This window comes from Urocitellus parryii, chromosome 2 (assembly GCF_045843805.1).
Source record: "Urocitellus parryii isolate mUroPar1 chromosome 2, mUroPar1.hap1, whole genome shotgun sequence".
NCBI lineage: Eukaryota > Metazoa > Chordata > Mammalia > Rodentia > Sciuridae > Urocitellus > Urocitellus parryii.
Window position 1 is genome coordinate 112005914 of NC_135532.1, and position 143492 is coordinate 112149405.

At 49.5% G+C, this 143492-nt stretch overlaps 1 protein-coding gene across 3 annotated transcripts; it reads right to left on the minus strand.

The window, feature by feature from the left end:
* Positions 1-18653: 18653 nt before the first annotated feature.
* Positions 18654-118071, minus strand: Schip1 (schwannomin interacting protein 1). 3 transcript variants are annotated; one of them, XM_077795297.1, is made up of 7 exons: positions 117394-118071; positions 44220-44338; positions 27509-27626; positions 26326-26523; positions 25480-25603; positions 22724-22817; positions 18654-19275 (listed from the first exon to the last, which is right to left on the minus strand). In XM_077795297.1, exons 1-7 carry the CDS (start codon positions 118054-118056, stop codon positions 19224-19226), a joined length of 1368 nt encoding a protein of 455 aa, XP_077651423.1. In that variant the 5' UTR covers positions 118057-118071; the 3' UTR covers positions 18654-19223. The 3 variants fall into 3 exon arrangements, with proteins under 3 accessions (XP_077651423.1, XP_026262398.1, XP_026262397.1); XM_026406613.2 differs by lacking the exon at positions 117394-118071 and adding an exon at positions 60738-60872; XM_026406612.2 differs by lacking the exon at positions 117394-118071 and adding an exon at positions 54754-55188.
* Between the last annotated feature and the right edge of the window lie 25421 nt (positions 118072-143492).

Below are 143492 nucleotides of genomic sequence, written 5' to 3' on the forward strand. Positions count from 1 at the left end.
TGAAGGAGCACGTGTGGCCAGCCAGGGGAGTCTGCATGTGCAGTCTGGAGCACCACTATGCAGTCAGGGGGCCAGGTCTGCTCACTGTGGGTTTCGTGCGTGGGAAGCTCCAATGACAAAGACGCTGTCTGGGCCTTGGTTGTGTGATTGCAGCAAATCTACCATTCCCTCCCATGGGCTCTGTCCTGGCAGAGAACTGGCCAGATTCCTTGGTTGGTCAATAGCAGAGACATCAAAAGCACCCTGAGGTGAACAGTGTCTATGGTTCCTGTGAGGGGACAGGCCAACGTCAGAACAGAACCTCCATAATCCAAGTTAGACACTGCCGCGTGCACCCATACACACATATGGGTGCAGATCTGTGCTGGGTGCACCTCATTCAATGGCTGCACCCATCACAGGTACTGGAAAGCAGCTCCGCATCCTACCCTTCTGCCCAGGTGGACATTGTCCAGGACTGAAGCCTCACCAGACCTACTTACCGGTAAGTGATTGTCCAAGGAAGAGCTGGGCATGGCTGTTGGTGGGCTCAGATGCCCACACACGCTGCTTCTTTCTGTTGCCCTCAAGTTGACCTCACTTTTCTTCTCAGGGGGGTCAGGCCAGCAGTTTTTAGAAGCAGAAAAGCAGGTCAAGTCCCTTTTGTGTCCTGTGGGTTCTGTTGTGCAGCCTGTGGAACTGGACAGGCCTGGGCTTAGGAGTTTCCAAGAGTCTTTGTCCCCTACTTCCTGGCCCCATTCACACGGTGGTGCTCCACTGGTGGCCCACCCCACTGGAGGTAATATGCTTTATACTTTTACTTTGTAGCCCCTCTTAGGTGTGTGCCTGCACATCACCCCACTCGAGCTGACAGTAGCCCTTGTTCCAGGTTTTACTTTGACAGAATAGACCAGTGCCTAGCAGATCCCAGACGGCAAAGAGCCTCCATGCTGGCCAACCTGCCTGCCATGGCCAAGAAGCCCCAGTGATCTCCTCTCCAGAGGGAGGCTGCTTTCATTAAAAAAAATAGGCTCCATTTTTCCCTTCTGCCAGAGAAACCAAAGTACTTGAGCAAGATTTTATAGGCCAAAATATCCCGTAACTAATTCAATAAGCAACTGTGCCTACTGATGGAGATCTGAAGCAGAACATGGAGTTGGCCAAGGCATCTATTTTTAAAGAACAATTTCAACTTATTAGGTTTAAAAATTGCACAGCTGACTGTATAAAAATACATGAAACTAAATCAATTTCTATACAGGGATTTTACTTCAATAAAATAGTGTGTTAAATATACCACTAAACATGACTCATAAGTCAGAAAATGGTTTGTCATTAGACCTTTGTGTCCTTATTTTTAGTTTTGAAAAATATAATTATGAAAAAAGGAAAAAAATCAGTTTTCAAATTAGAGTGTCCTAAGGGTACCAAGGTCTCAAACAATTCCACCAGGCCCGGCTGGCCTAAAATGGGGAACATAACTAGAGACTGTGTTCTGGGATTCTGCTGCCAGAGCAGGCCCTAGAGCCAGTAGGACATGCTCTTCTCTCAGTCTGTGTTTCCAGGAGCACAGCTTCCAGAGTGAGACTCAGAGGTTGAAGGGGTGGTAACCGTGGATGTGAAGGCCAGGGGCAGCAGGACAAGGAGTCAGGTCATCTCCACAACAGGACACCTGTCCACATGCTGAAGCCCCACCTCTAGGTCTTGAACCTCTTAGAATCATGTGTGCATTGAGATGCGCTGGCTCTGAGAGGTGGGAGGCGGCAGCTCCCCCAAAAAGCGAGGCTGCTGCTTTCACGACAAACCTCATTTGGCCATTCTGAGACCATTCAGTTCTCCTTTGCTCTTTTGAAAAGTGGTTTCTGGGTAGAGAGGATATTATTATAAGTGACTGAATATGCTCAGGGCACAGAGGCATGAACATCCCTGGGCCCTTCCACACCTGTCAGCTCTCATGTTCTCTGACATTGGTGTACATGCACAGGGCACAGCAGATGCATTTGTGTCGGGGCTGACCTGCACATTAGCTTCCAGGGTAGACCCTCCTTGGAATGAAGCTACTGCATGAAAATGATACTGGTATTCAATTTTCAGGCTAGAAAACAATATGGAAAATTATCAAAAAGCCTGCAAGATCTGGGGTCCAGCCAGGCATTGACGGTCTCCACCATGCCACCAGGCTGAAGCAGAGGACTCTCTGATGGCATTCTTTTGTGGACCCCACAACATGCCAAGTGCATGGGCAGGAATGTCTTATTCGTCTTTATTATTCATATTTGGAGAAAGATATGCCTCTGTATAAAAACAGGTTTAATTTTTTTTAAGTAGTCTTGGCTCAAAAAGCATGAATAGCTAAAGCATAGTGACAAGTGACATGGGAGGGGATGGGACTAGGTTGGCTTTTCCCTGGCTGCCCCTCTGAATGATGGTGGCCATAAGCTGGTGAGCTATGCTGCCTAGGCTGATCTTGAACCCTGGATCAACCAATCCTCCTGCTTCAGCCTCTAAGTTAGCTAAGACTATGAAATCATGCCACCGGCCATGACCCCACTCCCTCATTAGAATCCTGTTTTTTTGCCACCCTCTAACTTGGCTTGCAGAGTGCTGGCCAGGACTTCCTGTCCTGGCCATAGTGCCATGGCTCCTCCAGGAGAACAGGGCCTTCTTCAGGGAGCCATAGCTCTGGAGCTGGCCAGTGGTGTGGATTTGCCCCTAGGGTGTGAATCTGAAGCCCAAGAGAGCAAATGAAATAGGCTGAAGTGAAACGAAACCAGCATCTCAGGATAACGGAGTCATCCCCAGAGCCTGTGGGCTCCTTCCACTCTCTCGTGTGCCTTAAAACCTTCTCCAAACCTTCGTTCATATCTTCCTTGTGACCTTTCAGATGCCACAGCCCCAACCAGCCCACAGGCAGCAATTGCTTCTCCTGCCATGGCCCTGCTGTTCCACAGCTGTCCCCATGCCTGTCCCACCCCTTGTCTGTAACCAGTGCAGGTCAGCCTGGGCTGCTCTGCTCTCCCTTCAGGAGCTCACCGTGAGGCAACCTGGCTGTGGAGGGCTCTTCAGTTGCTACCCAGCCTCCTGCTGGGGACTGGGGGCATCCCTCCTACCCTAGTCCTGTCTCTCTCACTAGCACCTGTGAATGGCTCAAAAAGTGCCCTTGTTCCAAAGAACTCTCCGGGTCCAGAGCTCAGTCCATCACAGATGGGAAACACAATTGCTCCTCTCTTGCCTGAGAAACCAGCGCCACTCCTGTTTGCAGGACCGGGGTGCAGCTAACATCACACTTGTCAGGCTTCCCTCCATCCTCTCTGCGGCCTTTAGAGGGTGAAGCACTGGGCCATCTTTCTAGCTAAAGGCCCTTTGGGGATGGAGAGATATAGGCGAGTGTGAGCCCCAGTGCTGAAGCTGGCCTGTGGCTCTCTGGGTACAGAGGCCTGCCTCGTGACACAGCCCTCCTGACAGCAGAGGGCTGCACTCCTGGCTCTTCCCAAATCTGAGGTGTGGGATTCCCAGGTTTCTTGTTGGTGGACACCCAGCCTCCTTCAAACCACCCTGAGGTGGCATGTCCTTTTCACTTGGCTTCCAAAGTGGGTGCGGAACCCACTTTCACTGAGGCCCTGGATGTCCTGCAGCAGTGCACCCAGGGAAAAGGACGCCTGCAGGACGGAGAGGGGACCTCCTGAGGCAGCACTCCCTGGGCCCTGGTTGACCTTGGGACAGGGACATCCACAGGCCCATCCAGCTCCTCACCCAGCAGGATGCAGGGTGGAGGTCAGCGGTGAACACTGAAGCAAGGCTCTGGGTGTGAATCCAGCTCAGCCCCATAGGCCTGGCCACGTGATCTTAGGCCTGTGACCTAAAAGAGTTCTTATCTTTCATTTCTTCCTTTGAACTAATTTCAGGTTTTTAATGTCCTTAGAATGCATAAATACTTAGAAGGCCAAAGCAATGGTTCCATCTGTAAATGAGAAGGTTGGGTTCCTTGAACTCCAAGAATTCTTTCAATTCTATAACCTGCCTTGGTTCAAATCCTGCCTCCACCACTGACCAGCTGGTTACTCCCAAGGTCATGGACTGCACCTGGTCAGCTCATAACCCCAACATGCCTTGGACAGTGCAGCATGTAAAGAGGTACTCAGGAAGTCTTGGATGGGTACAGATGTGCAGGAAGGTCATCAGGTGAGGACCCCATGAGGAGGCCAGGAGAATTGCTAAGGAGAACTGTTGCTGGTCCTGCTCCCACAGCTGGACCTCAGCCCAGGGCCAAAGCCTTCCTGCTCTCCTGACAGATGGGGCTGGTCTTGAGGAGTACAGATGCCACAAGGAAAGGGAGCGCTGGGAGGCCAGGCACAAGGGAGCATGTGGGGGCCCTTCATGCAGCAGCCTGGCCCCCTCCCCGCTCCCATGGAGCCCATGTGTCCACCAGACTCAGAACAGAGGCCTAGGTTTGAATCCCGCCCTGCTCTGCTCTGTTGCATCCTTAAGCAACAGATTGATTAACAAATGATTGACAGTGAAGTGTCAAGGAACTGAGAGAGAGGTCCTCTCTGTTGTACACATCAGCACAGTACCGAGAGCAGGTGTGACAAGGAAATCACAAGGTTCCCTCTCGGGATGCCAATTTTAAGACTTTTGCATGAAATTTTTAGTTTTCACAGTGCTTTTTATCTACTTCCCATAGCCCTGCCTGACAAGGCCTTCCTAATGCTGTTCTGCAGGTTTGACACAGCGCGGTTGCTCCAGCACTCCTAAGGAGTAGAAGTCAGGTCTTTGGGCTGCAGATCTCGCAGTCTTTCTGCACCACTCTCCAGACTCCTGTGAAATCCTTTGGAGGGTCGAATAAGAAATCTGGAGAGCAGGTATGTGGCATGGTTGTGGCTCCAACTCCCTCACTGGGAGCCATGGAACCTGAAGGGTCACAGTGCCAGTGCCCTGTGGTTGACCGTCAGAGCTTAGCACCTGCCAACAGGGTCTCCAGGAAGCAAAACTTGCCCTCAGTGTCTGAGACATGGCAGATGCCAGGCTGGCTGCAGGGAAACCCTTCTCAAGAAGGAAGCCCTGTAGGAAAACCAAGGTAACTGCTTCTCACTGGGGACTTCAGTAGAACATGCTGCTGTTTCTGGAGTGTGTTCTGAGCAGAGGAAGATTGGGGATCTCAGTTTGGAGATTCTAGGCCTGGCATGAACCACAGAGAGGATCTTTTATGCCTCTGCACAATCTTCCCTGAGTGTAGCCACACACATATGTGTCCCTTCTACCCCAGAATGCCTGATATGTGCCTAGCATTGTCCCAGGCTCTTCCTATAGTCCCTGGAAGTAGGTGAGTGGTGTAACCAGGCTTTGGGCCCAAGCAGTCTGACTCGGCTTCAAGTCAACGCAGCTTGGCCTGGAGCAATTGGGGGGCTTCTGAGATGAGGCAGAGGCCTGAGCTGAGCTGAGCTCAGCAGGTGGGTGAGAAGGAAGGACTTTCTATCAAAAGGTGTGGGCGAGGGAGGCATGGAATGGCATAAACAATGGGGTGGAACATGCCTGGGGCAGGGGAATGAGGCTGTGGAGCCCCCCTTTGCTGAGCTTCACTTAGGGGTTATAAAGAGGAATTTCTAACCCTGTTTTCCCCCAACATGCTTGTTCAGAGCAATGGCCCATTGAGGCCCGTGGCCAACATGTTTTTTCAGATCCTAGAGGTGCTGCCTGCTCCTGCTGATTAGAGTAAGCACCCTGTCACCGCAGGCCAGAGACTGATGCAGACACAGGACAGTGCAGATGTGGCAGAGGAACTGAGAGAGAGGGCCTCTCTGTTGTACACATCAGGACGCTGAAGCCACAGGAAGTCAAGCAGAACACGTTCAGCTTTTCTGTCCCCTATGTTCATTCCCTCTTCCCCACCCCACTCTCAGTGACAGCCTGGATCTGAGAGGTCCCTTCTCCACTGTATTAGACTAATTTCTTTTCTTTTCTTCTTTTTGAGAGAGAGAGAGAGAGAGAGAGAGAGAGAGAGAGAGAGAGAGAGAGAATTTTAATATTTATTTTTTAGTTTTCGGTGGACACAACATCTTTGTATGTGGGGCTGAGGATCGAACCCAGGCTGCATACATGCCAGGCGAGCGCACTATCGCTTGAGCCACATCCCCAGCCCACTAATTTTAATCACTACTACAGAACACCAGAAACTGGACACTATATAAAGAAAAAAAGGTTTACTTAGCTCACAGTTTTGGAGGCTGAAAGTCTAGCATTGGGCAAACCCATTAATGCTCCTCTGGTGATTGGGTGTTTCATGGAGGATGGCATCAGAGAGCAGTTATATGGTGAAACAGGAAAGAGAGAAGGAAAGGAAGAGAAATAGAGTTGGGGATGAGGGAGATAGAAAGAAGGAGGGAAAAAAGAGAAATACAGAAAGGGAAAGAGAAGGAGAGAAGTATAAACAGAGAGAGAGAGAGAGAGAGAGAGAGAGAGAGAGAGAGAGAGAGAGAGAGAAAGGGAGAGGGAGGAAAGTGCATGTGCCCAGTATTTGTATGTGCACTCACGATATGTGTACTTGTGCATGTGAACCACATTCATACACACAACTCAACAATGGCCAAACACACACATCCTCCTCAAGTGTCTTAGAAGCAGCACAGATGGACCCCATAAAGGCCAAACCATGACAAAAAATTCTGAAAATACAATGAAAAAAGTTCTGTGAGGTTTCAGGACATGCTGGTTCTGGTTATCCAGGAAGGTGGAGGTGAGGGGACCGTGTATGGGGCTCCCACTCCCTTCTTCACCCAGTGGAAACTGAACCCCAGGAGGCTCCAAAACTGGAAAGTCCAGACACAGGCCCTCCTCCAGGACACATTGGTGAGTGGAACAGGCAGTCCCTGGGCGTGAGCGGGCAGCAAAGCATCCCTGCAGAATTACCAGAGGGCAGCAAGACACACGTGGGAAACTGCAGCCTGCCCAGGCCTGCTGCTGGCCCCTTCTCCCATCTCCCTCCTGGTGACCTTCTGTGGTTCCCACGTTGAGACTCCAACTCTCTCCCGTGGGTGGGGCTCCAACCAGACTAAGGCCGAACCAATGGGCAAGGAGTTCTGTGGCCACAGTTAGTGGCCTGTGGACTGCTTTGGTAGGTACTTCACGGGCTCTGAGCCCAGGTGAGGAAGGTTTGTGGCATTGTCACTATTCAACTGCCCCAGGTTATGTGGCCACCAAGCTGTCACTTGTCGTGGGTGTTAGCAACAATTTGCTTTTGATCTTTGCCAGGGCTTCAGGATACTATGTCTGGTTTACCTGTCACCTGTTCTTAGTGAGGTCAGACCCCTTTCTGAGCTACACAGCCACTCGCATTGCCAGTCCGCAGTCTTCAGCCACTGGTAAGTTATACCAGTGGTTCCTAATGGAGAGGTAAGATCTTTAAGATGCTGTAGATACAATACCTATGTGTTTATGTTCCAAATATTCAAATTCATTTCTTTTCTGTTGATTTTAAAGCCATTACTGGTACTCCGTGTGTCCTGGGACAGATAGAAACCCACCACACTTTCAGGTGTGCACAGGATTTCAGAAGCAGCAGTCAGCGGCCCCTCCACACCTGCCTCCTGCAGGGCAGGGAAATACCAGAGCTCTCCTTCATATTGTGAGGGCAGAGACTAGGTTCTTATTAAAATCTTCAATAAATAGAGGCCCATTTGCATAGGCTTTTTAAAAAATTTTTCTTTTTTTTTTAAAGAGAGAGAGAGAGAAAATTTTAATATTTATTTTTTAGTTTTCGGCGGACACAACATCTTTGTTGGTATGTGGTGCTGAGGATCGAACCCTGGCTGCACACATGCCAGGCGAGCGTGATACTGCTTGAGCCACATCCCCATCCCCTAAAAAAGTTTCTTACATACATGACAATAGTGGAGTGCATTGCATTCATAATTATCCATTCACAGCACAATTTTTCGTAACTCTGTATATCAAGTATGTTCATGCCAAATTGTGCCATTATACATGAGCTCTCTTATGTCCTTCATTGCTCAATGGGAAGCTTTTGACAGCAGTCCCAGCTAGACATGAGGACTCCATTGTGGTGTTAGCCCTTGACCTTCCAAGGAAGAAAAAGGTGTGGCTTCACTGAGGCAGAGAGGCCCTGGTGACCCCTGACGTCTAGTGGTAGAAGTGTGAGCCTGGGACATTGGACAGATGGTGTATGTGCTGAGCAGGAAGAAGCAGGAAAGTAGTTTTAGGGACGAAAGATCCTGGGCCTGGACCTGAATGGTCTCTGGAACTTGCAAACTGAGACTTCTTGGAGTGTGTGTGAGGAAAGACTTGGAGCACAGGAGAACTCGCGTTGCAGCTTGACATCAGGGAGCCACTGTAGGCCTGAAGGCACTGTGAAGTGGCCTCTTCTGTGGTTCCTTTGGTTGCTACTCTGAGTGTTTTCCAGGGTTTCTTATTCGAAGGCCGTGAGCAGGATCTTCTCACGCCGGTACCTCACCAAGTGCCACAGAAATGAAAAGTGAAACCACCTGGGATAGAGGCAGAAACCAAGCCAGATCCTCCTCCAGAGGCTGCCTCTGCGTCCAAGCCCTGGGCTTCCACTTGTTCCACTGTGGCGAAGCCTTGCTGTGTCACTGGGAACCTCTTTATGTGACCACAGGGACTTCCCTCTGGAGCAGCAGCAACTGCCACAAGGACTTGTTCTTGAGACCACAGGACAGAGGCAAGGTCACTTCCAGGGACTGTCGCTTCTCTGCTAACCCTTTATGGGAAATTTGGCCTCTGGGCCAATTACAGAGATCAAATTCACAGTGAAACTGCAGATTAAACATGCAATTCACACTGTCTACACAAACAACTCAAAACTGTGTTGGGGTGTAGACAGGATGGCTGTCTGCTTGCTGTGGAATCAAGGGACACGTGAAGCAAAACCAACATTTTCTTCCTTCACTTTTACGTAGACTCTAGGGCTCCACTGGGAGGTGACCTGGGAATGGGACAGCGACCTCCTCAGTGGCAGCCATCAAGCTAGGGCCATGTAGGGGTAGACCAGGTGCAGAATTGGCCTCGACTGCACTATCTAGAGATGGCCACTGTTCCTGGTGAGATTCCTGAACTGGGAAAATCACTTTGTCTTTCCAGGCTTCACTTTTCTTCTTTTAGAAAAGAGCCATGGGCTCAGGGGTGACTAATTTCCCTTCTGGATCCAAATATGGTACAATTTTATGAATGGCTTTACGGGAGTTCTCATTAAAAGGAGAACTGAAACAAAAACACTTATGAGACCCAAACACAGCCTTGGGGACTTGCCCCTTCACTCACTGAATTAGGTAAATACTTACGAGAGCCTGTTACGTACTGTGTGTTCTGCTTGGCACAGGGAACTTAGGAACAAGCTCTGGGGACCCTGTGGTTGCAGGCCACCAGGGAGACAAGATAGACATCTTCCAGGGGCAACAGCCTATTCTTTCTGGTCATGTCCTAGTTAGCTGGGTGTTAATGGAGTCAAGTTCCAACAGGCAATCAATCACCTGTCTCCTTGGCTAGTGTGGAGGGTAGACCTGACACCTACCCAGGGCCGTGTCTCTAGTGCTTGTCAGATGCTCCCCTGTTGTTGGTGACTGGTGTGTGGCACAATGGCAGAGCACATGTTGGAAGGAAACCTGTGAAGGAGAGGAACCAGATGAAGAAGGGGCTTTGAACTGCAGGGTGCATGCTCCAAACTGCTTTACAAAGACTTTCCAAAGGGCGTGGGTGTGGGCAGATTTGGGGAGTCAGCCTCCAGACAGTTTTCCGGAGCTGGCTCCCTGGCAGTGCCGGCTCCCTCCATCTTTCCTCTTGTAATTGTCTCATCTTGTTTACCAGTAGATGGTTTTGCTCTCCAGCCCCACCTAGATGCCCTCTCCCAGGTGGAAAAGAGTGGGAGAGGAGGGTTTGGAGGTACAATACAACGCAGACTTGAGGCCGTAAGTGGCTCAGATGATGGGCTACGGGTTTTCAGCTACGGGTTTCTAGGCATTGGTGTCCACAAACTTCAAGTGCCATCTGCTGAGCCAGATCACCAGAAGAACGTTTGATGAGAGATCACAGTGTGGGTTTTGGTCTATGATTAAAAAGGAACTTAACCAGGTGCAGTAGCACACGCCTATAATCTCAGCTCAGAGAATGAGGCAGGAGGATCTCAAGTTCAAAGTCAGCCTCAGCAAAAGTGAGGCCCTAAGCAACGCAGTGAGACCCTGTTTCTAAAAAAAAAAAAAAAAAAAAAATACAAAATAGGGCTGGGGATGTGGCTCCGTGGTCAAGTTCCCCTGAATTCAATCCACAGCACCCCACTACCCGCCCCAAAAAAGAAATTTACAGAATTCCCTCCATTCTCACCAACTTCTTTATGGACAGGTTTCCTCAAGGGTCACATCTATAAAAGCAGCAGCAGCAACGCATGAACAGATAAACCAGAAGAGAAAATCTCTTCCAGGCATGTTCCCTGTTGAGTCTACCACTCCATCCTAGAAACCTCTAGCACATTTATGTTATTTTCATCAAGCAATGAAAGACAAGGGCAATGATAACTCAATACAGAACAATTTTATAGCTCAGAACCTGGGGTCACAGGAAACTTTGAAAAAGGTAATTTGACCTTTATGTACCTATCTTTGTGCCAAGAGGTTTGATATGGTGTCAAAACATTTCTAAAATGAAATAAAATTACATGACGTCTAAATTCTGAGGAGTAGAAGAGAAATAAATATAAATTTGAGAATAAAGTAACAATATAAAACTTCCAACAATTAATGTACAAAAAAATGGTTCTGTATGTGTGTGAGTGTGTGTATGTGTGTGTGTGTGTGTGTGTGTGTGTGTGTACACTTTTAAAAATTAGGACTTAGGATTCAACCCAGGGCCTTCTGTATATTAGGCAAGTTCTTACCACTAGGTTAGACTCCAGCCTGTTTCGGCAATTGTTTAAACACAGGATGGAAAATTTGAGAATTATGTGAGGAATACATAGTTTAAAACACTGCGGGGGTAGGGGGGAGGGTGGGCTGAAAGCAGCAAATTTGATGACTATAATAACTCAAGTGTGTATTCTAGTCCTGACTCCAGAGTTACCACTATGTCTTGGAAATGCCCTTCTTAACCCCTCTGCATCCATTTTCCTTTCAGCAAAATCAAAATCACACCAGCTTGCTTTTCCTTATTCTTAGGAAAATTATGAGATCATATGAACTAATGAAATTATGTGAAAAGACCTAAATTATTTCCTGATGGCAAGTTAAACATCTCTGGGAAGTTTCAATAACTTTTTCAGACTAATAAAATGCTGGTTAGTTCCCCAAAAAACATAAATGAAAGGTATTCTTATTACTGCTTCCATCTAACCACAGCTTCCCATTTCTCTCAACTTTGATTCAGCCATTGGAACTTCATGCACCAAATCCAACATGATTAGATTATTCATCCCTGTACAAAAGGACACTTTGGAAGGATCTGACTCTATCCAGTCAGAAGCATCCGACCCTGTCCATGGATAAGTCCAAGCTTGGCCATAAGTGTCTGACTCCATCCAGGGTTAATCCTGTGCTTGGCTAGACAGATCTGACTCTCTCTAGGCCATATCCAGGACTCTGTCCTAACATTCAGTAGGGTCATCTACAGGGGTACCCAACAGGAGAGTCAGCAGTTCAATCTCCCTGCCTGGTGCATGGCTCAGATGTGGGCAGAGGTTCTAGGTACACAGCCTGTTACCCACCGCTGGATAACTGAGGACGTCAGCCCACACCACGGGGGACCCTTCAGCCTATCAGATCCCCCGCCATCTGTCTCAGACTCAGTCCCTTTCCTCTTAGAAATGCTTATTATTTTGTAAGTGATTTATAAAGTACAAGGGCTCTGAGCTCCACCAGCCCTAATATGCTTCAGAATTGGCTTTGGCCTCACAGACACCATAAGAACACTGACTTCTCTCAACGGTGAGCTGAAGACAACTGCCTTTCTGATAAGAAGTGAGTCTTACATCATCATGAGTCTAAGAACTCGCAGGGAAGCAGAGTGGTGAGGAAACGAGGTGAGAAGCTAGGAGCAAGGTCTCTGTAAGATGACATTCCTTCATTGACCCTGTCCAATTTCCAGGTATTTAACTACTATGTGCTGTATCTTGGCTGGAAAGGAAGAAACAAAGATGGTGGCCTTCCCTGCTCACTGGGAGCTTCCATTCTGACTGCAAGAAGGCGTAAGCCAGGGTGACGCTGTAGGACCCCTGGAAGGGAGACCAGTGGAAGCAGAGACGACAAACAGCAGCTCCACCTAGGAAAGCCAGAGGGCCTCCCAGGGGCGATGGCACCTTAGCTGAGGAGGGAAGACTTTCCAGGAACACAGAGTGCACCCTACACAGGCCTGGAGGCTGGGGAGTGTCTGGACCCGCCCCTGAGGTCTAGCAACTTCAGGATCTTGTCCAGCTCCAGGGAAGCCTCGGATTGGCCCTGCTGGCTCACATGCAAATTATTAAGGAGGGCAATTATTAAGGAGGGTGAGGGGCAGAGTGCCAAGTGCAGCAAGCCCAGAGAGACCACAAAGAGCTGGGAAGAGATCCCCAAGAAATGAGAAGAATGGGAACATGCACCTGCGTATCTTCCTGTAGCTGCTCTGACCACAGAGAGGAGCTTGACTGTAGGATGAAAATGGAATGTGACAGACAAAGGAGGTTTGCAGAGGCATCACTGATCCCAGAATTTGGCTTTTATTCACTTGATCTTCTACAACAAATGAATTTCTACCTTCGGCAGCTCCTTAGATGCTGCTCTGGGAGATTTTGGATGTGGGTAGCCATACACTTTAAATAAATACACAGAGAAAAGTATGTAAATAAAAACAGAGAACTAAAAGATAGATTTGCTTACGATCTATTTCCTGGTTCCCCAAAAGAGTTCGCAGCAACTTAAGGGGCTAATACTTAAGCAAGGGGTCATGATACTCCAGCTCTCATCTCCTCTGTTGCAGGATACTGAAATCCTCTCCGGCTCCCTGCAAGAGGGCAGCAAAGCCAGAGAATCAAGAAGGACCACAGAGGAAATGGCGTGATACCAGTACTGACGTCAGGAGGAGCATCTCCCAGAGCTCATGAAGCTGTCACTGTGTAATGTAGAAACTGTCTGTCCTAAACATGTTTTGTGAAGCCATTTCTTAAAAAGACTTTCAATAGTGACCAGTGTCACCTAGCTAAAACATTAGCTAACAGGGGAAATGCAGTCTGTATGATAAGCCCCCAAATATTTTGCAATCCTAGGAAAGCCTGGCAGAAGCCAGCCCAGCCCACCAGATGTGTGGCTAGGATTTCTGTGGCTGCGAGCCTCTCATCAGGACCTGAGCTCCTTGTCCTTCTTATGGTCACACACCCACCTGCTGGTCACTTGTTATCAGCAGGGGCCCTCGGTGCACGTGCATTGGGGACCCCGGAATGTCGTGCGTGGCCTTCGGGCCAACCATTCTCTTACTACCTTCCAGCCTGTGTTTTAACATGGTTTGATTCTTTTTCTCTCCCAGCTACCCCTGACACGACTGTGATGAATATTTCTTCCATTCTCTCTCAGTCCTTTTGGAGGAAGAAGGTCTCTCGCTATTCCTCTTCTCTCTTGCTTCAGGTCCTGGAGGCTACCGCTGCCATCTTTCTACAGACACAGCACCTCATGCTGGGGGCTGTGGGTAGTCCTTGTTTGGGCATGGTTTCCATGACTGGCCATGAAACTGAAGCCAAAGGAATTCCCAGTGAAAATGCTCTCACCTTTGTCCGGGAAGCCAGGGTAACTTTGACTTGGGAATGGCCATGACTACTTATCTCAGAAATTCAAAGTTGCCCTGAGATTTGGCTTTCATTTTCTGGGATGATGTGAAAGCAAGGCTGCTTGTCTGGCCAACCAGTGGAAGAGGAAAGTCCATGGGACATGGCAGGGTCACTTGTATCTGAACTTCAGGCTTCCTTTGAATTCAAAATTCTGAGAAGGAGGAATGCATTTGGCCCTGTTTGCAAGCACAGAGGCTCCTGCAAGGTGAAACCAAGGCCATTTTACTGTTTTTGGAGAGCAGTTAACTGCCTTAGACTCTCTGGATGATTTCGTAGCCCCGAGTCTGATATGGGAAGCGATATGTACTTTAAAAGACAGGAAGTGGGCATTCTTGATTTTTAGTTTAGTGGGTTAGGAGGCCTTCCTGGTATGGTATTGGCACAGCAGGTATGCAAATCAGGGGATTGAGCTGGTTATAAAAGGAACAAGACAGGTTGGGTGTCAGTCAACATGCCTATAATCCCAGTGGCTCAGGAGGCTGAGGCAGGAGGATCAGGAGTTCAAAACCAACCTCAGCAACTCAGCAAGATCCTGTCTCAAAAAATAAAAAGGGCTGGGGATGTGGCTCAGTGGCTAGGTGCTCCTGCGTTCAATCCTGACTCCAAAAACATTAACAATAATAACAAATAAAAATAAAACAAACAAATTAAAAAAAAAAACAAGACAGAGAAAATAGAACTTAAGCACAATTAGATTCAAAACCAAGATGATGATCCAGGGCTCTCACTTGTAAGAGGCAAATACACAGCCAACTTCAAGTGTGGCCAGAAGCGGGCATGCTCAGCATCCGTGCTCATCTTCTCTCCAGGAGGAGCCCCTGTGTTCAGCTCGGGAAGCAGGGCAACTCAAAAGAGGTTTCCTTGGTTTTGTTCTCCCCAAACTCCCCACCCAGTGCTGGGGACAGAACCCAGGGTCTCAGGGACTCACACATGCTAGGCAGAGATTTTTAATTGTTTCCATGTTACCTATGAAATGCACAGAACTCCCATCCCAAGCCTCAGGGCCTCAGCACTGCTGGGGCTGCCCCTGGCCTGAGCTCTGCCCCTGGTGGAGCAGGCAGGCAGCCCTCTGGCCAGGAGTCCCAAAGGCACACCCAGCAGAACACTGCTTACAGGCCCAAGCTGCCACCAGGAACCCAGAGGAAGAGGCCACCACGGCCAGGCCCTGCCTGAGGCCCCCAGTGCATCTGTCCCTAGGCCTCGTGACCATGGCTCTTCCTTCCACCTCAGTCCCCATATCCCTAGGTCCCCAGGCCTGGTGCTGATGGCACTCTTGTCCTCCTCAGCCTTCCCTGGGGCAGGGTGTCCTCTCTGCTCTTGGGTGGGTCCAGGCAGTTGAAATGCTGTACCCCCTGAAGTCCCAGCACCTGCTGGCAGTGTGGTGAGGCCCCCAGGGAGGTCCGTATCATTTCACTCCCACTCTTGGTTTAGCCAGAACTACAAGGAGGTGATGCAGGACTCCCTAAAAACACCCTCACCTGGTTATCCCTCCTGAGGCTTCCTTACTGCCTCAGGAAATGACGTCATGGGGCAGGGCTGCCAAGAGCTCCCCTCTTTCTGATTTGCATCTGAGACAGTGACACATTTTAAAATCAGCCTACTTGGCAGCAGCAACAAGCACCCTCCAGTTCCTGGAAAGAGGAAACGGATGCGTGGTGATAGACAGGAAAGCCCTCTCTGCCCAGCACCCATGCAATTGGCGATGCTTCCACCCGGCCTCACAGCTGGGCTGCTGTGGGCGACCATGGGCTCCGCCTCTTCTTATGCCACTGTGATATGGGGAGCTCTGTGACCTAAAAACCCCCTCACAAGTTGAGAGAGACGTCAGCACGGATCATGATTCCTCCTGAGAACTAATACATCCAGGAGGAAGTAACTTTAGGAGACAGAGAATCAAAGAACACACTTCTGGCCTCAGCTGTACCTCACCAGGGTCAGAACAGACCACAAGATGTGGAAAAGTAAATAGGGCATTGTGGGAACATAAAAGAATCTTGTAGCAAATAATCAGCAGGAAGTGTGAATGTCTGGTCTGGAGGGTGGAAATAAAAGTAGTGCTTTCCATCTCGTTCTCCTGCACTGCAGTGCAGTAAGTAGACTCAGTAGCTTTTTTTTTTTTTTTTTTTTTTTTTTTTTTTTTTTTAAAGAGAGAGTGAGAGAGAGAGAGAGAGATAATTTTTTTAATATTTATTTTTTAGTTCTCGGCGGACACAACATCTTTGTTGGTATGTGGTGCTGAGGATCGAACCCGGGCCGCACGCATGCCAGGCGAGCGCGCTACCGCTGAGCCACATCTCCAGCCCGACTCAGTAGCTTTTAAAACAAGGGCTGTGTTTCAACCACGGGCCAATGCAGAAGAGAAGTGTGCAACAGTGAACTGATTATTTCTGGCAAATTGTTATCATTTAACCAAAGCGACTGAATGAAGAGCCTTTGGGATTTTCACTCAGAAATTGGGACACTTTCATTCTGCACAGTCAACCATTGTCAACTTACTTATATAATAATAATTTATACTACAACTGACTGCAAAACTGCTTACCCACCAGCCTATCTCACAATGAACGTGTCGAATCTCATTTAGAAAAAATAAGTGATCGCCAGCGCTAAAGGCGATTGCTCTTTGTAAGCGCCAGAGCTGGGCTGGGGTTGTAGTTCAGAGCAGCCTGGAGAATCACAGAAATCAAGGCTTTGCAAACACATCCCAAAGCGCTTTTGTAGATACATCTGTGCTTCTGCTGCATCTTGATACCCATATTATTGTTTAGAGCGAATGATTTGCTCATGAAAGATCTCAATTGGACCTTCTAGTTTCAGCCCCAGTAGCTAAAGGGAGAGATAGAAAGGTGAACAAGATTTAAACTAATTTTAAAATTAGGGCATGTCCCCAGTGACCTGCCTTTTCCAGCCACAGGGGAGGGTTGGGCGTTGAAAGAAGGGATGGGGCCATAAGCTGAAAAAGTACGGGTCACTGCCCTGGAGATTTTCTAGAGGACACATCATAGCATGTTGGTTCAGAACACAGAGACCAGGTTAGTGTCCCAGCTCTAAGGGACGAGGGTTGCCCCTGCTGAGGACTTCCACTCACTGGTGTGATGCTTGCTAGCTGTTGTAATAACTCCACAGAGCTCAAGGGCTTGAAGGTCATCCCTGCATATTCCTCACTCCTGCAGGGGTCCCAGGAGAACCCTGCTGGACAGCAGGTGACCCCCCCATGCAGGCACTCAGGGTGGAGGTCTTCCACTTTGGTCATCTTCAGGGAAGACCCTCTTGAAAGTGGGGTCTTGGGTGGAGTAGAGACCCCTCACACCCATGGACGTTTTCTTGGTGACAATCAGTCCTGGTTCGCAGCTAGATGCAAGGGGACTGGGAATGTCCCTGCCCATTTAGCCACTTTCCTGAGACAATACTATAACCATGAATGTGTTAGTCAGGTTTGCATCACTGTGACCAAAAGACCTGGCAAGAACAACCTAGAGGAGGAAAAGCTGGTTTGGGACTCATGGTTTCAGGGGTCTCAGTCCATAGATGGCCGACTCCATTGCTGTGGGCCCAAGGTGAGGCAGCACACGTGGCAGAAGGATGCAGTGGAGGAAAGCAGCTCACTTCATGGTGATCAGGAAGAAGAAAGGCAGGCGGGGACAGCAGGGAAGATAAATCCTTCCAGGACACACCACCAGTGACCCACCGATTCCAGCCACACCCCACCTGCCTAAGGGAGGAATAGGGGCACTGAAAGAAGGATTAGGACCAAAGCAAGACCTAAACCCAGTCTGAGTACAGCTTGTAGGTCACATGGCTGTGAGAGGTGGACTCAAAGGGCTTGGGCAACACAGCCCCTCTGGCCTGGCCAGTTGCAGCCCATATGGGCTCCTTTAGACTGGCTCTCTCCACAGTCAGCAGTTTTTCTAGACGACAGTCACATCACTGGCATCTCTTAATTCCTAGAGTTTCCATTCCAGCTTCAGCTTCACTGTCACAGTTTCATGCATGGGACTCTCAGGGACAGCCTTCAGAGGACTCTGACCCTGCTATACCTTGCCTGGTTTCCCACTGAAATCTCCGTGGAATTGCCCCCTCCTGATCCCTTAACTCCAGAATCCTGCATTCCTGCAGAACAGCCCCACATGGATGATGCCAAGGTCTGCCATCAGCTCCTGCAGTAGGTAAGCCTCCTGGGATCACAGCTGCAGCAGCCTCTGAGTGCCTGGGTGATTGAGCACAATGCAACAGCTTCCTGTGGCCCATGTGTGAGCAGGGTGCCTCCACAGTGGTCTCCTCTCAAAGGAATTTCCCCTTCTACATCTTTGAGTCTGTAGTGAGTGTGGTCTCCTGAGATGCCGTCAAGGAATCATTCCTGGTATCTTTGTACAAAGTACGTAGCATCTCTTTATTGGCTGGAATCTTTTTAACAACCACATCTTCCTTTATCCCAGTTTTACATGTACTTTTCCAGTCAAACCCCAAGTTTTAAAAATCCTTCAGCTCTGCTTTCTGCTCCCAATTCTCAAAGTAAACCTGGGTAAACCCTACCATCAATGTCCATGGCACTGACTCAATGACGGACTGTCTTAAAATTTCCTCCACCAGATTAAGTAGTCTACCTTTGAATTCAGCCTCACATTCAAACCATCACAAGGAACATGATGGAGGCATGAGGGGTCCCCCCAAAGCTCCCGTATTAATGCTGGAATATTCAGAGGTGAAACGATTGGATTGCGAGAGCTGTGACCTGATCAGCCCACCTTGCAAGCTGAAAGCAACTGGCTTTCACGGACTGTGGCTCCTAGGTAAGGTGTGCAGTTGTGAAGGGGAGAAGAGAGAGAGACAAGCCGGCTATTGTTAGTGAGCAAGAAGACATATCATATGAAACAAAGTTTTAATTTTATTTTACATATTTATACATAAAACTTCCAAGAAACCTTCTGAAGCCAACAGAATGTTAATAGCACATCTGAAAATGAACTTCAGGTAGTCAACATTCACAAAATGTTGAGAACTGATTAAGATACACGTTAAGGAGAGCTACGACTTCACTAGGAGGCAGGCATGTATTTTGACTTGTATAGCACCGTCATTTACAGTTCTTAAAACTACAGCGAAGGATGAAGTAGTCAATGCAAAATACCGCTCCAACCGAAAACCTCTAAACAAGTAAAAATAAAGTTAAAACCACCCTCGGATCACCCATGGTTTGTGATGGTGTAAGTACTGTACAATTTTTTTTTGTAACAACATTTTATTAAAATGCCTGATATTAAGTGGCACAAGTAAAAAATTAAAATAAATTAAGAAGCAAAGGCCGATCACTGGACATGAAGCTTCAGACACCATCCATGAATGACAAGGCTGTTGGTCTATCTTTGCGACACCTTCAGCAACAGCACTGCAAACCACAGAGGCAAAGTCAGCTCCGCCGGGCTGTGGCGGGTGGCTCTCACTTGGCAGGCATCTTCTCTGCCATGTGCTTCTGCTGACTCTCAGCATGTCTGTGAAACGAACAACACGACTGTTTAACAAGAAATACCAGACTGCCTTCCAAGCAACACTGTGACCTCCTTGGAACTGAGCTCCAGAGTTGCTCAAAATGAGATGTGCGAATCAAGGAAACGTGCTTTATTCCAACAGACCTGAGCTCTTTGATTCCTTTCATTTAGGAAGCTGGCGATTAACCTGAGATGGACTGATGGGTCTACCCTTGAAAACAAAAGTGCTGTGTTTAAAAATGAAGAGAGGGAAGTATGATTTTAGATTGGGTGACAGTTCTCACCTTGGAGGCTGTAATATTTTCTGTCGCCAGTTACTGCCTGTTTTCCTTCTTAGAAAACCTGTCGTGTATTGGTGTATGGTGGTGTGCGCGTGTGTGCGTGCGCGCGTGCACACACACGTGTATGGGTGTAGGTTCCAGCCCTGCTCTAGGAACTGTGGTTTAATTAGCTACAGGGCAGGCTTAGCTCATTGGGCATTAGTGTATTTCCTTTAGTGTGTACCTTTAGTAACAAACATTTAAAAAGGGCCTTTGATATATCGGGCAGGGCACCTGAAGCTGAGATTTCCTGCAGAGCAGGAATGGGGGTCTCTGTTCTCATGGGAATATGTTACAGGGAAGACACAAGAAAGGAAGAATAGCAAATAAGAGAAAGGCAGATAGAAAATAAGTGTTAAGCAAAAAGTCACCGTGCTGTGACCACACACACACACACACACACACACACACACACACGCACTCCCAGACCCAGAACCCATGCCAAGGACCTAATTCCCTCTGGCATAGCCAATGTCCCACAATGTCCCTGTGGGAGTTAGTGCCTCCCTATGTGCATGAGTTCTCCTTGGCTAGGCCCAGGGCACCGTCATGGCAGTGGGGTGGGGTGAGTCTTCTTATTCACCAAGCTCTGCTGCACCGTGAGCCCAGACTAAGCTGATCCAGCAGCTGGACAGCAGGGACAAAGGGTGGCCTGCAGGATGGGCACTCCCACAGCATGGGGCTTTGTGGGCTGAAGACAGTGGTTCTGAATGATGAATATAGAAAATGATAAGTTAGCAAGAGATTTAAAAAAAATGTCTCAGGCTGTGGTTTGCAGCTGTAATAGTGTTTAGGGGCAGGCTCTGTGTGCTGCCTGCACCCAGGGAGCTGGCAACGTGAAGCCTAACTCCCAGGCTTAACGCAGAACATTGAGGGCCTCTGGTGCAGGGAAGACAAACTGCAAATACTTTCAAAAATAAGGAAGTGACCACGGCATTCCCACATGCAGCAGCCCACAATAAATGGTTATGTCCATCTAAGAGTAAAGGATCTCAGGGAAGGACGCTGTTCACTCTCCACTCTTTAGAAACATCACCAATTAGTAGACCTGCCACAGCCCTGGGTATGTGCAAGAAAGAACAATGGTCACTTTCTCAAAGTACCTAATGCCTGTGCTCAAGCAAAGTCAGGGAAGGAAATACACTAATGCCCAGTGAGCTGTGTGTGTGTGTGTGTGTGCACAGACATACACTGATACACCGACGGATTTTCTAAGAAGGAAAACAGGCAGTAACTGGCGTCAGAAAATATTACAGCCTCCGAGGTGAGAACTGTCACACAATCTAAAAGGAGGTGTCAGAAGTCCTCAGGCACTGAGTAGTCATGCTAAGGGAGGGCCACAGTTGAAAATCAAGTCTGCCTTGGATCAGGGAGGGTTCTTTAAAGAGGCTAGCACCAGGGGAGTGCCAGTGTCACTTGGAGCTTAGAATTTCTGAAGCCCAGGCCCCATAAGACAGCTTAGTAAGGCCCTGTGTCCAGGCCCCCAGGGGACAGCTGAGCCAGAGCCCCTGGGGTGGGACCCTGCAATCAGTTTTGCAAAGCTCCTAGGTGGTTCCAATGTGCAGCCGGATGTGATGCCCACTGGCTTGGACTGAATCTAAGATGGCTGGTGGGGAACAGCCGAGGGAGAGGTGAGCCTGTCACCCCATAGCCAAGCTCCTGGCCTTCTGAGGCTGTGGGGCTCTGAGGCTGCTACTGTTGGCGTGTGAAAGATCCTCTGGGCTCCCTATAGTGGAAAGCTGTGGGGGTGCCATACCCCAGCCTCCTGCAGGACTTCCCAACCTACAAGGCAGTGATGCCTCTGTTTCTAACCCGTGGCTCTGCCTGCATGTCCAGGACCACCCCGCTTAGAGGTGTCAGGAGGTACACTGCCACCTGAGTATGAGCCAGACCCTGAGAGGCAGGAGGAGCCCTGCATTGCCCCTTCGTGTGAATGGGGCCATGAGAAGGGCACAGGAGAGGTCTGCATCTCAGCGAACCAGAGAGCACAGAGGGTTGTGGAGTGTCAGAGAACGTAGGTCCTGGTCATGTATTTCACTGGCTTCCCATGATCTCCATATCTAAATGTGAGCTCTCAGGTTAACCAGAGGGGTCTGGTGTACAGCTGCTGTTCACAGTGTCTGGATGTGTCTGCAGGTGGCAATCATGTCATCTGAGTGTCACTGTAAATTCCTGATGCTGGCAGACATGCTTATAGAACATGAGAAGACTATAGGATTTTTTTTAAAAAAGGGCCTGCATTAGCTCTACAGCATCCATTCTGCTACCAAAACTCTTTCAACGGCACACACTGGTAGAGGACTATTGAACCCCATGTTTTGGGCTAAGACATATTCCTGCGGGAGATGCCAAGAGCATCTGTGGGAGGTTTCTGGGCCCACGGTCAATCCCCTGTGCTGTGAGACGAGTAGTGATCTTTCTTGGGGCCTCTACTCTCTGCGCCACGTTTCTGGAATCAACAGCAATTATTGTCTCCTGGCTTAGAGACTTCATGCGCATCGTCTCAGGACAGGTGAATGGTAAACATGAAGTCACGGGAACTTATATGCAGTTCATGTCCCTCATACATGTAACCTATACTGCTCGTGTTTGATGAGGGACGCATATGCATGGCAGGGTTTCTATAAGAGAAACTACTAGGAAATGGAAGAGGCTGACCACAGAGGCTGGCTTCCTCATCCCCCAGGAGGGATGCATTCTTCACCTTTTCACAGAGCGGCAGGAGGAGCTAGGAACTCAAGTCCTAGAGCTTCCCATGTGAGAAGAATCTGGGGCACAGGGCTGTGGACAGAGGCCAGAGTGTCCCTGCCTCCTGGGCATGGCAGGGGCGCGCTGACCACCCAGCTGCTCATGTGCTGGAAACACACCAGCATGGAATGGCTGAGAGCCAGTACTAGGAGACAGTCTTCCAGCATAAGGTCCTCCTGGGCTAGAGCTGTTCCCAGGGTTCAAGAGAAGTCGTGAGAAGTCAGAACGCACAGACACTCCATCACGGGAGGAGGACACTGCTAAGATATTTGCTAGGGTTGCACAGGAACTGTGTGCATGGAAGCAGGGGGTGACCTTCCCCAGGGCATGCTCTGACCGCACAGGGGCTTCTTCCTGCCTGTGGAGAGGGTGGCCATACTGACCTGGTCAGGTCCTCGATGTCCACCAACATGGCATCTTGCTCTGTGTGCAGCTCGTCTCGGATGAGGAGCAGCTGCACCAGCTCTTCGTTCAAGCCTGGGACAAAGAAAGGACAATTAGAAACGGGTCCAGCTGCATCCGGGTCAGAACATGTGCTGTCTGTGGCCACCGAGCACATGTGACCCACGAACACACACACAGCCAGACATCACGGCAGTCACCGCAGAGATGCACATTCTCGTGCTGACTTCCCCTAAGCCAGGGAGCAGTCATCAAGAGGGCATGTGACCTGTCCCCAAGCTGTGAGGTGCTAAAGGAAAGGAATGGAGCCAGGAGGAGAGCTGGAGTCTCCCTGTCCATTGCTCGGGACCAGAAAAGCTTCAGATTTTAGGGTTTTTTTTTTTTTTTTTGCATTTTGGAATATCTGCATAGATTTTACTGGTGGAATAGCCCTAATTTGAAAATTTTCAAACTGAAATTGCTCCAAAATCTAAAGATTTTGAGCAATTTGGAGCACTGTGGATTTCAGATACAGAGATACTCAATCTCTCTCTACATATTTTTTTGGGGGGGTACCAGGGATTGAACTCAGGGACACTCAGCTACTGAGCTCCATCCCCAGCCCTATTTTGTATTTTATTTAGAAACAGGATCTCATTGAATTGCTTAGCACCTTGCCATTGCTAAGGCTGGCTTTGAACTTGTGATCCTCTTGCCTCAGTCTCCCAAGCTGCTGGGATTACAGGCGTGCATCACTATGCCTGGTCTCAATCTATATTTTCAATTACATTCATATCACAGTGGAAGAAGAAATTATAGCCAGGCATGGTGGTACACGCCTATAATCCCAGCGGCTCAGGAGGCTAAGGTAGGAGAGGATTGCAAATTTAAGGCCAGCCTCAGCAACTTAGTGAGGCCCTAAGCAACTCAGTGAGACCCTGTTGCAAAATAAAAAAAAAATAGAAAGGGCTGGGATGTGGCTCAGTGGTTAAAGAAATTGTTACAAAAATAAGTTGTTAGGGTGGGCTGGGGTTGTGGCTCAGTGGAACAGTGCTTGCCTAGCATGTGTGAGGCACTGGGTTCCATTCTCAGTACCACATATAAGCAAATAAATAAATAAAGGTCCCTCAGTAACTAATAAAAATATTTTTTTAAAAAAGCATAAGTTGTTAGGGAAGGTGGGATTCTGTTTGGAATAAATGTGAACGATGCATCTGGAACATATTAAGTTTCCACCTTCACCTTCAGGATGCTCCTGCTGCACTGAGAGTCAGAGGGGCCCCTGGGCACCTGACAGCTGCATCAGACACCCAGCCAGAGGTGGCAGGCGTGACAGAGGTGCAGAGCCTTCCTGTACAGCCCTGGTGCAGCCTAGTCTAGGAAGACAGCGGTGGGTCAGGTTTTAGGGATAGCTGGGTGTGTAAGGCCTGAAGAAATAATCCCTGAAATCTCTGGACAACAGGGAAGACATGCCTCAGACTAAACACTGGGTGACAACATGAGTAGGTAGAGAGTCACTAGTGACCTACCCGACGCCATGCCCTGAGCCAGTGTGGCTCCTGCTTCTGACAAACTCCAACAAGCGCGGGCTCTCTCTGGCTTGTCCCCCCAGAGAAGCCAGGAACAAAGGCTGTCAGCCCAGGCGTGGGAGGGCACTTGTTGAGCTCCAGGTAGGCTACAGCCCCTGGAGGTGTTCAGACAGGGCCCGGAAGTGCTCTCAGAGCCCTGCTCCCAGTGGGTGCTGCCTGCCCTTAGCTCAGGGAGCTTCCAATTTAAAACAATGGGAATGAATCACACAAACAGGTCTAAAATTTCACTTCCTGAAAAGGACGGGATGGTAATCTTATTTACAAATCTCAGGAAGATGATTCATGATAAAAATCTCAGAAATCCCCCTTCAGTTCTTGAAAGAATAACACTCCTAGTAATTAATCCTCAACCGACATTAAAATGGAGCATGGTTTTGTAATCCTGGGAATCTATGGTTTCTTCGTCAAAATCTTAGATCTTGTCTTTTGACTTGAAAACCATCGGGACTGTTTTAACTTGGTGCTAAACGTGTTATTTAGTATGTGGGCCTGGTGAAAACCATTTTATTTTTTTTTTCCAGTGTGCTCCTGGGTGGCTTTTTCTACAGTCACTTAGCCAAGTGCCTATGTATTCAAACCTCTGGGGCACAGAACTTTTTTTCCTAATACAAGATTTAAGCTTTTATTATGGAAAACTTAAAATTAACACAAAAGCAGGGAAAAGTTCAGTGAATCCCAATGTACTCAACCAGCTTCAGCAGCCTCCTGCCAACCCTGTGTTCTCTAGAACCCTCCTCTGCATCCTTCAAAGCAATTTCAGATGCTGCACCATTGAACCGTCAAGCCTTCAGAATCCATCTCTAATACTGAATACGGGGGCGCACGCTTGGTCACCCCGTAATTTTCACACATTGGTAATATATACTTTCAGGGCCTAGAATCCCACAAAATGAATCTGATTTGATTTGGCTGAGATGATGCCTAAAACACATGTCTACACCAGGAGGTCTAACTGTGCGATAAGTGACGTCACCTACTGCACCACGTGTGGAGGCAGATGTGAGTTTAAAGATAACCTGCTGGGAACTGGGAACCCCAAATGCAAACAAGAGCCTGACGGTTCCCTTCCTTTCCCCATGAACAAAGGAGGCACCCCAAGAAACTTGGCTCGAAGGCACCAAACCCAACAAGGGGCGCTGACCACCAGGCTCATGTGTGACGGCACTCACTTTCGATCTGGGAGTGGAGGTCATTGACGATCACCTGCAGCTGGCCCAGTGTCATGCCGCGCAGGTCGGCTGGCTTCAGGCTCCTCTTCATCAAGCACTCGCTGATATGGGGCAGATGAGGCAGCTGGAGATGGGGAGAACCCAAGGAGTGAACAGGTGCACGTAGCTTGAGTGCATCTCAACTCAGGAGACCCACCATCCTGTCAGCTTCTTGGGGCCTCACCCATCACACTCCCTGCGGGCCACCCACACAGAGTGCTTGGCCACGGGCACGAAAGCCTTCTGCCTGGTCTTTAGCATGAAGGATTACCAGGGACCAATGACACCAACATGGGTAGGACCATCAACATAGCTGCTGCTTAGAGGCTTACCCCACGCCCTGCGCTTGGGACACCACCAGAGTCCTATCTTGCTCTGACCCAGAAGCTACCAGCCCTGAAGCTACTAGCCCTGTTTCACGCCAGAGCCCCACAGCAGGTCCACGGCAGGGCTGCACCAAGTCACAGTGGCCACTGAAGCAAGAGTGAGTCTGTTGCAGCCTCCAGTCCTGTCCTGAGGCTGCTTCCCACATGCTCCCAGGGTGGCTCAGGCCGCCCCTAACAAGCAGCTCTGAATCAAGAGCTTACTTTTGTGAAAGCTGTTGCATGTGTCTTTCAGCACAATGATCGATAGAAAGAAGAAACGAGCTGCATTATTTCTCAGTGATAGTACTTTTGTGAACTGCCCCAGAGAAGCCCAAGTTTGCATCACTTGGGGAAAGGACAGGGGCAGCACCAAACTCTTGTGGCTCCCCTACTCCCCACACACGCACACACACGCACTTGCAGCCCAACCACTGCCGCATACCAGATCCGCCACGGGAGACTTCTTCCTGTTCTGCTTCTCCACCTCCACTTGCATCTTGGCCATGGGCTTGGCCATGGCAAGGGCCATCTTGGCTTCAGCCTGCAGTTTCTTCTGCCTTGTGAGGAAGTCCATGTCGTCCAAGGACTCGGACTCCTCCTCAGTAGTGTCTCTATCGGAATAGGAAGAGCTCTGTTTGCTCTGCGAGGGAAGAAAGAGCAACCTGAGCTTCCCAGCCAGTCACGTCCCACTGGTGAAAGCTCAGCCTTCCCGGAGCCCTCTCCAGGGCTGAGCGCCCTCTCCACCAGCTCTGCTCCGTTCCCTTCGACCCGTGTCAGTCTCAAGTAGAAGGAAAAGGTCTATTTTAAAATAGGCTCTGACTTTGGCATACATCAGTATAATCAATAACAGGGAAAACACTATCAGAGCGAAGGTGGTGTGCGGGTCCTTGAGCAAACAGGACTTGGGTATCCAGTGATGTCCGAGGTCGCACCACTCAGCAACCAGCACAACCTCCTACTCGCTGGTCTTTGGTAGAGAGGGTGAGAGACCTCCCAGAGCGGAAGAACTTCCAGCAACAAGAACACCACTGTTGGGCCAACTTATGCAATCGTGGTAAAGAGTCCCATTCCAAGCCCAAAGAGGAAGGATTCTGAGCATCTTTTCCCTTTAAAGTTTTAACAGCGCATCTGATCTCTCTTATTGTCTAATATGAAAGTAGTCCTTAACTTTAATAATGTTTACGTATCCTGATTGTGTCTCAACTTCTCCTTTTCCATTACTGTCCAGTTTTAAAAACATGCGATTCTCAGAGATGTTTTTTTCCATCTCTGAACATTTGCTCCTGACTCCAGACAGAAAAGCAGCCAAGTAGCCACAGACCCAAGGGCACCTCTGCTAGGAGCAACAGCTTGCCACAGAGAATGGGGGTGTCCAGGCTTGGCTGGGAGCACGGGCTTACCCTGGCAGATGAAGGAGTGTCTAAACTCGGCTGGGAACACAGGCTTACCACGGGAGTAAGGAGGTGTCTACTTTGGCTGGGAAGGGGGACATGGGAGTGTCTACGCCTGGCTAGGAAGGGTAGGGGGCACATATGTGCTAGGCCTGGAGGAGGAACGAGGAGGTGCCTATGCTTGGCTGGGAGGGGGACAGGGAGCACGCGCATGTGCCTGGAGAGCAGGCTTACCACGGGGGACGAGGGTGTGTCCAGGCTGGTCTCGGTCTTGCTGTCGTCAGCATCACTGTCCTTATCGCTGCCGCTGTCATTGACAAAGCAAATCTGCAGGTTCATCCCACTCTGGAGTCTGGAAAGAAATGGGACACGATTCTACTTAGTAGTTTGTCACTGCAGGGGACAGCACTATCCGAGCTGCCAACAGAGGTGGTTTCGCCTATTCCTCATGTGGAGAAATGGCTGACGAATACTACCCTCCGCTTACGGACCACTTGCTAGAGGACTCCTGATATTCTATTCATTATTCTACACCAGATTCATGTTATGTGAAAAATGATTATAGGCCAGACATTACAGCACCCAGAGTAACACCAGAAGAGCCAGCACCCGATACAAATGTGCTGAGCCACTGAGTGCACGGGCTTGTCAATCAAGATGAATGGGGTCCTTGGCCAAATAAGGCCACCTTGGTGTCCTCAGGGTGCTGTCCTGGGAACCATGCAGAAACTTACTAGCCAGCATCCAAGGGCAGAGCTCTCAAAGACAGTCCTTTCTGGCCCAACAGAACAGGGTGGTCTAATGGAAGGCTTTATGTATGGTAGTTGCCAAAAGCCAGTGTCAATGGCTAAGAGAGAACCCCAGGTTCACCCTAGAGAAGTGCAAGGGAACTGCAGAGACTCAGTCCCCAGGCCTGGTCTCAGGGCAGCAAGCTGCACAGGCCACCTCCTACACAGGTCTCCAAGCAGAGACCCCTTCAGAGCCCGGCATGGGCACCCGGGCCCTGGAGCTACAGGAGGTGTGAAGAGAAGCTGGGGACACTGTGGGTGTGACTGTCCTGAGCTCCTTTTCAAGTTGAACGCCTTCCGGGACTAGTTGGTAACAAAGCATTTTTTAAAAAGTGATTTCCCAGCATCTCTAGCAGCCCAGCCTGGTGTGAATGTAGGGGCATGGGGGGGGGGGGGGGGCTCCTGGCAGGAAGGGAGCCAGGAGCACGGCTCAGCAGGGTTAGGGCAGAGGACACTGAGTTTGCTCTGGCAACTTTATTGCCACAGGAGAAAGGCGGAGAGGAGCTTATTGGACGTTTGACACTTGTTTTTGAATTTTAAAATTCCAGTGGTAGGGATGCCTCACAGACATTGCTCACATGCTGCATTTAAAGTGCCTCTGTGAAAATAACACAGGCCCCAGAAAAGAAACAAGAAAACAAAAACAAAAACATCCAATTTAACAGAGGCACAAATATGAAGGGTGTGCACTGCCACCTATTGTCACATTCCATAATGACTGGAAGCTTTAGCTTATTTCCCCTTTAAGGAAATCCACCTTGGCCCACGGTACTGTAGGTAAGGAGGGCCTGGCACAGGGTTGCCTTCCTGGAGGAAGACACAGGTTCCCAGGTGATCAGCCCAGGACTTGCAGTCAGAAGGACTGAGGTCAGGATTCACCTCCTTTTAACTTTCTTCTACTGGAGGTGTTTCTTGGGGCCATCTGTTATAGTCAGGTTTCCCTTTGATCCACATGAACTAAGTTTTAAAATGTTAATATCTGTAGAGGGCCTAAAACTAAAATGAATCCATTTTAAGTCATAAAACTCAAGGTCTATGGTTTGGAAGATGATGAAAAAGAAATTTTGCAAATTAAAAGCACACATTTTTAAAGGCAAGCCTAATCGGAATCTAGGATTATGCAGCTTTTTCTATTTGGTGAATAAAGTCTTGCAAGATCCAGGCCACTGGATATACAGATTATAAAAATATATACATAAAAAAAACAAACCAACATAACATCATTCCAAAGCAAATTCTAATTCTGAAGAAAGCTGACTTTAAATTCTGCCATTCTGCACCACAATTGGCCTTCTACTAAGGGTCAGTGGGTACCCACATTGCCCATCTAGGCTGTTTCTAACTCAGGAAAGGAAAAGGGAAAGATTTAGTACCAGGTGAGCTGAGAGGCCACCCAGGAGAGCCAGGACACCACCTGGGCACCGGCTCATCACCCTGGGAAACAGCAGGGCTCCATACAGGGACACCAGGGACTCCTGACCAGAACTCACAGGAAAGGCACGTGCAGGAAACACCGCAGCCAGTGATCAGGGGATTTGGTAGAGACATATTAAGACCGGCTCAGGAGGGATTTGCTTGCTTTTAGCCTGCAAGTAGGCTTTAAGAGGAAGGCAGCTCTGGGTGAGATTCAGCCTGACTGTGAGATGAGCCAGCCACCCGGCCCACTGAAGGCCTGCCTGCCACAGGCTGGGGAGCAGATGACCCTCTCTCTGGAGGCTCACTTCTGAGCACTGTGGTTTCCGGCTGCAGGGCATGTGGCCTTACAGCCAATCTCAGGCTGCAGCGGGCTGACTTGCCTGCACCTCTCAAGCAGTCTACGGTGGGAACAAAACAAGATCCTTGTCTTCTTGTTCGCAGATGTCATCCACGGTATCTACTGCCAGGCTCCCTGGTGTTCTGAGTGGCACTGGGCAGGCACAACCTGCAAATGCACCTGGCTGTCTGCCACTGGTTGGTTTTACTTCGGGAAGGTTTGAGTCCTGGGTAGCCCAGAACCCTCCTCTCCTCAGGTACCGAGGTGACTCAGCAGCACCAGGGCCACTGACAGGGGTGCCGGAGCCTGGGAAGAGGATGTTCTTTAGTGGAGGAGGCTCAGAATCTGAGAAGATGAACTAGGGACTCCTGCAGACAGCAGCGGGAGCAGAAGTGGCCTCCCTGGGAGATGCCCAATAGCTAGTGCTGGAAGCACACCGAGTGGGGGCCGTTCAGCACTGACGTCTGCTCACACTCATAGAGAACACAACCATGGAGGTGCAGCCAGGCGCAGTGGCCATGCCTGTGATCACAGCAACTCGGAAGCTGAGGCAGGACGATAGCAATCTCAGGACCAGCCTGGGCAACTCAGCCAGGCCCTGCCTCAACATAAAATAAAAGGGGCAGATGGAGCTGAATGGTAGATGTCTGCCCAGCTTGCTCGAGAGCCTGGTCTCACCCCAGCACTGCAAGATGGAAACAAAACACCCGTGCCGACGCCCAGCTGCCACTGCCAGAGTGTTCTTAAAACATGTGGAATTGAAGAGAGATGAGAGCCTCTTGGCACTAAGGGAATCTCAAAAATGCAGCCAAGTGGTAGAGGACTTTGTATCAAGATGCCACTCCCTTCAAAATGCAGGGACAAAAAGAAGCAATGTGACTACTGACAGAACTCAGCTGCAGAGGACATCCCAGGGTAGGGACCTCTGGGGGGTCAGGTCTCTGTCTATGGCCCTGGAATGTGGTGACCCAGGGCTGCGAGGAGTCCAGCTCTGAAGCTAAGAACCACTGGCTGCTTTCTGGTTTGGGAAATAGGGATCCACCGGCAGCTTGGATCATAAGGTGCCAGGTCCTTGGATAGACTTAAGGTGTCAGGTTCTTGGGTAAACTTTCCTGCCTCAGTTTACCTCACAAACCAGCTATGCTGAATTCTAGTTTGGCAGTATGTTCATTTCACTCTCCCTGGGCCACATGCTCACTCAGAGGAGCCAAGGACCCCAGCCTTGTGACAGCCAGTTCTTCCCTCCCCCGCACCCCCAAAGTTTGACCTTGCCACTTCTCCCTGTGCCCCACCCTGGGTGACCTTGTGACTGGATGACAAAAGGCAACAGAAGTGAGCTACCTCCAGTTCTAGGTCCTTGGGGACTCTGCCCTCCTTGGGACAGGTCCAGGCTGGCCCGGGGACTCGAGCACAGAGCTACATCCTGCAGGTGTCCCAGCAGGTTGATGCCTGACACCCATGAGGGCCAGCCAGGAGCAGTGAAGGCCCCTGCTGCCCTTGGACTGACCACAGACTCAGAAGAGAGCCTTTCCACACAGGTCAGAACAACCCTGCTGACTCCAGCTCAGCCCTGCTGACCTCCTGCTCATGGGGGTGGTTCCTGATTGTGCGCCCTGCCTGGAGCAAGAGGTGACCTGTGCATGACTCTCGGGCTGGACATGTAACTTCTGACCTGGTGGCCTTTCCCTCATGCTACTCCTGACCTTGGGGTTAGATTTATGCAATCCTGCTGGCAGTATGATTTCAAAGGGCATAAACGTTCTGTAGTTGTTTATGATTTCAAGATGATTCTAGGGCTCTCCTTAGGAAACAGAGCAAGAGGGAGCTTCCTGTGTGCCTGCAGATTTTAGGTCTGCATTGTGCATTATCTGCCTACAACAGCATGGCCTGTGAGCCATTTGACACTCAACATCCCCAACTAGTCTGTGAGCATGATGCATTAGTCAAAAGATTTTACATATAATGAATAATTGCTCATATTTTCAAACTATATTTTTTTCTGATTTTTATGAGAAGTTCAAAGGAGCAGAACATAAAATATGGATTGTAATCACCCAAGGGTCTAAACATATTTCAGAATCTGTCATGAAGGAAGAGTGTGGGAATAACTGAGGCTTGGGAAAGCTTTACACATTGTGGAGGCACCGCTGCGGGGCGTGCGGGGCTGGTCAGACAGGTGCTGCCGCTCGTGGTAAGCTGAGGAACACTCTTCCAAACCACGAGCTCTGCCTCTTCCTTTCCCTACTGACTGCTCCATGCGGACACGTCCCAGGACTCTTGGAAATACCTACAAGTGTTCAAAAAAAAAAATAAGGAGAAAAGCAAAACCAGGTTTCTGCTTGTCCACATGTGTGACTGGGAAAGCCAGCTGCCGCGTCCACTCTGCTGTGGTGGCCCGTGCTGAGTTTCTCTAGCTCAGGTGTGTCATGCTACAGGCCGAAAATTGTGGTGGACTTCTGAAGAATGCTGTGTGCAGCTGCCAGTGCTGCTGGTCCCACTATGTCACCGTCACACAGGGAGCTGTGAGTGATCTGGACCACTATGGAGGCAGGAAAAGGCCTGTTCGGCTAGTGCCCACAGCTCTGCAGCCTCCAGGTCCTTGCCGGGCAGGGGTGAGTGGCAGCTGACCAGGCCCCATGACTCCTTGTGTTCTTATCTGGGCTACTCCACTCATTTGTTCCTATTGGCTCCTAAAGTCATTTTAGGCTCATGACCGCCCGGGTATGTGGACACTCGGGAGTTGAGCCAGAATCAAACCAGGACTTCTAACAAGTCCTGAGTGCCTGGATCACGCATTGCAGTGTACGAGCAGAGATGTGGGGTACGCATAACCCCAGCAGGGATTCACATTCAGCAGACACTTTCTGTCTTACCTAGGAAGAGACAAACACTTGAGCTGCTTGGACATTCATAAAGCAAGGTCCCAGGAGCCACGGTGCAGGGGCGTGAAGGCAGGAGAGCTGGGACAGCGCCCTGCAGCAGTTATATGTCTAGAGAACTTCAGGACTACTCCGGTGTGCCCCGACAGGACTCTGGGTGGGGGGCATCATGTCCCTTATATCCTGTCCTGACCCCACATCTGTGGTTTCGGCAGCAGAGGTGGGGATTGCAGGCGTGTGGACAGCCCTTCTGGGCTCCCTCTGCTGGTCCCACACAGACTTCCCTCTTCTGAATCCTCTTCGAAGGCTGCTGCTGCTGCTGGACTCTCCCACATGTCTGTGCTCAGAAGACAGCTCCTGAGCACCCAGCCCTTCCTGCCACAGAAATGTCTCTGGCCTAAGTGGCTCAGAGGAAGGGGAACAGTCTTGGCCTGGGAGAAGCATCGCCCTGCAGCCTGACCCGTCTCCAGAGAGCCGTAAATGCTCATGTTCCTCAGGCAGCTGGTGGTTCTTATTCCACATTAGCGTCCATTTCCTTCACTAATGACCGCTTCCCTGTAATTGAATTTGGAATTATAAGACCTTAAGGTTGGGAAAACACATTTCCAACAGGAACGTTCTCCGGCACCAATGGTCTTCCCGGATCCTAAAACAGCCACCACTCCTGGACACCACACGAGGTCCCCTTTCATCTTAATTATGGCCAGAGGATCTCCAGGAGGCCTATATTTGGAAATAAGAAGTTGTCATTTTCGAGTATCTCTTCTGTGCCTGGCTCTCTATGTATCTGACTTCGGACCCCCAGATACGACCAGGCCCCACGATTCCTCATGTTCTTATCTGGGCTACTCCACCCATTTGTTCCTGTTGGCTCCTAAAGTCATTTTAGGCTCATGACCGCCCGGTATGTGGACACTCGGGAGTTGAGCCGGAATCAAACCAGGACTTCTAACAAGTCCTGAGTGCCTGGATCATGCATTGCAGTGTACGAGCAGAGATGTGGGGTATGCATAACCCCAGCAGGGACTCACATTCAACAGACACTCCCTGTCTTACCTAGGAAGAGACAAACATTTGAGCTATGTGGATATTCATCAAGCAAGGTCCCGGGAGCAGCAAGGGTCATGAGTCCTATTGCACACCTAAGAAAACAGAGGCTGAAAGAGGCTGAGCTGCACCAGGTCACGGTGCTGGTGTCCAAGTCTAGGAGAGTATCCTGAGGGGCCAGGGCACTTTGAGAAGAAGGAGTAAATTCACAAATGGAAGAAAAAGGCTAAAGAAAGCAAACCAAAACATAAAGCTGGAAACACCTCCAATGCCTAACCAGAGAGCGATTAAGTATGTTACAGTGAGAGGCGTCACGTGCAATTTTGCAACTAGTAAAAATACAGCAGAGCTATGACCACAGCCAAGTGCTCCTGAAGTGCTTTGACGTGAAGCAGCCAGAGAATGACTGCACTCTCTAAATGAGCACGGAGGGTATGTGTAGGAAAAGTGGCAGGGCATAAATACACTAAGCATTTTGGTGGCAGAGTTGGCACTGGATGTGTCTCCTGAGCGTCTCCGGGTTGCCACGTGTGGGCATTTAGCACAATTAGAAAAGGAAAAGGAGAGAAAATGAGAGCTGGTAATTAGCACTGTATACTGGGGGGTAGGTGAGTGGTTCAGTATGGACAGCTGGCGGGACTGGGGGCTGACGCAGAAGTGTCCTGTGGGGACCATGACTCAAGCGTGAGTCAGGAGGAGTTTTTGTTCCTGGCAGGGTGCTCGGTGGTGGGAGATCCGTGGGCAGCAGGAAACACATTTTCTTAGAACTGTTCTGTGCTGGACTCTTCGTTCAACTGTTGGCATGGATCCTTAGCCTCAACCCCACTCTCCTTGGATCTCAGTAAATTATAGGCCCTAAGTAATCAGCATAAATGAACTGTTTGTATTTTCGAAGCTGTGCTGCCTATTCACCTGCCAGCCTGGAGTTTGAACTGTCTGTCCCACCTGCTGCAGGCAGCTGTGGAGCTAGGTGGGCTACAGGAAAACCCTGTGGGCCCAGACCCCAGCTATGGCTCCCATGGCTGGGGAGGAGGCATGGCCCTGGAGTATGATTAAATTAGGTGAAAAAAAATTTTGATTTGGTGCATGTACTCCACCTCTGAGTGCCACCCAAACCCCTAGTGAAAGTCCCAATCCCAGTTCTTCTCTTCTTAACCCCATAGTGCTACTTTCACCACCTGTGATGTCTGTGCTGAGAAACTGTTGGGGGCTGCTGCTGAGGCTTGGTTCCTCTTCCAGGATTCAAATTCTAACCACTGAATTCCAAGTGGTCGTTGAAACAGTGGTGGGTCTATGGGGCTGCGTTGACTCTGTGAAGCATGGAAATTCACATTGTGTCATCTTTAAAACCAGGGTGTATCACAGATGCCATCCCAGCAGCCGGCAGCCAGAGTGCACTTCTGAGTCAGGTGAGGGCCTCCATGGGAGGTGGCTGTGCATGCTGTCTCTGGATAAGAAGGTGCTATGCCTGCTGAGGGCACACAAGTGACCAGGAGGAGACAACCGGGAAGCAGCATCTGGTGAGAGGGCAGAGCGGCAACCACTCCACCAGCACACCTCCCCTTCCTTCATCTGTATCCAGGAGACACGACGAATGCACATGTCCAACCAAGTCCCAAAGGACTCTAATGACGGAAAGGATGCTCATGGTGCCGAGCGGGCACATGGTAGCTGGCAGAGGTTTTTTTCTGTGATACATAAAACCATGGTCTTATAGCCAGCGGTATCCAGAGTAAGCGACAGTGATGAAGTGGGCACAACAAAACCCAGTGCAGTGCAGATGCTGTCCAGGCACTCGATGGAGCAGCAGGCAGCCGCTGCACTGAGAGAAAGGTGGGGAAGCACTCCTGGGAGGCAGAGCCAGGCTGCAGGCCACCGCCTGGCTCCCAGCACCCTGCACACCACCTTCTCGGGCACGGGTCACAGCAGGGCTCTGGAATGTGGTGCAGTGAAAGAGCTTGTGACAGCGGAGGACAGACACCCTCTTCAAAGTGGCTGTCTACTGAGGGAAGTGGGCACCAGAAGTTGGGGGCTACTGTGGGAAGATGTGAGCTTCAACTCGACTTCCAATGGTGCTGCTCAGTTTTAAACCATGCACAAATTCTCATCCACTTAAAAACACGTCACCTACCATGGCCAGTGGCTCCACCTTTCCCTCCCAATCTGGCAAACAGCAGCATGTGAAGGCTTTGGGCCCGAGTGAGACATCTTCCTGGGGTTTAATGCATGCACTGACCCAGATGAGAGCAACCGCAGGGCATAAAGAGTTGTACAGCAAGCCTGAATGAAAGGGCCGCCTGGCTGTCTGGCCAGGGCACAGGGCTCCCAGCAGCAGCAGATGTTCCACCGTGCCTGGTCATCACTGGGCTGCGTGTGTTCAACACACATGAGCAACCACTGTCCGCAGGGAGTGCAAATGCAGTGATAAAGTCATGAGAACTGTCAATGATGATGCGCCAATGAAAAACAACTCCTGGAAGCTCTTTTAATTAAACACTCAGCTGTCCACCAGAGCTGTTTTTGAATATAAAATGCAGCCCCATGGCCTCTTCTCTCCCTGCTTCCCTCCCCTTTGCTCAGGCAACTGAATTCTCATTGGTGATAAAAAAAAAATTCATAAGACAGAGTACAGCTGGTGATGCCTCCAGCAAGATGTCAGATTCTGCCTCACAAAATTAATTGCACCTAATTAAGCTGGGTCATTGGCATGACTGTAAAGCCAGGCTACTTATTAGACAAAGAAGATTTCACAAATACCAATTTGCTTTTGTTTCAGGTTTGTGAAAGAGAAGACTTGCTTACATAATAAAATACGTTTTGTCATTTTCAATTTATTACTCTGCAAAAGATCCACTTTAAATCTTGCATTGCTTTGAGAAATTGCGCAATATTTTAGAAAACTGAAGGTAATTCTTGCAAGAGGACATAAAAGAAGGCGGACTTTCTATAGATTGCCCAAAGACTTTCTGAAAACTATAAAGAAGGCACTGGTAAGCTACAACAGGTAATGACATGTACCTGGAACTACCTATATAAAGGGTTTTTTATGCAAATTATTAGCACACATGAATGAGACTAATGTGAAGTTTTAAAGATATGCCATGTGTGATAGACAGGTGGCATGAGTGAGCACCTGTTTCCAGGTACCAGAGACAGCTCAAGCACTGAAACAGGTCCACCTCCTCCTTATTTGGGCAGGGCAGACCTGACCACTCTGCTAACTCCTATGCAACATACTATTGTCAGAGACAAGAGGGTATACTCCTTTCCTGGCAGAAGGAAGAGCTGGTCCCACCTGGGATTGCATAATGTGTTACACGTGTAGTTCTCCCATTTGAAGCCCATGGACCCTGTTTCTTTAACACCTCTAGGAGTGGTGCCATTGGCCTAGCTAACAACACCTCCCTGGGCCATGTGGCCCCTGCAACCAATGCTGCTGCCCAAGGGCAGGAAGAAGGCAGATTTCGACAGTCTGACTTCTTCAGCCCGGCACCCATAAGCCTAAGGCCAGGAAAGCAATGATTTGTGATGAGGGGAACTGGCATTGGAGCCAGCTGCTCAGGGCTGTCTGGGAGCCTGCTTCTCATATGCTCAGCATTGGAGGGAAGGGTACAGCCTGGCCATAGCAGCCCAGGCACACCTGGAAAGGGGACCATGCTGCCCTGTGTTCATGCACAGGCATGTAAGGAGCATGTGTCTTGGGGTGAGGTAAGAAGAGTGGGGATCGGAGCTATGTTGCTCCTCAGAGGAAAGGAGAATGCAGATGGCAGGGCAGGTCTTCTCTAGGATGCAGAGTTACAGACTGAAGCTCTTCCCTGGGTGGGCAGCGTCTTGCCTCTTGCTCACAGAAGGCTGGATAGAGCACTCCCTGTGGGCAGTGGTTGTTCAACATAAGCTCATGATAATGGGGGCTTCCTGGGTGTCCGTTACTAATGACCAGATTGCTTTGTGCCCTCACAGCAGCAAGACTGATTTCTATTTCCTCAGTGACAACAAGCTGCACAAACTCTGGCACCCAACAGAGGATGTTTACTGACCGTTAATTTGGCTGATAAAAAAATTTATAGGAAGTATGAAAACAGTAAAAAGGATATTTATTTTTTCAAGACTATAACTAAACGTAGAATTTCTTACAGACCTTGTTTGGAAAATAGGAAATGCATTTTTCTCATTGCCTTTTAAGTTTCTCACATGCTTTTACTTTTGTTGCTGTTGATGTTGTTGGGACAGGGCCTGCTGAGTGGCCTAGGCTGGCCTGGAACTCAAGATCCTTCTGCACCAGCATCCTGAGTTGCGGGGATTACAGGCGTACACCACTACACCTGGCTGGTTGCTCTTTTTAAAGAAGAAAATGGCAGGATTACACAGGCTCAGCTGGAGAGGCCGATTCTGTACGGGTTAGCACACATAAAAAATATGACAAAAATGACACCCCTTACATTTGCCACAGTTGGGCACAGCCAAATTTAATTAGCTGAGTTACGAAGCGCTATCGAACATTTCCTTGCTGCGGTTGAAGGCATGAAATGTCTTTATGGGATTACTGTAAGCTGAGCTTATGTTGAGCAGCTTGTCACTCTTACAAAGTACTCGAGGAGAGAGCACCACCTAAAGAAGCCCAGGACACTGAGACCTGCACTCCATCATGGAGAGCCTATGCAGCTCCACGTCCCCCCAGTCCCCTGACCCCTCCTGAGTCCTCACGTGCTGAGCATGAGAGGGGCTGTGCATTGGAAACCACATTGCACCCCAGTCACACTGCAAGGATCCCTGCTCACCTCTGCGGGCCTGGCCTTCACAACCAAGCCAGATTTCAGAATCTATTATGTGGCCAATTAACGAAACCCCAGCTTCATTTAAAATCGCATGTTGAGCTCTTTAGAGTAGTGAACTACTGTAGGATTTAGGTTCTGACTTGGAGCTAACTGAGCTCTGGTGCATTTAGCAGCAGCACCTGGTGAGCTTTATCCAGCCTTCTGTGAGCAAGAGGCAAGGCGCTGCCCACCCAGGGAGGAGCTTCAGTCTGTAACTCAGTAGCAGAAATCAAGGGATGGAGAAAGTGGGCTCTCCAAAGGCAGGGAGCCTTACTGAGCATTTCCCTGCTACATTATTACTAATGAGGACAATTAGTCTTTGCAGATTTTAAATTCACAAAGATTAAAAAAAAAAAAAACCCTGAGGGGGATCCAAAAAGTCATGGTGTTCTTGCAGAGGATGAGCTCATCCCACAATGTGGAAACTAAAACCTCTGAAGGAACAGGATGTAAATAATCCTCCTTATGGTGAGTCCCCACACGGCTCATCCCAGCTACTGTGGGACACGTGTGGGACACGTGTTGAGTTGGTGAGCTGTGTCTGCAGAGGGAGATGACTCAGGGGGCGTTCAGTGCTGTTCTGCCAGAAGCTCCGGTGGCTCTTAGGGGAAGTGCAGGGTGGCACAAGGAGGATAAGTGGGGCGGAGGTGCTGGGTAGCTGAGGTGCCCCAATCCCCTCTTGGTCCTGCTCGGCCAGTGAGACGCTCTGCTCACACTTGGAGTTCGGCAGGGCACTTACTTGAGATGATATTGAAAGCCTTCATGAGACTGAACCACAGCACACTGAACACAGAAAACAGGCTCCCTTCTGAAATCCTACTTGGAACATCAACAAAGAGTCCGTGGGGTTTAGGAAGAAAACGGAAGCTAAAAGGCAGATGCAACAGCCGTATCTGACATGCAACCTCCAACCTGACCATGGCCGCAGGGGGCTGGTGGAGCCAGCGCGTGCAGGTGCCCTGGAGCCCTGGAAATGCTCAGGTGCATCTGAAGCCAGGGGTGCACTGAGCATAAGGAAGGGCTGCCCCTGAGTATCATGGAGAACTGCCACCTTCCCTGCCCTCCTGGGGCTGGGCAGTCAGTGGTGAATCACAGGAGCTCTGGACTGGGCATACCTGAGCATAGCAGAGGTGGTAATGAAGTGCCTGACTGACATCTATGCCTACATGTCATAGACTATATGAAAGATGGCACAGTTTCAATATATATATAGAGAGAGACACACACACACACACACACACACACACACACACACACACACACACCAGTGATTGAACTTAGGGGCACTCAATCACTGAGCCACAACCCCAGCCCCATTTTGTATTTTATTTAGAGACAGGATCTCACTGAGTTGCTTAGCACCTCACGGTTGTTGAGGCTGAGATCTTCCTACCTCAGCCTCCCCAGCTGCTGGGATTACAGGTGTGCGCCACTGAGCCCAGCTCTCATTTCTTAAGCCACTATACCCAAATACTAAAACCAGACAAAAATGTTATAAGAATGAAAAGATCCATGGTAAATCATGAATATAAATGTAACAATCCTAAACAAAAAATAAATAAAATCCAATAGTGTCTAAAAAATGATAACTCCCTCTCAACAAACTTAGGTCTATATCAGGTATGCAAAGATGGTTTAATATTTTGAAAATCTATAGGTGCAATCTGGATAGAGCTGAATGATAAAATCATCTCAACAGATGCTAAATACCTGTTTGATAAAAATTATTTGAAAATTGTTGATAGATGGAAACATCATTAAGGAGAAACATTAAACATAAAACTAACATCATCCTAAGGGGGTAGAAATAGTAGAATTATTCCATTTAACATGAGAAATGAGCTAAGAATTCTATTTTAGTCAGCTGTAACCAAAACACTTGGCAAGAGCAACTTAGAGGAGGAAAAGTTTACTTGGAGCTCATTTTCTTTTTCAGAGGTTCAGCCCATAGATGGCCAATTCCATTGCTCTGGGCCCAAGGTGAAGCAGCACAGCATGGGGGAAGGGACCAGCAGACAGAGGCCGCTCAGTTACAGCCATCAGGAAGCAGAGAAAGCAAGAGGAATGGAGCCACATGGAAGCTGAACCCTTTCAAGGCAGTGACTCACCTTCTCCAGTCATGCCCAATGTGCCTACAGCAAGCACCCAGTAAGTCCATTCAAACCAGGGTGGACCAATGAAGTTACAGCTCCCCAAGTCCAATCATTTCACTTCTGACTATTCCTGCAACAATAGGAGCTTTGGGGAAGAATTCACATCCAAACCATAGCAGATTCCAAATACTACTGTTTCTAGTCCTTGCTGTATGGGAGTTCCTACCAAGAGCAAAAGAAACAAAGAAGTAAACAAATAAGGCTGCCATGATGCATGCACAGTGCTACTGTTTCCAAAGTCCAGACTTTACAGACAGCTTTATTAGGACTGACAGGAAAGCTGAGTAATAGGAGCAGGAACACAAAGTGGCTGGGCAGGGGGCTTCTGCAATGGTAGCTGTACTTCTGATGCCAGCAGCAAGTGATGCTTGCTGCGATATCAGAGAACAAGTGTCTAGGAATCAATACAAAAAAATATGCAGTCTTTCCAAATGAAAGTTATAAGACCTAAGAAATATTAAAAAATATTTAAATAAATGGAGAGACAGACAATGTTTATGGATAGGAGAACTAAATATTGTGAAAATATAATCCTTCCTAAGTTGATCTTGGACTCAAAGATCTTAAGAAAGTATCTTGCTGAACTTAATTGGATAATTCAGAACTTATATGAAGGAATGAAAAAGCAGGATTAGGCACGTCCTTCTGAAGAAAAAGAATGTGGAGAGGAATTGGCCTGTCCAGATGCCAGGACTTATTCTGAAGCTATGGTGATTAAGAGCATAGTTTTAGTGCAGGAAAATAAGGGCAATGAGACGATGACCATATGAGGGAACAGGAGAGATTAGGCTTCTCTCCCATAGACAGCAACAGAACAACTCCCCCTTGGTTATAGACTTTTAAAGTCAAGGCTTTAAAAGGTCTTGGTAGAAAATGTAGTGAATATCTACTGAATCTTAGGGTAGAAGAAAATTTCTTGTACAAGATATTGACAGCATTGCCTAGAAAATAAAATTTGGGTGTAATTAACGGTATTAAAATCAAGGATGGCTGGGTGTGGTGGCACATGCCTCCTATCTCAGCCTCAAACTCAGGAGGCTGAGGTAGGAGGAGCACAAGTTTCAGGCCAGCCTCAACAAATTAGTGAGACTCTGTCTCAAAATAAAAAGGACTGGGGATGCAGCTCAGTGGTAGAGCACTTCTGATTTAATCCCCAGCACTAAAAAAAAAAAAAAAAAAAAAATCAAGATTTTATGGTCATAAAACACACAATAAAGAAGTGAAAAACAAATCACAACTTGGGAAGTGACTTTTGGAAAGGAGAGTGTATTAAAGATTAGTGTGATGACTAAAGAACTTCCAGAAGTCAGTAAGAAAGCACAAAGAATACAACAGAACACCAGATGTAAGACCCAAGCAGATATTTCCCGGAAGAGAAAACAAAATGCGGCTAATAAATGCAGTGGTGTACATTGTAGAGCTAACCAATCAATAGCAATCTAAGAGCAGCTGGAGTGTCAAGTGTCGGAAGGGCCCGGTGCACAGGCTCTCTGGCATGCTGCTGGAAGAAGGGTCACTCGTGGTGACCTTGCTGGAAATGGCCTCAGCAAGCCCTTTCCTAGCAGGTTCAATCACAGGCCACACCAAAGAAAGGCCTACACATGGAGCAGGCCACAGACCTGGGGTACAGCGGTCGTACCCTCACAAGAGCAGCCCACACACAGCATGGTGCCACCGTAGAGGAGCAGCTCCACCAACAGTACTGTCCCTCGGTGAACCACACAGCAGTCACCCTGCACAGCAGGCAGCTCTTAAATCAGATGGTTACTCAAGATAAAAACTAAGAAGCTTAGCATTTTCTTTAGAGACAAATAGCAGAAGAAACAGCCAAGGAATTAAGTTACTACTTCTGGAGAAGGGAGAAAGTACCTGTGTGTATCCACACCTAAGTGTAAATGTATTGTGTCATACACGCACCACTCGTATGTACACTTGTAGATACGTGTGTGCACACGCTTGATTCTACAAACAGCTGCTGAGCGTTCAGGAGGGGCGGCTTCCAGATAAAGGCATTTTGGCACTTTGGGGACATCAGCAATAGCAGACATCTACGTACAGCATACAGTACAGTCCAATCCCCCTTTCACAAAAAAGAGGGAAAACGAGGTGTGTCAAACAAAGGTGAAGCGGCCTGGGATGGACCTGCAGGTCTCCAGGTTCCTGGGCTGGACGCTCCCTGTCATGTCCCACCTGCAGAGGAGAGAGTTTCCCCAAGGCCTGGGGAAGCCTGAGGGCTCAGCTCTGCTGTGACACGTGGGACCATTCTCTATCAGTCTTGAGACTGGCTACACGCCCCAGTGAGGAAGATGCCTTTGCACCTTGAAGCTAGCTAGAGCTCCTGCCCGTGCATAATAGCCTGCAGGGCCTAGATAGCGCACACTGGAGTGAGCATGTCCACATTCTGGTTCTGCTGGGTTAGATGGCTCTCTGTGGACCAAGCCTAGCCTACTAACAGCCAGATGAATAAATAAATGCAGGCCAACATTAAGATGCCCAGTTCTGGCTTCACATGAAGCAGCCAGCGGAGATCTGTTGGCGGGATGAAGGCATGAACACTCTCATTTGCCTCCAGCTCTGGCTGCAGGTGGTAAATATATGTGGTGTTTACACAGGATACATTTGCCCAAAAGCAGACTAAGAGAAGCAGACACTGGGGGTGGGAGTCAGGGAACGCTGATGGGTCTTCAGTTTCTATCTTTCTTGGAAACATGTTCTAAGTGCTTGCATCCCTTGGGACATCTATCTGCATTTGGCATGATTTTGTTGACTGTCTACCTCTTTGTTAACCAGAGTAGACTATGGAGTGTCAGCATGAACTTCCACTTCGAGCATCTTAGAAATACAGAATCTCAGGCTCCACTAAGACCTAATGAATCAGAGATGTCCCCCTGACACAGCGCCTGAGGACTCGTGGAAGGAGCCAACCGGAGTTGGAGAGGCTATGCCCTACAGCCCCATGTCCTGCATAAAGCTATAATCTACAGGCACTTTATTTAGAATTAAAAGTTATGCAAGTTACCAGTCATATCCTGAAATAAATTATGATAAGCAGGTAAGGATGGCGTAACAGAGGAAAACCGCCTGGAGGACAGGCTGAGACGGTGATGAACTGCAGATGATCAAAGCGGGAGCTGCAGGTCTGTCACCAGTGCTGGCTGCTATCACAGGTACTGGGTGGTTCTGGGTACCTTGGGGCTGCCTTCTGGGGAATCTGGTGTTCTGCCATTTATTGTCTTAGGCATTTACCAGCATGCCTAGAGTGTGGCTTGACCCCACATCAGTCTGCAAGGTCAGCACTGTCTACAGGAGTGAAATAGCAAACTCTGACCTCCTGCCACTGGGCAATACACCATGAGGAGCCACATCAAGAGTACCGACCAGCAGCTGGGGAAGGTCTGTCTAGAACCAAGGATGCCAGCACTGTGGGAAACAGCCGCCCAGATGAGGGGCTTCTGCTGTCATGGAGCTGGGCGGAGACTGCGGTCTGGATGGACCCTCCCAGGGCACTCACCGGGAGGAGAGGCTGGGCTTGCCGCTCCTGCTGCAGCTGGTGTAAATTCCTGGGCCGTCATCGAAGCAGCTTCCGAGCGCCAGCTTCTGTCTGATAGACTCTCTCTCATTTTTCTGTGCCTGAAATTTCAAGAGAATAAAAGATGTTGATGAGCAGGCAGAAGCATCCCGAGCTCAAGCAGCCCAGTGTGCCAAGCTTCTCAGAACTGTGTTGCTAGAGGAGTAAGGGGCAGGGCTGCGACTCAGAACATATGAATTACCGGAAGCTGAAACCAAACCTCTGGCTCCAGGCTCCACTCTTCAGAGCCCTTTGTGGTCGCAGCTGGGAAGCAGGACCCTGCTGCTAAGTGCCCTTCACTGGGACAGGGCTGAGCGCCTGGCTCTGTGACCTTTCTTCCCACCTGCTGGTGCAGGGCAAGCCGTGGAGATCAGCACGCTCTCCTAAATTCAGTCACTTGATCTCCTCCCTTCCTCCTATTCCCTTCAGCCCACATCTTCTAGGGCACAAGCATGGGTCAGCTCCTTGGCCAGTACCCACTGGCCTCATGAGCTGGTGATAGCCACAGCAAGGGGTAGCCCAGGCCAAGGCCAAGAAGCAAATGGTGCCCACCTACAGCATGCCCAGGTCCGGCTGGGGACCCTGGCCATGTCTAGAGTGTGAGAAGCCCTAGAAGGAATGTGTGGGACAGCTGGAGACAAAGCGGCCAGTGTGCATGGGAGGAGCTGGTCAGTGCAGGGCTGTGACCTCTTGGATTTGTTTCTAGTATCAGCTTCCGTGTAAAACCTCACCTGGCCAACTTTCAACCCTTTAACAATGGGGAAGAAGAGTAGAAGTTGTTTCTTTAGTTTGAAAACTAGTGCGAAAGCAAACACAGTGTGGTAGAGACCCCAGGCCGGGGATGAGAAGGGGTTCTGTTCTGGGTGGGGATGGTGTCCTAAGCAGGAGCTCAAGGCTACCTGAGCAACTCCTATTAAAACATTCAGTAAGGGAGCCCGGAAGGTGAGACAGGGGGATGCTCGAGGGAGCCTGGAAAATGACTGGGTTCACCAAGGGAGATAGTCAGGCAGCCAGGGCACTGTCCCAGGTGGTCACTGGTCACACGTGGCCATCTGCATTTAAATCTAATGGTCAATCAATCACAATTAAATCCAGATCTTTAGTCAACATGGCCTCATTTCAAGAGCTCAGCGGTCATTGGAGCTGGTGGGCCTGATACTGGACATCACAGAAACACGACAGTGTGGTCCCTTGGGGACAGGGTTCCCAAGCTCCAGCTCCGACAGCTGGGCCATTCATCCTGCAGGCCTCTAATCCAGGTCCCCAGCTCTAGCTCCAAGGGTCAGTGGGCTTGAGGACTGGCTCAGAGAAGGCTCACCTCTCCTTTGCTTCTCTCCAGCACTATCCAGTCCTGGGCCCCAATGCATTGTGCTTAGCTGCCCTGCTTAGCATGCTCTGAACACTCATGGTTGGTGAGAATACCTGTGTGTGCAGACGGCCGCATAACCCAGGAGCATTTGGGTGTGTGGAACTAGAGGGAATGGCTAATATACAGATTGCTCCCAAATGTGATACTGATTCACCTTGTTTGCTGAGCAGGATAGATCTGGGCCCTGGAAAGTGACCTAAGGATGCAAAGGGAAGCAAGATGCCTTCCATCCCAGTGGCCACTTGCCATTTACTGCTGGGAAACCTAGTTAAAGCAAAGCACCTTCTGAGCACATAGCGCTGGCCCTGGAGACGATGCTGCCCAAGAGAAACAACACAGCATCTTTGTCAAATACAAACTACCTTCAGTAGCCTATTTCTCAATATCTATAGCAAAGAGACCCTCACACCATGTCCTTACCATCAGGAAACTACAGAGCAGAGCTGAATACCCAAACACGTGAGATCAGGGGTAACCTGAGCAGAAGTCCACGTCACCATGCTAGGGGCCAACTCTGGCCCAGGCTGAGAGGCTTTGCTTCAGAGAGCATCTACCCATCTGTGCCTGTGTGTCTGTCTCTGTGGCTCACTTAGCCACTGAGCTACAGACACGGAGAGGCCCCAGTGCATTGTGCTTAGCTGCCTTTGAGCACTGATGACTTGGAGAGGACTGTTAAGCACTCTCTTTCCACCTCTCTCTGGATCCCACCAAACAAATCACATATGGAGAATATAAATGTGACCCATGATACTACCACTTAGAGACAGATTGTGGCTAACATTTTGGTATTTCCTCCGATGTTTTATCTTACGTGCTCATTTTTTCTACTTTATAAAGTTGAGATCACACTGTTGATTGTATCTGGAGGGTATCCCTGATACCACTTCATATTCTTTAAAAACACAGTTCTTAAGGACCACACTCACTCCCTGCTATGACGTCTCCTCCACAGCCAGCCATCTGAGCGTGTAGAATGAACAACAGTGGGAAAGCAAGTGGCTTCACACTGGTTCTTGACACATGCCTGGAGGCTTCACGGGGACAAGCCCTGGAAGTGACTTGTCAGGTTAGCTGCATGTGAGCATGTGAGGAGTCCATCAGGATGCTCTGGAGAAAGGCTGCTCCATTCCGAAGGCCTGGTAGCGTGAGGGGCTGCCGGCCACACACGGGGCTCCCACCAAGCGCGTGGAGAATGCTGCTGCTTCTCATCTGATGGGCACAGGGAGGTGTGCTTTTTACTTCACTTTCCTGGATTCATTATCAACAGTAAATTCCTAAGTGTTTTACCTCCTCTACTTTCTTTGAGTTACTTACTCCTGACTTTGCTTAGATTTCCACAAGGTCTGAGAGCATGAAGTCTTCTGTATTAAGGGTGCTTGTCCTTTGAGTTGACTGTCGGTGTTCTGTGGTCATGAGGATGGCTTGCCTCCTCCGTGACGTCACGGATGTCCTGTCAGTTACCAGTTAGTTACCAGTTACCAGACCTCACTGCACTGCAGGGCTGAGGAGGACCAGGAGCATCCGTGATGAGCTGCAGCAGTAGCAGCTTTGTGACTTGTCCCACAACTTCTGCTTTCAAGTTTCAGAGTCTGAGGATGGCGAAGGGTAGTGTCATGCTGGGCAGAAGGGGCAGAGTTCAAGTCCACACTTCCAGGTGCCACTTCTCTCTGCTCTTCAGCATCAAAGAGGAAGGTGTTCAGGCTAAGGAGGTGGGGCACACCACGCTGGAGAAGTTACATGAGACTCCAGAGGACATGATGCTTCCTCAGAGGAGGACAGAACACCAGACTGCTAAACATGGCCATGCACACAGCACAAGCCGCCCCCAACCACTACTGCCTGCTCTTTCTTTGGGGGCAAATGTGATCCCTGATGTTTCGAATAACTATGATCCAGTTGAACAGTAAAGTGCAGGTTTTTTTCTTCAGATTCAACAGGTGGAACCTCATCTTGCAGTTGCACGCGCATGGATGTGTGTGTTGTATGTGTGTGATCCTGTGTGTGGTTTCAAGACCCGTTGCTCTCTAGGGAACTACCCCTGCAGGGCAGTTCTGTCTTCTATCCCAAAGCCCAGAGGTGCTTCAGGGGAGGAATAGGTAGCCACAGGAAAAGGGAGAGACTGATTCAAAACAACAGTTTGGATGTACCCAGGGCAAGCACTGCCAAGTTCACTCCTAAAACAGCCTTCAGGAATAGCCACAAAAAAAACAACAGTGAAACACATAGATTGACAGGGCACCAGGCAGCCAAAAGGCACCCAAGGAATAGTGGCTCCTTACTGTGAGGCAAAATACCATGCAGGACCCAGGGAGAGTAAAAGTGCTAAGAAAGGGGGCCTTGTCCCCCACTGCGTTCTGTCCTTCCTCTCCCTGCTGCCACCTGTGCTGAGCAGAAAGCTCAAGGTGACCCTCAAGGGGGCCTGTAAGCCAGAGCTCAGGACAGACCAGAGGACAGAGACTCAGCCTTCCCAGGGCACTCCCTTCTACCACAGCTGCCCAAACCTGGGAAGAACACAGGGGTGTTTACTAAAGAAATAATGGCAAAATGTTCGCTTGGGTAGATAACGTCCCCAAGCCCTTCCCCATGCTGTCTTCAGGGCACAGTGTGTGCCTATCCTTACCCACCAGCATCATCCTCTGTCCCTCCCAGGTCCCACTGATATGCATTGAAAGTGACAAATGGAAAAATGGGCATTTTCTGTACTTCCATGGCTTATTTGATATACATGCTTTTGGGGGCGGGGGCACGTGGAGGTCTTCTAGGGTTCTCAGGAACACACTGCAAACTAGTATCCTCAGCCCAAACCTAAAGCCACTAGGTGCTCAGGACACGAGCCACAGCACTTCCTGCTGAACCCTGCAAATAGGAAGCAGCTGGAAAAAGGCTGTTGCACCCAGAGCAAGGGCTCCTTAAACTCCAGAGAGTGGGCGCAGGAGAATCAGGGAGCCCGGGCAGAGCAGCCCTGGAATACAAGCTGACGTCATGTTTGGAGCAGGGATGGTCCAGGCAGGACCTGGGAGAAGGAAGTCCTCCCCCACCTCCTGTTTTCCACCGCTTCCCTGGTCCAGCTTCCTGCTCCCAGTCCATCTGCTCCCTGCTTCCGCCCGCTCACCATGGGAACGGAAGCCCTCCTTCTTATTGGATGCACTGTTTCATGAAGCTGCCTCTGTACTCGATTCACTGTGCGCCCCCACGCACGCACTTCCTGCCCGCTTTTCTGCACAGCTAAGTTGAACCCCAGTTCAGTGACTTCAAGGTGAGTATGAGCATCTCGTCAAGGTGCAGAGTCCAGCTCAGAGTCTGGCTTAGTCTGACTAAACTCATATTAGTCAGGGGCATGCCTAATGTGAGTTTAGATAGAATCTTTGCAGGACCTCGTGTATGCACCACCACAGATCCGGGCATCTGCAGGGCATCCTGGAACTAACATCCCTGGATACCACCCCTGGCAGAAGGGACACTCATTAAGGAAGAGCTTCCTAAGGACAGTGGGTTGCACTGGCCCAGGAGCCACAAATACAGCAGTCCCCTATGGCCTGGAAAGGACCTTGGCGTCTGGGACTTCTGCCTTCAGGTAGAGAAGGGGACGCATACACGCCCAGGCCTTCTCCGCCACACTTTTCTTACAGCCTCAGTTCTCACACTTGACTGCACACCAATCATCAGAGGGCTCATAAAGCATAGGCATTCTGCTTTAGAAGGTCCACACTGGGTTGAGTGTGCATTCCTCACACTCCCCGGGCTGCCCGCACAGCTCTTCAGGCACAGAGTGGGTTTCTCTTTACTGAGCAGCGTCTGCTCTGCCTGGTGTTTGCCTGGAGCTGGGTGGAGCGGGTGAAGCTCATTCATAGCAGTCTGACCTCTGCCAAGGCCTTGCGGGATGTCTGTTTTGAAGCAAGTGTTGATCCCCTGGCCTCAGTGCAATCTACTGCCTGGTGACATGTGCATCATTGCCATTAGCAGCATCCACCAGGGATGCAGCGGGCACTCTGGAGCTCCCTGTGGAAAAGCGCTCCTCCCTTAGCATGAGAAACCACTCCTGCCTCCTGGCCCAAGAGACTGCCTTGCTCCAGCCATGACCAGCCGTACCCTGGAGCAGGAGAGTCTGAGGCTTCCAAACATCAGGAACCAGGAGAACAGAAAGAAGTCAGTGTTCACAAGGCAGATTTTACTCCCTTTCTATGGGAAAGCAAAGAGAAACCCAAATATAGACGGATGCTGCTTTCTAACTTTTCTCATGCAGATGAACCATAGGTTCATCCTGAGAGTAAACTATGAAAACAGCATTGGATGAAAAAATGACTTGTATGTGTCTGAAAGTCAAGTGCACGGACACTTGCAGCACACAGGTCCCTCAAGTTGCTGCTTCTCACTCCATCCCGGGAGGTGCTTTTCCATCATCAGTGGAAATGACAGTTCAAAACCTCAGCACCTTGTGTCCCTGGGACCGAGTCTGGGCACTTCCTTCTCATTCTGTATTTCTGACACTTTCCATTCTAGACACGCATACTGCAGGCTCCGGGAAGGTCCTGATACAAGTTCCTGGGTGACACTGAGATCTCTGATGTCTGCACCCTTTCACTAATCTCCCCACAGGTGTCGGCCTGGGCTGGCCACGGTGCTGAGCCTTCAGAGGCTATTTGCTCAGGACCAGCAGTTGTGTCCAGGAGGGCCACCCAGGGGCAGGCCTTGGGCTCACCACTCCACCTGAGAAGGGACTGGGAAGCCAGTTCAGAGGATGGATGCGTGTTCCCAGTGGCCAACTGTGAAGAGTGGGCCTGGGGTCCTCTGTCCTCTCCCATCCCATGAGGGGATGACACAAGCAGGAGTGATGCCGTGTGTCCCCAGCACTGGCCTCTAACAGTGGAGGACTGGGGCAAGGTCTTGACAACACCAGGTTAATGCTCAGTAGCCACTGGGCAGGGGAACTTCAGTAAAGGTGAAGGAGTGTAGAGTGCACCTCTGAGGACCCCGGTGGTGGATGTGCATGGACATCAAGTCCTGAGGGGTGTTGAAACCAGGTGTCTTGTTGTCCTGTGAACAGCTCGCCCCAATGCCCAGAACTACTGGGAACAGCCATCACCCCCCTCTGGCTCCTGAGGGAGATGGCCTGAGGAGGCTGAGGAACCAGGGGCAGTGTATCTGCAGCTCTATTTTTACTAGGTGTCACTTTTAAAGCCTGTAAGCCCATCATGGACACTTGGTGTCACTGCCAGAAACACAAGGGCCCCAGACACGGACCACGTGCTTGGCCACAGGGAAGCCAGTGTCCTCCATCTCCCACCTCTGGATGCACTTGGGATCTAGGAGAGCCGGACAGCCGTGTGACAGGAAGAGACAAGGTGGCTGGCACAGTGGCAGGGCCAGGCGCAGAGCTGGCGAGGCTCAGGGGACCACAGACACCAGCTCAAGTCACAGAAACTCGCTGAGCCTGCTTCTTTTTTCAGAAAGGGATAGTCCGTATCTTCCAGCTGCTCTAATGATTAAATGAAATACTAGACAAAGAGCGCCTGGAACAGAGGAACTTCCTCCGCAGGAGCCAGTGTTGTGTGCCGAGGGAGGGTGAGCAGAGGGAAGGTGAGAATGGATGGCCAAAAGCAACTAGAGAGGCTGTCAGAGGCCAGCAGGAGGGACAGAGGCTGAGCAGGGTGTGAAGGGTGCAGCCCAACCTGTGGGTATACCAAACCCATGACAGTGTGTACTCCAAAATGGTGAACTCCAACTCAGTTAAAACAAGAAGCCTCCTGGGTACATAAGAACAGGAGAGCCGGAAGCCTGAGGAAACTGGGTAACGAGGAGGCAGACAGGCCAGGAGAGGCTGGCAGGATCAGGTGCGACCTGTGTGTGGATAACACGGACAGACTTAAGTCCGGTAACCTGGACCAACCCATCCCTGACACTGGCTCACTGGGGTGAGGGGGTGAGATAGTGGCGAAAGCCCTGATCTTTACGCATCCCAAGCAGGACTCTGCTGTCTTGGAGAGGAGATCGCCTGGGCAGGAAGGTGCCAAGAGGCCCCCGGTGTGGCACCTTCATGGGGTCCCTGGACAGGAAGGCTGGGGCTGATGGGCTGGGAGCCACTCCTCCTTGGGGACTGTGCGGGGAGGGCCATGCTACGCAGGAACAGCAGCTGGTGCTCTGCTCCTGTTCACTGCAGTTTATTGCAAGCAGTCACTGCCATCCACCTTTGAAAAAAACATGAGGCGCAGCTGCGCTTCAGTTTAAATATTGTTCCTTCCAGCCTTTTAGTTTCTTCACGGGGTCCTCCCTCGTCTTTCACTGTAATTGGATGTACGACACTGGAGACAGCACCCCTGAGGGGCAGAGCCAGGCGGCTGGCTTGCCAGGCCCGGCTGCATGCCTCCCCTGCTCTCGGCACAGAGATCTGGGCCGGGCAGAGGCCAGCCTTCCGCCACATGCTGAACTACATGTCCCCGACTTCCTCTTTCTCTCTCCACTCGTGAAACCGGCATGTCCCCCACTCTGAACAGCCTGTTGCGGTGCGTGCTGACCCTGCACTGCTAGCTCCTGGAGGAAAGTCCCAGCCTCCTGCTCCTGGCCCTGCAGGATGCCAGGCCCCAGGGAGGTTCTCACAAACCACAGACAGTGGCCTGAACCAAAAGGGAGGGTGCCTTGGGGCCAGTTATGGCTCTCCACCAGGGAACAGGAAGGCGAGGGGCTTAACATGCACTTCAAATGTGCCAAGGCCTGTGTCGTCCCTCGTAAGTAAGCACTAGGACCCGTCTTCTGCTGCAGGAACCAGAGGTCCCTCATGAAACCTCTTCCTCACACGCAGGACCTTCCCCGAGGAAAAGGAACGGAGGCTCATCTCTTCCTTCCTCCACTTGGTGGAATCTAATTTTAGTCATCGGAAAGTGACCTTCCCCTGAAGGCTGTTTGTCTGACTTTAAAACAAACCTGCAAAATAATCCCCACACGCATGGTATTTATTAGTGAAATGGTTCAGGGAATTCTGAGATGCCTGGCAGGGAGTGGCCTCAAGGTGGGGTGACAGCACCACGGGGCACAAAGAGGAAAGCAATGGAACTAATGCGGTTAATACAAACATCTATTTGTACCCACACTTTATACATACACAATATATTTCTATGGTGGAGAAATAACTTAATAGTAACTTCTGAATAACACATGTGTGAGAGAGGTGTGCACTCATACGTTCTACTGACTGGGTGCGCGGTCACAAGGCCTGCAGACCCTGGCTTTATGGAATCTAATTTTATTTTCTACGTAGACAAAGAGCAAAAACACCAAAGGAAAAACTTAGGAAAGGAAGATTCCAGTTGGGGAAGGTGATTTGCATGTCAGGTAACTCTTTCCTAATCTTAACATTTTTTTTTTTTCCTAAAAAGCCCAAGTTGCCCTGTTCACTAGAAGCTCTTGATGAAATTACCCCCCATCGTGTTTCCTCCCAAGCACAAAGAAGCCTTCTTGTAACCACAACTGCAGGAACCCTGAAGCACTTGCCTGCAGAAAGCAGCAGAAGGCGGAAATGACCGAGTGGCCCTGGAGTCCAGGGTGGGGCTCTGCAGCCTGAGGACCCAACACACGCTCACAAGCTTCCCCTGGTGACCCTGCCCACCAGGCACCCTTGTGGAGGAGCCCGTGGGCCTTCCGCTGCCCCGCGAAGTGGGCTGCCCAGTGTAACTGCACTTCACTCAGGTTTGTGCGCCTGCTTGTGGCTTGGGCTGGCTGATGAGGGCTGCCGTCTGGCACAGCCCTCTCACCACAGTTATCTGTGTTCTCCCCAGTCTAAGTGGGATGCCACTGCAGTGCTAGGGTCCATCCTGGAGGGTCAGCATGGACCATCTTTCATTCCTCCTCAGGGAGAATCGCCCTGCACTTTCCTAGGAACAGGCTCACAAAGGCAACTTGGCCAGTTCTCTGGGGCTGAGAACAGAAAGAGCAGAGAACTCCCACCTGCTCTGAGGGTAAGTGATCTGACCCGCTGAGAGTCCAAGTGTCCTCTGCACACCACGTCCGGGGCAGGGGACAGCTGAGCAGGGCTGGGGCGCCAGAACTCTACAGACAGAGCACCCCACACCCCCTCCTTTCCTGAGGATCCCAGGCGATAGCAAATGCACAGAGCAGCATGTCAGGCCACCCACACGTCCCCTATATGTGTCCCCTCAAGGAAGGAACATGCAGCGGTCACGCTCTGAGATAAAGCACATACGTTTAGGAGCCCAACACGCAGAATCTCCCATGCAAGGTAGCAGCTGCCGAGCTTGATGGCACTACACACAGGGGCCTAGGTGACAGAAGCACTCTAAGAGAACAGCTAATGATATTTTTGGTCAAATTAAAAATTCAGCAGCACGTTTTATGTGCTATCAGGCTACATATGAACACTTGCCTAAGAGAAGAAATCATCATTTCTTGGTCCCCGAGGGCAGGGCCCCTATTCTTCACCCCATGTTACACTCGACTCTATCAAATCCTAGGAGGGAAGGACTCGGTGTGTGTTTGGCCTTCTGCGGACAGAAAGTATATACTTGTAGTTCAATTTCATGACCTCAGCCATGTAACTAAAGCTATTTTTAGTTGAGCCTGTTATTACTAGACAATTACCATCCACAACATTCCCAAAATACGTTTACCAACTTTCAAAAGAAAAGACAAGCAAAGAATGAACAGATAGTGTATCAATTTTTACAAAACCCCAAACTTTTCTTTATAAAACTATGTTTTTCATTCTTAAAAATATCAAACTTTGATAGGTTAACCATTCCAGTAAGTATTTATTTTAAGTGAACTGTCAATATACGTCATTATTTTTTTTTTTTTAAATCTTGCTTTACACAAAAGACCCGCTTAGCTCTGAAATGCACAATAGGATCTTTTCAAGTCCACAATAAGGGCACGTATATTTTAGTCACCGCTATAACATATAACATATTAATGAACAGAAGGTGGGAGAAGCAGAAGGAAGCCCTCTCTTGGCTTAATGTGTTTGAGTCTGTGCATTTAGTTTTCCTGGCTATATTGTGGCAGCGGCCTGGAGAGGAATTTGGCTACTCCTCAAGGGCGCTCCTTCCCCCAGTTAGAAAAATGGTCCAATTGTTTATAAACAAAAGCGCTCTCCCTTACCTTTTTGTAATTCCCCTCCACGTCCAGAGGGCATTCTTGGCTGATGACATCATCTATCCCATCACTGTACAGATTCATCCTTAACTCCTCAGGATCTCACTTAAGAACAGCCTCCCACGAATCCCGACAGGGACAGGCTCGAGTGCCACTTGCCAGGCCCCTGGCGACTGCTCATGCTGGCACGAAGTGTGGCAGCGAGCGTCTCTGCAGGCTGTCCTGCCCTTGCCCCTTGGTCCCACAGACACGCCCCACTGACCCGGGCTGGGTTCTGCCTCTGCACCGGGGCAGCTGCCTTGCTGGGGCTCCCTGCTCCTGACAAGGCTTCCCACCATCTGCGGCCACCTTCCCCAAGTGCCCCTGCCGAGCCCCCTTCCAGCACCTTTCCAGTTTCCAGCAAGGGAAGAGGGTCACTCCATGCCGCAGCCCCAGCCCAGTGTAAACTGGAACTCTGGAAGGCAAGCTAGCACTCCTGCTCTGAGTGGGGTGGGTTGTGGGATAAAAATAGATGCACAAAATCCCAGCTGCTCAGACTTCCCTGGTTGAGTGGCAAGACGGGTGTCCCACAGCAGAACAGCAGCCAAGTCGTCCAACGGCTGACCAGTGAGACAGGGTCTGCTTCTCTTTTTGTTTGTCCTTTCCCCATAACTGACCTATCGTCACATCAGATGCAAAAGTTTCTTTTTCTGGTAGGAGCCCCAGCACAAAACCCAAATTGATTCCAACACAGAGAAGGACCCCTCTGTCCCAGGAGCAGCGCTTTGTTCTACTAACACAGGCAAGAGAAAAAGACCCCTGGACTTTTCTTTAAACTTCAGCCAGTGGCGGCCCTTCCCACAAAAGCAAAAGCCTCCTTTCTGGTCTCTCCCTACCCTTTTCCCAGGGCTTCTGTTTTGTTCATGGGCTTCACATACAGCAAGGAGGGAGAAAGGCCCACAGCTGGAGGATGTTTTGACGCACCAAGCAGACAAACAGAAGCGCGCCCACGCCGCGCATGCACACACACATACACACACACACACATGCACACACGCTCATCTCCATCAATCACTACTGCCACAGGCTAAAAATAATACCTCTTCCCTGCTTTAGAAAAAAGTCTGCAGGAGAAACAGGGCAGGGAAAGAATTCAGAAGCCTCCACTTAGCAACACCCTGACATGCTCACACAGAAAGCAGCAGAGGTACTAGGCAATCACTTTTCCAAACTGGATTCTCTTGCTTTTGCAGTGCTGGGGATGGAATCCCAGGCTTGGTACATGCTAGGCAAGAGCTCTGCCACTGACCCCACGACAGCCCCACTGACATGGCTCCTGAGCAGCTGCAACTCGCTAAGGACAGAGTTTTAAGAGCACAGGAGTAAAGGTGCCGCAGGGCCACCTTTTCTGTCAGAGCTGCTAATGACGTGCCTACCTTCCACGATCTGTGTATCTTTCCATAAGTTTTCTTAATTTAAGTTTGTGTAAGTCTCATGGCATGAACACGACCCGCTGTGGTTTACAACAGCCCTGCTTTACCCAGCAGACTCTCTTCTCTGCAGCTCTGATCCAAAGCTAACCTCCCTTCCTATCTCCCAGTTCCCTTCAGACAGGACCACAGTCAAGCCCAGCTCACTGGAGTCCCTCACCTCTGTCATTTGAGACCACATCAAAGTGCCCCTCATCTAAGTGTTGGATGTGACACCTCAACTGGGCAGAAAGATTGGGTGTTCCAACCAGGCACCAAGGTTATGTCTCTGTACAGCAAAAGGATGGAGTAAAACTTGGTAAAATTCAGTCTATCAAGAAGGGCAGCGTGGGGTGAGCGCCTTCCCTACTGGCCGCAGGTGGTATGAAGGAGTGTTCTCCACAAGTGCCCATGGAAGCCGGGTGCCCCTCATTTCTGCCATTTGCTCATGCTGTGCCTTGAACTGAGTGTCCTGTCCATCCTGGCACCTAGAGCATTTGAAGTACTGGCTGAGGGGCAGGTGCTCACACTGCTGGGGTGGCAGTACAGCTCCGGAGGCAAAGCTCGGCCTGAGCTCTCACTGGGCTCAGACAGCAGCTGGGATCCTTGGGCCAAGAGCAGCAGCACCCACAGGAAACTCTACTCAGTCTACCGGCACAGGCCCCATGGGTGAGGCAGGGTTCCTGGGCATTTGAGCAAGGCCTGTATCATCAGAAGCTCTGTCTGCTGTAATGGGGTGCAAAAGAAGGACATCTGTGTACTGGAGGACAATCTGACCTGATGAGAGTACAGGGCTTCTGCAGAAGGTGGCTCTGGGTCTGGAAGCAGCAGGAGCCTGAGTAGGTGGCAGAAGGTGGGAGGCTTCCTGGCAGAGGCATTGGAACCCCAGCAACCAAGGTGCCAGAGCCAGGGCTACAGGACCCAGACCCTGGAGAGGCCTGAGGTCCAGCAGAGGGGTCTGGAGTTAACCCTAGGAACACTGTGTGTGCTTCTCCCCACACAGAACGGCTGGAGGAGGGAAGTGTGCCTGGGAGCTTTTAAGCCAAAAGGGACCCTTTGACCCAGACTTGTGCTTGCAAGTCAACAATACTTCCAAGCTGTCTCTCAGAGGTCACTTACAGGAATCTGTCCTTTCAAAGGCTGCCAGTCTTTGAGGTTGTGGGCAAGGCTCTTCTCTGAAGAGACCAGAAAATGGAAGACAACTACTCTGTCTTTTAAAGGGCTTCAGCCAAAATGCCAGCATGGGCCTAGTGCCTGATACCAAGTGGCTCTGTGAGGGAGAATCCACAAAGGCAAAGCAATGTGAGTCTTCACGGGCAGCAGAACCACAAACCTGCACCAGCCCCCAGTCTCTTTTCTCCTACTCACAGGGGTCAGGGCACAGCGTGTCCAAACACGCTCACACGGGGTTGTCCAGCTCTTGAGAGTGGCAAAACCCCCTTTCTAGTGGCAAACCCCCCCCTTTCTTCCAAGTCATCTCCTTGGAAGAGAAATGTACAATGACTGTATTTCCACATACTGGCAAGAAGCAATTGGGAAATGGTGGCACAGGGCTTGAGGGTGCCCTAGACACCCCTGGATGTGCCTGTTATTCATAACTGCCTTGCTGGTACACAAAGGTACTCTGCCAGGGGACCTGCCAATCCTCCCAGGATGATACAGGTGGAAAAACTCACAAGAAAAGGAGGTAACTGCCCCCATGCCACCCAGGGGAAAAGTGCAGCTGATGGTGGGGGAGGCATGAGGTGAGAAACCTCAGAGCTACCCATGTCTGCAAAGCCTCCTTCCTGGGCAGTGTCATTGCCCAGGCAGGCACACCCATCCTTGACATAATCCCTGAGAAGCAGAGAGGACAAAGAGGAAGGTCCCTGACCTCAGGGAGCTTACACAGAGCCAGGGAGGCAGAATCAGGCAGTCAAATAAAATATGCTCCAGGCTAGGTGTTGATAAATGGATGTGTGAGAGCAAGGCCAAGACAGAACTGCGGAGCTGGAGGTTCACAGAGGAAGTCCAGAGACGGCCTCCCCAAGAAGTGGCACTGGAGTCAGGCCTGGAGACAGGGGTGGGACTGCCAGGCTGAACACAGGACGGCCAGCTGAATGACGGACGAGCTTCAGGACTAGTATATGCCAACACTGCAGGTGATCTGCTGCATTGGTGGCCCTGTACCGGCACACTGGGCAGAAGGCCCAGGGAAGGCAGGGCTGACTCCGAAGGCAAGCAAGCTGAGCAGGTGCTCAGAGACAGTCCCTGCAGCCCTGTGAAGGTCGGGGCTTGTACTCCAAGTAGGACAACAAACTTTTGAAAAATTATGCTACGTGCAACATGATCCGGCTTAGGTTTTAAAGGCTTATTCTGGTATTGTGTTGAAAATACATTCAGGGGAGGGGGACAAGGCAGGGCAGTGGGCGCAAGAGTGTGATGGCAGTAATAAGGTTACACCTCTATACATATGTGATGAAATGTGCATGTAATTTGGGGCGAATGCTCGCTGAAGCCCCATTCAGGGACTCTCCATCAAAAATTTCTCCAGAAATCTTAGTATGTATCACTTATGGAAGGAAAGGAATGAGTTCTCCAAATAAATTTTATTAACTCATGAGAAAGGCTGAACTAAGGAATTTGCCTTAAGCCCTGCATTATCATGCTTCAAAGATAAAGAAACCCTCATCCCAGAAGGGGAAGTTTCTGAAACATTTCAAGCTGTCCCTATCACCAGAGAGTGAGACCAGATGGAGCTGAGGACTAGGGAAACCACCTTTGCTGATCCAGTTGCTTGGGTCAGCGGGGCTCTAGACCTGGGGCTTCTGGCTGGATGGGGACTTGGCTTCAAGGTTAATGCTTTTGCTTTCGCAGAGCAGGGTATCATGGAGGGCTTTTCAAAAGCACACACACACCCAGCCATCTGCTGCAACCCCATGGTGATACAGTCTATTCACTACCGTCACCCCCCAAAACCACTCAACTCTCCTACAGCAATAAACACTTGAAACTACCAAACACACCATGTCTTTGCCACACACTGCAGGTCATATGTAACAAAACCAATGTGTCTTCCTTTGGAAGAGCAGTAGGCTAACATAACCCTCTCCAGATGACATTGATGACACTTGACCCATGTTCCACCCTACAAAAACAATAATTTCACTTTCAGCTCATTGAAAAGATACTCAGGGAATAATCTTATATTAGCTTGGTCTGCAAAACATAAATTGTATCCCTTCTCTGAAAACTCAGAAGAAAAGAGATTTTAGTTGTTACAGCAATTTAATAATGAGCAACAGCAGCCACACATCTGCTGCCGGATGAGGTTCTATGTGGGAACCAGGCCTCTGATCCTCCAGAGCTAGACTATATATGTGTGGAGTGGGGGCTATTTTCTCAACATCTCTGCCCCGTTGGCATGGAAAAGAATTTCTGTGAACCACAAATCTTGAGTCCCTAAGTGTCCTATAAAACGAAGATACTATAAAACAAGCTAATAATTATAAAATTTCAATTATTAGGCAGAGAAAGAGTAAGTGAGTATGTTTTATAGGCATGCTTTACTTAGGAACCTGGCCTAAGGCAATCTGGCCAGTGTTCTGTTCTGCCAGCATAGGTTTACCACTGCGAAACCTGACCTCATGAGAAACACCTGCCTGTCTCAGGTGACCCACCTCACACAGAGAAGAGGCCTTGCTGGGTAAGGCACTGGTCTCTAGAGCTTCTGAACTTGATCAACAGAGTGATGGCCAGCAGTGACTCCCCAGGACCTGGCCTGATTTCCTGTGGCTGGAAAGGTCAGTTTCTCTGAGACATCTTTTCTGTTTACAGCAAGCACACTTTTGATGCTGCCCCCACAGTCCACCTTGCAGAAGGGAGAACCCTGAACTGCCCCTGGAAACTGTCTTGGTGTTTAATTCATAACTCCAGACAGCAGATCAGCAGGAAAGAGTAATAGGCATTGTTTAAGGTTTTTCTACGTGTAGTTTTAATGCACAGCGCACCCTGATTCCCACTAACCATTTAGTCCAGTGCACTGGTAAAAATAAGTTCGTAAACACACAAGCATCCAAAACGCCAAGCGCTTGCTGGCTAATTTTTTTTTTTTTAATTTCTAAGATCAACTATTGACTTTCTATTTGCGTAATTTTCTTAAGAGAAAATTCTAAAAATTTGAGGAGGTGAAATTCACGTCCTACCTAATAAGCAAAATCACATTCTTCAATGTTACGGATGTGAAATTCGAACCCGATCTCCTTCTAAATCCCCTTAAATGCAATCGCAGCTCAAAGCTGGGGGCCCCTCTTATTTGCACAGGCAGAACGTGCGCAGCATCAACACCTCAGAGGACGGATTCACTGAGCTTCGCAGGCCACGGCAGCAGAGCTATCTGCCCATCCCTCCCCGGAAACCCCCACTGCGATTCAGATGCTGCCCGCGATGGAGGCCCGGCCAGCGGAGGATGGCCAGCCCCGAATCAGAGCAGAGGCACCTGCTGCGCAGGAGGCTGAAGGAGGCCTCTGCAGAGGCCCAGTCCTCGGCAGGGCTCGCGCTCACCTGGTACGCGCAGCTCTCCTGATGGACCATCTCGGCGCATCCTAGGGCGCAGCCCCACAGCAGCGCGGCGCGGCGAGGCTGCGGGCAGGCGCGGGGCAGCGCGGGCAGCGCCCGGGAAGATGGATGCTGCCGCTGAGCAACCTGCGCAGCCGCCCAGTGCGGGCGGGGCTGGAGGGAGGGCGGGCACAGCCCCACGCCACCAGCCAATGGCACCGCGGCACGGAGGGCCGCCGGGCCGCGCGACCCGCGGGTGCCCGCGAAGGCGGTGACCGAGTGGGCAGGCCCGGCCGCGCCGAAGGCCTGGCCGCGGGAGGGGCGGCGGCGGATGGTACGCGGGGAGCCGGGGCCTGCGCGCCCTTCCGCTGCCGCCCCTCCAAGGCAGGAGAGCTGGAACTTTCAACAGGCTAAAGGACCCGAGAGCGGCGCTTTCAGTGTTGGGTTTTGAATTATTCGTCAACTTTGCAACTAAAGGGAGGGCCTTCGCTCTTCAAAACACTGTATTTTGTGACGTTTTGGAGTCTCCATTTATTTTCGACTTTCTGCTTTTAAGGCAAATAGAAATAAGATGGAATAATCCCCCCCCCTTTTAGGGAAAGAGCTTATTAAAATATTAGTATAATTTATTCATTTCATGCAGATGTTTGCTGCTAAAAGGCTTGGTACATATGTATCTCCCGATCTGTGACTCTAACCTGGACACTCCAGATGCAGCAGTAGGGCCCTAGAAGCCCACCACCCCACCAGTAGGTCAGCTCTGGACTTGCAGACCATAATAAAGGAACATCAGTGGGCCACCAGTGTCTGGGAAAACCCCTGGGGGGCCAATTTCTGAGTGACTTCAAGGGCCCTGCTAGGCCTTTAGGAAATGCAAATTCTTCACCACAACTTAATGACAGAAAATTAAGGGAGAAAAATTTCCTCATCCACATTCCTTAGTCGCCACAGGTGACTCTTAATTTCCCTGAGCACATAAGTGACACTCAATAAAAAGGTGACTGAATTTTAAGTCACCAAATTAAACAAATCAGAAGGACTATTATTTTAAGCCACTTTAATATCCTTCCATCTCCTCAAAAGCTCTTCCTCGCAACTAGTAACTAGTCTCCATTGTGCTACTGATAGGGAAAACAGCCCCAGTTTGCCTGAGTCTCAAAGCCAATGTTTTAAGTTCCCACAGGAGCACTCTTCTGAGGAATCCTGAGTTTGTTAGGGAGGTTTACAAGTGGTTTTTAAACTTTCTAACAACAGTTGTTTCTTGGAAAGAGGAACAACTCTATTTTTATAAGTACTTTTAATTTTTGTTATTTGAGGCTCAAACAGGAGAAAAGCTCAACCCATTAATTCCACTCCACTATTGTGCATGCTGCCTACTCCTGTGGGCTTTGCCGGAGGTGGTGGGAGAGGTGGCTGCAACACCAGGGCCCAGGGGAAGGACAGGCCTGCGGAAGGCCCCAGCCTCTTCCCTGGGTGCCAAATAGAGGCAGGCCACATACAAGGCACCGAACCACAGTGACAGTTGGTGCATGAAGCAGAAGCCAGGGCAGGCGCTGAGCCTTGGGCAGTGAGGGGTGCAGAAAAGAGGACAGAAGCATCCCAGAGGAAGGAGACAACACATCCCACCCCAAGCGCCATCCTGCCACTGGGCCATCCACACGGCTGAGACAGACTCCCCTGTGCAGATCTTGGCCACTCAAGCAACATCAGCAAAGGTGCTGGGTCCTGGGTACAGCAAGGGAGGTGGCCCAAGGGAAGGAGCCTGGAGCATAACAGGTGGGCTGGGTCAGCAGGCTCCTCCTGGGGACAGCGCTGCCTTCAAAGGTGCCAGTGTTTCACATGCCAACTTCTCCAAATCCGGGAACCTCTGGGCTCAGCAGCATGCTCCCAAGTGACGGCCGCTTGCTGGTCTCTGCTCTCTTCTGGAAACACCAAGGGGCTAGATATATTACATAAGCTCCTGCAGACATTTATCATGTGTGGTTAAAAAAGTCCACACACGATCTTGATCTTCACAGTTGTTGCTCCATAAATAGGGTCGGTGACTCAGAGTGGCTCTGGGGAGGGTGGATTTCTGACAACTGCATCCAAATCCTGTCAAAAAACCTCCTGAGAGATACAAACAAGTTGGAAAAAGGAATAGACGAAGCAGGCTTCTCTTTACAGTCATTCGTTGGAAAGAACTTTCTGTTATAATTTGGATTATGATTTGGCAGTGGAAAAAAAAAACTTTAAACAAACCCCAGCCGTCACAAGAACATATGAGCTAGAACAATTTGCCAAACTATATTAATATTTATTGTTTTTGACTAAAACACATTGACAAACTTTTAATTTCAAACACAGTCTGCGTAGCCCTGAGATCCTTTCCTGGAGGCCCTTACACTTCCCTTCCCATTCAAGTGCTCTTTTCCTATTTAGATGGAACCTCGAGAGGTCACTGAACCCACACTGTTCCTCTCCAGATGTGCAAACCGAGGCCTGAGAGAGCTGGGACATGCCCACCACCAACAGAACAGCATCCAAGTATGGAAAGCAAGCAGCAGACACGATTTTCTGGATGGGTGCCCAGCGAGTGTGCTCCACATCCATCAGCTCTGCCATGGCCTGCCACAGCAGGGCACAGCAAGTAGGGCCAGTGGGGCCAGAGCAAGTGGAGTCTCATGAGGGGTGGGACCTCATGAGGGGCCCCTGCCTATCCTGCCACCAGGGGAGGACACAGCAAGCAGGGAAGCAGCCCTCCCAGTCTGCACAAAGACAAATGCTGAATGGGGGCTCTCCGGACTGGAGAAAGAACCCGTTTCCACGGAGCCAAGCAGGCTGGTTTTCAAATCAACCTACCACACAGTCAGAGCGAGGCCACAGCGAGGTTTTACTGGGATCCAGATTAGAGTCATGTTTTACAGGAAGAAAGATGAGAGTATTTCAGCTGAAATGTTGTTCCTGTTTCTACCATAATACAAACGACTGTGTCTTTAAACCTCCATTTTTTTTTCAATTAGGTAATTAGTAGCAACATAATGAAGGGGTGTTTTTTTAACATTAAATATAGGGTAAAAAAATCATATCAGCGGCCCTTCCAAGCTTAGTTTCAGAAGTGAATGACTGGGGTCAGGAGCTGACCTGGAAGGGGTATGGGAAACTTCCTGGCCCAGGCCATGTGAGCTGATTAGGTGTTTGGCTTACCCAGGTGTATAAACCTGTCAAAACTCACTGCATACAATATTTTAAATTTGTGGATTTCATTATATATGACATTTACCTTTAAGGAATAGAAAAAGCCAGTTACCAAAATTTGAACTCCATCCACCTAACGTTGTGCAGGCTGAAGTCTTCAGGGGACATTTGTATGTTTAAGCTCACCCTAAGTTCAGCAAATAAATTGGTGGGGAGCAGAGTGACAGGCCGAGGAGAGCCATGGCAGAGCAGGCCCTAAGGCCTCACCTGGAGTCCAGGTGGCACGTGATTGGCACTTGTGAAGAAATTTGAACTTCCGCACGTTCACAAAGAGATGCTGGGAAACACGATGTTCCTGACCCAGAGCACAAGTCAGCGTCACCATCCAAATACCCATAAGCTGCTTGTCAGAAGCACAGAGAGCAAGGGATGGTTTACGTGACTCTACACTGTGCTACTTCACGGAGAAGCACGAGAAAAGAAGTAGTGAGGTATCAGGGAACACGATGTCCTCCGACTGACCCCCAAAGAAGAGCGAGCTGCTGCTGCAGCCAGGCACACCCAGTGTGGTCTGACAGGGGCTCTGGCAGGGATTTCTGCACAGCACTTCCCTGTGTCCCCTGGATTCTTGAGACCCCCTGGTGGGAACAAGGTCTAGATGCTCCTGCAAGCTGCTCCTGTCTCCCAGGATGGGTGAGGCTCAGTGGCTGCTGAAGGAGCCTCATGGCTCCCAGGGTCCTGCGCTTGCTCAGGAGAGCCCAGGAAGAGCACTGGGGCCAACACGACGCGGCGTTCTGCTGCTGCTGGCTTTTCTGGTGCCTCTCAATGGATCCAGAGCACAGATCGGTTTCCTCACTGCTGACCCCTACACCTGACCTGGTGCCTGCAGACTGCAGGTCCCCAACAACAGAATGAATGAGGCCACCACTGGGGGCCACCTGGCTTCTCTGGCCATGGTTTCCTCTCCTGCTGACCACAGGGTTGCTGCCGGCTCTGGGATGACAGCAGGATGAAGTGGAGGTGACCTCTGAGGCAGCAAAGGTTCCCAGCAAGGGACAGGAGGGTTTCTCTCTGTCCTAATTATAGGCAACGGCCACCACCCAGAGAGTGCAGAGGCCTGCAGGAGCGAGGAGACCATGGGGATGGGAAGGAAAAGACAGGGACACACTCTAAGACACGAAGGGAAGAGCTGTGGCCCCGCTGGTCAGCATCAGGGTGGACAGGACAACATGGCGAAGCCTCAAGACCATTGATGGATGGAACTAGTGCCCTGGAAAGAAACAAGGATGTTAGGAGAGTGAGTTGGGCGGACGGAACTGAGGGTCTTCTGCACAAGGGGGACAGCCAAACCTGTAGAAGTGGACTGGTGGAGGGAGGCACTGGAGAGACTCAAGGCCATCGCTTGGGGCATGACCCCCTCTTGCCTCCCCTGGCAAAGGCCCTCACTGCAGTCCCCACCTGGAACTAAGGTTGCTAAGCTGCAGGCATTGAGATGAGAAGAGAACCCCAGGTCCCAGGGGCCCACAGGATGACTACCAGGGTCTGCAAGGGGAGGAATTGGGTAGATGGAGGCACAAGAAACTAGTCCAACACTGTTGGCTTTAAAGACAGAGGGAAAGGCTGCAGCCCAGGAAGTGGGTTGCCCATAGAGGGTGGAAAAGGCCAGGAAAGGGGTCTCTGTACAGCCCCCAAAGGAATACAGCGCAGGGAGACACATTTCCAACTCCTGGCTTTCAGGGCTGCGATGCCATAAACTCATGTTGAGTTCGATGTGGGATGATCTGTTGCTCCACAAATAGAAACTTAACACGTGGGTGAAGGCAAGAGGGCAAGAGGTGCAGAGGAAGCTGGAACTGGCACCACGGAGGCCTGGAGGGAGGGGCCTGGAGGGAGGGGCCTGCAGAATGCATGCTGCCAGGCTGTGGCCAGCATAGGAGGAAAATTATGGAGCCAGAAGCTGACTGTGTAGGGGTGCAAAGACCCCAGCTCCAACTTCAGAAGTGCATGTTGGGGAGGAAGCTCGGGGTGTGTGCTCAGAAGGTGAGCACTTCTATTAAAGTTCACTGAGCCAGAAGCCCAGGGTGCAGTCTGAGCATGGCAGAAGCAGAGAGGCTGATGCTGGGCTGGTGTCCCTGGGGAGACCCAAAGGTGAGGTGGGCAGCAGGAACAGAGGAAGAAGGTGAGGATGGAGGGCAGAAAATGACCACAAGGGCCAGTGCTAGAAGAGGTGGATCAGGAATGCCAGGAGTGTTCATGCTGCCTTGGAGCTGAAGATGCAGTGAGCCACAGAGAAATGTTGAGTAGGAAGAAAGTCTTGGTGCAGATAGGGGCACAGGGCATGCACCATTGACAGCCTGGGTCCTTGTAGGAGCTGCTGGAAGTCAGGGCCCCCAGGCAGGGAGATAGATAAGGCGACCAGATAGGCCAGGCTGGTGTGGGGGAAGCTTTTCCATGAGATTCCTAAAATGTGCCAGGTGTGGGTCATGAGGAGGCAATGGCTCACCCAACATAGCAGGAGAGCGTGAGATATGCTAGATTTAGAAAATGAGCAAGCGGAAAACAAGGCCAGAATCGTGGGCAGCTCCACTTGGGTAAGTTAGTACCCTGGTGTCAGGCAGATGTCCACGTGCGTGCTGAGCAGAGGAAAGAATGCAAACATGAAGAAGCACGTGCGTGGGCCACCCTTGGGTGCCTCTGTGCTGGCCCCGGTCTTCTGCCAAATGCAAACCCAATCCCAGCTCTGCCAGTCGAAGTGGTGGGCTTGCTGTCTGACAGAGCTGGCTGGGTGCCCCACAGTGAAGATCCAGGCAGAGGGTGCATCTGGACTAGGTAGTCCTCCATCCAGCCTCCCCCACTGCATCCTAAGTGCTTCAGCCCATCCCATCTCACCTCACTCTGGCACCTTGCTGTGTGTTTTCAGCAGATTTGATGAATCGTGCCATCTGACTTCAGGGATAGAGTGTGGGGCAGAGGGTGGCAGGTGCTACTGCCTCATAGACCTGGAGAGGAAGCCCTAGAGGAGGATGGTACTAAACCCAGGATGGGAAGCCAGGGAAAGGTAAGAACCAGACAGGTTAGACTTCCTATCCTTGTATTTATAAACCAGAAACCTACTTTTGAATCTTATATAAAATATGTAAAATAATTTACTCAGAAGTTTGACTACTCTGGCCTTCATTACACTTATGTTTTATTACCTCAGGTTACATTAAAAAGTTTCCTGAGAAAATTACTAGTATGATTGTCACTTATTTTCTTTTTTGAAGTATTATAATCTGCTTTTAAACTGTAACCTATACACAAAAATATTCAAGTCTCTCAACACTCAAGATGAGGGGAGAGTGCCTGTACTCCCAACTGTGCCTGTCCCAGCAAGACGCCCTCCCCTGAGCACTGCCCTTCACCTCACTGCTGACCCCCGGGCTGGACAAGCGGCTGTGCCAGTGGAGTGCCATCCAGAGTGCCACCTACTCTCATAGGCAGCTCAGATCCCCTCTCCCAACTGCACATGCACAGGAGGCCTGCAGCTTTCAGGAAGGCAAGAACAGGGCTGCACCCCAGTCCAGGAAATGATAGCTTCAATATCGTAAGGCTTGAAAAGCCACCTGGCAGGTGAATTAAATATGCAACTGACCAAAAAGGAGGTGGAGAGAAATACTTCACATGGACCAATACAGGACAAAGTCACTCCATGATGGGAAATGTCACATTCTTCTCACACAGCCTCACAGGCCAGTTTTTCTCCCGACGACGATCTCTGAATTACATTTGTATTGAGAACTCTATTTCCAATTTTATTTTCTGGGGGTTGAGGATGAGGTGTTTAGCAGCTCAGTAAAATGGGTGCAAATTAGTCTAAAAACTCCTGCAACGCTGGGTTGCTACAGACGGTTTGCAACCTGCTGCATCAGGAAGAGCTCCAGCCATGGCATTGCGGTACCTGCAGAGCAGAGAGGCTGCCCAGGTACATGCTCATCACACCTGGTCCTCCGCCTCCCCCATGCTGCTTCCTTCCCAGTGTGCACTAACATTCATGTGATGCAGGAAATTAGCAATTGAGGCACAGTCAATCTGGGTGACGTCTACCTGGTCTCATCCCCAGTTTAGGTCACATTTAAGGACCATTCCTTCTAGTCTCCACTTCCCAGCCTGGAAAAGTCAGAGAAAGCAGTGATGAAAAAGTATAAATCTGCCAGAACTAACTCAAGATTTTCCCAACAGAGTTAAGGTTTTCCAAGAAGGGCCAAGCCCAAAGTATGTGGGGGGGGGGGGAGTGAGAAGGGGCAGGTCTCCCTGCAGGTCACCTGGAATACCTGGTCCACTGGAATGAGTGCATCCAGCTAACCTGATTCTCCAGTCCTGGAGGGAGGGTGGCAGGTCAGAGCCAGGTGTCCCTTGTGGGGAAGGGGACAGACCCTGCTGTCGAGGAAGGCGACCTCTAGTGGACAACTGTGTTCCCTACTAGGTCCAGAGAGCAGGATAACAAAGAGAACAATGTTAACAATGAGACCCACCATCTGACATTTCAGTGACCTTTTAAACAACAATTGTGACTTAAGTACATAAGTCAGTAGCTTTAATAATGGCACAGCTTGCACTAATGCTAGTAAGTCCACAGTTACAGTCCAGGCCCTCTTTGATGGTTCTGGAGTCAGAACCTGGACGAGTAATCAAGGAGCTGGTCTGGGCTTGGCTATGCATCTCAGCAGGGATGTTCCCCAGAGCTCCTTCTTACTGATGGACTTCTAGTCCTAAGCTATACAAGGGCAGGTGTGTGTGTGTGGTAGAGAGTTTAAACCCAGGGGCACTTTCCCACTGAGTGCATCCATCCTAAGCCCTTTTTATACTGTGAGACAGTCTTGCTAAGCTGCCCAGGCCGGCCTTGAACTCATGATCCTCCTGCCTCAGCCTCCTGAGTAGCTTGAATTCCAGGGGTGCACCACCGCACCAGGCTAAAATAGGTTGATTTACAAAGGCCTCCACCCTTTTTAGGCTGTTAGATGGTATGTCAGTCAGTCACCTTTTCATCTCTGTGACCAAACACCTGACAAGGACAACAAGCACAAAGTAGGAAAAGTTTATTTGGTGCTCATAATTTCCAGAGGGTCAGGCCATGGCCAGTGCTCAGGAAAGGCAGAGGAGGAAAGCTGCTCAGCTCATGAGCCAGGGACAGATGTAGTTCAAGGCTGTTCCCTAGTGATGGCTTCCTCCAGCAGCCCCACCTGTCTGTAGTAACCACCCCGCAGCCCATGCACAGAATCAGTCCATCGGGTGGCTTAATCCACTGATAAGGTCATGCTCCCATAATCTAATCACTTCACCTCTGAACATTCTGTATTGTGAGCTTTTCGGGGACACCTCATATCCAAACTGCAAGAGATGTCGTTCCTTTTAAGTGAGTTTTCCAAATCAGCAACACAAAATTAATATCAAAGATATAGTATGTGAGCACTGGGTGAGTCAGCAACGCAAGACCAGACTTCAATCCCAGGTCTTCCGGGCAGCGACCTAAGGAAGGCGGAGGTGGGGCTGTGTCTTTTTGCACTGATCATGAAAACATTTCAAATGCTGAACACACTGGATCACTAGCTTGTGAAAATATAGTTTATCATGAAAGTCTAGTTTCAAAAAGCTTTATTTCTGATGGAAAGAGGGAAAGGAATTGGGGAGCATAGCTTTCCTGTTCATCAACTGATGACACTTTTTCCTGGTGCGTCACTGGGATACAGCACAGAAATCGGTGGAACTAGAGTAACTCATGGTTGAACTGTGACACAACCTCTAAGGAACTGTCAAAACTCACTGACCTTCCCCAGATCTTCTTTCTTATACGGGAGCAGTGTTGAAAGCCTCTCGGTGACCCTGGGGTCAGCTCCTAAGAGCTGGGTTCCTCCGGCTCTAAAAGGATAAGAGGTGGCAACAGCACTTTTTCACAATCTTTCTATCCCCAGCTCCTTTAGGACAGGTACAGATTATTTTAGTGGCTGAAATAACAAGTGCTAGTCTAAAAAAAGTTTTCTCAAGTATAATAAAAGTGCCAGAAAAAGTTAATGATCCCATGAACTTGCTTTATCTAAAAGCTATAGAACTAGGAAAGTTTCTCCTCTTCCAAAAGCAAATTCTATCAGAGTCTGAGCCATTGGTCAGGGCATGACCTGCTCCAGGGTGACGGGTTGGACTCAGGAGGGAGGCTGGCACTGCCTGGGCTGCCCATGACCCCGCCTCCTAGAACCCTCTAGCTCAAGCCAGCCTTTGTGAAGAGCAAAGCCAGCCTTCACCCACAGCATATTCCTTGTTGAGAGCAATCGGGCTTTTTCAAGTTTGCTAGGGCTTCCACCAGAGAAGTCTGGGGTCTTCAGGGTCCACAAGAAACCTGCCCTGCCCCACTGTCTCCTCCGTCACTCCAGATGATGCCCAAGGACCAAGAGCTGGTTTGTTTTCTCTCTTGACATTCAATCAAAAGAAAATCCCCCAAATGAGCAGGATTCCTTACTGCAGAACACCCATGTCTCCTCTGGCTGTCCCTGGCTCTGCCCCAAGTAGTGTGAGGATTGGGGGCCAGCCCAGCTCTGCAGAGCAGGAGAGCCCTGCACAGACAGCGGAGGGTGCTGTGCTTGTTCCAAGGCTTCTAAAATCAAATTCACTGTCCAAAGGACCTTGTGATTCCCTTAGCAGGGCTGTCACTACCAGGGGAAGCAGAAGGCAGTATAAATTTGTAGAATACCATTTGGAAGTTAACTGAAGCCACTTGCTTCCCTGGCTGTCCTGATGAGATGATGCTGGTGGCCTCATGTTTCTTGACAACAATCCCAAAGGGTCATAAGCATTAAGGGCTCACAGCCTCACCCTTTGTGAACTGAAGATACTTCTGAAAACACAGTCAGGTGGCAGCACATCTTGGTTCAAACCTCGGGGGTTGTTTCCAATTCCACTGCGGTTGGAACCCCAAGTCCCTGGCGGACCTACTGCTCTACCCCCACATGCCCTCAGCCCCTCTCAGAACCTCACTCCCTGTTGTGGTTTGGGTCTCAGATGTCCCAAGGCTTGGTTTCCAGTCTGAGGAAGCTGGGAAGTGAGCCAGCCTCTAGGAGGCGGGGAAACTGGGACTGCAGCTCCTCCCCCTCTTTGCTTCCCATGCTCCAGGAGGTGAGCCACCTCCTCTGCCACATGTTCCCACCATGAGGAACTGTCAAAGCCAAATGACCAGAGACTTCTGAAGCCATGAGCCAGAATAACCCTTTCTACCTAGTAGGCTGATTTTCGCAGGAATTCTGTTAAGGAAAGTTGCGACATCACTAAGCTTGGGATGCAGGTGGCCTGGGAGTTTCCTGGGCCACCCAAGTCTGCTGCTGCTCAGGCCTTGGTACAACTTGTCTCTCAACTGGACGCCGTCCCCTTTGTTGGAGTCTCTTTAAGAGCCAGAGGCCTTTCCTCGGTCTCCATGCTCAGTAAACTCTGCTACCTTCCCTTAGCACACGGTGCTTCCTTCTCAGTCCTCTGCCCAAGTGTGACTGCTCACTAGCTCCCGGGATGTATGACGTTGGTGTCCTCCCTAGACAGGATGCTCCTGGGGTCCAGTGGATTGTGTCTACCACAGTTTACATGGCCTCTCGAATGTGGTAGGGCGTCTGAGCAAATGTGTAAAGGAAGAAATGAACAGAATTCTCAGATGTTCTCTCACCTCAGAGCCTCGGGTCCTGGGATCAGCCGTGACTAATGTGACTGACACTGTGGCCAAGTTGGCCAAGTAGCACCTGCTCACCTCAGGAATGGCAGAGCCCACCTGGGAGCCCAGGGCCTCTGAGGCTCCTCCCTCTTCGCTGTGAGCTGGCTGTGGCAGGCTCAGAGGGGTGATGGCTGGACAGAGGATGTGCAGCCCCATTGACGGCTTCAAGCCTCCCCCTTCTAAGCTGCAGGAACCAGAGGACCACCCCAGTTCAACTCCAAATTAGCAAGAAGGAAAAAAAAATATAGCATATTGTTTTGCTTCTCCCTTCTCAATTTGCCATTTATGAGATGAAGTTTTAGTTCCGGGAGGTAGCTTGGCAAAATTAGCAAATGATTCGATGTTGCCAACTTGTGAATTCTAAAAAAAAGGCCGAAGTGTAAAAAGTCAGAATTCTTAAAGAATGATGAAGTTTCCCAACTATTCTTCTAATCAAAAGAATAGGATGCCAAATGACCAGCAGGAAGACAGCTGGGCTTGTAAGAGACGGGTATCTTTAAATTGGCCTGCCTACTACAATGTAGACTGGAGTAAAAGGAATAAAAAAAAAAAAAGGAATGAAAAAGAGATGTTTCCTTTCTTAGACAGAGGACAGCAAGCAAATCAAAGTGATCAGTAAAACCAAGAAATAACCTACAATTTAGTTTTGGCTTTCCATGAAGTTCTGCAGCATCTGAAGAGGGCTCAATGCGGCTGAGTCTCCCCTTCAAAGGCATAGTCCAGTGTAGCCACAGCCACTGACAACTCCTGCAGGTAGTGCACCTGCCCTGTTACCTGCCCAGGTGATAGGTGACTTCTGGCTCTGGCCCTTGTGTGCAGTAACAGTAGGCCTGGCAGGGCTGACCAGAAGGCCCAGTGCTCTCCTTCAACAGTGGCCACCAAGGGCTGGACAGTGATCCTACAAGGGCCCTGAGCTCTGCCCAGGGTGAGTGGAGTGCCCAGGTGCCATCTGTCCACATCAAGAATGATCCTCCTGGTATCCTCTGCCTGCCCTGCCCATATCACCGCCCACTTCACTCCAAGGAGCTGGATGTACACACTGGGGGAAGTAGCTATCCCCTACAAAAGGGGGTAAGGAACAGCCTCAGGAAGAGGCCACCTCTGCCCAGCATGGATGCTAATCCACCACCCTTCGCCTGAGGCTGGGAGAGCTTTCAGATCTCGATTTACTAGTCAGGAAAGATGATCACAAGTGGGGCACCCTCCCAAAAGTGACATGGGCTCTTCATATGCGAAAATGTGACTGACAACCAGGAGTCCTGAAGTTTTAGGTGCACTCAATTATCCTCTTGTTCATCAACAACATGGTTGACGTGTTTTCCATTATTTTCAAAATACCTTTCGCCTCTGAATGTTAATGCATGGATGGGACAATGAGCCACCTGATGGCCCCATGGTCATGTTTATGGGTTATTTGTTTTTAAGGGTTGGAATGGGCACAGGGCTAGCTACCTATGCAAATGGAGGTTCCTTATTAGAAAATTATTAAGAATTTCAGGATGAAGGCTGGGCGTAGCTCAGGGATAGAGTACAAGCTTAGCATGCGCAAGGCCCTGGGTCTGATCCCCAGCCCTGAAAAAACCAAATCAAGACAAACAAGGATTTCAGGCAGAAACAGCAGCACATGAAACACAGCAGGTCCCCCAAGCCTGTAGAGGTCACCTTCCTGAAGCCATGTCTGCTGATTTGGGCCTGTAAATCCCTCCTTCTTCCTTTCTGCCCATTTTCCCTGCTCCCAGGGTTAAATTGCGACTTGATATTACCAACAACTTCCGTCCTCTGCACTGTCACTCAGAGCCTCTCGTGCTCCAGCAACTGGTCCTGTTGTTCCACCCACTCTCTTCATTGGCCACTGCTGATGATCCAACTGCACCAGGCTCTGTGCCACAGGCACAGTGGCTTTTGCACCCCACTGCCATTGCGCCCTGGCTCCTCTGCACCTCCGAGTGCCACCAACACCTCTGGAGCCATGTCACCTGTCCCAGCACTTCCTGCTTACCTAGTTAGACCCCATGGATAGATTCAGCTCTGTGCCACTCTGTCCCTGGAGGAAAACGTATAGTGGCACTGAGGAACCTTGTGATAAATCCATGACCGTGAAACTTTGAGGGGGCTCTTGGCACACCTGATTCCCCATCCCCAGGCCACTCAGCGCCCCCATTTCCAGATAGCTACCAAAGCCCTCCAAGAGGCTGCAACTCCCTCTCTCCTTTGTTCTCCTGAGCACCTCCAATCAGGCTTTTGCCCCAGTGAGCAACTGAAGGAGATGCGCACTCCCAAGTCCCAAGACCAGCAGGGCTGGCTCCCAAGGCCTCTGGCTCCTGCTGGCTCTCTTCTTGGCACAGCCTGTCCCTGCTGTCCTCCTCAGTCCTCCCTTTAGCTCACAAGAGCCGGCGTCCAGCGTGTCAGCCTCTGGCTGCACACAGCTGTCTAAATTAAATAAAGCCCAGACTGTTCCTCTGCCCGGATCACGTGAGTGCCCAATAGCCTCGTGGGCTAGGCCTTCTGCACTAGATGAAATGCTTCCACCATCAGAAAGTCCTCCTGGACAGTGCTCCATCAGAATGCCCAGGCCAGTCGCTGGAGGCCTGTGGCCAACCTTCAGTGTATCCAGCACTGGCCCTCACCACCCCGCCACTGCCCTCTGCTCGGAACCATCGCCTCCCACCAGCAAAGGTTTCACCCACAGCCCCTGCTGCTGCCTCCCACCCTCTGCCTGGGTCTATTCTCTACAAGTAGCTGGAACAGTTCTGAAAGAGGGTCTGAGCCCACCACTTCTCAGGCTTGCTGGAACCCTGTGGTGGCCCCATCTCAGAGCAGAAGGGAAGTTCTGTGGAGGGCCAGCTGGGACCACTTCTATGTGACCGGCTCTTCCAGTGCTCACCTAGTCCCTGGAGGACACTCTCTGCCAGTCCTTGGTGGAGTGGAGCCCTCCCTCCCCAGGGCCCTGCCCTCTTTGCTCACTGCTGTGACTTGCTCACATGCCCAGATGCTGCCCAGATGCTGCCCCACAGTGAGATCTCCCTGATCACCAACTCTGGTAAGGCAGAATCCCTCCCCCACACCTCCCCTGCCCCCAAACTTGCTTCTGTAACATTAGCCACGTTTTAAATGCCACAGCAGTGTCTGTCTACTATTTAACTCAGAGTCACAGTAGTTCCAGAAGCATTTGCATGGCACTTCCCACGTACAGGTGACCCAGGCCCGCACTCTCCTCCTGTCGTCTGTGTCCTCAGTGTCCAGTGACTTTGCCCTGATAACTGCCCCCTACCACAATGTAAACTTCTTTTTATTGCAGACAGAATGAAAGTTAAAGATGTTTTTTAAATTTTTTAATTTTTTAATTTTTTTTTTATTTTTATTTTTTTTAAAGATTTTTTTAAAAATATTTTTTAGCTGCTGATGGACCTTTATTTTATTTATTAGTATGTGGTGCTGAGACTCGAACCCAGTGCTTCCTGCATGCTAGGCAAGCATGCTACCACTGAGCCTCAACACCAGCCCTAAGATTTTTTTCAATAATATTTTTAGTTGTAGATGAACATGATGACTTTGTTTATTTGTTTTTTATGTGGTGCCAAGGATCGAACCCAGTGGGAGGCAAGCGCTCCACCACTGAGCCACAACCCCAGCCCCAAAGTTAAAGATTTTTGAACGTTCTCTATAGAAGAACTTTGGGGAGGAAATTGTAATGCTCTGTATTTTTTTCCTGGCATCTAAGGCCGTGAGGGTAGCCATGAACACACTGTGATTTCACACCTGGTTCTGCTCCTTCACAGGGGACAATCACCTTAAACTACACAACTGACCTCGGGACTGCCCTCTGGGGCCCAGAGAAGTCTTCTGGCAGAGTGTCCATTTGGAGTTTGGTCAGAGCTGGGAATGGCCACCTACAAGGTTGCCAGGAAAGTGACCCTGCAAACCAGGACAGCACCGTTCAATCCCAACCAAGACCACGGGGTCGGGGCAACACTCCCAGCACCTGACTCTGGGTCATCACTGAGGTAGGAGCAGGGCACAGCCCCACTTCAGTGTCACCCCACCTGTAGGGCAGTCTGGAGGCCCCCACAAGCCTGCAGTTGAAAGCAGAGTCAGATCCTAGACAGACCATAGGGGCCCCTGTGAGGCTCTATAGAAGACCACCACTGATTATCACCAGGTAGCTCCAGGCCCTGAAAACCCCTTGGTGAAAGCCACTGTGCCAAAAGCCTTCTCCAGGGAGCAGCTGGGGTGGATCCCCACCGAGCCAATGGTGGCCAGAACACAAGGGGATGATGAGTAGAAAGAGCTGAGCTTTCCACCTAGTGGTGGTGATCAGCGTTGTCCTCTGCTCTTTTGGTTTTTGTTTGTTTGTTTTTGCCTTGGACAGTGGATGGATATGGATTGGGGAGGGTGGAGGGTTTTTAAAATATGTCCATAAACTCTTTTGGGGGGGTACAGGAGAGGGATACCGGGGATTGAACTCAGGGGCACTCAACCCCTGAGCCCCATCCCCAGCTCTATTTTGAATTTTATTTAGAGTCAGGGTCTCCCTGGGTTACCTAGTGCCTGGTCATTGCTGAGGCCGCCTTTGAACTTGTGATCCTCCTGCCTCAGCCTCCAGAGCTGCTGGAATTACAGATGTGCACCACTGCACCCAGCCTGTCCATAAACTCTTTGACAGTCTTCCCTGGACAGGATGGAGTCTAATCCCTTCCCCTAGAGTAAGGGCTGGATCTGGTGACCTCACAGAGTAGAAATAAGAAGTGCCATGTCAGGTCACATGAAGGCCTAAGGAGAGGGCGATGGAGAAGAGCTGAGGCCCAGCCTCCAGCCTCATAGGAGCATCCTCTGGGGAGGGGGGTCCTCCAGCTCCTAGCCCCCACACGACTGCAGCCCTCATGGATATGCTGCCTGTAGTGTCAAGAGAGGACTGCAGCCAGAACCACCTGCTTCGCAGCCTTGGGATTCCTGTCCATCAGGAAACCGGAGCCAAGAGACTCTGTTGGGTGGAGCCAAAGCACACTACTCTAAAGCAATGAATAATTAAGACAGTGAGCACTGCATAGTTAAGCTTCTGTCATCTGAAGAAAAAGAAGCTGGCACACATAATTCTGTTCATGTACATAAATCAAGGGTTGTCAGAGGGGAAAAGGGCCTGTGGTGTGATGCAGATGGACAGGGCCTCCCATGGCCACAGCTGACCCCCTCTGCAACCCTCCGAAGGCTACTTGGCTTCTCCATTCTTGGTTTGTGTGCAGTGTGGCAGGAGGTGTGTGAGCAGGAGGGCAGGCCCTTGGCAAGGCTCCTGGCACAATGACAGATGGCAGTGCTGGGCAGCAGCAGGAACTCCCTGCCCAGGTCACTCCAAGGCCCTGCTTAGGCTAGTGGATGCTGGCCCTGGGAGCCTCAGCAGCACTTTTTGAGGCTCCAGGTCACCCTTCCTGGGAAGAAATGAACCTGAGGCACTTAGGAACCCTCTGAGAGGTGGGGGCAGAGGCTGAGGGCCAAGGGTCAGGAGGCCTATAAGCTCAGAGGCTTCTGCACTATTCCAAGCTCTTCCAGGTTAGCTTTGAATCTCAGAGGTTGCTGTCCCCACTTTAAATGAGATTAGCTGTCATCTGCAGCTTTTTGTCCCTAAAACTCCTCCCTAGAACATCAGTATTAGGAATGGTGTTCTGATAGGGGCCGTGTAACTGGAGCATCAGGGATGATCAAAGTCCTCTTTGCTTGGTGGCACCCAAGGATGGAGGTGCCACATGGCAGCTGCTCCTCAGGCCTGCCCTGGCCTGAGTGGGCACAGTACGGGGGGCATTGCAAGCCCTCCTCTGCTGACCACCATCACAGGGCTATCTAGCCCGGGGTCCACATCCAGCCACGGCTTGGCTCAGCCACGGCTGCTGTGGGTCTGCCCCACCAGAGGAAAAGTGAGGACTGTGAGTTTATTTCACATCTGGGCTCTTGGATGGTGGCACACTGCAGGTGAAAAGAAAACCTGAAACAAGGAGGAAAGTAAGCAGAGTCCTGGAAATGTTTCTCGAGGTCATTCAAAACAGGCTTAGAACTGTGACAGCCCATGCTCAGAACTGTCACAAAGCAGAAAGGGATTTACAGGAGGTGGCCTGTCACTCCAATCCTCCTCTACCACCATAACAGGCACCAATGAAATGCAGCGTGGACCCAGCTGCCATCGGGGCACCTGGTCGGCAAACCAAACCCGATTAACCAGTAAAAGGAACTATGAGGGAAACACACCCAGTGGTGGGTGTCAAAAATGCCAAGCAGAGGGGCAGCCCTGGGTGAGCACCTGGAGCAGCCACACCAGGCTGGGGAAGCTCCTTAACCCACTTAGCACTGGCAGTGACCTTCTCTGGCTGGAACCAGGTTGCTTTGCACCTGAGGTTTTAGGTGAGCTGCAGTGGCTTTCTCTTGGGACCCCAGCAGCCAGCGTAGCCAGACTTTCTGGAGAAGGTGACACTGAGCTGAGTTCAAGGATGAGTAGAAACGGGCAGGCAAAGGACAGGGCAGAGGGAGTGAAGCTGGGGACAGCGAGCATGGCATCCAGCAGGTGGCGCTTGGTAGAGCGCAAGGAGGTGGCCAGGGATGAGGCCAGATGTCAGCAAGCCGGTGGGACAGAGGGCCCATGATGCCAAACTAAGGAAGCCACCAAGGGGTCTGAGAAGGGGACATACTTAGACAGGTGGGCGGATGACGGGAGGATAAAGGGTGTGGACCAGAAGGGAGATGGGGTGGGAGGAGATGAGAGCAGTGTCTACACTGGGAGGGAGGGAAGGCTTTGGGGAATGAAGGGGCCGTGCCTGAAGGCTGCTGTGACCTGCAGGGACCGGGAGTGTGATTGTAGTCTCGGAGTTAGTTTTGACCACGGCACTGAAGCAGTTTAAATAATTTGTTTTCCACCAAAAGCTTCAAAAGCTAAAAAACTATGTCAGTTAAATGTACCTGTGGTTGGAAACACAGGTGGAAATGCTATGGATAAAGGGCAACTCTGTTTCCACCCTCTGCTTTGTTCTCAGCTGACAACCGGGGGCATTTTTTTACCCACTGTTCTGTCCTCACCTGGTGGCCACTCCATGTCTAGGACACCTCAGCCTCGTCTGTGCTTCTCACAAGTCTAAAAGTTTGAGTTTTCCACAAAAAAAGACACAAGGCTTGGACACAAGGTTTGCAGGTATCTTTGAGTAAATTACACAACCACAAGTGCGTTGATATCAGTCATTGAGAACCTCGGCCTTGTCTCTGAGCTGTTCTTACTTTAAAGTCAGAGCAATGCAGACGACTGATCAGTGATGATGACAGCCATTTAAAGTTCATTAAATGTCTAACCAGAGTTGCTCAGCACAGCTCCATCAGGATACAGTCCTGCCAGATGCTCCTGGGGTGTCAGGAGTAGGAGAGATCTTCTGGATGGGCTAAGGTAAATGATTTGAATTGCATCCAGTAAAGAAATCCATTGGACTTATCGAGCCCAATGCTGTCTCGAACTTTCTGGCCACAGGGACCTCTTATCTCAGGACACTAGTCCCTAAAATTAGGATGACTTCAATGTTCAGAACAGCTTTCCCTCAAATGAAGCTCTAAAATCCTAAAGTTGGCAAGGGGGACCTAAATCAGATCTCTCTTTGCAACTTCAGGGCCCTAGTTGCAGGACCCCAGATACAGAGGGCCATAAACATTAAAGGCCAAGGCTGACATCCGGGACACACTCACTTTACCAAGGGCATATCACAGTCCTCACGGGTGTTCTCAATGGCAACACACGGGGCCCAGAGCCGGCTAAGGCTTGCTGGGGTGTCCACCAGGGCTGACCTCCTATCCTGACCTTCAAAGACCCCAGCATTGGCTCCTTTTTTTCCATCCTCTACAGAACATTCTTCCCACTCACAGGAGGAATTGTGGCCTCCAGGCCTTTGTCCACAGGATTTCTGCTGTCTAGAACCCTTTAGGCCACTGGGGACAGCAAGCAGAAGCTCGGGAAGATTCAGAAGCAGGAAGTTAATAAACTCATAAAGTCCCAAGGGTGTATCTGAAAGTCCCTATCATAGTGACTTTAAAATTGGGGAACAGAGGAAGTGCAACAAACATTTGCACACAGAAAACTATACAATGTCTCTGAAAGAAACTGCAGATCTGAAGAGATGGACTGGAAGACTATTATTAAGGGCACTTCTCCAAAGTGACCTATACATTCAATACAATTCCTATAAAAATTCCAACAGGCATTTGGGCAGAAATTCAAACTGATTCTAAAATGTATATGAAAGTATAAAGGACCCAGAAAAAACAAAACTGTTTGGAAAAAGAACTAAGGCAGGAATATTATACTTCCCAACCCCAAAATGTATCACTACAAAGCCACCTTCATGAGGATAGCATACGGCCAGAGGGAGTGTCGAGGTGTCAGTCAACGGGACAGAGTTGAGAGTCTAGAGACAGACTTTACTTTTACAGTCCACTAATTTTGGCAAAGGTACCAAGGTAGCCTGTAGGGTCAGGACAGTCCTCTCAGTAGACAGGGCTGGAACAGCTGTGTAGACACATGCAAAGGGGGGTTTAGGAACCTCGCCCCGTAAACATACTCTCAAAATGGGCCACACACCCAATACAAAGGTTAGTGCCATAAAACTTGTAAGAAGAACAAGCAGAAGATGCCTGCAACCTTGGATCAGACAAGAGGGCTGAGACCCCAAAGGCATGATCCCTGAAAGAAAAAGCTGAGAAAATGGACTTCATCAAAATGTGCCTCAGAAAACATGGATAAGAAAATAAGAAGTGGACTGGGATGTAGCTCAGTGGTAAAGTGTTTGCCTTGCATTCGCAAAGCCCTGGGTTTGACCCCCCCCCCAGTTCCCCCCCCAAAAAAAGACAAAAAAAAAAGATTAAAAAAAGATAATAAGAAGCAGGTGGGTTCTGGAGGACGTGCCCAGGAGTGCAGCCTCTGGATGACAGCATGCACCAGGACTGAAGACCACTCGGAGGAAGATGGACGGTCCAGTTAAAATGGCAAGTCGAAGAGACACTGCACCAAAGAAGAAATCTGAGTGGGCAATAAGCCCCAGAAAAGATGCTCAACATCCTTAGTTACAGGGAGGCGAATATTGAAACCACAGTGAAATGCCACCTCAGGCCCACTGGGATGGTGGGATCAGAAGGACAAATCACCACTGGCGAGGATATGAAAAACAGGAGCCTCTGTTCTGCTGGCAGGGATGCAAGACTGTGCAGCCACTGCTGAGCAGTTTGGAGGTGTCAGGAAATGAGAGAGAAATCCATCACAGGACCCTGTGATTCCTACCTGAAAGAAATGAAAATGTCTGACAGCATCATGTGCCAAGTCTGAGAGCGGGAGCAACCCACGTGTCCATCGACTGGGTGGTGAACCTGATGTGGTGGAGCCAGATGGGAAATATTACTCAGCCGTAGGCTGACACCCCTTACTGGAACATGCACAGTATGCAGGAACGTCTAGAGTACCTGGGTAAGCAAAAGAAGCCCTGTGCAAGATGACATATGATAATCCCACTTCATGTCCAGAAAATGAATATCCAAAGAGACAGAGGGCAGACCAGTGGGAGACGACTGGCCACCAAAGGGCAGGAGGGCCATCTGGGGGTGATAGAAAGCCTCTAAATTTGGATTGTCATGTTTGCATAATCTTGTATAGTTACTGAAAAATCACTGAGTTGCACCATTCAAACAGGTAAATTTTATGGTCTGTAACTCTATCTCGATAAACTTGTTTAAAATATTACAGAGCTTCCTTTCCCCACATAATGAGTGGGTTGCAGTCAGTAGACACCTAGACTTTCCATCTTTGCCTCAGCCAACCTAGCACATGTCCTTGAACCAATGGTTACTTCTGTACCTCCTTCCAGCCTGGAAGAGAAGAAATAGAGTGAGGAGACATTGGCCACTGCTCCCTGGCCAGGTGTGTACCTGCTCTTAGTTTAATACCTGGTAGGTCCTCTGCTTGAAGACAATACAGCTAATGGAATTTGGAGCAGGGAGATGGAATCAGAGTTTGCTCCACCTACCTCACAGGTTGACCTGGTACTGCAGCATCCCCCAGGTGGAATAAAAACAGAGGGGGGGCTGCTAGGTCAGCTACTCCTGGGGAGATGCTTGGAAGCCCCTGCCCCACCCCCAACACTCGCTACTTCATACCATTGGGCAGTAACAGTTCACATGACCTTTCTCGCCTGCAAGGGTGTCTGGGAAACGTAGCCCATTGCTGTCTGCAGTCAAGGAGCAGGGGACAGCAGAGTAGCCCAGTCTCTGGGATTAGAAACGACTTCTCAGTGTCAGCCTGAACACAAACAGGACCAGCACCGCACGGTGATCCAGCAGCACATGGTTGTGAGGTGATCAGCCAGAATGTGCTCATTAGTAATGGTCTCATCACAGCGAAGATGAGAACAATCAGGTTCTTGGTGAAAACCTAAGGGCTCCGGAGGAGCTGTCTGGGAACAAACAGGACAAATGTTCACTGTAATTCATATTTTCATTTCTAAGACAAAACCTTGAGACTGGGACATGGAGGTCAGGGGAAGAACGGGGCTCTTGAGCTAGAGAGATCTGGATTTCAAACCTGCCACACCCTTTGATAACTATGCCTTGGGCAAATGCTGTAATTTAGCTTAGCCTTGCCTTACAGTCCACAGGGAGTGGTACTGCCCACTGGTTGTGGGGAGCACTTAGTGAGGCAGCAGGTGCAGAGCCCTTGCCTGTACCAGCCCAGTCCCAACTCACAGACTCATGCCTGCAGCCAAGAGAAGCCCTGGTTCTTTTCCTTGCCAGAATTAAACAGCTGTCCAGCTGTGGTTTCCCAGCACTACCAGGTTAATATTTCTGCAAGAAAGCTATGTCTCTCAAAGGAGGACTCCAAAGCAAGATGTGAAATATGTCAACTAAAAGGTGGAAAATATTCAGCATTTATCTTTACTGTCTACACAAAATCAAAAGTGTATCAATGGTCATCCTGATGATAACTGCACTTAGTTGCCTAATTAAGGTACACGCAGGCTGTTGAAGGACACAGTGCTTGAAGTGTGATGTCACAGTCCGGCTCTTCGGTCATCTGTGTCAGGGATTTAAATTTCTTCCCATCCCATGTCCCATGTGATCACTGTGGAACTTTCCTGCCTGCTGTCTTCTCCCCTATGGAAAGGGAACAGGAGGGCAGTGGGGTCCATCCCGCAGGGGCTGTCCCTCTGGGAAGCACACAGCACAGCCCTCACTGCCAAAACAGAGCAGCTGCCGGATCTTGTACAGTGACAGTGTGGCTACCCTGTCTCCCAGAACCCTCCCTCACCCCCAGATTGAGAAATCCTGTCCTTCGGTGCCCTCCACAGCTAATGGCAGCTGACTTCTAATCCTGGGCTTTTGCTAAATCTCTCTGAGCCTCAGAACTGCCTCATTTCACACATGAACTAGATGTCAGCTGAAAGCAAAACAACTCTTTCTCTTCTTGAGTCATCCTATATTATAATTTCCACGCTCCTGCCTTCCTCTTGACCCATAACCCAAACCACAGAGTGTCACCCAGTTCCCAAAGAGTGTCACCCAGGTCATAGAAGGGCCCCATCCAACTCAGCTCTGCCCACAGCTCACTGCGGTGACATGGTACAGTGAGTCCTGCACAGAGGGAGCCCTCTATGATGTGGCCACACCTTGCCAACCCACAGCACAAAGGCAGCTGAATGCTGTGCACCAGGGTAGCTGGAGCACGTTCACATTTGTGTGAAAGCCTCAACACATCACTGATGGCAGTTTCTTTCTCGAGTACAATTAGGCAGACAGATCTCATCTGCATGCAAAGGCAGTGCCTGCAGGGGGTTGGGAGCACTGGGCAGCAGCCCTCACTAGGCAGGGGTGCTCCAGTGAGGACCTGAGTGTTTCCCACCCAGTGCCACCCTCAGGAGGCTCATCCTGCACCTGGGGAGCAGACAAACTCTGGATAACTACAGGTGACAAGAGTCACAGCACACATGCATGGGATGCATCTCTACAAGGTCAGAAGAGGGCTGTCCCCGGTCTTTGGAAGGCTTCCACTTAAACTCAAGTAGTCATGACATGCTTCTGGAGGCTTTGCTCTGCTCACAACCGCCTGTGTGTGGTGGCAGGCTGCTGGGATTCCCACAGAGGAGGGAAGCCGGGAGTTTACTATCCAATGCCTCACTTGGGCCACTAGGGGTCAGCAGCCCTCCAGAAGTCCAGTGAAGCCTGGCCAGGCGCTGGGGTGCTGGCTCTCAAGGGAGGCACTGTGGTTGCTGTCCTAACCCCATTCCCACTCCTAAGTACAAATCCTTGACTTCCGCCTGGGTATCTGCCGCAGAGCCCAGACTGGGGAAGCAGACGGTGCTGGGCTTGCGGAGCAGCCTAAGTTCATCTGCAGCACCCCATCCCTGGCTAAGGATAAGCGTGTGACCCGGTTTAGGCAAACGAGATGGAGAAATTTGCTAAGGATGATGGACTTTTCTGAGAGGGCCCCTGGAAGTGACTATTTCTCCCTTTCTTTCACCCCGAAAATAGGAATGAAGAAACTCAAAGCCCTGGAGATGCAGAGAGTTATCAGGCCAGGTGTGTGATGGGCGAAGCTACACAATAAAGCTGCCCACAGGGAACGGAGCAAAAGAATAATAACAAGGAGGTTCCTGAGCGGTCCTGCTGAGTCCACAAAGCAAACCATCCTGTCAGAGCCAAACACCCTTTGGGCTGAGGCTGGAACCCAGGGCACCAAAGCCTTTTTCATCCAGACTTCCTACCTGCATAATCCAACAGCCTCCTGGCTAAGAAGCCAAGTACTTGGGTTTCTCCTGCTTGTGTCAAAGGCCTCTGAAGTGACACCCTAGAGGACAAGCAAGCCTGGGGGAATGAGGGGCAAGTGAGCTGAGAAGCCAGTGCTGAAGAAGCCTCCTGCTCCCCCTCTGCCAAAGATCTGAGCAAATGACCACAAGGTGCACGGATTTGGAGCTCTTGATGGGAAGGAAGAGGGGTGCAGAGACATGGAGGGGGGTTGTAAAGCCCTTTTTAGGAATCAGCTCTACTTCCCTCCCACGTCCTTAGTAATGAAGAAGTACTTTTTGGAAATGTGTTGATCAACACTGAATTCCCCTACGCAGCAAGAACCAGGAAGCTGCAGGCCAGAGCCTTTGAAAAGCCCTTCACACTGACAGAAGAGGTGCCTAGCCCCAGCTGCAGACCACCCAGTTCCCTCACTGCCCAGCCCTAAGTAGTCCTCCAGCCCCCACAACTCTAAAGTAGGGGGCGGTTTATTTGTAAGTCAGCAAAGAACCACTGAGAAGGTTAAGGGAGCCCCAACCCAAACCAGTGGGCTCTGCACCCACAGACTCAAGCGACCACAGGGCAAAACGTTTTATAAAAACTTGCTTCTGAACAGAACATATGCAACTTTTTCTTGTCACTACTCCCTACATAAAACGGTATGACAACTATTTTCAAAGCATTTGTACTGTGTTAGGTATTATAATCTCTCAAGAGGTGATCTAAACTATAGAGGAGGATTACAGAGGGAAAATGTAAATTCTGAATCCTTTTACACAAGGGACTCCAGCATCCCAGGATCTCTGTATCCATGGGGAGTCCTAGTCAGTCCCCCAAGGATACCAAGGGATGACATGAAACTCCAGGGCCAGGACAAGCAGACCCCCAAATACCTGCCCTGGTTATCATACAAAGAGAACCTTGGAGAGGGTCCTGGCACTTCCCTGCACCAGTGGAATGTGAGGCTGCCCTGGTAAAGAGGAGGGACCTGCTGGTCATGTGGCTGCATCCTGAGCTTCAGCATCTGTAGGACGGTCGCTCTCAAGTTCAAGTGTAATAACACGTGTTATGGTGGAAGAAAGCAAGAAACTCCTGGCTTCCTCAATATTCCCAGGGTCTGTGCTGAAAACTTGTGTGGTCTTACCCACAGGGGGAGCTCAGGCTTTGAGAGGAAGTGCAAGCTTCCCAGGTAGCTACAGGCTGAGCTAAGTGACTCATCAGTGATCTAATCCCTCAGGAAGTTCTCATTGGCAGTAAAGCTATGTGGAAAGGAGCTACTGAAAGAATAAGGGCTGCAGGCATCTTTGCTTTTCTTGTTAAGGACATAGATTCCTAAGGAGTTTTGTCATTCACTCAAAAGCAGGTGCTTGGAGGAGAAGTTTGGGACCCACACCCCACAGGATTCAGGACTCCTGTCCACAGCAAAGGCTACAGGGTGCCCACACAGAGGCACGGGAGGCAATCTCTCTACATTGTGCAATTCATTTCTTTCCATTTTTTTTTTCTATGGCAAACTTCACTAGTCTCTCAACCCCCCAACCCCAACACACATGCACCCCTTTTAGGTGGCACGTGTGGGCCTGGGATGAGAACCAGTTTCCAGCCTCTTCTGGAACCAGCTTGGAGGGGATGTCACAACCATGGGACTAAATTCCAGCCAGATGGACCTAAGTGGATAGTCACATGTGACGTTTGGAAAGTGTCCTTGAAAGAAAGGGACATACACTTCCTCTTCCTTTCCTCTTTCCCACCAGGCTGGACTGAAGCAAGGCAGTAGGTGTTCCAGTAACCAGCTTGGGCCCTGGGGGAGAGTGCTGTGTGCGAGGTCTAGCAGGGAAACCAACAGGGCTTCAGTCATCTTGAAACTGCCTTGGATTCCGATCTCCATTGGCACATGAAGCGAAACTCTACTCTGCAGGAAACACTGATATTTGGGTTTTCTGTCACCCACAACTGAGCCTAATCTGAAGGGAGACTTGGCTGGATCTACTGCGGACAGGACATCCTCTCTGCTACCCATGGTGCAAACCAGTTCTCACAGGACCTGCCATTTACAAGAGGCAAGGATCACTGTCCACGTCCCACAGCCCTGCAGCCCATGCATCCCACCCAGGGCATAGAACCAGAAAGGTCACCTCCACATGTGGAAAGGAACCTTTCTTCATTTTATGGAAAATTCTTTTCAAGATGACTTTTTCCTACTCTGGCTGGCAATTTGTATGAAACCAAGAATAAATACTTTCTCTAGGAGGAAGTGACACAAACCTCCCTCAATGCCTCCTAGCACTTAAAAAGACGATGCTTGCTGCCTGTAGGAAACAGTAGATACAGTGTACTCTGGAGGGAGGTCAGAGGCCTGGGATCCCAGCCTAGGAGCACTTTTTGGCTTTGCTACATACTTGCCAGGGGATCTTGGTGAGCAACTTAACCCCTTTTAATCTCCAGTTTCTTCATCTGTAAAATGAAACCTCATCCAGTACTGAAAAAAAAATTAAATAGCTAATGTGCACATTGCTCATAGTACAAAAAAAATTTCCAAGAACAAAAGGTCTTTTTTTTTTTTTTTTTTTTTTAATGGGTGTAAATGAAAGGCTATGGACTTCAGGTCAATAGAACTACATTTCAGAAAGTCTTAGTCTCTACAGCTTTTCTAGTTTTTCTAACTGTGACCTATAGTCCTTTTATTTTATTTTTTTTTTAATTGGTTGTTCACAACATTACAAAGCTCTTGACATACCATATTTCATATATTAGATTGAAGTGGGTTACGAACTCCCAATTTTACCCCAAATGCAGATTGCAGAATCACGTCGGTTACACATCCACAATTTTACATAATGCCCTATTAGTAATTGATGTATTCTGCTACCTTTCCTGACCTATAGTCCTTAAGGCTTGGTTTCTGCCACTGTCAATCAGGCTTAGACAACAATGTTACTGATTGTGGTGATAACAACTGCAGGCGTGTTGCAGATTATCAGGTGTCAGGCACTGTACCAAGTTCCTTATATTCATTATCTCATCGAAACCTTTTATCCCCAGCCTTCTGGAGGGGCTTTTTAGCATGTAATTAGAAATAAAAAAAACTGATAAGGATACTGTGGGTAAAGAAATTTTCAAAATTACAAATATGTACAAACATGGATTTACTATTGATTGAATAGATAGCTTCTTTTAGAAGAAAATATCCCAATGTTTAAAAAGCAATTTTTTTAAAGACTACTATTTAATAAGTAACCTGAAACCATATAGTACCAAAATATTTACAAAATTGCGTATCATAAAAGTGATGGAAAATTACCACCACACAGGATATACTGGCTTTTTTTTTACTTTGCATAATTTTCACCACTTGATCCAGAAACAAAATAAGTATCTGACAATTCCTAGGAAAACTATACTGAGTATTCATTTGTGTAATGGAATAGACATGTAACACACCTGCAGGTACTTACCCTCTTTTACTCAGAGATAAATGTTTGTGTTCCAGAACATGTGTTTGTAAGTTGACTGGAATTCTGAAACTTTTCTCCTTGAAAGAAATATTTACAACAGTATCTCACTTACAGTGACTCTATAATCTCCGACCCAAAATCCTTCCTTACAGAAAATTCTTGGATACAGAAACTCAATTTTGTTTATAACTTTTCCATAAATGCAAGGAAATTCTGACCTCGTTTTAATTCACTCCTCTTGGCTATAATAAAGGTCTCAAGGGCCTAGGATGGGGAATGAAAAGGGAAGAAAAGATTCCAGAAGTGGGCTTTTTGCAGGGCATCCTTAAGGAAGATAAAGGAGGAACGTGGTTCACAGATGATTAAAAACTGCATGGTCAAAGGACAGACTGAGCAGGCCAGATTTTAAAATAGGGACTTTCACATAACAATCCCATGGTGTGCATTTTCGGGGTACCACAAGGATCTGGCCAAGGTCCCTTAGGCTGAGCCCACTCTGGCTCTCCATGGCCAGGACTCTAGAAATCTGTCTGGCCTGTGTTCAAGGGTACAAGCTGGAGATAGGCACTGAAGGAACCAGGGCCTGCACACAGCTCTCCCCAGGTCAATGTTGAAGTCAGTACCACTGCAGGTCAAGTCCCACAGCAACAGAAGAGATCTGGTAGGGCCCAGCTGCCCTTCTGCCACTGCGACCCTCACAGCACACCAGTCAGCAAAAACCAGGAGGACAATCGCTGTCATTCAGCCACAGAGCAGCAACAATGAGGCGGGTGTTCTCAGAGCTGGTGCTCGGGCTGCAGAGTTCACCTGCCAGCAGGGGGCACCATTTGAGAAACACAGAACTGATCATGATGCCTCACCTGTGGGTGTTTGAGTTGTGACTTTGAGCTCGGACTCAGTCACTTTCCCGCACTATCAGTTGGGTAGGGTGGATGGATACCTAGGAGGGACTCCTGGGATAGATGAGAGAAATCGGCTTTAGGGACTCAGGCATGTTTAATTCACTCAGGGACATGCCCAGGGGGGTTCTGGACACTGGGGAAGGGGCCTGAGAACACTTGCTCAAGTATCCTTGACCTCTCATCACCAAGGTGGGACTAGGGTGGTGGGCATCAACTGTGTCTTAAGGTGAGAGTGGAAGGTGTTCCATTGGCCTGGTTCATTTGTATATCCATCCGTTACATGACCATGTAAGGTGGGGGCTGTGCTCACTACCACACCCTCAGCAGCTTCCACAGTGAACATAGCAGATGCTCCTATTAACTGTGGAACAGCTGTCCACCAGCTTCCTCTTCATGGAGGCCTGCACCGCCCTTGTTGGAACATTCTGACTGACATCCCAGCTGGACTGGCCTGGACAGCATCAGTGTCCTCTTCCCAGAGGCCTCCATCTGCCCTCGATGGAGCATCCCAATGGACATCCCGCTGGACTAGACGGCACGGCTTCTCCTCAGATCCACTCTCTACGCCGCATTATCTTCCTAGACTCCTGACCTATTGTACCACGTCACTCTAATGCTCACTTTTCTTAGGATAAAGTCCAATGTTTCAGTGAGGCTGGAAAACTCCTGGCCCTGTCCTATCCCAGCTGTCCCTGCCCAGCTCCATTGGGATGAGCTCTGGAAAGTGCTCTGCTTCTGTCCCCCTCCACGTGTGTGGCACAGTCCTGGGCCAGGTCTTCCAGGTGTCCTTGCCCCCTTCTTCCCTTACATTGGGCTCCCTCTGCCACACCTAGAGCAGCATATGTCAGCTGGGCCATCGATTGCCAGGCAGGTTGAGCTGGACCTCAGAGGCAACTAGGAAGCTTTTCCTGGATGAACATTTTACTTGGTGCCAAGTTCAGAGACACATTCCTTGTGATTCTCCACTTGATAGTTTTGCAGAGGAGAAGGGCGGGGAGGTCTGTGATTTGTCGGGGCTGTGATTTGTGTACTCATGAACCCAAGGCTGCTCCCCCACTGCATAGGATTCACCTTCCTGCCCTGGATTGGCCCTACCTCTGTCTGCCCACACCTGGGCAGGTGTGCGCCCAGGGGAGGAGCCTGCTGCAGATGCTCAAGACGCACACAAGCAAGAGGGAAGGCTCTGCAGCAGCAGGGGGTGGGGGGGTGGGAATGCAGTCCAACAACCACCTGCCCCTTATCCAACTCTGTCATGGCACCCAAGAATGGAGGGTCTCCAAATGGAAAACTCCAGGGCTCCACAACTGTCAGTAAAAGCAGGCTCAGGACGAAGGAAAGGACTTAAAGCCACTTTCCATGGCAGCTCAGCATTGTTCTAGTTCAAAATTTCAGATTCATGTATTTGTTGACAAGCCGACCAGGTTAGAAGGCTGCCTGCCACAGGCCTGGGGAAATACCCGTGGCTGGTACAAAACCAGAGTAAATAATTATGGTGCTAAAGATGAGAAAAAAAAGCTACTATTGTTTATGAGCCAGGTGCACACGTCCCACTCCTCCCTGGAGCCCCTGAGCCATGTGTACCCGTCTTGCTTGTCCTCACAAGCTCTCGGTCCTCCTAACCCCCACCTAGGGGTGGAGATCAGGGCACAGATGGGGACATGGTTTGCTCAAGTCTAGGCAGCTCAGGGAGACCCATGAGCAACCCAACTTCCTGGTCTGTGTGATGCCAATGTAAATGACACTTTCTAACATCAGCCTTACATCTTTCCAAAAGAATTTACTTCAACATGCAACAGAATCAGTCTAGCAACATTTCAATACCAATTTGTATCTATCTACTTAAGGTGTTGGTGAAGAGATGTCACAAAGTTGATATTATATTTGATTCCTCTCAAAGTAACAGTGGAAAAGAAGAAAGACAGAAATTGTCTTGGAGGAAGAATGTGAGGCAAGACGGGAATTACACAGACAAGTTTACTTGTCACCTGACTGATATTATTATCAACAGAAGAAAGAAAGAAAAGAAAGGTTGGTTCAAGTTCAAAAGTACAGAAAAACTTTCCAACTTCCTAGCACAGGCTGCAAAAATGAGAGCTGCTGTTCCCTCCCGCTGAGAGGTGGTCCCGAGGATGTGTGGGGATAGATGTGTCCTAGCAGGAGACAGTAGTCCTATATATCACTGCAGCCCTTCTTGTTAAGGATGAGTTTGAAGGCCTGAGGTTGAAGAGGCAGATGTGAAAGTCTAGCAACAGAGAGCCCAAGATAAAACACAGCAGCAAGATCAGCCAGCTGAATAAAGAGGGCAGAACCGGCACTAACTGAACATCATTTGGAAGAAGCATTGGGCTTGTCCAGAGACTCCAGCCACCTCCCTCACTGACAACCAGATGCAGTCACCATGATTTCTGGCCTCAGTACTGAGAGTGATCATGACTCTGTTTCTCTGCTGTCCTGCTTCCTCATTACTCAAGTGTTTGCGGGATGCACACCTTGCTTCAGTACACTGCTCAGCCTCCTGATTGTAGCTTGAGGCTTCTGTCCTGAGCCAGAACTCCAGGTCTGTGCTCGCCATCAGCACCATTACCTAACAGTGCTGCACAGGAGGACTGCGGCCAGGTCCTCCTAGTCCTGAGGGGCTGCACCACTGGTGCTGTCCTCTTCTATGGAAAATCTGGGAAGGACAGGCACATGCCACTCCTTCCCCAGTAGGTCACCTGGCAAGCAGATAAACTCTGAGTTCCTGTCACTTCATGCCAGTAGGTCACTTTATTCTCAGTGGGTCCTGATGGCTGTAGGCTGCTCTGCTATCTTCCACAGCCACCCCATCTCATTGGAGAATCTTCACTTAGGACTACTGTCTCCTGCTAGGACACATCTATCCCCACACATCCTTGGGACCATCTTCTACACTGTGTCCACAACAACATTACTAAAAGCCAGGGTCTGGCTTGTGGTGGCTCTGCCAACCCACACAGCTTAGCAGGAAATAGGCTGTCCACGGGGTATCACCATCTGCATGTGCTCACATGGCTTCCTTCACCTACATGCAGATTTCAAGACTCAAACCAGCAATTCTGAGTCTTTAAACTGGGTTGAGGAAGTGTGGCATAATCTGCATAAGGAATACTCCTAATATATATCACTGTAGCAAAGCCCTGGAGAGAAACAGCTCCCTCCAACCATATACCTGCAGGTCCCCCAGGCATCCTGCCATTCCTGCCTTCATAATCCTGCTTGTGTGTCCACTTGCTTGAAATGTCTTCTTCCATATGCTAATTATTTTTGAAGAGCAAGTTCAAGTTTGTCCTCCTTTGAGCTACTCAGCCACTGTGCCTGCAGCATTTGGTCCTGAGACTATTGCATGAGAGACACCCTTATCTGGGAATCAAAGCTATGGTTCCAACCCCCACTCTGTCTCCTAGTTGGCTGTGACATCCTAGGCAAGTTCCAAAGCATCTGAAAGTCTCATCTGTAAATAGAGCCAAAGGAAGTACCTGCCCTCCGCGGTTGTTGTATCCTAGGAAGTGCTATCATTAGTGGGGAAACTGAAGCTGGGAGATTAGGTAACTTTCTAAAGGCCACACGGTTAGGAAGTGAAGAAGCTGGTATGAGCCCCCAAGGGTCTCAACCCCCAGAACCCAGTCTTTCCTGCCAGGAAATGCACTGGCAAAGGAAAGGTCAGAGCTGGTGAGCTATCCCACTCAAAGGCCAGTCGTCCTCAGCCGCCAATGTGTGGCAGGTGAGTTGGGGTGGAAGCAGGGTGGGCTAAGGGCTCATTGGCCTTGGGCATGCTCCTAGAGGGGATATGGGACCCCAGCCCCCCACTTTGCCTCCTGGCCATACTGAGGTGCACAGCTTTGCCTCCCCCATGAGCTCTGCCCCCCCCCCCATGACACTCTGTGCTGCCACAGGTCCAAACAGTCCCAAGCAACTAGGGACTGAAACCATGAGCCAAATCAACCTTTCCTTGTTTTTAGCTGATTATCTTGGGCAGTTTGTCACAGCACGGAAAACCTGACTAACACGTTCTGGGCATGCTTAGCTCTCCAGAGCTGTCCACGCTCCTTTACTAAGGTCTTGACCTCCACATACTTTCCTTCCTAGAAGGGTTCCCATTCAGCTTCTTGACCTAACTCAGGGTCACTTCTGTGACAGAGCCTCCCAGATAGATCAGGGCAGTCCCTCTGGGGCTGGGTCCCAGGCACTGCCCCTTCCACCATCACCCCAATGAGCAGCTGGATTGAAAGCCATGGCTCAGGGCCTCTCCACTTGCTTGGGCAGCTTCCTGGGTCTCCTGATCATCTTTGGGTGAGACCTGCCATCTTATTGTTGGTCTCTCATAGGAGTTCTTAATCATTTTTGCCACGGAGGACCCATTCTCAGGATGGTGTTTTTAATGTATATAGTGAAGACCAGGCTTACAAAGAAAACCAATCACTCTGACACATGAATATACTGACCATGAGGGGTGACTTCTCTGACCCCAAACTTGGGTTTAGGATTTGTTCTTTTTGTATCTAGAAGCCCAACATACCTGGTGCTCCATAAATGCTAGTTAGAAGGACAAATACAAGTTCAAGGCACACCTACTCCTGTTGAGACTCACCCTTCTAGTGACAGAAATAAAGCCTTCCTTCAGAGCCAAGGACATTCATGCATTATACCATCTATTCTTGAAATGGGTTCCTAAGGTACCTGAAACTTAAAAAGTGGTAGCCTTTTACAAAATCAATGGAATTAAAATTCTGAACATGATCTTATCGCTTCTAGTCTTTGTAAAATGCTCCTCTCTCATCCATAGAATCTCTAAGGAAAGGAAGGTGTGGCTGATGTGGAGGTTCTGTATACTGGAATAGAAGCTGAGGACTGGGTATTTACCCCCTGCTGCTGTAGGCAGAACAGCACTTCCCACATGTACCGAGAACCTGTGGCCCTGAGAGGAGATGGTCCTGGCTTCCCTGGTTTATCCCAACACAATTACCAGGGTCCTAAACAAGGGGGCAGGAGAGGTGCAAGGACTGAAGCAAGGCCAGGATGATGCGGCCACGGCCCGAGGAAGGCAGGTAGAGCAAGGGAAGGTTCTCCAAGCTCCAGCAGGAGCCAACCCTCTGATACATCCATGTCAGCAATGCAAGACATTTCAGATTTCTGACCTCCAAAAGTGAAGATGACGAATGCATGTTGTTTTAAGTCACCAAGTCTGCAGCAATTTGTTACAAAAGGAAACCGATACATGTACCATGTCCAATGAGCAATGAAAGGCCAACATACACAATGTAAGAGAAGGACCCAGGCATAGGTTGGTATTATCCTTCACAACCGTCATTTTCAACCCTGCTGCATGTTGGGACTACCACGGAGCTTGGATGGATAGTAGGTAGATGGTGGGTAGGTAGGTAGATAGATGGTAAGCAGGAATGTAGGGAGATGGTACCTAGGTAGGTAGATGGTAGCTAAGTAGATAGATGATTAATAGATGCCAGATGATAGGTAGAACATAGGTAGGTAAGTAGGCAGATGATAGATGATTAATAGATAACAAATGCTTGATGATAGGTAGATGGTAAGTAGACAAATGATAGATAATTGATAAATAGATATAGATGATAGGTTGATGACTGATAAATGAGAGATAGATGGTTGATAGATGACAGATAATAGGTATATAGATAGACAATTGAAGTAGATGGTAGATGGATACAGTCACAGATGTTCTCACTGTGTGCAAACTAATGTTATCGACTCAAGTGAATCTAAATCCTAGGGTTGTGATACCCCGTATGACATGTGTTCAGGGCATTAAGGGTCACGGCCCATGGGGAGGACCAAGATTCTCACTAATGAAATGAGGGTAAATCAGCACGTAGTCCCTTCATCCTAGATGAACATGTGCTGTGTATAAATAACCTCATTAACTGTTGCCTGACCTTGGTGGGCCCAGGAGCAGGCTACTACACTGAAAACAGAATAGTTTGCCTGAGGCTGTGGGTAAAGTCAGAATCAAATTTTGTCTAAAATTTCCATTTGGCACTCCAATCACTGAGCAGAGCAGGTTCTCCTCCACCCCACAAACTCAACCTCCAGGTGAAAACCAAGGGCCTGAGAGATGATGAGCACACTAGGCATTAATTCAGCTCTCATTAAGACCTCCCCTAAGTGACCAGCCAGTCAAACCCTTTCTAGAGTGGGCAGGGGAATTGTGCAAGTCCTAAACAAGCTAATGATTGCAAATAAGTATTCCATTGAAACAGCACACTGAACCCATTAGTGTGTACAATTAACACATGCCAAACACACACACACACACACACACACACACACACACACACACTGAGCATCTCCCCAGTCCAGGGCTTGAAACAACTACTAACTGTGCAGGTGAAACGAAAATATTCAAGCAGATGAAACCTCTTTTATTAAATTAAAAACTGTCTAAAAGTCTGCACCTAAACCACACACAGGCAACTGGTTCTCAAAGCAATGAAAATGACAAGGGCATGTGCCCATGGATGGGGCAGTCAGAGCCCCTGTGCCTCTCACCCCTGTGGTGCCATAGAGTGTCCAAGCCAGGAGAGGGCGCTGCTGCAACCAAAGCCAGGTCTGCACCAGCCCATGAGTGCTCCCCGCACCCTGCCTCCTCATCTGTAGGGCACAGCCTGGCATAAGACAGGCCCTCAACAGAGGCTGAGGGAACAGATTCAACTCAGCACCAGTACCAACTCCACAGTCTCCAGCAATAAACAAAGGGCTGTGCCAAGAGATGCCCAGGGAACCCTGAGAAGAATGCAAGCATACTCCCATGGAGGTAAGAGTCACACAGTGGGAGTGGCATCTCGGGACACCCTGCACACCCAACCAGAGCAGGATTCAGAAGATCTCAGAAGGGACTTGGGGGTATTTCGTAACATCCCCTGCCCCAAAGACTTAAACACTACACAACGTTCCTGTCTCCAGGATTTTAAAAGTGTGAGGTTTTTGTTTCCCTTAAAATATAAAAGTATTTCCTACTAATGACTAGAGAATAATCCACTGGGGTTCACTAAGACAGATTAGTGGATTCCCTCGCTGGTCCTTTATAAACACCAGACCCTTCCATCACTAATGGTGCCCACACCTGAGATAAACATAAGCAAACCAACTCAGGAAGGAGAGGAAGAACTCACAGCCAAGGACCCGTGTACCCTGGTGCTTCCAGGCCCCTCTGCCTCTGCTCCCCACTAGATGTGCTGTGGGAGGAGGGAGGGACATAGTCTCTGAGCTGTCCCTGGGATACTCATCTAGTGCTGCAGGACCCAAGCCCCAGGGCCACCTGCCCCAGGGGCTATGGCTCTGCCTGGCCACAGGCAACACCTCCCAGGACAATCCTGGCCATGCCACCTCTTCCCTGTCTCTGCCCTGGTCCTGGGGTGGTGGCTGCTCATTCTGGATCACCTCGGTGTCCACATTGAGCTCCTTTGGCCTTCTGTATAGCCAATGCCTGGTTTCAGAGATGCGAAGTTCTCAGAATGGCCTTAGTTTGCTGCCTGAACCCAGATCCAATAGGACAATGACACAGGAGAACAATGGCTGAGACTGGTGTGGCTCTGCCTCTTCAGGCACAGAAGACTGGGTGCAGCTCCTGTGTCTCAAGGACAGGAGCCCAGAGATGGATCTAAGACCTGATTCCCCACATCCTCAGTTACTTATCCACCTGTCTCCCACCAAAAGTTCCAGCAGGCCAAAATCAATGCAGACTCAGCCCACCCAGGAATTCTCAGAACCCATCCTAAGGGTATTGCTTTCTTCCAAAGGCCAACTTCCCTGCCAAGGAAGACAATTCCAGGATTCCAAGACAGGAACACTAAAGCAAATAATATAAACTGACATTTTTTGCAGAACAATTTGGTTCAAAGGTCTTCATTAGGAAAAGAATTCCATTGTCCATGTAAAATCTTCAACTGCATGACCGAGGCAGGAAGCCAGCACTCAGCGGGAAAGTGGTTTCTAAATGGACATGAAAAATGCTGAGAGTATAAAATATATCAATATTTGCTTGAAGTCCCCTCACCATGCAAGGAGACCCGGAAATCGACTTTTAAGAAGAGACTGTAACTTCACTCAAACTACAAGCAAGAAAGGGACCGGGCCCAGAAAAGACATGCTTCACAAACCAACTCCACCCAGGTTCCTCTTCCATTAAAAGCAGCCTGTGTGAAAAGTTTCCCTAAGAACTAAAATCATAATGCCTCACGAGAAGCATTTCCAGCAGACACTGAGCCCTGCTGCTCGTAGAGTTTAGGATCAGAGAGGAACAACCCTTCAAGCCAGTGAAAACTGAGGACTCCCACTTGACACGTCTCCTCCTGCACACAATGCCTGGCTCAATATCCTGAAACAACTACAAAGTCCAGGGCAGCAGCGGTGTCCAGCAGCATCAGGGAATATGGCCCCTCGGGGTGGCTGCAGTGAGCTCACTAGGCTCTGTTCCTTGGCTGCTACCCCAGCTCCTGAAGGTGACTACTTTGCTTTCCCTGGAGCTGCAGGGAAAAGCAAAGTAGTAGCCCAGGCTCTTACTCCTGGGCCAAAGATTGTTCCACTCACTGTGTGGTTTCAGTTCTTTCTGGAAACTAGCAAACTGGCATTGATAGTTCATATAACAACACTGTAATCCTGGTTCATCTGGGTGGATTCCTGAGAAATTAAACTATCTTTCTCAAAATCACAAAATCAGTTCCCAAACCACAAGGCTAAAGGGCAGACTATCACACAGACCAGGGAGGGGTTCTCAAAGTGTGGTCCCTGGACTAGCAGCACAAGCCTCACCTGAGACCTGTCAGAAGTACAAGTTCTTGGCCCCACCCAGGGAGTGGAGCCCCACAGCCCATTTTAACAAGTGCTCCAGGGGATTCCTAGGTCTGCTTAAATTTGACAGCCATGAGATTGAATGGCATATTGTCATTTGGAAGTGGGTGTAGGGTGGGGAATGAGGCTGAGTTTTATGTATCAACTTCACCAGGTCAAGATGCCCCACTGTTTAGTCCAACACCTGACTGGATTTGTTGGGAAAGTTTCCCTTAGAAATCAATTGAATTAGAATGAAGCAAATTATTCTCCATAAAGTGGGTTGATCCAATCGAACCAACTGAACACACCTTGGAAGAAAAGACTCAGTCCCCTTGAAGAAGGAATTATGCTCTAGAAGAAGGAAGACAGCTCTGGACTCCACAGCAATCTCCACTTACTGGACCTTCTGGCCCACACAACAGCATGCATGACTCAGTAACACCAGCCTTCAACCCTGCACACACAGTCACACATCACACAAAGACACCACACATACTCATACACCACACACAGCACATACACAGTCAAACGACACAGACACAACCACACAAACCACACACACCACAAACCACATACACACTCAATGACAAGTTTGCAGCAATTTGTTACAGCAGGAAGCTGATACATCTACCATGTCCAATGAGCAATGAAACGGCCAACACACACAATGTAAGAGGAGGACCCAGGCACAGGTTGGTATTATCCTTCACAACCCTGGTTTTCAACCCTGCTGCAGGTTGGGACTACCAGGGAGCTTGGATGGATAGGAGGACAGCTGCCCAGCTTCTGCCGCTGGTCAGGCCCTGGGTTACATTTCTGAAAACCCGCATTTGTCCTCAGGTTCATTCTGTCTTCAAAACTGTCCTCCACACTCACTGACACCTGAGCTTAACAGGAATTTGGGGCTTTCTGAAGGAGGAATCCCCAAGGGAAAGGTGTGTTGCTATGGCTGACCCCACTGTGGGCTTCGCTTTTATTAATCCCCTGCTGCACTGCACACACACACAGGCACACTGCACGTGAACATGCATGCATCTGTGTGGGAGCTGCACACACTCCCACACGCATGCACAGATCACAATCACCCTGACTCCCTGACTTGCTCTCAGATGCACATATGTGCTTTGGGAGGGAAGCAAGGAGCTTCATGTATTTACAGCCATTCCTTCTCTTTCACGTTTCAGCAGCACCAAGTCTGCTGCTCAGCACATTTCAAAGGAGAACAGAGTCACTGATATTTTAGAAAAATTACATTTCCGAACTGACATACACCAATACTTGTGATAGGAATCATTAGCAGCTCACGTCTGTATGAATCCACTTTTGCTGAATCTGAGAGTTCACTTGAGGAACACAATAACCTTAAAAAGGTGTCTTTGAACCCCTCCACAAAGATGGTGGTACTTAGATGACAAATCAGTCACCTGAGTGACTGGGCTGAACATCCCCAGGACAGAAAATGTCTGCAAAAATGTGCTGGAGTGAGAGGCAGGTTTCTGAGGTCTCCATATTTACTGAAAAGGAAAGCAGGCTTAAGTCATTCTAACAATGAGAAACAGATGGGCTTGCTCTGTTGTAAATACAAACACCCAGGAACCACTGCCAAGCCAGTCTTCCAGGTACTTGTTGCTGGGTATAAAAGTCATGGAATAAAAATAACTAGATAGTCTAACAAATCTCATATACAAGAAAAAAATGAAAAGAAATTTTTTTCTTTAAAAAATGTAAGCAAAGCATCTGACCTCACCATGGAGGCGACAACTAATCATGCTTGTTAAATGGTCACTGTTCACAACAGCAGCAAAAACAAAAAGGCATTCAACAAAAAGAGAGTGGGAAGATGTACCAAGACTCGCCAGTCCCGTCCCAGAAGTGCGCCTGTGAGGTCAATGGCCTTGTTTCACATGCAGCACACAACGGTCCTCTGTGAGGTGCAAGTGCCCGTCACGGGCAGCCCTCTTGTTTCTGCCAACAGCCTGTTCAGTGGGCACCCTGGTCCCCTGAGCTCTCAGACTGACATCTTCTACGCAGACTGATTAGGAAAATGTGTTTTCCTCTTGACGGAGTCGGGGTGCTTTCTAAGGAAGCACTTGTTTCAAATTACAATCTTCCTTGCAGTACTTGAATTTGACACCTGCCCCATAACTCACAAATGCCCAAGGAAAAAGCCCTGGCCCTGAGGCTAGCTCTGCCGTGACACTCAGCCTCCCACGCCCACAAGGGCAGGGCAAGGCCTGTCAATTGCTGGCCCGCAGTCAACACTGAATCACCGTGCAAGGAAAAGCTCCCTCTCCTGATGACAGGCCTCAGAAAGAAGCCCCGTCTCCCTCACGGAGGGAGAGCTACACTGTGTAGAAAAGCTGTCACACTGAGAAGCTCCTGCTGCACTGTCCTTAGGGTAACAAAAAAGAAGAATATATAACAGGGTTTTCAAAAGTGTTACAGAATGTTGGGTTCCCTTACAACCATTTTATATTTGCTTATTTATTTATTTATGAAGAAATATGTTTGTCTTGTTCCTACCTCTGACTCTGGTTTGGTTTCTAGGTTACAAAGCAAAGCAATCTACCAGGGAGAAAATCCAGATTGGCTGTACTTTAACTTAATATTAAAGCTTCCGCAATTTTATTATTGACGGAAATTTGTAAATAATTTTCTCAGGCCCAGCACGTTGCTCTGAAGCTGTTCACTCTTCCCTCTGTTCTGCAGGCTAACTCAAAGAGCAGAAGCCAGAGATAGGCCAGAGCAAACAGGGAGGCTCATGGGAAGCCCTGGGGGGTACAGGAGTCCTGACAAATGCTACATGCTTCCAGCTGGCAGAGAGCTCTTCTCTGGAGCATAGGCCACCCTCAAGAGACCCGCAAGGTCCCGGGGAGGGCTCTACACTCCAGGCAGCAGCCCCAGAATGGAAGAAGAAGGCAGGGGTGATGGCTGGAAGGTGTATCCGTGCAACAGGCTGCAACACTCAGCTCAAGCCAGTGCCTGTCCATCATTCCTCACCAGTGGCCAGAGGAGCAGGTGACGACTTGCTCAGCAGGATGACATGCGACCAAGAACATTTCCACTCCAAGGTGCAAACCACGCCTGACATTCGGCAGCTTTTCCTTGCAGCTGGGTGGAAGGGAGCATTCAGCTCTACCTCAGCTCCTTAGGATTCTGTGACCATGCTCTGGCACAGTATATCCTCCATTTCTAACCAAGGGCATCGCCACACATTGGATGCTGATGTTGAGCCTCCTGACCCCCCCACCCCCCCACCCCCCGCAGCCTGCCTGCACAGCCTGTGGGCTCCAGAGTGGCCGGGACAAGAGGTGCTCTAGTGGCTACTTCAGGATGCCCAACCTCAGCCCCGATTCTGTAGGCATTTGGCACATCCACACCTCTGCCCCATCTCAGGTGACTGGGCTAGAGCTGCAGGGGACACCAGTGCCACCTGAAATCTGTTTTAACATGTTTTTTTTTTTTTTTCCAGCTCATCACATATGCAACATAGACTCAGAAGAAACACTTGGGAATACACCAACTCCTTTCAACCAAGTTACTCACGAAGTTCCTGAGCCTGAGAAGTTTGCCATTAATTCTCCACTGAATTCAGACAGCTCCTTCCCACTTGGTTCCATAAAAGCTCAGCCCACTTCTCTAGGCACAAGAAAAGGGCATGTCAAGAACCCTGTCTGAAGCATAAAAAGCTGTCCAGTGAACCACGGGAAAGTTGCAAGGTTTTTTGATTGTGTCTTCATGGCCCTTAGGGAGGTGGGAAATTCCACCGTGAAGTAGAGGCCCTGATCTCCAGGTGTGTTTACTGGGAAAGAGTGACCTGGTCAGGGGCCTCATGGCTTCAGGGTCCAAAAACATTGGCAAACCCCTTTGCCCTGGGCTCTCTTGCCACCCTCCTCAGCTGGTTCCTGGAAGCTCCAGGGGTCTCCATTCAGGGGTCTCCCTTCAGTGCCTCTCCTGTGGTATCCTAAGGCCTCCTTCACAACACCCACTCAGCTGCCTCTCCCCACCAGAGTCAGGACCATTAGGGCAGAGATGATGGAGAGCCCGCCTCCCCAGGTTCCAGCCCAACAAGTAAGAACAGGACTGTCAGTGAACTGTACAGGGGACCACAGAGGCCGGCCTCTCCTGCAGCCTGAGTCCTGGCTTCACCCCTGCCGGGCTCCCCTCTAGGCCCTTGAAGCTATTGTGGAGAGTGGTTTCCAGACTTCTAGGAGGGGGACTTGCCAGGCCTGTTGCCACCAGGTGACCAGGGCTCCTTGGCCTGTCTACCCACTCAGGCTGCCTGTAAACCCAGGGATCCTCAGTCCCTTTCTACACAAAGTCAAGGCACCTGAAGAAGCCAGTTCTGGCTGGGTGTCAAGACAGCAGGACTCAGGACCACTCTGAATGCACCACTAACCTCCTGCACTGAGGTTCATTGTGATCCCTTCACAGAGATGAAGGACTGAGAAACACTAAGGACTGGACAGACGTTAGGACCAGGCACAGAGGTAGTGGTGGGTCCTCCAAGCAAAGGGAAGAGCATCAAGTCATGTACTTAGGTTCAAAGGAATTTTTAGCCAATTAAATATAAAGTCACCATTTATGACAATTTCCCAACTAGAAGCACCCAGGCACAAGAGGGTATCACATATCAAGAGAGGAGAGATCTCAGACATAGCTGTAGCTATTAGCAGAGCGGAGTAACTACTGTGTGATGAAGGCCAGAGGGGCCAAGCTCCCAGACGCAGTACAGAGAATTGTCCCAAAACATGGCTTCCTGGTCTGTAAAGTGAGGTTGACAGTATCTCCACTCCCCTACTCCCCGTGAGTGTGGACACATCCGTGACAAGGGCCAGCTCCCCGTACAGCAGGCCTGGGGAGTAAGAGGGAGGCTGCGCTGCTGCTTGTCACTATACTTGCTCTGTGACAGCCTCTGCCAGGGTTTCAGAGGCTTGGAGGGAAGTGGGGGTAGGTTGACAGGGCTGTGCCACACAAAGGCTACCCTGGCAAGGGGTGACCATTGCTCTTCCTGAGGTCAGCACATGTCCCTGCTCTGCTCACAGAAGGTCACCCTCTCCGGCAGTGCCAGCAACGCAACTGCATGCTCCTGTGACTCACACCCAGCTTTAATCCTGCCTGCAGTTCCCTAAGGGGCGGTGCAGGGTCAGCTTCTGCCCCTGTCCCCACACCCCACATGTGATGGGCATTCAGTGTGTATTTACAGAACATGGCTATGAAGAAAAATAATGGTGTACATTAAGGAAATTCCTGGCAGACATCATTTTGTGAATTAAGCTTTGCTGAAAGCTTCACATAAACTATTTTAAAGCAAAACTCTTCTTCCAAAATGGATTCAGAATGTTTATACCTTTGGAAGTTAAAGACTCACCACATTTAGAACACACATGCACAAAAACATGGTTTCTGCAAAATAAGGAATAGCTAGAAAACAGCCTTTAATTCAGATTAAAAACAAGATATCATTAGGCACAGTGGCACACGCCTATAATTCCAGTAACTGGGGAAAATGAGGTAGGAGGATGGTGAGTTCAAAGCCAATCTCCCCAACTTAGGCCCTAAGGAATTAGTGAGACCTTGTTTCAAAATAAAAAATAAAATAAAATAAAAAGGGCTAGGGATGGGGCTCAGTGGTTAAGCAACCCTGGTTTCAATCCCTAGTACCAAAAGAGAGAGAGAGAGAGAGAGAGAGAGAGAGAGAGAGAGAGAGAGAGAGAGAGATGTTGACCATAACTGTTCTCACCTCAATAATCATGGGAAGTCCTGCCTGTTCTAGAGCCTTCTGAAAGCCACTTCCTTATGAAGTTCTAGTCACATGGAGAAGACCCACCTGGGCTGCAGCCAGAGCCTGGGGCTGTGACTGCAGCCAGCCACCTGTGCTCTGATCCTGCAGAACCCTTGCCACCACCACCAAAGCCCCAGGCTGAACCTCCAGGCAGTCCAGGTGTCCTGTGTCTTCCCAAGGTCATTGTCCCCTTATCATAAGTGGGCATCTGGGATCCTGAACAAGGGGGTGTGGACAAGCAGTGTGGGGCACACGTAACCCTTGAGGTTCCTTGTGCAGGGTGACAATGAGGCATATCCTGTTGAGGACACTTGGAGGCTATTTCCTCACTGTACCTGGGGGCCAGGGCCGTACATTGCCACCTTGATGTTCACTAACTGGGGCCAGCTTCCACTCAGTATCCTGGGCTCTTTGGCTGACTCAGTCCTGTGACAAGGACCATGGGCCTTATCAGGGAGGTTCCTGACTCACAAGCAGGGTAGGATGGGGACAGCACCTCAGAAACAAGTAGAACCACAGATGGGGGAGGCGGGAGGAGAGACACAGCCAGGGCTCTGCTGGCACTGTCCAGCAGTGGCTACTACCAAGGCCTCTGGCCACCTGAAGACCTTGCAGCATGGGCTCCAGACCTAGAACCCAGGATCCTTTCCACCCCACAGAGGTGCCAGAGCACCAGGCAGCACCTATAATCACCTCCCACCCAAAGCACACTCCAGGAAGAGGCCATCCCCAAAAGGGACTCTGAAGCCATTATATTAGAAAGGGTAGTTCCTCTGCCACGACACCCAAAAGCATCCACGAGAGGAAGAGTCCAGAAACGCAGAGGCCATGATGCCACCTGTCCTGGCCCCGAGCAGAGTGTCCAGTGAGCTTCAAAAAAACCTTTTGGCTGAGAAAATGCTTGGTTTTTCTGAAAGAAATACTGGGTTAGTGCCGTGGTCATCTGTCCACACTGCTCATAAAATCAGAGAAAGAATTCTGGGTTAGTTCAGTGATCATCTGTCCACACTGCTCACGAAATCAGAGGAAGAACTCCAACAAGCCTGAAGAGGAATGTGCAGCCCTATCAGCCAAAAGCAGGATGAGTAACCGGGAAGCCCCTTATGAGGAGTCAACAAGTCACGGGGAAAGCCTTTTATGGGTCACAAACCATGCCTGCTGCCCATTTGTAGTTCAGTTTTAAAATTCTGATCATTCCATCAGTCAGCAAATGTTGAACAACCCCACAGGCTGATTTCCCTCCATCTCTCCCCTTCTGCAAGAGTCTCAAACCCATCTACACCACTTCAAGCCTGTGAAATCTCCCAAGCAAGTTCCTCACCCCTGACCCCACTCTTGCACACGTTTGCACATGCGAGTGGCTTCTGTTCACAGCCTCTGAGGTCACCTGTGACTGGCCCTCCACCAGACTTACCCCACACACAACCTCACAATCCCACCGGAAACTCAGTTTTGAAGAAGTTAGTTCCTCAGTTAGAAACCTATTCCCCAGTTAAAAACAAACAAAAGACCTGCATGCTGGTGAGCCACAGAGCAATGGCAGGCTGGGGCTCTCTAGGGCTAGTGGAAGGTCAGCGGGGCAGGGTCAGAGTCCCTGGGCCTGCAGAAGAGTTTCAGGTCTTTTCTCCCTTTCGGGACCTCAGCCCTTCACTGCCTGCACCCTCTCCAGGGCCCTGCAGAGCTCCTCGGGAGGCAGGCAGCAATGGTCTCCATGCCTTGCAAAGCTAGTGGGAACCCCTCATGCAGACACAGGCATGGGAGGGATTTGTGGGGAGGTGCAAGGACCCCAGGGACCTTCCTCCCCTATCAAGACACAGTCTCTGGGTATTCGAGCTAATACAACTCCTAACCATGTGTGCATTCGGGTCTTAGCACTGTACCCACGTCCACTTCTGACAAATATGGCAGTTCTAACAGGTGCACCTGCAGGGAAGCCCATAGAGGACACTTGGAATTTTCTGTGCCACCTTTGTGACTTCTGTTCATCTAAAATAATTCCCAAATAAAAATTTTCGAGAAAGCTAACATGAAGAATGTTCCTTTTTTTTTTTTAAGAAAATGAATCACCACCCCAACCTCATCTAGTTCGTTTATGTGAAATTGTGCAGTTGCCTAAAGACAGCAGCTGTCATAAGAGGAGGCCCACCTAGGGGGTTGGGGCAGGACCCTCCCTGTGACACGGCAAGGGCTGCACAAAGACCTCCAGGAGATTCAGCAGTGTGGAGGCTCACGGGATTCTGTGGACAAGGAACCTCAACAAAGCTCACCAGCAGCCCAGGAACTAACCATCCCAGAGGAGCTTGCAGCCAGCAGAGAACCGAGGTCCCAAGTCCCCTGCAGGTACATGTGTGCTGAAGGCAGTCTGATCCTAGAGAGCCCTTCCCCTTCCACTACTCATGAATGATGAAAAGTAAACCAGGATCATTTCAAAATAACAAATCCATTTTGAACAGCTTTGAAGATGAACAAGAAAAGTAATGTTAAGTAATGGGATGCCAAAAAAATTAAGCGGCACAGAGTGAAAGGCGTGGTGTTTCTTGGTTTTGTTTCCTCTTGGTGTCATTAAGTCTGATTAGCTTAACCACTGAAAGCAGGGAGTTCCTCTGGTGTCAGTAAACAGTAATGGACGCTCCTGCCAGGAACTTCCTCCAGAGGCCTGGCACTTGCCAGACTTGCCCTCCTTCTAGTGAGCTTCCCACCTCTGGGGTCTGTGGAGGGAGAGCTGGGTGAAGCTGGGAAGCTGAATTTTGAACCATCTGTCTGTCAGGCCTCAGGTGCATGGGTGTGAAGCTATTTGCCAGCATTTAACAGTTAAGCTACTTCTCTGAAAGCCAGGTCTGACTGCTTGTGACATATCAGAACATTGAGACCATGCTCTAGTTTGGCACAGAGTCAGCCTGCAATGGACAGCAGTGATCCCTTTGCTCCTGACATGCTGGCCAGCTCACAAGTCCCACCCAACCTAGGGGGCTCACCCGTACCTCCTGGCTTCAGAAGCCCTGAGTTTGCTGCACCTGCCCTGCAGAACCTTCCAGATCTAACGCAAACTGCTCACTGGTAAAGAGTTCTCTGTGCAGCTCCCAGCACATGGGAACTTCTATACGGTTTACACGTGTGTTGGTATAACACACCAACACCTCTGCGTGGTGGGGAGCTTCTGTATGAAGCACAAGAAAAAAGTCCCAATACTGATGCCCCACAGGAGGGCGGGCTCCAGAGCCCTCAAGTCACTATGCCCAGAGCTGCTCAAGGAGGTTTTCCTGTGAGGGCTATTTGGGTCAGACCACAGGGCCACTGCAGGCAGGATAACAACCTTCCAGATCACTGTTATATAACTCAAGTGTTCTAAAGTAAAACCCAGGGCTCTGCTCTTTGACTCCTTACAGGACCAATTTTAGAGGAGAAACTACAAGGACAGAGCACTTGAGATGTAGTTGTTCATAACAGTGTCAGACTGCTGCATCAAAGTGGACTAAGAATCAGGTAAGATGACCCAAAGAACATACCTACCTGAAATTTTCATAAGTAGGATAATTTTTAGCTACTGGAGCAATGAAGAGAAACACAGGGGAATAAATTGGTTTGAAACTATTTGAAAAACATGTTATTTTTAGAAGAGTGAAGATTGGCCTTCAGGTTCTTTTCTAACAAGATGTCCCAGAAGTTCAGAGGCCCTTCTTATTTGAAAAATAAGTTTAACACTTTCTCTCTCTCTCTCTCTCTCTCCTCTCTCTCTCTCTCAGCAAAAGCTTTGGTAAAGGCCATCATGTTGCTGAACTTGACCTTGAAAATGCCCAGCATTTCATAACACAGCAGCTTTTCTGGTTCGGCTTCTACTTCTCAACACTCTACTTTCCAATCAACACCCTGAGCCCTGCAGGAATCTCAGGAACTGTGAGGAAACTACCTCCTTCCCTCTGAGCTGCTTCAAAGGCCAAGTCCCTTCTGAAGAAGGGGACCGACAACAGAAGCAGAATTAGTCACTGTAGCCCAGCTGCTGCCAGCACTTACCTATGGTCTTGTCCAGACATGTCTGCCCCCCAACCCTGAGCAAGGGGTCCTGGCCACAGCTGCTGGCTGGGGAAGGCCTGTCCTATTTTGTTCCCAAGCCGCATGAGAGGGCTGGGCAGGGGTCCTGGCCACCAAAGGTGTCCCATCAGATTAGCTACTTTCTAAGGACTTCGATTGGTTCTCTGCACAGATGGGGAATCTGCTGTTTCAGCCAGCTTTTTCATTGCTATGACCAAAAAACCTGACAAGAACAATTAGAGGAGGAAAAGTTTATTCAGGGCTCATGGTTTCAGAGGTCTCAGTCCCTAGAGGGCCAACGCTATTGCTCTGAACCACAGGTGAGAGAGAATGTCATTACCGAAGGGTGTGGTAAAGGAAAGCAGCTGGGAACGTGGTTCCAGGAAGCAGAGAGAGTTCTGCTCAACAAGGACAAAATGTAAACCTCAAATGCACATCCCCAGGGACCACCTCCTCCAGCCACACTCTACCTGCTACAGTTACCTCTGGGTTAATCCCTATTGGGATTAAGGCAGGACTGGGTTAAAGCTCTCAGAATCCAGTCCACCTCTGACCCTTCTTGCATTGTCTCACACACAAGCTTTTAGAGGACACCTCATATCTAAACCATAACAACTGCACAGGGGTGAAAGGGAAAACTGGCAGGCTGAGAACCACAGCAGGACCCTACAGGAGGAAGCAACACAGACTGCTGTGTGCCTGGGAGGCACTGCTGGGCAGTCCTGATCAGAGACCAGTCAGATGTGTAGGTGATGCTCAGATCTCCACCTTCCCCCAGCATCCTGGAAACCAGCCCCATCCTCCAAGCTAAATGGAACTTCTCCTCTGTGCCTGGAAAAGCCTAACTGACACTTTCTCAATAGAAGGTTTTTGTAGTGTTTCGTAAAACATAACTCCGTGAATAACTAAGGTATTTACTTTGACAAGGAAGAGTTTTGAAGGGATCAATCATCTCTATTAGGACATGGGCAACAAAACCCTCTTGAACAGATGAATTTGCAGAAATCATGTGCTAAGTAATGTGCTGCTTCCTATAATCCATAAAAGCTTGAAGCTTTTTTGGTATTCTATGCTGTATCCCAAGGAAGAAGACTGACAGCCATGTGCATGAACCTTAAAAAGTAAGAAGAGACACCAAGAAGCAGAAGAAAAAAAAATGAATGTGGTATTGCTGATGGCAATTACTCAAAAGGTCATATAACTGCAAATAAAATATTTGGGTGGAGATGTGGGGTTGTCAGTACCATGTACAGATATATGTGACCATCACTGGCAAGTTTGGCATAGAAAACAAAACTGCGGAAAGCCCGCCCACCTCAGCTCCCACTAAGTTAAGCTTTAATAAAGCCTCGGTTGGCGGCAACTAAAAAGTGCGCTTCCAAGTACCTGAAGAAACTGTCAAGGCAGATGACAAAATTCAGTGATTGGCAAGCTTGACATAATTAGTTAACTAGATATAAGGACATGGTGACTATTCTTAGTAGGGAAGCCGGAGACAAACCCCAAACGAACCAGCCAGGCTCAGGTGGACCAGTGAGGCTCCTACAGCTTGGAAGGGCAACTTGGCCAAAGCAGGACAGGAATTGCCACAGCCTTCCTGGACCCGGTCAGTGAGAAATGCCATGGCCCAGGCTGACAGGTGAACTGAGACTCGGAGCATCCCACAGGGAGCACAGGCTCTGACTGCCCCTTGGTCTCCTTGCCCTTCTCACCCATTCTAACCAAGACACGCATTCCAGTTCAGACTACTCCCTGGGCTGCATCTAAACCCCAAAATGTATTTTTTTTCTAGTCCTTTCTTGGCTCTTTCTTTCTCTTTCTCTCTCCTTCTTTCTTTCGCCTTATAACAAAATACCCACTCAAAACTGTCTAGAAGAACTGAAAAACCAGCCTCTACCTCAGAGCAAAGCCTGTCCAAGGAAGGGACATGACCTTTGTCCTTGGAAAGACCCACAGAGCACTCCTAGGCACATTCCCACCCTGCTAAGTTGTTTATCTACAAATAACAGGAGAGATCTGCTGCGCCAGGTGTCCCTGACTCAGGCTAGGTGGGGATCCATAGAAGCCCCCTAGCAGCCACCAATCAGCATGAGACAGGGAAATACCTGGGATGCCAGATGACCCTCCCAGTAGTTTATGGTGGTTGATAAGGTGTTGGGAAACCATGTAGTTCAGCATGAACACCCCTCTTGGCTTAAACCAATCAGTTCAAATGAATACCCCTTTTGTACTGACCAATCACCCCTACCCAACTTGTTCCTGCCAGTGAATGTGCTAATCATGTTTTAGAGTTGTTATTTGATTTTCCCTCGGTGTGTGATGATTTGCTAAGAGATGCTATGATGTATGTGAAGTCCCTGCCTTCTCCAAAGAATGTATAAAACTGCTGCAAACCCTGGGCTGGGGGCCTCTCAGCATCACCAGCTGCTGTGTGTGCGTGCGCGCGCGGAGGACCGAGCTAGCTTGCAATAAACACCTCTTTGCTGCTTACATCAATCTTGGTCTCTGGTGGTCTTTTGGGGGTCCCGAATTCGAGAGTAACAGAACAAAATCCGCGTCCCCCTGAAGCTGCTCCTCTCCCAGCCTTCTGAAACCAGGCACACCAGCCCCTCCCTGATGGTTCCAAGACTGGCAGATGAATGGAAGCATGGGCGGAAAGGTGACCCCACACCTTAACACCCCTGTTCAGCCTCCTAGAACACAAGTGGCTCCCTGCAAAGAAAGCTCTCAGGCCCTGTCCTACACAGTCTCCACAAGGGGTGGGCTGTGCATCACCAGAGGCAGTGTGGGAAGGAGGCACTGGCCAGGCAGAGCTGTCCCCAGCTGGCAGAAGCATGAGGGGAATAGCCAGGCCAGTAGAAGCACACAGCTGTGAGCCTGGCTTGAAGTCTGAGGGAGGAAAGTCATTTCATATCTGCTCTGACAACATGGGTCTAACAGAAGAAGCTATTTGAAGAACTATTGAAGAACTATTTGAAGGCTCTTCTACCCAACAACGAGAGTTAAGTCTGCTTTCAATTCTGGGAGATCTCAAAGGATGAGTTTCTGTCTATCCTTCAAATAAACTTAGGGAAGCATTCTTTCATTTAAAAACAGTGGATACCAGTTGAGTGGGACAGAGGCCCTAAGAAGCTGGCCTTAGGAGATGGTGGTACCGTGTGACCGGGGGCCCTGGCAGGTGAGCATGGCAAATCCCACAGACCTCAGTCTCTTCCTTGAGAATGGTGAGGTCTGAGGAGACTTCTTGAATTCTTTCACCTCCAAAATCCATTTGCTTTCCATTGAAAAGATTCAATTTCACAAGCAACACTTGATTTTCTGCAGAAAAGACACCCAGGGAGGGACAGTAGGGAGTGCCATCTGTCCTAAGAGCTCCAGAAGCACAAGGCAGCTGGGGAAAGGACTGCAAAAGCCACTTTTGTTAAAACACTCGGGCTGACTTTCACAAGGAAGGAGACAAAACCACTCAAGTCTTCAGGCCAAAGTTCCACAAATGAACTTCGATTTTAATATGCAAATGTAAGATCACAGAATTTGGATAAGCTTTTAAGAAAGGACCTGGAACTACTACTGTCAGCACTAATAAGAAAGTTCAAAGTGCAGCGGGTTTGAGTAAATCAAAGAACAGAACAGAAAGACTAACCCATAGATAAAGCGCTCCTCAGAGGTCTGCACTTGAAGCAACCGGACAGAGCCGGCAGCACACAAGTCTCAGGGAGGGAGGGGGACTGCACAGCTGCAAAGGTGAGAAACATTCCCAAGGACAAACCAACACAGGACAATGAGTCCTCCTGATGTCACTGGGAGCCCCAGGGCCAGGGCAGTCCTGACAGGCCTGGCCTGACTTTCCCAGAAGGACTGCAGGAAGCTGCCCCAACATCTCTGGGCTCCAGTTTCCTCCTCTCTAAAGTGGGAACTGTAAGTGCCTTGCCCACTTTTCAGGATGACACAAATACCAAGCCAAAAACACAAGTGCAAGTAGTGGTGCAAGAATAAAAGAAACTTGGGGATAGGGCTGTGCAGAGATTAGAGAACAAGGCCAACTTTGGGGGGATCCTCAGCCTAGAGGCCAGCCTTCCCCAGGAGGGAGGTCCTGAATCCAGAGGAGGCCAGGCTTCCCCAGAAGGCCAAATCTGAAGGCCAAGCTTCCCCAGGAGGCTAGGTCCTGAGCCCAGAGAAGGCCAGGCTTCCTTGAAGGGAGGCAGGTCCTGAGTCCAGAAGCGATGGCCCTGGGGAAGCCCAAAGGAAGTATATGTGGACAGCAGCTGGGCCTGGGACCTGCAGGGGTCCACTGGGTCTTCCCTGTAGGAGTAAGGAAGCCAGCAGGACCTGGAGATGGAAGGATCCATCTCCAAGCAGGGATAGCGGGAAGGGATGGGGCAGGGTGAGGCCTTCAAGAGCTCCAGAGCTTGAGGTCAGGACTCCTGCACTGCGTTTTCAGATACGCACCCTGAAATTTTTCCTTAGGGCACTAAAGAGGCCCACCGTGCGCAAACAGTCAAAACCATGATACAATGAACTATGCAATGACAGCTAACCTGCCCACACATGGCCACAGAACAAATGCATATTTACAAAGCTATAGGAGCTGTTTGCTTATGGTTGGCTTGCAACCAACTTTTTTTTTGGGGCAATGTTGGAGATGGAGCCCAGGGCCTTGAGTGTTGAACATACTGGCAAGTGCTCTAACACTGAGCTTCACCCTAGCTCTTGCAACCTAATTTTCTTTGAAGTTTTGAGTACATGCTGATTCCTGGAACAACCTTTGCAGCTTTTAAACAAAAATCAACAAACATTAGAAAGGCAAATAAATCTGTGCACTAGACATTTCAAGATTAAAAAGGTAAAGTACAGAGTACATTTAACACTGGTAATTTCTAGTTACGTAAAAATGATGATTACAGCATTGTCATAAGGCACATGCTTTGACAGAAGCAGACCTTGCACACCATACCATGTGTTTTCAAAGCTGCAGCCTGCAGAGCAGGTAACTTATTAAACTCACAAACCTTACTACACTTTCTAGGAGCAATAAAGACATCTTAATTCAGACTATAAAAACAAGAATTCATGTAATCTAAGGAAAAAAAACCCATTCAACCATGCAAGAGACTTCAGTAGCATCATTTATGGGAAGGAGTAGCTCCTTACAGAATAATTCTTACAGAATAATACATTGAAAAAAAATCTGTAATTAGCACTACCCTAGGAAGAGACATAGGTAATTTAAAGTTTGTGATTAGCTAATAGTATCAACAAGTAAAAAGACATTATTTTCAAGTACTTTGAAATAACTTCATCAGCAGAATTTATTTTCAATTAACATGTCAATTAAAAGTATTCTTATTTTCTCATTGAATGAGTAAAATGCACCTGTCATGGGCACTAAAAAATAATAAAACTGCACTTCAATGTGTTGGTCTACCGTTAAAACTATCTTATAGTTTAAAAAAACGACTCCCTTCCTTTTTGGAGCAATGGCATAATGACTTGTTTGGATATAATGTACCACTCCATTGCTTTTGGTCTTTCCTCTTAAGAGGGGGGAGGGGAGCAGCCCTTGGGAACCTGAATAGAGCTTTACTGAGAAGTGAAGGATGCAGGAGGGATAGCCAGGGTTCAGGTTTGGGTTCTTGATGTGAGTCATGCCCCGCCCCCCGCGCCCCCCCTCCCGTGCGATGGCCACGCATAGGGCACTTCTCTGGAAGAGAAGGCAGCTTTTTGAAAAATTGAATGCACGATGCAGCCATTCCACTTAGAGGTCTTCACCCAAGGAAAATGAAAGTGTGCGACCACACACCAGGACTTGCACATGCACGTTCATAGCACTTGTGTACATGATAGCCAAAAACTAGAAACAGCCCAAGTGCCCATCGGCACATGAACGTGGCAGATCCATAAAACGGAACACCCATTGGCAACAGAAAGGAACAAGTTATTGACTGGCACAAGGCTTGGTGAATGTCAAAACAGTCCTATGGGCTGTGGAGAGCACTTTGCTGACAAGATGAGTACTCACTGCGTGACTCCACTCACATAGAAAATATAGGCTGATCTGCAGTACAGCAGCAGATCGGGTTGCTTAGGGAAGCTACTACCAAAGGCACAAAGGATACTCTGGAGGAGAAAGACATAGCCACTATCTTGATTTTGGTGGTGGTTTCACAGATGTGTCAGAAACCATCCATATGTCATGCAAGTGACTCACATGTCAAAACTCATCAGATGATGCATTTGAAATACAAGTCATTCATTGTACATCAATTATACCCCAACGAAGCTATTTTTAAAGAAAAAAGCTAAAAGAAAAAAAAAAGGAGATGCATTTGCAGAGACAGTCAGGACAAGCTAAACTTGGAGGACTACGCTCCCTGGAGGAGGGAACATTCATGAAAAACCATGGAGAAAAGAGGTGAGATGACATCATCTAGAAAAAGAAGGACTCTGAGGCCTTCCCTGGAGGTGCAAGGGTCCCTCAAACAGAGAAAGCCTCGAGTAGGCATGAACTGAGGTCCTGGGCATGCAGAAGAAAACAGAAACCAGCTGCTTCTTGAAGAAGCTCCTGGTTTCCCTCAGGATGGTCCTGCCACTCAGGAGAGGAGGAAGAGGCCAGCAGGCAGGAGTTCATCATGAGTGCAAACTTACAGGAGCAGGCCTCCTACGTGACATTCAAGGACTACTACCAGGAATGGCTCTCCCCTCTACATGGCTTTGAGTTTACCAAGTACTCACATACCAGAGGGTCAGGGCCAGACCAGGTGGAGGGCCGGCAGGGCTGCCCAGGGACGGCAGTCTTGGTTATGGGTAGGTGCTTCACACTCCCCCAGTTGTGGAGCACCTGTAGGCACAGGGGACAGGGCTGTGGAAAAGAAAACTTGCTGCCAGGCTTGCTGCCAGGCAGCCCTGTCACAGCAGTGTCCTGGCAATCAGTATGTGCCCTTCAGGGCTTCTCAGGGTTGCTCAGTGCTCCTTCTCCAGAGCATAAAGCATCACAAGGCTTGTGCCCTCCCAGGGCACCAAGGGAGGGGTGGCTCCCTTTACAGAGCAAAGGTCTGAAATCCCTCCTAAACATAGCTTGTTTAGAATCTGCCCCTAAATCTTCCCTAGATCAAGGACAGCTGATGGTCAGCACAGTTCCCGCACCTCAGGACCTAAGTCTTCCTGAGGCACATCCCTGAGCTGAGAGGAGGGAGGAGCACTCTGCCAGAAGAGAACCAAGTAGTGAGATTGGGTTGTTTCGGTTTCCTTCTGTCCTTAGTAGCAAGGATGTTAAAGACAGAGAGCGTCTTCAGGAAATCTTTTAGGTTATGGCAAAAGGGGGGGGGCACTGCTTCCTTTCCTTTCAATTATTTTAAGCATTAAAAGAAGGGGGACACTACCCCAGAGTCAGGCCCCACAAAAGACAAAACCTCTTTCTTAGGGGTGGGACCAGGAAAGGGCAGAGGTGAATGGGGTAGGGGTAGGGCTGGGGCTAGGAGGGAGGACAGGTGTGAGGCTGGGGTGGAGTAGAAGTAGGGTTAGGGTGAGTGGAGGAGGGCAGGGTTGGGGCAGGAGGAAGACAGAGGTGGGACCAGGGTGCAGCTGGGGTAGGGCCTGGTGCTCTGTTTCTGGGAGGATGGTCAGAAGGCCTCCACAGCAAGAGAGAGCTGAGTCTGAGATAATCAGAGGAACTGGGTGCTTGAGTTCTGGCAGAGGTAAAAGCCCTGAGACAGTATAAGCTTCTAGGTGAAGAGAACCCTGGATCCACCTGCTCCTGCTGGTAAGCATGGGATCCCCAACACATTAAGGAAAAATATTCTTTGAACCCCTTCAAGACACAGCTCCTCTTCTACATATCCCTGTGCTAGTCCCAGGATCCTGTCCTCATGCTCACAAGGTCTCCCACTTACAAAGGCAGCACTGAACAGGACTTCACTGAAGTGTTTTTAAAGCTAATGATAGAAACCCATAGTAAAAATAAACTTTGTTATATTATAACCTAGTGCATATGCAAACAGAAACAAGTTTTCAAATCACCAAGCTTCCTGTGACTACTTCCAATACAGTTCACTCTATATTACGGAAATGCTAAGGTGACTTTGCAGATAACTTAGTAATTTTATTCAAATGCAAATCAAAACATGAAAAAATTTAAATATTAATTTCCTGTTTTCCTATACAAATACTTTAAAATAGTGGAATCTAAATTTATGTGCTCATGGAGAAAATGCCTAGGGGGACATGTTCAGGAGACCTGGGGGGTAGGTGGGGAAATAGTTTGGGAGGAATCCTAACAGAAACATTGCTTACTAGGGGAGGAGACACCTTTGGTTTCAAAGATGGCGCAATAATTGTCACAATGTTCACAAAAACAAGAAGAGAAAGCAGGACCACCATGCTTTGGGAGGGACTGTTTGGACTGCTCTTAAGTGTCAGGTTGGAGGCATTTCTATCTCCCCACAATAGAGCTTGAGCCACACATGGACTGCAATGTGGCTGGGACCCACACCTGGCATACTGGATGGACACATGCTGCTCAATACATTCTGCCTCATAACTTTTGAGTAAGAGCTCATTGTTACCATCAAACCCTAACTTTGCATGTAGGCCCAATTTTTAAATTTCTCCAAATGCAAGTGTCTGTGTGATAACAACCTTTTGCTAATCTTCAAGTCATTGGTCAAATACATGGAGTTTAATGAGGTATATTCCTCAAAACACTAAGAAAAAAGGATGGTTTCCATTAAAGGGTACAAGAAACAGTATTGGCTGTAATGGAAAGTTTCCATGTCTGTTAGCTGCCAGGGTAAACTCTAAAACCAGCTGGAATTAAAATGAGTGTGTTAATGTAATAGGTAGTTTCTCAAGGGATGTGAGCCAGTGGGCTGATCTGTCAGCCAAGGGCTCTTTAATAGAAATGGTGCCAATTTTTCTGGGAAACAAAAGTTCCATGCTCACCCCTGAGGTCAGAAGAGCTTGCACCCAATTTCCCGTAGCCCCAGGGTCCCGGAGAGAGAAATCACACCTGCAGGCAAGCATTTCCCATACTGCCACACTGCCACCACGCACAAAATAGCGCTTTTAAACTGTGCCCTTCGGCCCTATTTAAGGGCATCATTAAGGATTTCAAACTCCAACTATTGCTTTATCTCACAATAGTGAGAAATGGGAGAGCTACATTCATTATGTTTTTAAGTCATTTAACTGCAGTCCTCTCTAGGGCAAAGGAAATGCCGCGAAGAGAGGGAACCTGCGGACTTAGGAGGCAGCCGTTCTCCCCTACCGCGGCTGCTTTCCTGAATGGAGGCAGTAGCCTCCGGGAAGGAGCAGTTAAGTGATTCCTTTATCAAAACCAGGAGGGACTCACCGCAGAGGCGAAGGAAGCGAGAACCCCTCCCGCATCCAGGCAGTTCAATTCACCCCGTCGCCCCACCCCCTACCCCATCCCTGGCCCACTACAGCTCGGGTTTCAGAAGGGAAGAAAGTCTGGAGGAGGGTGGTCAACCTTCCAAACGCAGGCCCCTCGGCATAAGCGAGAAGGAGGTGTGGGCTGGGGACTACGTGCGTGCGCACAGGGACAGCCCAGCCACGGAAGAGACAGCAGTGGCCAGGAGGGAGACCCACCACGATCGACAAAGCCTCAACTAGTACGATTTGAAAAACCCCCGCAGGCACTGGCTTCGGTGCCAAAACCTCCCTAGATTTATTTTCAGGCAAGTGACTCACAGCCTCCTCTCCATAAGTAATTCCATAAAAACGAGTCGCCGGTTCCACTAGCCCGACTTTCCGCTGCCCTCTGGCTGCTCCTCCCTCCTCTCCGCCCATCCTGCAAACCAGACAGCGCCCAGACAGAACAGTGGTACCCCAGGGGAGCAGAAAACAGGCTCCCGGCCCCGCCCCCGCCTCCCGAGTGATGAATGGGGCGCGGGCGGGCGCGAGCCCGAGAAAGGGAGTGCGGGGTGTGTACGCGTGTGTGCGCGCGTGGGCACGCACCCGGCCAACTTACGGAGGTGGAGTTGGTCCTCGCTTGGCCCTGGTTTCGCACCTCCTGCTCCCGGAACTGCAGCCCGGCCAGATGCTTCTCTAGCGCCTCCCAGTCCATTGGGGGCACCGGGGGCTCTTCGGGGACGAAAGTCCCGCCGTCCGGGGGCTGAAGACAGGGCCCCCCTGCCACCGGGCCCCTGCCGCCGCGCCGGCCCTCCGCCGGCTGGGGCTTCTGGATCGCCCGCCCGGGGCCCCGGGGGCCGCTCTGCCGGCCGGCCACAACCACATTGCCATTGTGCCTGAGGTCCTGGGGTTCGTAGGGGCGGAGGTTGCCGTTGGGCATTGGGAGCGGCGTGACAGTGGTGACGCTCCGGGCCCCGCCGCTGCCGCTATGGGTCCTGGCGCTCAGGTCCCCGGACTCCCGGGCCGGACAGCGGTCATCCTGGTACCCTCGCTCGTCTTCCTCTTCCTCCTCCTCACGGTCCTCCTCCGGCGCCCACTCATCAATCACCTTCTGGTAGACCGGGAAGGGCGCTTCATAGTCCTCTAGGGCAGATACCAGGTCCAGGCTGCCCCCCGGCGACGACGAGGATTTGCACTCCGAGCAAGGGGTCACTTTGGTGGAGTTGGACTGCGAACTGGAGCGGCTGCTGCTGCTGCTGCCGGCGTCACTGCCTAGATCCATCCCATCCTCTCGGTAGTCCTGGGGGAGGAGGCAGAGAGAGTGAATCGCCGGGCCGAGCTGCTCAGCCGCCGCGCCGGTCGCAAGCCCCCCACGCCCCGGGCCAAGGAGCCCGAGGAGGCCTGGGGGCAAGGGCAGTCCCGGGCCCGAGGTTCCCCTTCGCCCTCCTCCCCCGCACGACCAGACTTCCTGCGGTTAACTAACCCTCAGATTCGCACAGAGGTGCCCGGTCGCCAGCGCGCACATTTCATGCGAGGAGCCCCGGGGCGCGCGCGGACTTTGTTTTAACCATTTTGCGTCGGGCGCGCCCCTGCACCCCGCCCCGGGGATTCTCCAAGAACCGGACGCTTCCCACAGTATTCAAATTCCCTGGGGGCGGGAGCCGAGAAGGGGGAGGGCGCCCACTAATTTCGCACCTCGCAGGGCGGTGAGACCACCCCCACCCCGCCCCGCCCCGCCCCTTCCCCGCCCGCCGCCGCCAGCCGCGGCAGCCAAGGGCTGACTGCACTTTCTAAGCGGCGGCGGGCGACGACAAGGAAGCCGCCGCCCGCCCCTCCTCCCGCTAACACAGGGTCGGGACCGGCGAGCTCTGCCGGAGCGGGGCAGCTTGGCCTGCGCTCCCCGAGGTGCGCCTGCCCAGGCGCGGCTCAATCGCGGCGGCTGCGCCGGTCCCGACACCGAGCATGCCCAGAGCCACCAGCGCGCGGTCGGCTCCCGCGTCCTCAGCGGCCGGCTGGAGCCAGAGGCCTGGGGCAGTCGGAGGAGCCCGGGCTCGGGCGTTGGGGGCGCAGGCCTCCCGCTGGTGAAGGCGGCGCCCGAGGGTGCCCTGTGCCCACCCTCCTGCTCGCGCTCCTGGCCTCCTTGCGGCGCTAGCCACCCAGCCCGAGCCTCCTGGCGCCGCCTAGTCCACGCGGAAGTCCCCGAGTGACCTGGGGGAGGCCCTCCCTCCCCACGCACGCAGATTCACGAGCCCGTGCGGAACACGAGTGACGCGTGCTCGCCGGCCCGGCACCGGCGTCCCCTCCACCCTCCTCCCGCTTCCTGTCCCCATGCCGCCCAGCTCCTGGCCTCGCAGCCACGTCCCCTCCTGAGCCCAGGCTGCGGTGAAACCTGTTGCTGTGGCTCACGTTTCTATCCCCTCCCGCCGCCGCTGAAAAGGCTCAGCGAGGCGTGCCTGTGGGAAGCCAGGGGTAAGTGTTAGAAGGGTAAGTGGCTTGGTGGTGGGGGCCGCGGTGGGTTTGGGGGCATCCAGAGACTCTCATCCCACCTCCTGGCAAAGAAGACCCGAAGGAAGGGCTAGGCTGTGTCCTGTGAGGTGCGCCTACAACATTTGATGGCTTTGCTTTCTTCAATTTCTCTGGAATCCAAGAAACCTGTGCTGGATTTTTCAAATATGCACGGGTGGCCTCAGGTTGGCAGCTCTTTTTAGGAGGGAGCGTTCTTGGAGTGAAAGGTACCAGCAGTTGGAAAACTTAGCTGTTCACAGAATGCCTTTTAAGGGCTAAGAATTTCCTGTGAAGGAACCGTCCGCCTGCAAGAACTGGAAACTAGGAAATGCCCTCCTCCCTGTGGTGATAATGAAAAAGAGCACTTAGCCCTACCACAGATTGGGAAAATCAGCCCCTGGACTTCCAGATTCAGGCTGTTACTAATTATTCCAGTGAATTCTCTCCAGCCTGGCATAGTGCAGATGGGGGACAGGGGATGCCTGGGATTCTTTAGCAGGGAGAGGCTGCCACCCTTACCATTCTTCTGTGCCCTTCTGGGGACTGAATATAGCAGGACTGCTTCCACTTAGGTAGTCCTGAGCTCAGAGCCTGAAAATTCAAGCTGTCCTTGTAGCTTGTCTAGAAGGAACAGTGGTAACAGGAAAAGGGGCTCTCTGGTCTGACCAGCTCATCTGTGAAAAAACAGCTGATTGTAACTTAAAATATACTTTATGCCAACATCTGTAAACAACCTGCCTTTATAATCCAAATATGGTTTGATTTCAGGGTTGCTGCAGAGCCCCAGCTGCCTGCTTGGGTGTGGAGGTGGCCCTGAGAATGTTTAAAGAGCTGGGAACTAGAGAACTGCTCTTCCGTGCCCCTTTATGACCTCACAAGGCTTAGGTCAGGAAAAGTGTCTGCTCTGTGGCAGGACACAGGGAGACCAGTAAGCATTGGTGGACTGGGGTGACAGGGAGATTCCATTTTTATGCCTTAGGCCTCCCCATCTCCCACCCACTCTCCCTCCTGGGCACCTGCTTACTCCCCTGCCATCCAGATGGTCCATGTTGTGTTCGGGAAATGCAAAATAAGGCCTAAGAAAAACATTTGGCAAGGTAAATTCACTGCCAAAAAAGCATGGTATTTCAAAGCCAAATATAAATGTCTTTGAATTATCTGTATTTTCATATTATTATTTGACCAGATATTCCAGATCAGATGGGAAAGTACCCAGTTTCCCTTTCCTCTTCTCTTCATGCAAGGTGCTTGGCCAGACTACTTTCCATTCTGTTTCCAGCTTTCCATCTCCTGCCAAGAACCCACCCACTTGGGAACAGGAAGCCCTGCTAGCTCCTAGGCCCACTACAGTCTACAGCTCTGTCCAGCAGGATGGAGAGATGATTTGCAAAGTGATTGAAAGGAACATTTTCTCAAGTTAAAAGTTGAACGTCATAGGTACCAGTCAAGTGGGAGTCACCCCAGAGCCCTCTTGTTCCTGAACCTTCCCCATCCATCACCAGGTACAGGGTCCCTCTTGAATATCCACTAGCCCCTGCCCATTCTCATTTAGCCAGAGTGGCCTTTCTAACAATGCAAATCTGCTTTCTTCTCTCCCTTGCTCCATTAAAACCCCACAGAGCTCCTTCAGGGAACTGATGCCCACCACTGCCTCCAACTTCCTTTGGCAAATTTTAACTCAGCCAAAAAGTCTCAATGTAAATGTCACTTCCTATTGGGCAGCTCCTCTGATTCTTGCCACCCCCTGGGTGATTGCTGGTCCAGTCCACTAGACTCAGGCCACTCATATATATAAAAATACATGTATCTGAAAAAAAGTTTTATGAAAATCTTATATCATAAAATCTTATTCTAATGTATTTAGAACAGAATCTAGTCATACCTCACCCTGGGGCTTTCTAACCCTTTGTGGGTCAGGGTTGTTAGGGTAAAAGATGCTCTGATTTCCACAAGGGCAGGGCTATGGTGTTTGTTGCTGAGTTTATGAACAACATTATCTAACTCATTTAATTCTCAAAAATCCCATGAGGAAGCCATTATTGTCTCCATCTACAGGTGAGAAGGTCAAGGACAGTGAGGTCAAGTCACTTGCCAAAGTCAAAATGCTAGAACAGTAGGTGGTGGAGCCAGTTCTAGAAGTTGGACAGTCACTCAGCCATGTGCTTCAGGTCCCTGGCCCTGCTGCATACAGAATTTTTCCAAGCAAAGATGTTAGGAGGCAACACCTCAGACTAGGTCTCAGCCTCCTGCCCTCCAATCTTGGGCATCTTACACCTGCAGAGAAGAAGCACTGAGGGCACCTTCCTCCTCAGCCCCACTGTGTTCCATCTCCTCCAGGGCCACCTAGCTCAGCAAGAGTCAGCAGAGAGTTGATCGTGTCCAGGAAGGCCCTAGAACTCCAAAGATGAAATCTCACATTGGATGAACTCTGCATTAAGTAAATCCTATAAGAAGGAAGCCACAGTGAGTATGGGTCTTCAATAGGAAACCATCCAGACTCATCCTGAAAGAGTAGAGACAAGATGACATTCCTCAGGATCAGTGTTGTTGATAGGATTTTAAATGTGTACATCAGAGGAGTTTGAAAAGGTAGGAATAGATCTATTTGCAAAATTCCCAAACTAATTTTGAAATCATCAGCCTTGACTCTGAGCTTCCCTGTGCTGTGGCATTTAGAGTAAAAAGATAAGGCTGGCAGAGGGCTTGCGTCTCATCTTTATTGCATGAACTGCATGCAGGTCATGCCACATGCAGATGCTGTGTGAGAGTGACTGGAGTGAACTGTATATAGGATGTCTGGAATCCATCCCCCATCTCTGACCCAGCCTAGGACCACAGCTTCCCATGAAAGGGGCATGACTACTTGGCCATGGTGTTTGGCAGATAGAATCAATTGGATGCCCTAATGGATGAAACTAGAAAATACAGCATAAAAATGGCCCTGAATAATCTTTTCATCATCATCCTTATTGAAAGGCACAGTGTATCCCTCTGCTCACTCAAACCAGGGTCTTCCTGTTAGCTACCTGCAACATTTCTTCTTTAATTCTGCAGATACTGTGGCTTGATCTTCACTATATGTGTAGATATTTTCAAGATGGAACCTAAGTAGTGTGGTTTTCTTCTTTCTTTCATTTGGACAGAGCTGTACTTACATAGAGAAAATTCCCTTTAAAACACATACACACCTTAAAGGTTTTGGTTCTGTAGCAAACTGTGAGATTGTATTTATTTCCTATGTTTTCCTCAATAAAACCAAAATGGTACTTACGAGATGGCTCCAGTAATCTCTTTCCCAGACCTGAAACCAGGATGCCTGGCTAGAGGAACATTCCCCCACTGAGGGAACTCACTAATAATGTGTTTGAGACCAGGATACCCTCCCCTGCAGGTGCTGGGATGAGCAGCCCCTTGTGCAGCAGAGAAGTCAGTGCTGAGTGGGGCCTCAGCATAGGGCTACCCAGACCTAGCCTCCGCTGTGAACTACTCAACAGGACCTGCTTGACGGGACCACCTGGCACCATCCCCATGGCTGGCGATTTCTGTGCATTGTGTGGTATGCACAGGGCTCCACCAGGAAGGAACCTCCTGTTCTTTTCTTAGCAGAATCATTCCTCAGATTGGATGACAGTGACAAAACTTCAACAACACAAATGCCCTGTCTCTTCTTCCAGAAGTTTTCTGCCATCACCTTGTGCTTTCCTGAAGTTTCTAGCAGATCTTGAAAAAGCAAATGTGTAAGCACCCCTAGTTACTTTTGGAGCTTTGTTGATGGGTATAGATTACATAAAAGGGCTTATTTAGGAGGAGCTGGGGAGCTCAAGGGTGGGTGTGTTCACTGCAGGAACGTAGAAAAGTATCCGGAGAAGTAGCACAAAGCCCACATGCACAAGACCCCAGTAAAGATGAGCCACCTTGTAAATCCTGGGCCTTGTGCTCCTGTGTATTGTGCTTCTTAAGAAGCACATCTTGCAAGTTGCTTTACAAAATGAGCAACTACAAAGTGAGAACTCTTCTGGTCCCTTCTTAACATCACTTTGGAAGTGTAATGAAATGGGAAATAGTTGCTGGTCGTGTCCCATGGTGCCATGGGAAAGATGGAGGCAGTATGGAGGGAGAGACGGTCCTCTCAAGAGATTTGGCCTGCAGTCAGGGCCACTGGCCTCATGGTAGAGGTTATTTCAACCTCAGAATCTGCTGGAATTTCATGGGCCATCACTCAGATACCTGCAGAAGCCAGAGAGATCAGAGAAGTGGACACCAGGGGTGCAGGGCCAGGTGACTGAACTGCAGGGCAGGCGTGGAGCCTTCCATGTTAGAATTCAAGACACCAGGCAGCTCCCATCCCTAGTTATCCCAGCTGCCACTAGAACCCTGGGGCAGAGTTCTCATCTGTTGGGAAGCCAACACTAGAGACACCATGGGTCTTAGCGTGGTGGGACTAGGGCCTGGCATTGCTACAATGCTCTGGCTCAGGCCAAAAGTGTCTCTATTGGCGTGATGCCCCCGACTCCCACCAAGGTAGGGGTCAGCAATGGCTAAATATCAACCTTGAGGAGTGGGACCCCTTATCCAGTTCTTGAGATGAGGTTAACTAGACTTGTTAATTTTTAAGTAGAAAGATAATTGACCTAAATAAACTTTCAGAATATCACAATTAAAAATGGTTCCACCAAAGCAGTTTGTGATGAATTTAAAAAATCACAAAGTACATAAGGGCTCTCAAAAAGTAAAAAAGGCCCAACTTTACTAGTAATCAAAGAATGCAATTTCAATTACCGTGAGGGGACAGTTTTTCTGTCCAGGTATTTAGAAATGAATGAAAACTGTTAACAGTGTCAGAACACACATGGTCAGAGGAACACTGATACACTGCTGCTGGGTTTATAAACTGGTCACTTCACACTTTCTAGAATACTATTTGATAACACGTCTTAAAAATCTACACAGCTGTGCCCAGCGACCTGTTATCAGTTCTGCAAGTGTTCGTGGAATGCCCGCTGCCTGCCGGGGGGACGTGGCGGTGAAATAAAAAACCTTGCCTCAAATGGAGCTTCAGTCAGTTGAGGAATAGACATTACAGGCAGAAAACAGAATAATTTAGATTTAAAATGTAATAAGGACCCCAAAATGGGCTGGAATGCTGTGGAGAGAGCAGCGGTGTGACAGGGACATTGGCAGCTGGGACGTTGTAGGCAGAGGGAAGGACGGAATAGAACCTTGAGGCTGGGAGAGGTCTCGGCTGGAAGGAGGCCCTGGATGGATCAGGAGGGAGTGACAGTGTCAGACCAGGGGGAGTGAGAGGGGTTACCATGAAGGTCTTCATCCTGAGAGCCACACATGGGTCTCGGCAGGTCGGTGCTTGGGGACCTGCTCTGTGTGGCACAGGACTGAGCTGGGCTGGAAGGATGGGCAGGGCAGGACTGGTGGGGAGAACCCTGTTAGAAGGCAGCAGTATCTGGAAGAGGCTGCAATGGGTCTTGGGGAGGCATCTAGGAAGCAGACACAGGACCTGGTGGCTGGGAATGGTGGTGAGGGGGACACAGGATGGGTCCACAGGCAGCCTAGTGGAGGGTGGAGCCACCACTGAAGGGGACCTAAGAGGAAGAGGGTTGGATAGGGGAGGAGAAAGGGCAAGCAACCTGGGGAGCTCTGGGGGGAGATGAATGCCAGCTCTGGTGGGAGAGGGATGCCAAAGCCTCGGGTGGAGTAGCATGGCTTGGAGACAAAGCAAGAGGAGGCCAAGCCTCCTTCAACAGAAGCAGGTTTGTAAGGAAGATGTGGAGAGGAGGGACGCTTGCCACTTCCTGAACTCCTGGCCCACAGAGCCCACAGGGATCCAGATTCACGTAGGAGGCGCTCAGTGCAGCATTTACAATAGGACAAGTTAACGTCAACCTAAAATGTCAGAACCGGCAGGAAGATATTCACACTCGGACATGGCATTCTATGGAATAGATGTCAATAAGATATCTTCCAAAGCTGCAGCATAGAGAGGGTAGAATGTCAGGCTTACTACATGATTCACATTTTCAAAAAATTAAATGTTTATATGTTGGGGGGAAAAAGTAGGTGGGTATTAACAGTGGTTAACTAATGGTGAGATCGCAGGTGATTTTTTTCACCTTTTTGTCTATTTGATTTTTTTTTTTTAGAAAGAGAGAGAGAATTTTTTAATATTTATTTTTTAGTTTTCGGCAGACACAACATCTTTGTTTGTATGTGGTGCTGAGGATCGAACCCAGGCCGCATGCATGCCAGGCAAGCGCGCTACCGCTTGAGTCACATCCCCAGCCCCTTTTTGTCTATTTGTCTATTTCAATTTCTTTCTAATAATCATAAAATAAGTGTTAAGCATATTTATTGTACTTAAGATGCATGATTATAAAATTGGTTGAGGAATTCCTTTTCAAAAATAATTATTCAGAAGAGCTAGAATTAATTTATATAAAGTCTGATGAATCCTTTTAGAAAACAAATCATTTTATGGTTCTGTAAATCCCCAGCTAATGTGAAGTTTTGGGTATACACTTCAGCTTGCACACTTCTGCAAGACAGTTTGAGGTCCTAGTGGTCTGAAGGAGAGATTGGCAACTTATTTGTGAGGGACTTGATAGTAACTATTTTCAGCTTTGTGAATCATACAGTCTCTGTTGCCCAGTCTTATTAATTTTTTTAAGCAGCCCTGTGAAAGTGCAGATTCTCTTGGCTTTGAGTCCATGCAATAACGGAGAAAGACAAGAGAAGACTTAACTGAGCCCCAGTGAGACCTCTGCCCTGAAGGACAGATGTCACGCAAGGGAGCTTGGCCGCCTTTCATAAAAGCTCATGTAATGTTGGGACTGTAACCAGATGAGTCTTCAGTTAGTAGAATAATGGCAGCAGTTCATGTCTGTTTTTCATGGGAGGCAGACCAAGTGGAAAGGTGAAAGAGCAATACTTCAGAAACCATTCGCATGTTTTTAGTGGGAAATGCAATATGTCAAGGAGTTAGTATTTTTAACCTAGAAAAGTAAAAGCTAAAGAAAAGTCTTGTTGTAAAACAATCTTTTCTTATTCTATAATCTTAAGATTTCTGTTCTGAGGGAGTGTGATGGGTATATACAGCTACCTGTCCAGTTGTTCATGCTGCAGACTTGAGAGCACCTCATCCCCCCTGTTCTGGACCCCTCACCAAATGTGGTCAGTGCTCCACCCAATCCCCACCTCAGTCTCTTCTAGAGAGCCTGACATGAGATGCTGGGTTCTGACATTCTACCTTCCCAGGCATCTGTGTGAAGAAAGGCTGCTGGGCTTGGTACTCGTCTCATGTAATGACATTACAGGACAGAATGCTGTTCTGTGGATTAACACCAAGCCTTGGTGACTTTTGTGAGTATCTTATAAGTTGTTCCACAGTGATCTGATACTCAAAGACACCCATAGGGATAAACAGGTGGAAGATGTTTAGCTTTCGATTAAGACTTCCATGCAGAATCATAGCTGGCATTATTAGCACTAGTGAGTGGAGATAGTTGCATGTACAATACTGTTGGTGTTGCTAATTGTATCTGATCACATTTTTAAATCATGCTAATAACTAATAGCCTATAAGTAATCTCCTGTTATAAGACCTTTCCATTTTATTAGGCTGTAATGGGTTCACTGGTGCTTAATATGATGTGAATATTTGCTGACTCCAAAGAATACCTTTATTAGAATATGCATATGTGTTCAATTTATCGTCTCAATTACACCTACATTAAACCTTCAAATTAAGTTTGTAAAAGCAGGTGATATGTAAGCTGCAGAGCCTGTGGGTTGCGACCTCTAGTTCTGTTACCTTCCAGAATGAGCACTCTGTGAAGCAGAGGGTTCTCCTGTCAAGAATGAGTGCCCCCAGCAACTTGGAGCTGAGGCAGGAGGGTGGCAGGTTCAATGCCAGCCTCACCAACTTAGCGAGGCCCTGTCTCAAAACAAAGAATGAGCACTCCATGAAGCAAGGGTATGCTTGCCTCCCTGGGAAATGCTGCCCAGCACCCTGAAGTGCCACTGAGCCCAGGCAGGGTAGGAGCTGCAAGCAGGAGGGACACAAATCTCCTACAAGGGCCAGCAATTTCCCCGACTCCATCTAAAATGATTCCCTCTTACTGTTTTTTTATAAAATACACTTTGCTCAAGTTACTCATAATCTTTTCCCACTGGCAAATCTATTATAAAAAATAAAGTCGACTACCGTTTGGTTTGAGAATCAAGAAATGGAATGCCTAGTGTTCATTTAGCCCTTGGTTTGTAAATAATTATCCGATAACTGTTGAGAGCCACAGCCAAAGGGGCCCCAGCAAACTTCCAGCTGCCAGCAAACTTCCAGCTGCCGGCTGATGATTGGCTCACAGTGGCCCCAGCAACATCTAGCTGATTGGCTCCTCTGCGGTGATGTTCATTGGGCTGTTTCCCTGCCCTTCAAGCTGCCAGCTGATGATTGGCTCACAGTGGCCCCAGCAACATCTAGCTGATTGGCTCCTCTGCAGTCATGTTCATTGGGCTGTTTCCCTGCCCTTCAGACTACGGAACTGCTCATTGGGGGACTTCTTTGGCTCCGCCCACGCGACCTAGCCAATCGGCCTCAAGAGCAGGAGGATTGTGGGAGGTGGGGGTTGGTGTGTGGGAGAGGCTTCTGGAAGCCGGTGGTGGCAGTTGGGCTCTGAGGGTTTTTCCTGAGGAGCTGTTTTGTTTGGCGTTTATAGTTTTAAAAATAAAGTTTGTTTCTTTTGATAAGTGGCTCCTGAATTGTGCCCAGTCAGACTGCGGCAGATAACAGAGACTTTCCCCTTCTTGTGGAGAGTAGATTCAAAACAAAACAGAAATCTGTCCCTAGGTTGCCTACACAAAGTACCTCGTTTAGAACCTTGAAGGCCTCCGTTTCCTAAGACTTCTTTGGAATCGGCTTTGGTGAGTTGAAGCCACACTGTTCAACCTGGTGTGGGTATAACCACCCACCCCTTTCCCTGGTGCCTTAGGCATCCAGCACAGTGTGTGTGTGTGTGGGGGGGTGGCTCCAGATGGCGCACGGGGCCAGGAGACAGGACTAGGCCAGGGCAGCCAGGCCAAGCCGTGAGCACTTGGAACCCTGCCTGGGATTTGCCACATTATATTCCACCTCTCCTCCTACTTAGATAAATTTTTCTTAATTAACTTATTTTTAAATCAAATTCATTCAAAAAAGACTTTTATCACTATTATCAATGGAACACAAGTATCGTGTGCTAAAGTAGCTGTGGTATACATAGACTGTTTTTCATCAATTGTAAGACACATTTAATCTTAGTATTTCTGAGATCGGGGCATGTCTTATGATCCATGGTCTCTGGCAATTACAGTTGACTATGTTCCTTTTCTCTCCAGTGGTGGGGATCAACCCAGGCCCAGCTCATGCTAGGCAAGTGCTCTGCTACTGAGCCAGGCGCAGCTAGTTTATGGCACATTAAACAGTGATGTGTTTTACATGTCAATACATATTAGGATTGATGAAATATAATTGGTTTTACAAAAGAATAGTATTAAACTTTAAAAAACAAAAAGTAAAAATTGCCAATGGAAAATAGAATCCATTGCACTGACATACACTGTGTGTCTAAAGATGAGTTTCTTACTGGTGGGACAAGCTTTTGCTCAGGGATAGCTGCATATTTTACTGTGCAGTTTCAGGTAAAGATCAGGATCCACATCAACAGGCTTATTTCATGTTAACCACATTAAAACCCCAAACTCATGACGTGGTTGGATGGGGTTCTGGGTTTCAGGCAGCCTCTCCCATCTTTACCTCCTCTGCCCTCCTCAACCACCTGCCACCTGCTCCAGCAGGGGCCCACTGCTCCTGTCTCTGCCCAGCACTGCAACCAGGCCACGGGAAAAGGCCCTCACGCACGGAGCCACCACCTCGAGGAAAGTGTTCACTCATCCGTTCTCTGCTCATTTGGCCACTAATCCACCCAAACACCTACTATGTACAGGCACAGGATTGGGTTCAGAGGAGATTGAAAGAGGCCAAGAGCTTGTGGCCTAGAAGGGACCACAGGGTGCCAGCGATCACAGAAATTCAGAGTCCTGGGGCGGCATGGCCAAGCGTGCTGGCAAAGCCACCTGGGGGCAGCTCGGCAGCCTTCCAGAGGACTGTCACTTGGATCCATCCTGAGGGCTCAGCAAACGTCGCTGGAGCCCTCAGAGGCTGGAGGATAGAAGGACCAGGGGTCTGAGGAGCCATATGCTCTAAAGCTTGGAGACCAAAGAAAGCCTCGTTTGATGCCTGCAAGTGAAATAAGTTTCATGTCCCTGTGAGGAGAGAACACTGGGGATGTCACCACAGAGGGTGGGACAGTGAGAAAGTAGGCTGGGAGAAGGACATGCAGCTTCCATGTGAACTTGAAGTTGAAAGACCCAAGGGATTTCAGGACAGGAATGGCTGGATTGTATACAGTTGATGTGTTTGATGGTGTGAAAAAACACACCTGAAGGCCTCAGCCACAGCGCTCAAACCTTTGGTGCATGTGGATCTGTGTCATTTTAGAAATGATTTTGTGAGAATGGAGGGGACAGCAAGAGTGTGCAGATCATTAGTGAGGACAGACCCTACTCAGGCCGTGTAATCTCCCTGGAGAACTGGAGTGTGCAAAGACAGCAAAAGGGAAGCACATGCAAAACCTCACAAGGAACACAAGGAGGGCCAGGCCACCAGGTTAGACAGACCAGCGAGTGACAGTGGCAGGGGTGGAGGACTTCCCCTCCAGGAATCCTCAGGGAATTCAGACAGCAGCTTTACACCCACATCTACAATCCTGCCTTTAAGAAGCAGTCTCTACTTTTAACTTTCTTTTATCCTGATGACACTTAAAAAGCCTTTGTATGATCACACAGTCCACAGAACCTCCAGGTACCTGCCACCAGCCCCTGGCAGCCTTACTTCACCCATGATCTCCTGTTTCCCTTACCCCACTGAATTGCTTTGAAGAAATTCCCAATTACCATACAATTTCAAGACAATGATCTTTGTCCTCCTCAGTCCAAACCTGTCAGCACCAAGGGTATTGGCAGGCCTCACACTGAGGCTGATTTTGAAACCACTGGAAATTAACAAATGCTGGGGTGAAGGCTACTTTCTAATAAAGAGAAATAAAAATTTAAAAATGTTAACATGATCATGAGTCGTTTTCAGAAAGAGAATATGGAATAATTTTATAAATTATGCTAATGTAGTCAACAAGATCACTAATAAACTCCTACAGCATGAATTAAATTAAGATGGTTAAACACATAAGCAGGCAATAAAAGGAAAGTCAACTTGAAAAATGTGTAAACTAAAACATCAGAGAAATAAGCCAGAAAGAAACCCCTGACAGACAGCAGGAGGCCTGGGCAGAGGGGGGCCGGAGCACTTAGGAGCAGGTTGGAAAGTGGCCCATGCTGGAGGACGCCCCAGTCTCTGTGGTGAGTCCTTGCTGGGCGCCTGCATCTCTCTGGCTCTAGACCATCTGATGAGCCCTCTGCTTACAGAGGAGACCACTGAGAGGACAGGAGATGAGTGGGCAGTGCCTCTGTCCCCTGATGCTCCCTGGATCCTTGGCCCCCACAACTGGACGGGTTCAAAGAAATGAAGAGGAAATAATTAGAGGAAGAGACTGATTTTAGTGGAAAGATCACGGAGCAAAATGCAGGGAACTTGGGGCTTGAGAAAATGTGCTGAGGCAGATAAAGAGTGGGAAACTAGGAAGACTGAGCTGTGCACAGAAGTGTCCTGTCCCTTACCTCTCTGCACTCCTAAATGCAGCTCTATTCCCACCCTTCCTGTGGCCAAGTTTAAGACTTGGAGAGAGATGATTTAGAGGCTCATCTGTGTGTTCATCCAGCTGGCTGAGTGAAGCCAGCCTGTCTATCTGGAAGACCCCAGAGTACTCTTACACCACTCTGTTCTCCAGCTCTGTGATTTCTGTCATTTCAAGTACATCATGTCAATGGAATCTTCCACATGGCAGCATTTCAAGGTTTTCACCAGTGTCACTCTCTGGAGGAGTGTCCACTCCTGAATGTCTCAGGAGTTCGTCACTGTGAGCCACCAAGGTGTACATATGTCCACATCATGTACTTGCGTGCTGTGTACCCATGAAGGGACGATTGGGTTGGTCTTGCTTTCAGGTAGGCTTCTTAGTCTTCACCTTCTTAATGTGAGTGGACATTTCACATGTTTTAATGTCCTGTTTCTATTCCAGATTCAGAAAATGACCAAGAAGTGCAACTACCCTTAGGGGAAGACTGGCACCCTGCTCAGCACAGGACTGAGCGGGAGCGGCCGCTGGACCCATGCAAGGGAGCTCGGGGATCCTCTCAGTTTCAGCAGCTGAGAGTCAGTCTAGGGGTTGCTGCTATCATTGACCTGGTTCTGGTCTGGTGGTCTCATGGACCCTCCCCACCTAGGATGGCACCAGGACAACTCCAGCGGACCTGCCTGAACTCTTGGCACTTGCTACTCACGGGGCATGAGGGGCTTAGAGAATGGATGGTGAGCCAGGCAGGGAGGAGAGCGGAGATGCCAGCTGTCTGCCTCGTGCACAATAGTCCCTAGGGGTTGCCATGGAGGCCCCCACACTTTGGGGCAGTGTCTTCCATGCAGCCACGCTGTAACCACCAGCATGCACTCAGCAGAGGGCTGAGTAAGGAAGAGGCTTTTTTTCCCCCTGGAGGCTACCATTGCTCCGGCATAGTCCTCCCTGACTTCTCTAAGACTCAAACACTAGCCACTGTCCTCAAGTCCTGACCCTGTACCTGTCACAGCCCCTCGAATCCCAGCCCCAGGAGCAGGACCAGATGGGATCTTCCAGCCCCTCCATCTCAGCACCACACCAGCAAGGCCAGACAGACCAGGTGCCCCCATGGGACCTTCCCCAAGGCCTTTAGCAGTTCTAATTGTGAGGCCAAGGTAGTTACAGGCTTCAGATAAGAGAAAGGAGCTAAGCTTATGCCAATAAGAGCAGCCTCAGACTTCCTGGGGTAGGGGGTTTTCCTAGGAAGAGCTAAAGAGGCATGAAGTCCTGGAGCAAGGGGTCTGGAAACTGCTACTCAGCGATTTTATGTTAGCTCTCTGTAAACACAAGACACGCCATGAAGGCTAGGAAAAATGGTAGTATTTCTAAAATCTTATGAAACCAGGGCATCTCAGCAAAGCCATAGGGCATTAGACATATGCTAGCTCAGAGTTATCGTTATAATACCTGAAACTCACTTCTGTCTCTCTAATTCTAAGAAGTCGAGGGTCTTAAGGGTAGAATCCATGGCTCTAAGCCAGAGCCGCTCTGGGGCTGAGAACTGACTGGCTGGGCTCACTCTTCCCTCTGCTTACCTCTTCCCGTCCACTCATCCGAGAGCAAGCCTTTGTTGAACATCTAATAAGTACATTGCTCAGCCCAGGAGGGTCAAAGAGACAGAACCATGACAGTGCTGGTCTCAACCCTGAGCAGAGCTTGAGAGGTCCAGAAGAGGGGTGTAAGGTCAGAGGAAGCGATGGTGTTCTAGGAGCGGACGGGCAGTGGCTGTGGAGAAAGCTGTCAGCTCAGAGGGGTGGCAGGCAAGGTGGATGGTTTGGGCAGGTCTGCAAGAGTCTTTAGGGGAACTGTAAAGATCTAGAGTGGAATTACAAATCAGCCTCAGGGTGACTTGGGCTGAGCAAACTTTTTAAGGACTCCATCTTTCTGACCCATGAAGGGTGACTTTGTCCAAAGTTTGCATGGTTAGTTAGTAGGTAAGACAAGATTTCTTGATGAAAACTGTTGTTTTCTCCTTGCTAACACACAATCCTGGCTCCCACTTCATGCTCAGTGTGAGGTGGACTGCTCTTAGAGGCCGTGGCTGGGCCCAGAGAGGAAAGCTCATCACCATCCCCTGGGGTTTATAGCAAAGGAGGCCACGTGATGTTCTAATTCTGGAGCTTGCCTGGGTAGATGGGTGATGGGTTGAAGCTAAAGAAGCTTTAACTTGAGAGAGAGTGGCCCTTCTCCTTTCTGTTTCCCTTCCTCAGTTTTATCCAGAAATGGGAAAGCAGGGGATGGATTGGTGAAGACCTGATTCCACTCACTCAGGGGGATGCTGTGGCTTCCTCCCTGTGACATCTACCCCAGCTCTCAGGGTAAAAGATTCTGGTGGGGAAGACCCATGTCCTGATGGCAGAGGCTTGCTGTTGTGGCAGCTGGGTGTGGCCAATGATTTGCAAAGACCACGTTTTAACCCGTGTACTTCTCCAGCAGCTTCCCACTGTGGAAGGTTCACCTGAGATTCTCACCCTGGCCCTCAAGGCCCTGCAGGACCTCTCAGAAGAGACATGCCTTGCAAGACACCATTCACCAGTGGGGATGGCCTAAGCCAGTCATCACCTCCTCCATTGACCCCTTCAGCTCAGCCAGGGCAAAGGGCTACTCCCCCAGGAGCGAAGTGGGTTCTGCTGAAGGTGGACTGTGGGGTTGCTCAGCCGGGAGCAATGAGAGAACGGGTGCTGTGGAGGGTGGACTTCATTATTGCTTTGTGGATCTCTGCATGAGGGGACCTTCTGAGGGAAGTCTGGGGGCCACTTTGGGGAGAGATGAGGACTGCCAACTTGGTTCTGTGAAGCCCTGGAGGCTAAGCTGCTTTTGTGGTAGAGGAGCTGATGAGGCACTTGGAAACCTGTCTTTTATGCCTGAGTCAAGTGTGTGGAGATACCTACAGGCTCTTCCAGAGACTTTGATGTTTGCATAATGTTGCTGTTTCGGGAGAATAAATGTAGACTTGGTCCCAGGTATTCAAGGGACTGGGGCACTAGTTTTACAAAGTGATATGTGCAGGTTGATTCCTACTGACCCTTCAGAAAAAGAAATCACAAAATGGTATTCAAGAAGTGCATGTAATTTTCTCTCTTTACAAGCCCTAATAGAATACCTCCCTGGGCAACTTGAAATGCAGAGGGACAGGCAGGGTTGAAGTGCAGGAGGACTAGGATTTGCATGTGAAAGAGCAAGTTCTGCTGTAATTTGGTTCTACAGAATCCTCTCCTGGAAACCAGCTGATTCTGAGGTGGAAAATTGTCCGCCGAGAACTAAAAAATAAATATTAAAAAAAAATTCTCTCTCTCTCTTCTCTCTCTCTCTCTCTCTCTTTAAAAAAAAAAAAGAAAGAAAGAAATGGCGCTCTATGTTTACTGAGAGGCCTTCTGCTGAAGGAGATGGCTTTTGGTTCTTCACCACTACCCCTTCACCACTAACACTACCCCTTCACCACTAACACTTGCTGTTGTGGCCACTGGACGGCTCCCTGTCGAGCTCCAGCTGCTCTTACAGCTCACCCTCCACAGGAGGCTGCTCATCCACAAAGACCATCTTTTAAACACCTCTCCAGCAGCTGCCCCCTGCGGGAGCTCCTCACCCTGGCCCTCCAGGCCCTTCAGGACTTCTCAGTGGAGACACGCTTTGCAGGACACTGCCAACAGGACAAAGCCTCTTGGGAGTCTGTGCCTCCAGGCAGCATGAGAGGCTAAGCCCCCCTGACCATCAGGAGCCAGCAGTGCCCTGCAATCAGATGCCAGGGGCACCTCTGCAGAGGTGGGGAGCCCATTGCCCCACCAGCCTGCCCAATCTGGCCACTGCCTGCCTTGGCCCTCAGGACCTACGCACTGCCAGTTTCTCTGCTTTGGTGCGATTAATCCCCACATCTGCCCATGAAGATTTTTATCCCATTCAGAGAGGCCTTCCCTGGACACCCCACCTAAAACAGCTGCATATTCACGCGCCGCATGCACGCGTACACACACACACACACACACACACATACACACACAGCATCTCTATGCACAATTACATTTGCACAATCTCCCCTCTGCTTCCTTACCTCCTCTCTGCTCTAGAATGTAAGTTCCATGAGAACGATGTTTTATTTTCTGCCGTATCCTCAGTGTCTACAGATACATCTTTATAAATATTTGTTGACTGATGGGCTGGGGATGTGGCTCAAGCTGTAGCGCGCTCGCGTGGCATGCGTGCGGCCCGGGTTTGATCCTCAGCACCACATACCAACAAAGATGTTGTGTCTGCCGAGAACTAAAAAATAAATATTAAAAAAAATTCTCTCTCTCTCTCTCTCTCTCTCTCTCTCTCCCCTCTCTCACTCTCTCTTTAAAAAAAAAAAAATATTTGTTGACTGAGTAAAATAGAGGCCACTGTTGTATGTCATTTTACCACATTTATCACAAATGCAAAGAAGCAGTGAAAGACTTGTCAGCAACAAGGCCACACTGCATACCAAACGCCATCACCTCCTTGTTGAGTCACAGTGATCACTTCTGTGTGACAGATGGTCACACTGAACATAATCCCCGTGTCCCCACTTCAGGGCAGTGCCCACATGGGCTGCCCTGCGCAGGCCCTGCATCTCCTTTGCTTTCCAGTTGTTCTGCCTTCTGAAGGCCAAAGAAGACTCACCTTCAAAGAAAGGAAGGGAGAGGAAGCAAGTTGCATTGTTTCCCAAGAGAGGAATTTGAATATGCATTTCTCCTGCTTCTAGGTCCTAACAGAACTGATCCAGAAGTGGGGGGGGGGGGCAGGAAGGGACACCTGTGGGGTCAGGACAGTGGGCACAAGGCACAGACAGAGCTCAGCATTCCAGAACCCCCTCTAGCCAAGCCCCTTCCACCTGGGACTCCCAGGCCAGTGCTCCAGGAAGCTGCTGCTACACAGCTGGCATCCACAGACAACCTGACATTTTACTTTCCAGCCTTGGAATAGTGGGAAAAGCCAAAGCTTTCTGGATAAGTGTGAGTTTGAGTACATCTTCCTCTTGTCACTGGGAGAGGTAAGTTACTTAACCTCTTCATTTCATGATATAAACATGTAGGTCTACTAGGTGATAGATAATGTGTGTGTGGTACTTAGGCTCATGGGATCAGCACACAGCTAACAGCAGTGTGCCCCTCTGGGGAGGAGAGAGCCATACTTTCCCCCAAGGTTGGAGGACATTTTACCTTGGAGGTGAGAGGAGGTTCAGGGCCTGGGAGCCCTGTAGTTGAGGTTTGATGCGGGGGTAGAGGAGTGGTTCCCATATTGTGGCTCTCAGGCCGCCTACCCGCCTACTGGTCAGGAACTGCAAATATTCAGGTCCCATCCAGAACCTTAGATGAGAACTGGGATGGGGCCCTGTGACCTGTTTTCAGGGAACACAGGGCTCTCTGGGCTGGGAATATCTGTAATAGGGAGAAGGAGGCTGAGGTCAGGGGAGAAGGTCAGCTGTCTTCTGGCTAGTGCAGGACCCCAGGCGCTGCCCTCAGAGGCCCCATGGGTACCCCTTTCCCATAGGCTGGATACCAACCTGTCACAAACAGACCAGGGCACTTCAGGAGGGCATGGGCTTCAGTTGCAGGGCAAGGTGTGGGAGAGTCTCCCTGCAGCCCCAGAGCCCCTGGACAGCAGACTGGACTTGAGTCTGTTTCCCTGAGGAGCGAACACCATCCTGTTCTTGCGTGATTCAAGAAGACAGAGGCTGGCTCAGCTCCTGAAGCTTCCCTGGCTTCAGGGTGGCTTCCTGAGTGGCCAAGATGGACAGGTGAGGGCTGGGGCAAGGGGGAGTAGGTGTGTCTGAGAGTCACTTCAAACCCACCAGGATCCCTCCACTCCACCTCTTCCCTGGGCACCATTGGCTTCTCCTCTGCCTGTTAACCAGAGACAGAAGCATGTCCCATGGGGTTAAAAGTTTTAAAATATTTTTAAAGGCTATAATCCAAAGCCCTGTGAGATTCAGCAGCTTTTAAACCACATTTCATGTGTTGGCGGTTTCTAGTTAACCCCACAGCAGAGCCCCGGCACCTACTTCTCTTGGGTTTTGTCTAGAAACTTGCATTTTTATTAACAATTGAATTTGCACAGCCCTGGACACAGGCTCATACTTGCAGATGGTACTAGTGTGCACCCAAGATCCAGGGCCAGTGCTGTCTCAGGAAGGTGCACAGATTTTGCTAGAGACTATCAGGCACTCACACCCTACATGATCATAGAGCACCTGTCCTCGATGTTTCCTGCCTTCCCCACCGTGGGCACAGATGATAGCATCCCACCATGTAGACCGAGGCACAGACACATAAAGGAGCTAACTCAGAGTCTCAGAGCTACTTCAGGTGGCCAAACACAGGCTCTGACTGTGGATCCCTAACAGACCATGTGGGTCCACCATCGGCAGATGACTGGGGCCAATCGCCCTTGCTGAAGCTGGGAAGGCTGCACTGGGCAATGTGCTACCTATCATGAACACTGCTACTGCTGCCCTGGAGTTCACCACTGCCTCCCTAAGCTGGAGGGGGACTGTTTTGAGTTTAAGTTCATCATGCACAGACCAAGTAAGGCAATCCTGCTCTTAAAGGGGCCTGAACAATGCAAAGGGCGAAAGTAGCAGTCGTCTTCTTACAGACAGCTGTGAACACGTTAGGAGACTTCTAGAAACTAGCTGTTGTTTACCATGGGAACATCTGTAAGAGCCGTCTTATAGTAACAGAAATGTTCCCTTGAGATGCTCCCTAGACTGACTTTAGGAGTAGACCACTTTACAGAGATGCCAAGATGTTCTTCCATTGTTCTTCAAGTGCTTTTTTTTTTTAAAAGAGAGAGTGAGAGAGGAGAGAGAGAGAATTTTTAATATTTATTTTTTAGTTCTCGGCGGACACAACATCTTTGTTGGTATGTGGTGCTGAGGATCGAACCCGGGCCGCACGCATGCCAGGTGAGGGCGCTACCGCTTGAGCCACATCCCCAGCCCCCGTGCATAGAACTTTTGAAGTGGGGTGGCAAGAAGAGGATCGACCAACCCTGGCTCTGAAGATGTGTCACCAAGTTGGCTTCCACTTTCAAACTCGCCTCCTCCTCCAAGGAACAACACAGTTCCCCATATCATAGTAACAAACACAAGTGCCATTTGCAGAGCTCCTGCTGTATCGGAGTCTCCTCTGATCCTGATAACCTTGCTGTTTACTGTCTTAGCAGTGAGCACACAGATGCAGGCTGGGCGAAGTGACTTATCCCAAGTTCTGGAATAAGTGCAGGGACCTGAAATGTAGCCCAGATCTGCTCAGCTGATCTCGGCACTCCTGGTCTTTTACCTCATTGCAAAGCCCCTCTCAAAGGTCCACACCATTAGGAACCGGGGCTCCATTAAATGAAGGCCTGGCGGTGGGGTGACAGGGATCACACTGGGCAGGGGCTGTTTGTTTTCTTTAAATGCCTAGTTAGTTTGCAACAGATTAGAGTATGTTAAAAGTTTTCTAGGATCTTGCTACATTCATGTTTAAAGCACTGCTTTCTTTAACTAGATTGATATAAAGTGAAGCAGTCAGACCCATGTGCTGTGCTCCTCTGTGTCCTGGACATGAAGTTGACTCTGCTGGGACACTGGTGTTTCTGAGTGGATAAAGTTCAAGCAGAGTCCTATATGATTTTGGAGTCAAGAACAAACTTCTTATTCAGCAGGAAGAAATCCCCGCCCTGATCACCCATCAGCAGGGAGAAGTGAGACACTCTAGCAAATCCCTGTTGATAAAACAAAAATCTCTGTTCAAGAACATTCTGTTTTTACGAAACACAAGTGCAGCCAGCACCCGTAACACTTGTTCGTTAATAATAAAGAGAATTCTTCAGTGACTACTGAGATGAATAAATATTTTTTCAAAAGCATGGAGTATGTAAGGAATTTTAATCCGGCCTCTGTTTCATCCCCCCACACGAGGACTGTCCAGAGACCAGTGGCCTCCGAATGATGAATGGACCCAGACTCTGCTAGGAGGGGGAATGACCCAAGCCCGCTAATGCAGCATCTCTTTATAGCTTCCCTGGTGGACTTCTTTCTTGGCTGGCTGATGAAAGGGCTTTGGATAGGACATAAAATGACCGTCCAGTTTCTCCTCTTACTCCATACCACCTCTTTTTTTTTTTTTTCCTAACAATGAAATCCCAGCCTCAGCTGTATACCTCTTAGTCTGTCATAGACACTGGCTTCTGCTAGCAAATTCTTTGCTGTTAAGAAGTTCCATTAGTTAATTTTACATTAGTATCTTAAGAAGCTCTCAGTCATGGGCAAGAATACCAGGAAGTTGAATTAGTAAATGATGGAGCCATAATCAGCTTAAAGAGACGTCTTCCAGCCCCCTGCTAGAGGATGCCACAGAGTTTCTAAGCTTAGAAAATCTCTTCTCTGCAAGTGGTACCTCGGGGATAACCAGAGATGCTTCTCCATAACTGCAGTCCGACTCCCTCGGGCCTCCTACTGCAATGCTGCGCTCATGCACACACACACACACACACACACACACACACACACACACACACCCCAAGCCCTGCTAGCCAGTGGCTACCTGCTAGGCAGCAGGCTGCAGGGGGTTAAGGCTGTAGACTTCCAGTCTTGTACTTTCTCCTCTGCAGTAAGTCCTGCAGCCTGGCTCCCACAGAGCATTCAGCTCTTGCAGAAGCTGTATTTCCTCCCAGCAATCTTTGCTTCAAACTTGCCTTTCACGGGGTAATATAGCTCAAGAGTCAAAACTTACCCGTCGCAGCACTGCCCAGAGTCTGTTCCTTTTCCTGCTGGATCTGTTGCCCCTGCGGGGTCCTGGAGTACCTTGGCCTTCTTAACCTTGCTGCTGCTGCCCTTGGGGAGCTGGACGCATCCTCATTGACTGGGCTGCGTGGCTGCACATCTCCCTAGCAACCTCATTTTCCCTTCAGCTCAAACTTCTCCGAACAACACATCTCTGCCTCCGGAATTCTCTGGCCCTTCCGTATGGCACCTCCAGCCTACCATGAGAGCTCCACAGAGGGCAGATTGGGGAGACAAGGTCTGGGAACTCACCTGCAGAGCTGCAAGGCTCCTACAGGGAGGGGCTGCCTGCAAACTTCCCAGGGACTGTCTGCAGCTCAGTCCCCTGGCCTTAAAGGGGCAGGGCACTTTTCACCAAATAAGGAAGGCAGTTGACCTGTCCGCCTGGGAACCTGTGTGCAAGGCAACTCCTTCTTCTGAAGTCCAAGTTCCTCGGGGCATCTGAGGATCTGCATGGGTAGGCAGTTAAGACTCCTGGATGAGGCACAAGAATGAGGTTGGCAGGCCATCTTTAAGGCCAGAAGGCCCTCACATGGAGTTCTTCTCCTTAGAAGGGCTTCTGGCAACAGGAAGCCTACCTTAATTTACAGGAAGAGTGTCTGCTTCTATTTCAGTTTTGGCTCCCTGCAGACCAACAACCCTGCTCACCTCAAGAAGGTGAGGCAGACTGACCCCTTCTCTCCTGAGAGGGAAGAAGGACTGTTCAGAAACCAGTGATCTCTGAATGTTAAATGGCCTCAGACTGCTAGGAGGGGAAATGACCCTTCTGGGGTGAGGTTCTGACTGCTTAAGACACTTTAGCTGCAGGGTGTGGGAGGCTGAGGCAAGAGGATTGCAAATTCCAGGCCAGCCTCAGCAACTTAGCAACGTAATTTTCTGTCTCAAAATAAGAAATAAAAAAGAGCTGGGGATATATCTCAGTGGTAGGGCATCCCTGGGTTCAATCTCCAGTACCTGTCCCCCCAAAAAAGACATATTAACCCTGCCCCCTGAGCATGAGATGGCCCCGCCTCTTAGCCCTTGCTAAGCAAAAGAGCTCACAGTCCAGGACTGAGGCCCCAGGGCACCTCCTTTTCCCCATCCCTGAGTACCTCTCTGGCTCTTTTGGTTCAAGCCCTTACAGCTGCAGAGAGGAGAACCTGTTTCAGCAAGAGCTAGCATTCCTGGGGCTGATATGTAAGCGCAAGCTGTCGTGCTCATTTGGGGTGATTAAAAGCAATTACAGAATGCTGGATTCTAAGAAGAAAGCAGAGCTCGACTTAATCATCGCCTGGGTGATGATTTCCTCCTTTGCTGCTAACAGATCCTTTGAACACTCTCCTCAGCAGGCCAGGTAGGTCCCCCAGCACCTCCTCTTTGCTGCTTAGCTGCCTAAGCAAGAGGTGCCTGCACCACTGAACTGGGCCTTTACAAGGTACCCGATCATCTGGTCTCGTCTTAAGGTCACATCTCACCTTCTTACAGATGTGTTTGAGTTTTCAAGGATGAAGATGTCATTCTCTGAACACCTGATACAGAACAAACTAGGACTAGAACATACTTTTGGATCAAAGCGAGTAAATGGAACCCAGGATTTTTGTGTGATGTCTCTATACAGTTTTATGAAGAAAGTGTATGTTTATTTTTCTTTGTTTTATCATCTCTTTTTATATAGAGTAGTAATATTTTTCATATCATCAAACTTTCTTCAAGGGCAGAGATTTTTTTTTTTTTTTTTTTGGTACCAGAAAATGAACCCAGGGGAGCTCAACCAATGAGCCACATCTCCATTCCTTTTTATTTTTATTTTGAGATAGGGTAATCTTGCTAAGTTGCTTAGGGCCTCACTAAGTTCTGAGGCTGGCCTCAAACTTGTGCTCCTCCTGCCTCAGCACCCCCCCCTCCAAGCTGCTGGGATTACAGGCATGTGCCACCATGTCTCACAAGGGCAGAAATTTTTAAAGGTTATCAAACTTACAACTCTTTGACCCAACAATCTGATTTCTAGAAATTGAATCTAAGGAAATAAAGGAGCAGAAGAAAAACAATATATAAATAAAAATGTTCATTGCATCTCTATCTGTAATAGAAAAAATGAGAAATGACTGCAGGACTCCACGGTCATTTTATATGTCAGTAGTAATAGCCTGTGTTCACTGGTTGCTCACCATGTACCAGGCATCGCTCTAAGAAGGTCACAGGGACTGACTTACTCAATCCTTAGCACAAACCTACTTGACAGACATGGGCACGTCCCTGTTGGGACACTAAGGCAGGGAGGGTAAGAAACCTGCATTTGGATCCTGGTATTTTGATGCCAGTACCTAGAGTTTTAGCATTGTTCTCTGCTTACATCAGAACTCAGCATGACAAAGGCGCTGGGGATAGATGGCAAAGCAGAAAGGCTTGCTAGTCACCTAGAAAAACAGCTAAGATAACCGTGTAGCAGTATGAATCTGCTCATGTTAGCAAGTGAACAGAAACAGAGTGTAAAATTCCTAGGATGGCAACGAGCTAAATATCTGCGTCTGTAAGAAATGGAAAGCAATATGTAACACCCAAAATAGGTGTGCAAGAATGTTGGAGTATGATACGACTTTCTCTAAAATTATCTTCAGAGGAAAGATTTTACCATGTTCATTAAAATTAATAAAAATTAATTCCGGCCACAAAAATCTCGACCTTGGCATCTTACTGCTTGTAGCACGTTGGTCTTACGTGATACTAAGGAATAAGTGAGTGGGGACTGCAGGTCCTCTTGAAGGTGCCCTGGTCAGGGACATTCTGCTAATAAGAGGCTCAATGCTGGGGGCTCCATGCTTCACCTGTGCTGCCCTTCAGATCCTGAGGTCAGCTGCGGATAAGTGTATCTTACAGTGTCCATTTTACTAAACCTCAGTGTTTGGGCCTGGTAAGAACAGGGCATACCATAGAGATATTCCTGACAGGTCACTGGAATTGTCTCCTTAGGTGGATTTCAACAACACAGTCCAAATCTGGAAATGTTCCTCAAACACACACATCTCGGAAGATAAAGTCAGTCTATGAAGAAAGAGGAAGATTTTGGTGTAAATTGACTACTAATTCAAATTATATATAATGTTTAAAGCTGTTTTTAAGGATGTAATGAATTAATGTGTTTGTATATCGTGAGGCAAAGTCAAAGAAATTAAGCTATAAGGACAGAGGTGACATAAGGAGGTAGTAAGATATTCATAGCCTTTGACCCCAATAATTATACTTCCCTTTCTGAAATTATTTCAGAGATTTTCTTTCATGAGAGGAGGTAGAAGAGAGGGAGAGAAAACCTTGTGATTCCAGATAAATCAGTAAATAGATTAAGATTTTGAAAAAAAAACGTAGTAAAGTGCTTACAGGAAAATAGTGGGTTTTTTTTCCTGATATTAACAATATAAACTATAGTTTGTACAGTAAAGAAATGGGCTGATCTAATTTGTTTAATATTCTTCTTAACTAAATATACATCATGTAAGAGTGTATTACCAAACTTGGAGACTTCACAAGCTAAGTCCACACTCAGGGCTAAGAGTATTCTTTGGTGTGTCACACCTGCTTTGTTTTGTTTATGTGCATATTTACGCTTATTTTTTTATA

Excerpts from the sequence above, each read along its gene's own strand:
- Schip1 (XM_077795297.1), bottom strand. The coding sequence starts at position 118,056 with ATGGATCTAGGCAGTGACGCCGGCAGCAGCAGCAGCAGCCGCTCCAGT. Across the intron at positions 27,627-44,219 it reads AAGCCCAGCCTCTCCTCCCG|ACTCCAGAGTGGGATGAACC; the intron begins GTGAGTGCCCTG and ends ATTTCTTTCCAG. Across the intron at positions 19,276-22,723 it reads GACATCGAGGACCTGACCAG|ACATGCTGAGAGTCAGCAGA; the intron begins GTCAGTATGGCC and ends TTCGTTTCACAG.